General features: G+C 47.8%; 1 protein-coding gene across 2 annotated transcripts; it reads right to left on the reverse strand.

Annotated features, from left to right (window-relative positions):
* Positions 1 to 39,784: 39,784 nt before the first annotated feature.
* LOC119979557 (ATP-dependent RNA helicase SUPV3L1, mitochondrial-like) lies at positions 39,785 to 121,662 on the reverse strand. 2 transcript variants are annotated; one of them, XM_038821969.1, is made up of 8 exons: positions 121,449 to 121,648; positions 111,449 to 111,626; positions 101,531 to 101,624; positions 100,930 to 101,149; positions 87,800 to 87,880; positions 77,654 to 77,830; positions 55,267 to 55,415; positions 39,785 to 40,426 (listed from the first exon to the last, which is right to left on the reverse strand). In XM_038821969.1, the coding sequence occupies exons 1-8, from the start codon at positions 121,464 to 121,466 to the stop codon at positions 39,940 to 39,942; spliced, it is 1,404 nt and encodes a 467-aa protein (XP_038677897.1). In that variant the 5' UTR covers positions 121,467 to 121,648; the 3' UTR covers positions 39,785 to 39,939. The 2 variants fall into 2 exon arrangements, with proteins under 2 accessions (XP_038677897.1, XP_038677896.1); XM_038821968.1 differs by lacking the exon at positions 111,449 to 111,626 and having other exon boundaries at positions 121,449 to 121,662.
* Positions 121,663 to 134,825: the final 13,163 nt, after the last annotated feature.

Here is a 134,825-nt window from a genome sequence, read left to right on the forward strand (position 1 = left end):
ACGGTGTACCACAGGGATCAGTGCTGGGTCCTCTGCTATTTGTGATTTTTATCAATGACTTGAAGGATGGGTCAGTAAATTTGCTGATGACACCAAGATTGGTGGAGTAGTGGATGAGGTGGAGGGCTGTTGTCGGCTGCAAAGAGACATTGATAGGATGCAGAGCTGGGCCGAATAATGGCAGATGGAGTTTAACCCTGATAAGTGCGAGGTGATTCATTTTGGTAGAAAAAATTTGAATGCGGATTACAGGGTCAACGGCAGGGTTCTGAGGAATGTGGAGGAACAGAGAGATCTTGGGGTTCATGTCCACAGATCTCTGAAGGTTGCCACTCAAGTGGATAGAGCCATGAAGAAGGCTTATAGTGTGTTAGCGTTTATTAACAGGGTGCTTGAGTTTAAGAGCCATGGGGTTATGCTGCAACCAAAGATGGCCCTGGTGAGACTACATTTGGAGTATTGTGTGTAGTTCTGGTCACCTCACTATAGGAAGGATGTGGAAGCATTGGAAAGGGTGCAAAGGAGATTTACCAGGATGCTGCCTGGTTTGCAGGATAGGTCTTATGAGGAAAGGTTGAGGAAGCTAGGGCTTTTCTCTTTGGAGCGGAGGAGGATGAGAGGAGGGTGAGAGGATAGATAAAGGATCTGGATTGGCGCAGGCTGGGAGGGCCGAAGGGCCTGTTCCTGTGCTGTAATCTTCTTTGTTCTTTGTTGACAAATAGAGGTTTATAAGATGATGAGGGGAATAGATAGAGTGGACGTTCAGAGACTATTTCCTCGGGTGGATGTAGCTGTTACAAGGGGCATAACGATAAGATTCAGGGTGGGAGATATAGGAGGGATATCCGAGGTAGGTTCTTTACTCAGAGAGTGGTTAGGGTGCGGAATGGACTGCCTGCTGTGATAGTGCAGTCGGACACTTTAGGAACTTTCAAGCGGTTATTGGATAGGCACATGGAGCACACCAGAATGACAGGGAGTGGGATAGCTTGATCTTGGTTTCGGACAATGCTCGGCACAACATCGAGGGCCGAAGGTCCTGTTCTGTGCTGTACCATTCTATGTTCTATGTTCTCGGCCATAGACAAGTACGTTGCCAACAACCAGAATGGGGGAGATCTCACCCTCCACATTCTGGGAGGTGCTGAAGGATGTGATCAGAGGAAAGATTATTGCTTACAAAGCATGGAGAGATAGGGAAGAGAGAGTGGCTGGGCAACAACTGGTCAAAGCAATACTGGAGGTGGATGCGCGATACTCCGAGGCCCCGACTGTAGAGTTTCTGGTAGAGAGGAAAAAGCTGCAAATGGACTTTGACCTGCTCTGCCCTGAAAGCAGTGCACCAACACCGCCAGACATGGGGGACCTACTGCAAACATAAAGAAAAATGTAGCTGCCTGCTGGCTCAGCAGCTGCTCCCTCCCTAACAGCACTGCGCATGTACCTATGCCATATGAACAAAGAACAAAGAAAATTACAGCACAGGAACAGGTCCTTGGCCCTCCCAGCCTGAACTGCAGCAGTTCAAGAAGGCACATCACCACCATCTTGTCATGGGCAATAAGGGATGGGTAACAAACAGCTAGCCAACGACACACATCTCCCATGAAAGAATTAATGAAAAGGAGTGGGGCAGGGAGGAGAGTCCAGCTGACACACTATCACAGAATGTTACTGTGGAGAAGGCCATTTGGCCCATTTGACTCACAGCCCCAGTTGAGGGTTATTTTGCCATTTAATCTTTCAGCCAATTCACCTCCTGTTAAAGGAAGGCTGTGAATATTCACCTCCATTTATAATCCCAAATGTTCTCAAATATGGCAAGTGCTGGAAATCGTTCATTTGAAATTCAAACTTTTTTTTAGCTTCAACCTGCGATTGAGAATGAAGACTGTTCTTACCATTCTGTAATAACTGCCTGGAGAGAGAGGACAGATATTAGGCCACCCTGGAACTGTCTATTGTGTTTCTCTCTCACTGACCTTTCCCCCCTGACCCCGAGAGCCAGAAGCAGCTGATGAATGACTCAGTCATTGTGATGTGACAATTGTGACCACATTCAATGAACTCATAGAACATAGAACATAGAACATTACAGCCCAGTACAGGCCCTTCGGCCCTCGATGTTGCGCCATACTGTGAAACCCCTCTAAAGTCCCTCTACACTATTCCCTTATCATCCATATGCCTATCCAATGACCATTTGAATGCGTTTAGTGTTGGCGAGTCCACTACTGTTGCAGGCAGGGCATTCCACACCCTTACTACTCTCTGAGTAAAGAACCTACATCTGACATCTGTCCTATATCTATCTCCCCTCAATTTAAAGCTATGTCCCCTCATGCTGGACATCACCATCCGAGGAAAAAGGCTCTCAATGTCCACCCTATCTAATCCTCTGATAATCTTGTATGCCTCAATTAAGTCACCTCTTAACCTTCTTCTCTCTAATGAGAACAACCTCAAGTCCTTCAGCCTTTCCTCATAAGATCTTCCCTCCATACCAGGCCTTGTAAATCTCCTCTGTACCCTTTCCAATGCTTCCACGTCCTTCCTGTGGTGACCAGAACTGCACGCAATACTCCAAATGCCGCCGCACCAGAGTTTTGTACAACTGCAACATGACCTCATGGCTCCGAAACTCAATTCCTCTACCAATAAAAGCTTACGCCTTCTTAACAAACCTCTCTTCCTGGATGGCAACTTTCAGGGATCTATGGACATGGACACCGAGATCTCTCTGCTCGTCCACACGACCAAGAATCTTACCATTAGCCCAGTACACTGTCTTCCTGTTATTCCTTCCAAAATGAATCACCTCACACTTTTCTGCATTAAACTCCATTTGCCACCTGTCAGCCCAGCTCTGCAGCTTATCTATGTCCCTCTGTAACTTGTAACATCCTTCTGCACTGTCCACAACTCCACCGACTTTAGTGTCATCTGCAAATTTACTCACCCATCCTTCTACGCCCTCCTCCAGGTCATTTATAAAAATGACAAACAGCAGCGGCCCCAAAACAGATCCTTGTGGTACACCACTAGTAACTGGACACCAGTCAGAACATTTCCCATCAACCACCACCCTTTGTCTTCTATCAGCTAGCCAATTTCTGATCCAAACTGCTAAATCACCCTGAATCCCATGCCTCTGTATTTTCTGCAATAGCCTACCATGGGGAACCTTATCAAACACTTTACTGAAATCCATATACACCACATCAACTGCTTTACCCTCATCCACCTGTTTGGTCACCTCCTCAAAGAACTCAATGAGGTTTGTGAGGCACGACCTACCCTTCACAAAACCAGTTGTTCAATGACTGAATTCCAGACCTCAGGAGCCAAAACACTACCATCACTCCGTGGAGGGCCTCCTTCTCCAACCTGCACTCAGGGTTTTTTTTATACTAGAGGGGTTACTCCTGTTAAGGGGAAATCCCACCCGGTTACCGGGAAGGTTTGTACTCCCCGGAGGGCACAGGAAACCTGATGGTTCCTTTCCTGGGCTTCCGCTGGGTTTATAACTCTGGGTTAGCAGATATGAAAGGCAGCTCATCAGATTCTCTTTTGATCTCAGATTACAAAGGTGTACATGGAAATACAGTAGAGAAGCAGGCCATTCAGCCCAACCATTCCATGCTGATGTCTCTTCTCCATTTGAGCCTCCTCCCATTTTTTTCATCTAAACTCTACCAAATAACCATCATCTAAACTCTACCACATACCCTTTTCCCTCATGCTCTTGACTCGAGTCCCTTCAAATAAAAAGGGCCTCCAAAGAGCCTCCGCCGGCCAGCACTTTTGCATCGGTGTTCAATAGGGAGATGGGTCTATATGATCCACACTCCACCAGGTCTTTGTCTTTTTTCAGCATCAGTGAAATTGAGTGGCACAGTCCCCCAGCACTCTGAGTCTTTGAACATCCCCAATAAATGTGGCACTGACACTGCCTCAAATTGCTTGCAGGAATCCACTGGGAAACCATCAGGTCCAGGTGCCTTCCCCGACTGCATACAGCTGATAACCTCCATAACCTCCTCCAGTCCTAATGGTGCCTCCAGTCCCAGCCTTCCCGTTCCCTCTACCCTTATAAAATCCAGCCCGTCCAGGAATCGCTTCATATCCGAGAACCCCTCCGGTGGCGAAGAATTGTATAGCCCCCGGTAGAAAGCCCTAAAAGTTCCATTGATTTCCCGAGCCATGACCAGCTGGTGCCCCTCGTCCCTAACCTGGGCTATCTCCCTTGTGGATGCCTGCCTTCCTCAGCTGGTGAGCCAGCAAGCGGCTGACCATGTCACCATACTTGTAAAAGGTCCCTCATGGACGACAGAGTTGGTTCACTGCCTTCCTGGTTGAAATCAACTCAAACTCAATATGTCGTCTTTTTCTTTCCACGAGCAGCTCCGTCGTCAGGGCTCCTGAGTACTGCCTGTCCACCTCCAGAATGGGGTCAATCAACCTCTGTCTGTCCGCTCCCTCCCCCTATCCCTGTGGGCTTTGTATGAGATAGTCCCTCCTGTGATCACTGCCTTCAGTGCCTCCCAAAATGTAGAGGGCGAAATCTCCACATTCTGGTTGTCACTCACATAATTTCCTATGGACGAGGCCACCTCCTCACAGAAGTCCTAGTCAGCAAGGAGTGTCGTATTCAGTCTCCAAAGAGGGTGCTGGGTCCGTCTCGATTCCATCTCACATTTACATAATGTGGTGCATGATCTGAAATTACGATCACTGAATATTCAACCCCGACCACACCCAGAAGCACAGATTTCCCCACCACAAAAAAATCTATATGGGAGTCCACCTGATGGACGCGAAGGGTACAGACAGTCAAAATGAATGTGGTGCCTAGTATTCTTTGTATTCAGACCAGTCTCTATCTTCACCCCAAAATCCTTCTTCACCAGGATCGACACGTTAATCATGGCGGGGGCCAGAGGCAGACTGGCTCCGAATGGAGGACGGACGGACGGACGGACACACACACACACACACACGTTCACACTGGCGAGGATGGATGCCACATTTGGGATATGGGGGAGGACAGAAGGACATTGACAGTAGAGAACATGTATGTGGACAGCAGACTGGCAACCCTGGAGGGGACTCTCAGAGAGGCTCTAACTCCCGAAAGGGAAAGAGCTCAGATATCTGCAACTTTCTCCACAAGGAGTCAAAAAAGCTCTTCCAGAGAACCGCTCACACGTTCCTGGACATGATGACTGGGCCGGACTGGTTAGGAGACGACAAATAGAAAATACAGCACAGAACAGGCCCTTCAGCCCACGATGTTGTGCCAAGCTTTTGTCCTAGATTAAGAACAAATTAATCTACACCCCAGCATTCTACCATAATCCAATAGCCGCTTGAAGGTCCCTAACGTTTCCGACTCAACTACTTGCTCAGGCAGTGCATTCCATGCCCCCACTACTCTCTGGGTAAAGAATCTATCTCTGACATCCCCCCCTATATATTCCACCATTCACCTTAAATTTATGTCCCCTTGTGATGGTTTGTTCCACCCGGCGAAAAAGTCTCTGACTGTCTACTCTATCTATTCCCCTGATCATCTTATAAACCTCTATCAAGTCGCCCCTCATCCTTCTCCGTTCTAATGAGAAAAGGCCTAGCACCCTCAACCTTTCCTCGTAAGACCTATTCTCCATTCCAGGCAACATCCTGATAAATCGCTTTTGCACCTTTTCCAAAGCTTCCACATCCTTCCTAAAATGCGGCAACATGTAGTTTCGACATGCAGTTCGGACTTATAAAAAGGGTCAGATCTCCACTCGATGAAACCAGACGGAGGTGGCGGGAGAAAGTGGACATAATAATAATAATAATCGCTTATTGTCACAAGTAGGCTTCAAAGAAGTTGCTGTGAAAAGCCCCTCGTCGCCACATTCCAGTGCCTATTTGGGAATTGAACTCGCGCTGCTGGCATTGTTCTGCATTACAAGCCACTGTGCTAAACCAGCCCCTACATGAAGATAGGGTGAAGACTCTAGGTCATGGTGCTGCATAGGGTCCATCTCCTCCTGCACCGGACTAAGCCTGATGAATCTCAAGGTGGTGCACACAGCACACATTATCAAGACGCGTATGAGCGGGTTCTTGAGGTATGAGCGAGGACACGTGTAAGCCGTGTCAGGGGGTGCAGCCAACCACATTCACATCTTCTGGTCCTGCTCCAAACTCAGGGAATCCTGAATGGCCTTCTTCGAGGCTATGTCCAGGATGGTGGGTTTGAGATGGAGCCTCGTCCATCTGTGGCGGTCTTCATGGTGTCAGAGCTCTGGACAGGAAAAGATCGACAGGCGGAGACCTCTGGCTACGGTGGAAGTTGGCAGCGCCACCCTGCACCTCGGAATGACTCAGATCTGGCTAAATACCCGAGGCTGAAAAAATTTAATTTGAAATAAGAGGGTCCAAAGAGAGATTCCAGGGGTCATGGAACAAATTTGCAAGCCTCTTCACAGATCAGTTTGCAACCAGCAGCCAATCAGGTAGGGAGCGAGTTAAGCTAGGGGGAGAGGAGCTAGCGGTAGGAAGGAAGGGCAGAAAATGGGAGACAGGGAAAGCAGTCCAGAGGGAGGGGAGCTCGCGAGGAACAGGGAAAGAATGGGGAGGGCCACTCCCTCGAGGGATCATAGTTCTCCCACACACAGGGACGCGCAATAGGAAAGACCCTAACTATAATAGTGGGGGTAAAGCTGGGGGCAGCCCCTACTACCAAACAGCAGGAGCCCTGGCTGACTTTCGATTGATTGATATTTATGGTCACATGTACCGAAGTACAGTGAAAAGTATTTTTCTGCGGCCAAGGGAACGTACACAGTACGTACATGGCAGACAAAAAAAAATTGACAGAGTACATTGACAGTGGTGCATCAACAAATAGTGATTGGGTACAGTGCGGAACAAGACCAAACAAGAGCAGTATAGGGTGCTGTGAATAGTGTTCTTACAGAGAACAGATCAGTCCAAGAGAGAGTCGTTGAGGAGTCTAGTAACTGTGAGGAAGGTGCTGTTCCTATGTCTGGATGTGTGGGTCTTCAGACTTCTGGTCTCTCTCTCTCTCTGTATGTTAAAAGATGTCCAGATCACTTGATATTAAAAAATTTTAAGTGATACCTGCTTTCTGTAAAGAATTCATACCTATTGTTTTGGTAAAAAGGATTTATCATTTATCTAGTATCGGATGTTGTTATCAAATTGAAACAGCAGAAAAGCATGCAGTTCTAGTCGCCGCATTGTTGGAAGGATGTGGAAGCATTGGAAAGGGTGCAGAGGAGATTTACCAGGATGTTGCCTGGTTATGGAGGGAAGATCTTATGAGGAAAGGCTGAGGGACTTGAGGCTGTTTTCGTTAGAGAGAAGAAGGTTAAGAGGGGACTTAATAGAGGCATACAAGATGATCAGAGGATTAGATAGGGTGGACAGTGAGAGCCTTTTTCCTTGGATGGTGATGTCTAGCACGAGAGGACATAGCTTTAAATTGAGGGGAGATAGATATAGGACAGATGTCAGAGGTAGGTTCTTTACTCAGAGAGTAGTAAGGGCGTGGAATGCCCTGCCTGCAACAATAGTGGACTCGCCAACACTAAACGTATTCAAATGGTCATTGGATAGGCATATGGATGATAAGGGAATAGTGTAGATGGGTTTCACAGGTCGGCGTAACATCGAGGGCCGAAGGGCCTGTACTGCACTGTAATGTTCTATGTTATTCAGGGTTATATAAATATAGATACGAAAGAAAGTGGGGAATTTATGTTTGTAGTGGTGATGGTAGATCTGAGTAGATGCAATACAACTGAGCAAGCACTAGAGGGAGCACGGGAGAGCTATATACACAGGGACAGGAAGTGATGACACTTCACGGAAGGCAGAACTCGTAGCAGGACACAGACACACAAGCAGGCATCATTTGAGGTAGCCATAAGTTAAGCTCTGAAGAGAGAACAAATTCACAATAAAGCATCTTCTCCACATTTGAGACTACGAGCTTTATTAAGGAACAACACATGGTACCAGGCTTGACTTCAGACGCTTACTACAGGACAACTCAGCTGTTTATACAGAAATAACAAAATGGCATGGAAATCTCCTACTGGACATTCGACTTGGGAAGACATCGCTAATTCGAGGATGTGGCATGGATACCCACCTCAGCTGGACACGACTGGCAATGTAAGAAATGTCTGGAAAATGTTTAAACAAATGTTCGATTTTTATATCATAGCTAATGATGTAGCAGCAGCCTCAGAAGAAATTAAAATAGCAATGCTCATCGCAGGACATGAAGCTAGGAAAGTATATAATGGATTTAAATACTCAAAAGATGAAGACAGCAACAGCTTACAAACAATACTAAACAAATTTGAAGAGTACTGTAAAGAATTTGAACAGCACGGTATGCTCAGAGGCCAAACAGCACAGAGACTGAGTGATGCAAAACTTACACAATCACTAAAAGAACAAGAAATCGCGAGTGAAAAGTACAGATCAAAAAGAAGAAATAACTTGAATTTTTCACACAGCCAAAATGCTGAAATCCAATCCAGTCCAGATCGAAAGGAAAAGGTAACTTACAACTTTCAGAAAGAAAAAACGCTGAAATCCGCGATAAAATGGTGTCGGAGCACATTTTACAGTCTCTAGGGCACAAAGAACTACAAACTGCGTCTGCGCATGCGCAGGAACCGGAAGCCGCGCATGCGTAGTTACAATCACCCGTTTATCATTCTGCGCATACGCAGTTTTAAAAAATTCGAGTTACTGATCGTTATGCGCATGCGCAAGCCGCGCATGCGCAGTGGACACAAAACCGCACAGTGAAGGAAGGTCGATTTGCGCATGCGCACTTGATTCCTGCGCATGACCTCACGAGCGTCATGACGTCTGAACATCCAGACCACGCCTACTTAAAAGGGAAATGCCCGAAAATTGAAAACAAGATACTTAAAGCGGTAAAACTAAACTTTCTTGCCTCAGAAGACAAAAAAACGCCTGAACCTAAACCAGCAGTTAAAAACAACTCACACAACACCCTGGAAAAAGCAGTCTGCACCACCCAAAGTGAAGAGAACAAAAAGAAATCAAAAACAACAAAAGATGATTAGTTTTTCAAAGATTACTACTCAGACATGGCTGAGTTATTCGGATATGCTGATCACAGCATCAGCGACACGGTCGCAAAGCTCAACACAAATCTACTCGTGGTAGATGAATCCAACACCATGGTGCCATGGCAGATCGTCGATACATTGGATGACAGCAATACCCAAGACGAAGACGACGCCACACGGAGAGCACAGAAAGACTCCACAGAGAGAGCGATGACAGGCTCCACAGTGAGAGTGATGAAAGACTCCAAAAGGGATGCAAGCAAACACTCCCTGGCGAACACCATGCATGAACAAGACCATGAAGGTCAACCCGCCGTATCTGAGCAACCGCAAGCAGACTATGAAAGTCTACCAAGCTCACATAAACAAGAAAAAGACAATGCACATCTACCCACTGCATGCGAAAACAGTGACAAGGTGATCACACCCGATGTGCAGGATCACAGCGAGGTTGACAGTTCTCAGCTTGTCTGTACAGAAGCACAGAGTCGGGCCACCCAAGAGTCCAGAGAGACAACGCCAATAGAAACCATGCAGATTTTGACTCCAGAAGAGGAGCACCAAGAGTCCAGTGAGACAACATCAACAGAAACCATGAAGATTTTGACTCCAGAAGAGGAGCACCAAGAGTCCAGAGAGACGTCAAGTGAAATCATGCAAATTTTGACTCCGGAAGAGGAGCACCAAGAGTCCAGAGAGACCACATCAATTATAATCATGAAGATTTTGACTCCGGAAGAGGAGCACCAAGAGTCCAGAGAGACCGCGTCAAATGAAATCGTGAAGAATTTGACTCCAAAAGAGGAGCACCAAGAAAGCAAAGACGACGAATCAAATCAACCACAAATGACTGATATCACCAGCATCAATGCACCATCAGATCATTCTCACCATTCTCGAGACGAAACGTTCAATGCAACAGATTCCACAAAGGACACTCGCACCAAGAACTGTGACAATGACTCAAATTATCCACACGGGACACTCATTGAGCATAACAAGAAAAACAAAAGCCAAAAGAAGCACAGCAGAAACGAGAACAACAACAGCAAGAACAAAAGCAACATGAAGCGCGACAAGAACAACAAAAATCGCAAGAAGCACCGCAGAAACAAGAACAACAGCACCAACAAAAACTACAAGCACAACGACAAAAACTACAAGAAGAACAACAAAACCAACAAGAAGCATAACATAGATAGCGACAACAACAAAGACAGAAACGACAAAAACAGCAACAAGAACGGCAACGAAAACAACAAAGACAGGAACGACAGAAACAACAGCAATGAAACAACGACTTGTGCAAAATGGTACAACTCTGCACATGAAGGACAATGCCACAGCACACTGCAAAACAATGACAAGACTACAAACATGCCATGGGATGACAACGAATCGCATAAACTCACATCTGCTCCAGAACAAGCAAGCACGCCAGCTTTCAAGGCAGATGACATAATAAATCAATATCACCACGTCAACAACAAAAGAAAAAACTCTGAACAAATTCATCAAGTATGGACTCATAAATGTTTTTATTGAGTGGACTCAAATATAAATTCGTTTTGTAAAATATGCAATAGCACCATCACTTGTATAGATACACATATCATAAGTAACTGTTTTGTACAATTTTCTTTAACGATGTACAGAAAATATGTAAAGAAAAAAGGGGTGATGTGGCGATTGTAGATCTGACTGGATGCAATACAACTGAGCAAGCACTAGAGGGAGCACGGGAGAGCTATATATACACAGGGGCAGGAAGTGACGACACACTTCACGGAAGGCAGAACTCGTAGCAGTACACAGACACAAGCAGGCAGCATTTGAGGTAGCCGTAAGTTAAGCTCTGAAGAGAGAACAAATTCACAATAAAGCACCTTCTCCACATTTGAGACTACGAGCTTTATTAAGATACGGGGAACAACACAACGAGGAACAACACATGTGTGTGTTTATAAAATGTTAACTGAATTCATAGAATAAATTTTGTTTTTGTTTAAAAGTGTCTCAGGCCTGTTTTAAAATAACACCTGGAAAGTAGGCCCTTGTACTCCTCATAACCAAAATGAATAAACAGTTGTAGGTCACTTGAACTCCATGAGATACTTTGGAGTTTTCTAAACCCTGGCCCACAACAGAAGTAGCGTCTCCGATGAGTACCCGGAGCAGAGTAAAACAAGCGTTTTGTTGCTTTTGTCATTCACAATGACCTCCACGTGCGAGGTTGGATATTCCGTCCTCACAAAGATGAAGATGGCACAAAGGAACTGGCTGAATCCTGAACCCAATATGCGCATAGCCCTCTCCTCCTGTGAGCCTGATTGGAGTGACATTGTGAGAACCAAGAAGCTCCCCTCCCTGATTAAAGGTAAGAGAAAATGGCGAGTCATGAAAGCCAGCCGGCGTGGGTCCCGAAGGTCAACCGACATGGGTCCCGAAGGTTGGCTGGTTGGTAAAAATAACTCCAATAAAAATATCCAGAGTCCTTTACACTATCAAAGTGAATACCCTCATAGTTGCCACATAAAATCCATCCACCACCTTGTTAACCTGTATTTTACTCTCTTAGAACCTCTTTGCAATATCCTCAGTTAACATTCCAACGAGATTTATATCACTAAAATTTCGAGAGCTGCTCCACAGAGTACACACACCCTCACAGTCATCGTCACTAAGCCCACCTCCTAGATTAGCCACGGACTGAGACAGTCATTCCACGTGTCTAAATCACAAACTAGTCACAGCCTCTCACAATTATTCTCACAAAACCTGTCTCCCAGATTCATCACAGCCTGATAGTTATTCTCCTGGATTCCATCTCACACTTTAGTCAGAAGCTCACAAAGTCAACCTCAGTGAGTCTGTCTCACAGATTAGTCACAGCCAGACATTCATCCTCACATGTCTGTCTCACAGGCTAGTCACAGCCAGACACAGCCATCCCCATGGAATCTGTCCCACAGACTAGTAACAGCCCGATCCAGTCATACTCACTGAGTCTGTCTCACAAACCAAAGATGTGGAGATGCCAGCATTGGACTGGGGTGGGCAGGGTAAGAAGTCTTAATGTGGAGCCAGTCGATGTGGTATTTTTGGGCTTTCAGAAGGCGTTTGACAAAGTCCCGCACAAGAGATTATTGTGCAAAATTAAAGCACATGGGATTGGGGGAAATGTATTGAGGTGGATAGAAAATTGGTTGGCAGAGATAAATAAAGAGTAGGGATTAATGGGTCCTTTTCAAATTGGCAGTGGGGTACCACAGGGATCGGTACTGGGACCCCAGCTATTCAAATATATACGAATGATTTGGAAGAGGCAACAAAATGTAACATCTCAAAGTTTGCAGATGATACCAAATTAGCTGGGAGAGTAGGATGAAGGGATCCTACAGTAAGGTCTCGACATGTTGGACGAGTGGGCAGACCAATGGCAGATTCAGTATAATTTGGATAAGTGTGAAGTTATTCATTTGGAAGCAAAAACAGGAAGGCAAATTAGTACCTGATTGGTTGTAACTTGGGAGAGGGGAGTGTGCAGCGGGACCTGGGTGTCCTTGTGCACCAGTCGCTGAAGGTAAGCATGCAGGTGCAGCAGGCGGTAAAGAAGGCTAATGGTATGTTGGCCTTCATTGAAAGAGGTTTCGAGTATAGAAGCAGGGATGTATTGCTGCAATTGTAAAGTGCCTTGGTGAGGCCACACTTGGAGTATTGTGTGCAGTTTTGGTCTCCTTCTCTGAGGAAGGATGTTCTTGCTCTCGAGGGAGGGCAGGGAAGGTTTACCAGACTGATTCCAGGGATGGCGGGACTGTCATATGAGGAGAGATTCACTAGGTTGGGATTGCTCTCGCTGGAGTTCAGAAGAATGACGGGGGATCTCATAGAGACTTATAAAATTCGAACAGGACTAGACAGGGTAGATACAGGGTAGATGCAGGGAAGATGTAACCAGTCTTTGGTGTGTCTAACACCAGGGGTCATAGTCTGAGGGTTCAGGGTAAACCATTTCGGACAGAGATAAGGAGACATTTCTTCACACAAAGAGTGAGGAGCCTCTGGAAGTAGTTGATGCTAAAACTTTGAATATATTCAAGAGGAGGCTGGATATAGCACTTGGGGAGAATGGGATCAAAGGCTATACAGAGAAAGCAAAGAACAAAGAAAATTACAGCACAGGAACAGGCCCTTCGGCCCTCCTAGCCTGCGCCGATCCAGATCCTTTATCTAAACCTGTCACCTATTTTCCAAGGTCTACTTCCCTCTGCTGCCGCCCGTTCATATACCTGTCTAGATGCCTCTTAAATGATGCTATCGTGCCTGCCTCTACCACCTCCGCTGGTAAAGCGTTCCAGGCACCCACCACCCTCTGCGTAAAAAACTTTCCACACACATCTCCCTTAAACTTTCCCCCTCTCACCTTGAAATCGTGACCCCTTGTAACTGACACCCCAACTCTTGGAAAAAGCTTGTTGCTATCCACCCTGTCCATACCTCTCATAATTTTGTATACCTCAATCAAGTCCCCCCTCAACCTCCATCTTTCCAATGAAAACAATTCTAATCTACTCAACCTTTCTTCATAGCTAGCACCCTCCATACCAGGCAACATCCTGGTGAACCTCCTCTGCACCCTCTCCAAAGCATCCACATCCTTCTGGTAATGTGGCGACCAGAACTGCACGCAGTATTCCAAATGTGGCCTAATCAAAGTCCTATACAACTGTAACATGACCTGCCTATTCTTGTACTCAATACCCCGTCCGATGTAGGCAAGCATGCTGTATGCCTTCTTGACCACTCTATCAACCTGCGTTGCCACCTTCAGGGTACAATGGACCTGAACTCCCAGATCTCTCTGTACATCAATTTTCCCCAGGACCCTTCCATTGACCATATAGTCCACTCTTGAATTTGATCTTCCAAAATGCATCACCTCGCATTTGCCTAGATTGAACTCCATCTGCCATTTCTCTGCCCAACTCTCCAATCGATCTATATTTTGTTATATTCTCTGACAGTCCTCCTCGCTATCTGCAACTCCACCAATCTTGGTATCATCTGCAAACTTGCTAATCAGACCACCTATACCTTCCTCCAGGTCATTTATGTAGATCACAAACAACAGTGGTCCGAGCATGGATCCCTGTGGAACACCACTAGTCACCCTTCTCCATTTTGAGACACTCCCTTCCACCACTACTCTCTGTCTCCTGTTGCCCAACCAGTTCTTTATCCATCTAGCTATTACACCCTGAACCCCATACGACTTCACTTTTGCCATCAACCTGCCATGGGAAACCTTATCAAACGCCTTACTGAAGTCCATGTATATGACATCTACAGCCCTTCCCTCATCAATTAACTTTGTCACTTCCTCAAAGAATTCTATTAGGTTTGTAAAACATGACCTTCCCTGCACAAAGCCATGCTGCCTATCACTGATAAGTCTATTTTCTTCCAGATGTGAATAGATCCTATCCCTCAGTATCTTCTCCAACAGTTTGCCTACCACTGACGTCAAGCTCACAGGTCTGTAATTCCCTGGACTTTCCCTACTACCCTTCTTAAACAAAGGGACAACATTAGCAATTCTCCAGTCCTCCGGGCCCTCACCCATGCTCAAGGATGCTGCAAAGATATCTGTTAAGGCCCCAGCTATTTCGACCCTCCCTTCCCTCAGTAACCTGGGATAGATCCCATCCGGTCCTGGGGACTTGTCCACCTTACTGTCTTTTAGAATACCCAAAACTTCCCCTTTCCGTATGACAACTTGACCTAGAGTATTTAAACATCCATCCCTAGCTCAACATCCGTCTTGTCCCTCTCCTTTGTGAATACCGATGCAACGTACTCATTAAGAATCTGACCCATTTCCTCTGAGTCCACGCATAAATTCCCTCTCTTGTCTTTGAGTGGACCAATCCTTTCCCTAGTTACCCTCTTGCTCCTTACATACGAATAAAAGGCTTTGGGATTTTCCTTAACCCTGTTAGCCAAAGATATTTCATGACCCCATTTAGCCCTTTTTATTGCGTGTTTGAGATTCGTCCTACTTTCCCGATATTCCTCCAAAGCTTCATCAGTTTTGAGTCGCCTCGATCTTACATATGCTTCCTTTTTCATCTTAGCTAGTCTCACAATTTCACCCGTCATCCATGGTTCCCTAATCTTGCCATTTCTATCTCTCATTTTCACAGGAACATGTCTGTCCTGCACTCTAATCAACCCGTCCTTAAAAGACTTCCACATTTCAAATGTGGATTTACCCTTAAACAGCTGCTCCCAATACACATTCCCTAGCTCCTGCCGAATTTTGTTATACTCGGCCTTTCCCCAATTTAGCACTCTTCCTTTCGGACCACTCTTGTCCTTGTCCATGAGTATTCTAAACTTACGGAATTGTGATCGCTATTCCCAAAGTAATCACCGACTGAAACATCAACCACCTGGCCGGGATCATTCCCCAATACCAGGTCCAGTATGGCCCCTTCCCGAGTTGGACTATTTACATACTGCTCTAAAAAACTCTCCTGGATGCTCCTTACAAACTCTGTTCCATCTACGCCTCCAACACTACACGAATCCCATTCAATGCTGGGGAAGTGAAAATCTCCCATCACAACCACCCTATTGCTCCTACATTTTTCTATAATCTGTCTGCAATTTGTACCTCTACTTCATGCTCACTTTTGGGAGGCCTGTAGTAAAGTCCCAACAATGTTATTGCACCCTTCCTATTTCTTAGCTCCACCCATATTGCCTCAGTGCTCGAATCCTCTATCGTGCCCTCCTTAATCACAGCTGTGATATCATCTCTGACGAGTAATGCAACTCCTCCACCCCTTCTACCTCCCTCTCTATCCCTCCTGAAGCATCTATACCCTGGGATATTCAGTTGCCAGTCCTGCCCTTCCCTCAACCAAGTCTCAGTAATACCAATAACACCATATTCCCAGGTACTGATCCAAGCCCTAAATTCATCTGCCTTACCTGCTACACTTCTCGCATTAAAACAAATGCACGACAGACCACCTGTCCCTTTGCGTTCATCATCTCTTCCCTGTCGACTCTTCCCCTTAGTCACATGGAGTGTATTATCTCGTACCTTACCGGCTTTAGTTGCTGGTTCTTTACTGACCTCTAACTTCCTAATCTGGTTCCCATCCCCCTGCCACATTAGTTTAAAACCTCCACAACAGTGTTAGCAAAAGCACCCCCTAGGACATCGGTTCCAGTCCTGCCCAGGTGTAGACCATTGGGTTTGTAATGGTCCCACCGACCCCAGAATCGGTTCCAATGTCCCAAAAATCTGAAAGCCTCCCTCCTGCACCATCTCTCAAGCCACGTATTCAGACTGACTATTCTTGAATTTTTACTCTGACTGACCCGTGGCACTGGTAGCAATCCTGAGATTACTACCTTAGAGGTCCTACTTTTTAAACTTATCTCCTAACTCCCTAAATTCTGTTTGTAGGACCTTATCCTTTTTTTTAAACCTATATCGTTGGTGCCTATATGCACCACGACAACTGGCTGTTCACCCTCCCCCTTCAGTATGTCCTGCAGCTGATCGGAGACATCCCTGACCCGAGCACCCGGGAGGCAACATACCATTCCGGAGTCTCGCTTTCGACCACAGAAACGCCTGTCTACTCCCCTTACAATTGAATCCCCTATGACTATAGCCCTGCCAGTCTTTTTCCCGCCCTTTTGTGCAGCAGAGCCAGCCACGGTACCATGAGCCTGGCTACTACTGCCTTCCCCTGGTGTCATCTCCCCCAACAGTATCCAAAACGGTATACCTGTTTTGGAGGGAGATAACCGCAGGGGACACCTGCACTGCCTTCCTGCTCTTTCTCTGCCTTTAAGTCACCCATTCCCTGTCTCCCTCACCAATCCTAATCTGCGGTGTGACCAACTCACTCAACGTGCTATCCACCACCTCCTCAGCATCACGGATGCTCCAAAGTTAGTCCACCCGCAGCTCCAGAGCCGTCATGCGGTCTAACAGGCGCTGCAGCTGGACACACTTCACGCACATGAAGGAGTCAGGGACATCGGCCGCGTCCCTGAACTCCCACATTGAGCACGAGGAGCATAACACGGGTCTGGGATTTCCTGCCATTTTTACCCTTTACCTTAACTGACTACAAACTATGCTATCAAATAATTAATAATTGAAAGGAACAAAGATTTTACTTACCAATCACAATACTTACCAACACACGAAGAGTTAAATTTCTCCCAGCTGGTGCTAATTGGAGCACTTTCCTTACCAGCCAATCAGATCTCTGCTTTGCTGTGATGTCGCTCTTCCAGCTCAGTTTTTAAAGTTTTAAAGAGGTAAACTTACCTTCCCAAAGACCCTCGCCACTGCTCCCGCCGAGAATCTGATGTCCGCTGCTCCTTTTCAACAGTCTTTTTTTTTGGTTAGAGGAGGGCGGGTGGGAGACACTACACGTGTAGTGTCTCGGGTTTAGCCGCTGCCCAAATATATCAATTCACTCACCTTCCCAGAGCGCAATTCGGCTCCTCCCACTAACTGCAAACTGCAAGTTAAGTTTTTTTTTAAAGTAGGGAATCTTACCGCTCCCTTTCAGCTCCTCCCATGTGCTAAACTACAAGGTGAAATCAATTCACTCACCTTCCCAGAGCGCAATTCGGCTCCTCCCACTCACTGCAAACTGCAAGTTGTTTTTTTAAAAGTAGGGAATCTTACCGCTCCCTTTCAGCTCCTCCCACGCAGGATGAGGCTGTTAAGTTGGATGATCAGCCATGATCCTGATGAATAGCGGAGCAGACTCGAAGGGCCAAAAGGCCTCCTCCTGCTCCTATCTTCTTTTTTTTTAATAAACAATTTTATTGAGGTAGTTTTTGGCTTTATAAACAGTTACAGACATCATCAGAAAGGAAGCAAAAAAGGCAAAAATGTGCAAACATCCACGTACTTTCAATACTTCCATCATACCGTATTGCACAAGCCCGCTCCCCTCCCACCCGTACTACCCGCCATATTTTCCCTCCTACTCTACTCTACCCCCCCCCCCCCCCCCCCTCCCCCCACCCCCCTGCTGACGCTCACTCTCCCGCAAAGAAGTCAATAAATGGTTGCCACCTCCGGGTGAACCCCTGCACAGATCCCCTCAAGGCGAACTTAATTTTTTCCATCCCCAGGAAACTTGACATGTCCGCAAGCCACCACTCAGTCTTCGGGGGCTTTGAGTCCCTCCACGCCAATAATATTCGTCGCCGGGCTATCAGGGAAGCAAAGGCCAGCACATCGGCCGCTTTCTCCCCCTGGACGCCCGGGTCTTCCGAAACCCCAAAAATTGCCACCCCTGGACTCATCACCACCCTTGTTTTTAGCACCTGGGCCATGACCCCCGCAAATCCCTCCCAGTACCCCCTCAGCTCAGGGCATGCCCAAAACATGTGCACATGGTTCGCTGGTCCTCCTAGCGCATTTGTCCTCTATCCCGAAAAATTTGCTCATCCGAGCCACCGTCATATGGGCCCGGTGAACGACCTTAAATTGGATCAGCCCGAGCCTTGCACATGTCGCGGTCGAGTTTACCCTACTCAGGGCCTCTGCCCACAGCCCATCCTCCATTTCCCCGCCTAGCTCCTCCTCCCATTTAAGTTTCAGTTCCTCTGTCTGGGACCCTTCCTCCCTCATGAGCACCTTATAAATACCTGAGACTCTACCCTCCCCTTCGTCCCTCCCAGAGACTATTCTGTCTAGGATCCCCATTGGCGGGAGGCGCGGGAAAGATGGGACCTGTCTACGAACAAAGTCCCGCAGCTGTAGGTATCTAAAATCATTTCCCCCTACCAACCCAAATTTCTCCTCCAAGCTCCTCAAACTCGCGAAGCTCCCTTCCAGGAACATATCACCCACCCTTCCCGCCCCTGCTCGCCGCCATACTCGGAACCCCCCATCCATACTGCCGGGGGCAAACCGATGGTTGTCGCAGATTGGCGCCCAGACAGACGCCCCCATCTCCCCCACATGCCTCCTCCACTGGCCCCATATCCGCAGGGTCGCCACCACTACCGGGCTGGTGGTGTACTTGGCCGGCGGCAGCGGTAGAGGAGCCGTGACCAGGGCTTCCAAACTGGAGCCCCTGCACGAAGCCGCCTCCACTCGCTCCCAAATAGACCCCGTACCCACCATCCACTTCCTTATCATAGCGATGTTGGCTGCCCAGTAATAATTGACCAGACTCGGCAACGCCAGCCCTCCCTCGCTGCGGTTCCTCTCCAACATCGCCTTCTTCACCCGCGGAAACTTTCCCGCCCAGACAAAGCTCATGATCAGCCCGTTAACTCTTTTGAAGAAGGACTGTGGGATAAAGATCGGGAGGCACTGAAAAATAAACAAAAATCGAGGGAGGATTGTCATCTTTACAGTCTGCACCCTCCCTGCCAGCGACAGCGGGAGTGCATCCCATCTCCGAAACTCTCCCTTCATTTGCTCCACCACCCTGGCCAAATTTAACTTGTGCAGCCTGCCCCAGTCTCGCGCCACCTGGATTCCCAAATACCGGAAATTTTCCTCAACTAACCTAAACGGTAGCCCTCTCAATCTGTTCTCCTGGCCCCTTGCCTGTACCACAAACATTTCACTCTTGACCGTATTTAATTTGTATCCTGAGAACTGGCCGAACTCCCTCAGCATTCCCAGTATAGTTCCCATCCCGGCCACTGGGTCCGACACGTACAGGAGCAGGTCGTCTGCATAAAGAGAAACCCTATGTTCAACCCCGCCCCTCACCATCCCCTTCCAACCCTCTGCGGCTCTCAGCGCAATCGCCAGCGGCTCTATGGCCAGCGCAAACAGCAGCGGGGAGAGCGGGCAGCCCTGCCTGGTCCCTCGGTACAACCTAAAGTACTCCGACACTTCTCTGTTGGTCCTGACGCTGGCCCTCGGGGCCTGATATAATAATTTGATCCAATCCACCAATCCCTCCCCGAACCCAAACCGTCCGAGCACCTCCCATAGATATTCCCACTCCACCCGGTCAAAGGCCTTCTCGGCGTCCATAGCCACCACTACCTCCACCTCTCTACCCGCCGGGGGCATCATTATCACATTGAGCAATCTCCTCAGATTGGCCGCCAGCTGCCTACCTTTCACGAACCCCGTTTGATCCTCCCCAATCACCTCCGGTACACAGTCCTCCATTCTACCCGCCAGTACCTTTGCCAGGAGCTTGGCATCTACATTAATCAGGGAGATTGGCCTGTAGGACCCGCACACCTCCGGGTCTTTACCCCGCTTTAATATCAGAGATATGGTGGCTTGTGACATCGTCGGCGGCAGGGTCCCTCTGTCCCTTGCCTCATTGAAAACCCTCGCCAAGACCGGGCCCACCAGCTCAGAGAACTTCCTATAAAACTCTACTGGGTATCCATCCGGCCCCGGGGACTTCCCCGACTGCATGGCCTTTAGGCCCCCCAATACCTCCTCTACTCTAATCGGGGCCCCCAGCTCTTCCACTCGCCCCCCCCCAACTGTTGGGAATGTTAACCCATCCAGAAACCTTTTCATCCCCTCCGGTTCTTCTGGCGGCTCCGAAGTATACAGCTTACGATAGAAGTCCCGGAATACCCTATTCAATTCTGCCGGATCCTCCACTTTGTGCCCCCCCTCGTCCCTCACTCTACCTATTTCCCTGGCCGCCTCCCTCCTCCTAAGTTGCTGCGCTAACAGTCTGCTAGCCTTTTCCCCATACTCGTACACCACTCCCCTCGCCTTCCTAAGCTGTTCCACGGCCCTGCTCGTGGATAGTGCCCCCAGTTCCGCCTGTAGCCTCTGCCTTTCCCTGAGTAAAACCTCCCCCGGGGACTCCGCGTGCTCTTCATCTATCCGGCCCATTTCCCTGACCAATCTATCCATCTCTGCCCGGTCTGCCTTGGCTCTATGGGCCCCAATTGAAATCAGCTCCCCCCGCACTACTGCCTTTAGCGCCTCCCACACGGTCGCCGCTGAGACCTCCCCAGTGTCATTCACCTGCAGGTAATTTTTTATACATTTCCGAAGCCTCTCGCAGATCCCCTCCTCCGACAGCAGTCCCACATCTAGCCTCCATTGCGGGCGTTGATACCTCGCTCCCCCGAACTGCAGGTCCACCCAATGCGGGGCATGGTCTGAAATGGTAATTGCTGAGTATTCCGTGTTCTTTACCTCCCCCCTACAGTCCCTGCTTAGCACAAAGAAATCTATCCTGGAATATACTTTGTGGACGTGCGAGTAGAACGAGTAGCCCCTTCCTGTTGGCTGTCCCTCCCTCCAGGGGTCCACTGCCCCCATTTGCTCCATAAACCCTTTCAGCTCCCTTGCCATTGCTGAGAGCCTACCCGTTCTGGGACACGACCGATCCAAAGTCGGGTCCAGGACCATGTTAAAGTCCCCTCCCATTATTAGCCTGCGAGAATCCAAGTCCGGGATCTTCCCCAGCACTCTTTTAATGAAGTCCACGTCATCCCAGTTCGGGGCATATATATTCACCAGCACCACTCTTCTCCCCTCCAGCCTGCCCCGTACCATCAGGTATCTGCCCCCCCTGTCTGCGGATATGCCCTCTGCCTCAAATTGCACACGCTTGTTGATCATGATTGCCACCCCTCTGGACTTCGAGTCCAAGTCCGAGTGGAAGACCTGGCTAATCCAGCCCTTCCTTAGCCTGGTCTGGTCTGACACTTTCAGATGTGTCTCCTGCAACATAATTACGTCCGCCCTCAGGGCCCGCAAGTGCGCGAACACCCGCGCCCTCTTAACCGGCCCATTCAGTCCCTTGACGTTCCAGGTGATCAGCCTGGTCGGGGGGCACATCCCACCCCCCCCACCCCGCCGGTCAGCCATAGCCTTTCTCGGGCCGGCCCCTGACCCGTGCGTCGCGCCCTTCCTGGCCCGCCCTATAGCTGCCTCCACCCTCGACCTCCTTTCCAGTGCCTATTTCAAGTCCCTCTCCCGTCAGCAGAACAACCCCCCCCTCCCCTAACCCCATCCCCCGATACCCCCACCCCTGCCATCTACTGGCTATAGCTTTCCCCCCCATCTGACTTCCTTGACTAGCCAATCTGCTAGCCCGGTGACTCAACACTCCGGCGCCTTCCTGTCCCATTCCCCTTGTTTCCCCGCCCTCCTCCCCACCCACTGGGGCAAGCCGGCTCCAGTGTCTTCCGCGAGCTGCACAAAAAGCCCAAACAGGAAAAAAAAAAAAAGGGAAAAAACATAGAAAAAAGAGAAAAAGCACATAAATGTCCATGAACAAAGGAAAGAGTCTCAAATGTTCCGTTTGGCCCCATTGGCCCAGCAAACCGTTGAGCAGCAGTCCAGGCACATTCGGCGTTCCTCCCCACAGAAATCCTCGGGCCCTAACTCGTGTCCTTAGGGCCTCCTTTCGGGACCATCCCCAGGTCCCTCACAAAATCCATCGCTTCTTCGGGCTCGGAAAAGTAGTGGTGTTGACCCTGGTGCGTGACCCATAGCCGAGCTGGGAACAGCAGACCAAACTTCACGTGCTTCTTGAACAGCACCTCCTTGACATTCTTAAAGGCTGCTCGCCGCCGAGCCACCTCCTGGCTTAGGTCCTGATAGATGCGGAGCACACTGTTATTCCACGTGCTGCTCCTGGCGCTCTTTGCCCACTGCAGCACCCGCTCCTTGTCCACGAACCTGTGGAACCTAATCACCATCGGGCGGGGGGGTCCGCCCAGCCGCCCCTGCCTTGCCTGCACCCTGTGTGCCCCCTCCAGCTCCAGCGGTCGCGGAAAGGCTTCAGCCCCCATCAGCTGCTTCAGCAGGTCTGCTACAAACGCTGCAGCATCAGCTCCCTCCGCCCCCTCCGGGAGGCCGACCATCCTCAGATTGTTCCTGCGGACTCTATTCTCCAGCTCCTCTACTCTGTCCAGCAGTCTTCTCTGCCGCTCTTTCAGGCCGTCCACTTCTAGCGCTGCAACCGTTTGCGCATCCGCCTGCTCCTCCACCGCTTCTCCCAGCTCCTTAACTTTAACATCCTGGGCGTCCATCCTCTGGTTCAGCTGATCCACCGCTTTCTGGATTGGGTCCAAGCTGTCCCGCTTCAGCGCTTCAAAACTGGACTTCATTACCTGGAGCATGTTATCCAGCGCCAGCTGGATTGCTGAGTCCGGGTTCCGTGTGTCCGCCATCTTAGGTCCCAGGTAATTTTCTTCCGGTCCTTGTCTCTGTCCCTTTTTCTCCTTCTTCTTCTGCCTTCTGGAATCCCGCTGTTCCATATGCCGCAGCCCGCTCCTCAGCGCCTCCGCTGCCGCTTTCCTTCGCCCAGCTCCTTCAATTTGACCTCTTGGGCATCTGAAGTGGGTCCAAGCTGTCCCTCCTCAGCAACTCCAAACTTTTTCTTTTTCCCTTTGTCCTGGAGGAAGGAAGGTCCGTGGGTCCGCCATCTTAACCTGCAGGTCAGCTTCCTCCTTCTCTCTCTCTCTCCTTCTTCCTCACCTGCTGGCCTCCACACTTACATCCTCTGCAGCCCGCTCTCCTCCTCTGTTCCAGGCAGCCTTTCTGCCGCCTCCGTAGTCCCGCTATCGCGGGGAAACAGCTGTTCCAGCCGGCCGGAGTGAGAGCCCACCGAATGTGCGGCTCACTCGGACATCGCCGCCACCGGAAGTCCCCTGCTCCTATCTTCTATGTATCTGTGTATGTAACACCAGGTTAAAGTCCAACAGGTTTGTTTTGAATCACTAGGTTTTGGAGCGCAGCTCCTTCATCACCTGATGTCCCCTAGTCCTTGTAACATCCACTAATAGGAATAGCTTTGTCTGTTTACCTTAGAACATAGAACAGTACAACACAGTACAGGCCCTTGAGCTCACGATGTTGTGCCGACCATTTATCCTCATCTAAGATCAACCTAACCTACACCCCTTCAATTTACTGCTATCCATGTGCCTAAGAGTTGCTTAAATGTCCCTAATGACTCTGACTCCACCACCTCTGCTGGCAGTGCATTCCACACACCCACCACTCTCTGTGTAAAGAACCGACCTCTAACATCTCCCCTATACCTTCCTCCAATCACCTTAAAATGATGTCCCCTCGTGACAGCCATTTCCACCCTGGGGAAAAGTATCTGGCTATCGACTTAATCCATGCCTCTCATCACCTTGTACACGTCTATCAAGTCACCTCTCTGCCTTCTTCGCTCCAGTGAGAAAAGCCCTAGCTCCCTCAACCTTTCTTCAAACGACATGCCCTCCAGTCCAGGCAGCATCCTGGTAAATCTCCTCTGGACCCTCTCCAAAGCATCCACATCCTTCCCACAATGAGGTGACCAGAACTGGACTCAATATTCCAAGTGTGATCTAACCAGGGTTTTATAAAGCTGCAGCAAGTCATTTATAAAAATGTCATTTATAAAAACCACAAAGAGCAGAGGTCCCAGAACAGATCCTGTGGGACACCACTGGTCACCAACCTCCAGGCGGAATACTTTCCATCCACTATCACTCGCTGTCTTCTTTCGGCCAGCCAATTCTGTATCCAGACAGCCAAATTTCCCAGTATCCCATGCCCCCGAACCTTCTGAATAAGCCTACCATGGGGAACCTTCTCAAATGCCTCACTGAAATCCATATACACCGCATCCACTGCCCAACCTTCATCAATGTGTCTTGTCACATCCTCAAAGAATTAAATGAGGCTTGTGAGGCATGACCTACCCCTCACAAAGCCATGCTGACTATCTTTAATCAAACTACTTTTGTCTGAGAGATAAATCCTATCTCTCAGATTCCTTTCCAATATTTTGCTCACCACAGACATAAGACTGACTAGTCTGTAATTCCCAGGGATTTCCCTATTCCCTTTCTTGAACAGGGGAACATTTGCCTCCCTCCAATCATCCGGTACTACTCCAGTGGAGAGTGAGGACGCAACGGCACAACAATCTCCTCCCTCGCTTCCCATTGTAACTTTGGGTATATCCCGTCAGGCCCAGGGGACTTATCTATTGTGATGCTTTTCAAAATTTCCAGCACATCATCCTTCTTAGTATCAACCTGTAATATCAATATTAAACTGGTTCACACTGTTCTCATGGGCAACAAGGTTCCTCCCTCTAGTGAATACTGAAGCAAAGTATTCATTTAGGGCCTTCCCCATCTCCTCAGACTCTCAGCACAAGTTCCCTCCACTATCCCTGATCGGCCCTACTCTCACACTGATCATCCTCTGATTTCTCACGGAAGTGCAGAACGCCTTGGGGTTTTCCCTAATCCTTCCCGCTAGGGCTTTTTCATGCTCCCTTACAGCTCTCCTAAGTCCATTTTTAAGTTCCTTCCTGGCTACCTTGTAACCCTCTGGAGCCGAGACAGATCCTTGCTTCCTCAATCTTACCAAAGCTTCCTTCTTCCTCTTGACTACAAGCTCCACTTCTCTTGTCATCCAAGGCTCCTTCACCTTACCATTCCTTCCTTGTCTCAGTGGGAGAAAACAATTCAGCAAGTGCTCCTTAAACAATCCCTACATTACTGTTGTGCATTTCCCCAAGAACAGTTGTTCCCACTTTATGCTCCTCAGCTCCTGTCTAATAGCAGTATAATTTCCCCTCCCCCAATTAATTACCTTCCCACACTGTCTGTTCCTATCCCATACTGTCTGTTCCTATCCTCTACATGACTATGGTAAAGGTCAAGGAGTTGTGGTCACTGTCACCCAAATGCTCTCCTACCGAGACATCTGATACCTGGCCTGGTTCGTTGTGGAGGACCAAGTCCAGTATGGCCTTCCCCCTCGTCGACTCATCTACATAATGAGTCAGGAATCCTTCCTGTACACACCTGACAAAATCTGCTCCATCTAAACCATTTGCATTAAGGAGGTTCCAGTCAATATTAGGGAAGTTGAAGTCACCCATGACAACAACTCTGTTCCTTCTGCACTTTTCCAAGATCTGCCTCCCAATCTGTTCCCAATCTGTTCCTCTATCTCTCTGCTGCTGTTGGGGGGTCGATAGAAAACTCCCAATAAAGTGACTGTTCCTTTCTTGTTTCTGACTTCCACCCATACTGACTCAGTAGACAGACCCTCCTCAACTACCTCCTTTTCTGTAGCTGTGGTGGGTGCACTCCCTAATGAACAGTGCTACTTCCCCTCCTCTTTTGCCTCCCTCCCTATTCTTCTGAAAACATCTAAACCCCAGAACACCTAACAACCATTCCTGCCCCTGTGAAATCCATGTCTCTGTAATGGCCACAACATCGTAGTTCCAAGCACTGATCCATGCTCGAAGTTCATCTCCCTTATTCCTGACACTCCTTGCATTGAAACAGACAAACTTTAACCCATTCCACTGAGTGCATTGTTGCCCTATCAACTGTCTATCCTTCCTCACAGACTTGCTGCATACTATATCTGCCCGTTCAGCAGCTACCCTATTCTCTGATCCATAGCTCTGGTTCCCATTCCCCTAGTTTAAACCCTCCCGAAAAGCTCTAGCAAACCTCCCACCCAGGATATTGGTGCCCCTCCAGTTTAGGTGCAATCCGTCCTTCGTGTACAGGTCCCACCTTCCCCAGAAGATATCCCAATGATCCACATAAACCAGGGCCTGGTTTAGCACAGGGCTAAATTGCTGGCTTTGAAAGCAGAGCAAGGCAGGCCAGCAGCACGGTTCAGTTCCCATACCAGCCTCTCTGAACAGGCGCCGGAATGTGGCGACTGTGGGTTTTTCACAGTAACTTTATTTGAAGCCTACTTGTGACAATAAGCGATTTTCATTTTCATTTCATTACTGAAGCCTTCCCTCCTCCACCAGCCCTGTAGCCACGTGTTCAGCTGCACTCACTCTCTGTTCCTTGCCTCACTTGCACGTGGCACCGATAGCAATCCTGAGATCACTACTCTGCTTGTCCTGCTCTTTAGCTTCCAAACTAACTCACTAAAATCACTTTTTAGATCCTCATCTCTTTTCTTAGCTACCTCATTGGTGCCGATCTGCACCACGACTTCTGGTTGCTCACCCTCCCCCTTAAGAATCCTGTAGACTCGATCCGAGACATCCCTGGCCCTGGCACCCGGGAGGCAACATACCTTCCGGGAATCTCGCTCGCGACCACAGAATCTCCTATCACTATTGCTTTTCTATTCTCCCCCTTCCCTTCAGGGGTAAGCCATGGGGTACGGGCCTCTGGCACGGAGTCTGTCCCTGTTGCTCAGAAGGGAAGGGGGCAAAGGAGTAGAACATTAGTAATTGGGGACTCAATAGTCAGGGGCACAGATAGGAGATTTTGTGGGAGCGAGAGAGACTCACGTTTGGTATGTTGCCTCCCAGGTGCAAGGGTAAGTGATGTCTCGGATCGTGTTTTCCGGGTCCTTAAGGGGGAGGGGGAGCAGCCCCAAGTCGTAGTCCACATTGGCACTAACGACAAAGGTAGGAAAGGGGACAAGGATGTCAGGCAGGCCTTTAGGGAGCTAGGATGGAAGCTCAGAGCGAGAACAAACAGAGTTGTTCTCTCTGGGTTGTTGCCCGTGCCACGTGATAGTGAGATGAGGAATAGGGAGAGAGAGCAATTAAACACGTGGCTACAGGGATGGTGCAGGCGGGAGGGATTCAGATTTCTGGATAACTGGGGCTCTTTCTGGGGAAGGTGGGACCTCTATAGACAGGATGGTCTACATCTGAACCTGAGGGGCACCAATATCCTGGGGGGGAGATTTGTTAGTGCTCTTTGGGGGGGTTTAAACTAATTCAGCAGGGGCATGGGAACCTGGATTGTAGTTTTGGGGTACGGGAGATTGAGAGTATAGAGGTCAGGAGCACAGATTTGACTTCGCAGGAGGGTGCCAGTGTTCAGGTAGGTGGTTTGAAGTGTGTCTACTTCAATGCCAGGAGTATACGAAATAAGGTAGGGGAACTGGCAGCATGGGTTGGTACCTGGGACTTCGACGTTGTGGCCATTTCAGAGACATGGAGAGAGCAGGGACAGGAATGGTTGTTGCAGGTTCCGGGGTTTAGGTGTTTTAGTAAGCTCAGAGAAGGGGGCAAAAGAGGGGGAGGTGTGGCGCTGCTAGTCAAGGACAGTATTACGGTGGCGGAAAGGATGCTAGATGGGGACTCTTCTTCTGAGGTAGTATGGGCTGAGGTTAGATACAGGAAAGGAGAGGTCACCCTGTTGGGAGTTTTCTATAGGCCACCTAATAGTTCTAGGGATGTAGAGGAAAGGATGGCGAAGCTAATTCTGGAAAAGAGCGAAAGTAACAGGGTAGTTGTTATGGGAGACTTTAACTTTCCAAATATTGACTGGAAAAGATATAGTTCGAGTACATTAGATGGGTCGTTCTTTGTACAATGTGTGCAGGAGGGTTTCCTGACACAATATGTTGACAGGCCAACAAGAGGCGAGGCCACATTGGATTTGGTTTTGGGTAATGAACCAGGCCAGGTGTTAGATCTGGAGGTAGGTGAGCACTTTGGAAACAGTGACCACAATTCGGTGACCTTTACGTTAGTGATGGAAAGGGATAAGTATGACATGGGTAAGAGTAGGGCCAGTCAAGGACAGTGGTGGGAAGTTGTGTGTGGAGGCTGAGGAGATAAGCGAGATACTAAATGAATACTTTTCGTCAGTATTCACTCAAGAAAAAGATAATATTGTGGATGAGAATTCTGAGACCCAGGCTATTAGAATAGATGGCATTGAGGTGCGTAGGGAAGAAGTGTTGGCAATTCTGGACAAGGTGAAAATAGATAAGTCCCCGGGGCCGGATGGGATTTATCCTAGGATTCTCTGGGAAGCCAGATTGCTGAGCCTTTGGCTTTGATTTTTAGGTCATCATTGGCTACAGGAATAGTGCCAGAGGACTGGAGGATAGCAAATGTGGTCCCTTTGTTCAAGAAGGGGAGTAGAGATAACCCCGGTAACTATAGGCCGGTGAGCCTAATGTCTGTGGTGGGTAAGGTCTTGGAGAGGATTATAAAAGATACGATTTATAATCATCTAGATAGGAATAATATGATTAGGGATAGTCAGCATGGTTTTGTGAAGGGTAGGTCATGCCTCACAAACCTTATCGAGTTCTTTGAGAAGGTGACTGAACAGGTAGACGAGGGTAGAGCAGTTGATGGGGTGTGTATGGATTTCAGTAAAGCGTTTGATAAGGTTCCCCACGGTCGGCTATTGCAGAAAATACGGAGGCTGGGGATTGAGGGTGATTTAGAGATGTGGATCAGAAATTGGCTAGTTGAAAGAAGACAGAGAGTGGTAGTTGATGGGAAATGTTCAGAATGGAGTTCAGTTACGAGTGGCGTACATCAAGGATCTGTTCTGGGGCCGTTGCTGTTTGTCATTTTTATAAATGACCTAGAGGAGGGCGCAGAAGGATGGGTGAGTAAATTTGCAGACGACACTAAAGTCGGTGGAGTTGTAGACAGTGCGGAAGGATGTTGCAGGTTACAGAGGGACATAGATAAGCTGCAGAGCTGGGCTTAGAGGTGGCAAATGGAGTTTAATGTGGAGAAGTGTGAGGTGATTCACTTTGGAAAGAATAACAGGAATGCGGAATATTTGGCTAATGGTAAAATTCTTGGTAGTGTGGATGAGCAGAGGGATCTCGGTGTCCATGTACATAGATCCCTGAAAGTTGCCACCCAGGTTGATAGGGTTGTGAAGAAAGCCTATGGTGTGTTGGCCTTTATTGGTAGAGGGATTGAGTTCCGGAGCCATGAGGTCATGTTGCAGTTGTACAAAACTCTAGTACGGCCGCATTTGGAGTATTGCGTACAGTTCTGGTCGCCTCATTATAGGAAGGACGTGGAAGCTTTGGAATGGGTGCAGAGGAGATTTACCAGGATGTTGCCTGGTATGGAGGGAAAATCTTATGAGGAAAGGCTGATGGACTTGAGGTTGTTTTCGTTGGAGAGAAGAAGGTTAAGAGGTGACTTAATAGAGGCATACAAAATGATCAGAGGGTTAGATAGGGTGGACAGCGAGAGCCTTCTCCCGCGGATGGAGGTGGCTAGCACGAGGGGACATAGCCTTAAATTGAGGGGTAATAGATATAGGACAGAGGTCAGAGGTGGGTTTTTTACGCAAAGAGTGGTGAGGCCGTGGAATGCCCTACCTGCAACAGTAGTGAACTCGCCAACATTGAGGGCATTTAAAAATTTATTGGATAAGCATATGGATGATAAGGGCATAGTGTAGGTTAGATGGCCTTTAGTTTTTTTTCCATGTCGGTGCAACATCGAGGGCCGAAGGGCCTGTACTGCGCTGTATCGTTCTATGTTCTATGTTCTGAGCCACAGAGCCAGACTCAGAGCCAGAGACGTGGCCGCTCGGGCCTTCCCCCGGTAAGTCATCCCCCCTCCCCCCCAACAGCATCCAAAACGGTATACTTGTTTTGATGGGGAACGGCCACGAGGGATCCCTGCACTGTCTACCCGTTTGTTTTCCTTCCCCTGACTGTAACCCAGCTACTCTTGTCCTGTACCTTGGGTGTGGCTACCTCTCTGTAACTCTTCTCTATCACCCCCTCTGCCTCTAGGATGATCTGAAGCTCATCCAGCTCCAGTTCCCTAACACTGTCTCTGAGGAGCTGGAGTTGGGTGCACTTCCCGCAGGTACAGTCAGCGGGGACACCGGTGCTCTCTCACCACCCACATCCTACAGGAGGAGCATGCAACTGCCCTAGCCTCCACCCCCGCTTACTTTACAGAATATAGCTGCCCTGTGGACCAACTGGAACTCCGTCCTCTGACTCTGCTCCCAGTCAGCTGCAATCTCTGTAAACTCCCGTCCCCCTTCTCGCTCTTTGAGGAAATGAAAGGAGCACCTGGCTGCCTCCACACCGAACTCCCTCAGTCACGAAACTCTCACTATAGCACTCAAATGCACCCAAATTCAGCACTCAGTGCAAACACCGTCAGCACTGTAACTGGCTCACCTTTATACTGTGACTCTAGCCTCTGAAAACTGGCTTAATCCAATTAACTCATTAACAAGCTCCAGCTGCAAGTAGAACCTGTTTAAAGCTGATTCACCTTCTTCTAAACCAAACAATCTGTAGGTGAATGCTCCAGTCTCCTTCCTAACCCCAACCTTACCTGCCCCACCTTCTGTCCTCCCAGCCCTGTGTCTGCGGTGGGAGTGGGACCACCTGGGGCCTGGTGCTGTAGCCCCTCCTGGGGTGTGTGGTACACCACTGTATTGTACTGTACTATTGTATTGCTATGGGCTTGTCCCTGCTGGCTCTGAATCACTGTAGTATATATGTGTATTGTGGTAAACTGCCACTATATTATATATAATGTGGTAAACCACTGCCTGCTTGCTCCGCCTCCCCTCGGTATAAAGGTGGCTGGTCTCCACCGCTGCCTCAGTTTGGGTTCCGATGCCAGGAGGCTTTCTGTTTTGTTTATTAAAGCCTCAGTTATGTTCACCACTCGTTGATTGTTCATTGATGGCATATCAGGGTGAAGGCCCTGCTTTCTGTACTCGCACCCCTCTGCCCGAGGTGAGAGTGGGACCACCTGGGGCCTGGTGTTGTGCCCCTCCCGGGGTGCACATCCTGCTGCCTGCCTTCTGTCCTCCCATCCCTCTGCTTGAGGTGGGAGTGGGACCATCCAGGGCTGCAGGTCCCGCCTTCTGTCCTCCCACCCCTCTGCCTGAGGTGGGAGTGGGACCACCTGGGCTGCAGGTCCTGCCTTCTGTCCTCCCACCCCTCTGCCTGAGATGGGAGTGGGACCACCTGGGCCTGCTGTGAAAACAAAAGACTTTGTTTCAGGCCCCCACAAGGCTGAAGATCGTCATGCGCCCGCCTTTTCACCACCTGTGGCTGGTGTGGGGCAGCTTGGGACATTGCTTTAAGCCCCTCCAGGGCTGAGGAACGCTGCCCCGTTCTGCTGTTGCCCTGCAACACCTTTCCCTTGTGGCGCCTGCTGTTGTGGTGCCACATCACCCCACCCTCCCCCACCGCCCCACTACTCAGATCTCAGTTACACGGCCTTGCCATACCAGGGGTGGGCATGGCCAGTACCCCAGGGGCATCCTCCACTCTACCAGGGGCAGGGCGGCCAATAACCTGTGCAGGGGCGGCAGCCTCTCGACCTTCCGCTGCCTCCACTAATGCGGCAACCTGGGGGTCAAATGTTAAGCCCACCCCACCATGACCATTGAGGCGTGCACTCGTGTGATGGCCGGAGTCGTCGGCCCCTCGGCCATCATACCCGCCTCAAGGATGTACGGCAAGGCCGTGTTCTTCCTGCGGGCCGAGCAGGCGGTCCACCGTGTCCTGGAAAGGGAGCACATGTTGGGTGGGACACACGAGGCTATGGACCCATTGGTGGCCACCGCCGAACGTGTTGTTCTATCCAACGTCCCGTCCTACCTCCCCACCGAACTCCTCCTCCCCCATCTCAACCTGGGAGGTCAGGTCCGGAGTGGCGCCGCTGACACTCGGCCTTCGGGACCCCTCCCTCTGCCATATATACGCCTTCCGGCGTCAGGTTTTTATCCGCCTGACCCGGGAGGTCACAGAGGGTGGTTTCGTGGTCTCCCACCAAGGGGAGGACCACAAAGTGCTCTGGTCGGCGGATGGCATGCGGTGCCATGCCTGCAGAGGGCTGGGGCATATCCGTCGGAACTGCCCCACCCTAACGGCCGCTCCATGGTGGCCGCGGCTGGCACTGCCCCCCTCTCCTCTACCACCTCTTCGTTCACCCACCAGCCGGCCCCTTACAGCATTGTGGCGGCTGGCGGGGTTGGGGGAGCCTCCGCTAGATGGAAGAAGGCACGGCGGTCAGACCGGGCCCATCTACACCTTGGCCACAATCACGAGTACTGACCCCGTGCCCGTCCCTACCATCTCAGAGGCCGCCACCTCACCTTGGGATACCGCCGCCGCCTCGGGCGAGTGAGGTTGGGTGATTCCTCTTTTTGTCTCCATCATCCTGATGCTCAGCCCAGTTAAAAAGAAGGCCAGGAAGGCCTCCAAGACGACCGAGGCGTCCGAGCTGCCGTCGTCCCCTGAGCAGGGAGGCCCGGGGCCGGCTGCATTAATGACCCCCAAGGGCTTGTTCCGCCCGGTAGAGTTTTACTCCCCGGTCACCTCCTTTTGTTCATCACCAGGGGCCGGCGGCAGCCACCAGTGTCCGTATGTATTCAGGCCATGGGCGGGCGATGGCGGGGAGGGCTCCCCACTCACAACACCCAAGCAGACGATGCCAGGGAGCCCAGGTTCCATCCCGAAGCTGTTCCCGGGAGTTTTCCCGCGTCTCTCCGAGGGCCCAGCATCGACGGTGGAGGCGGGGTTGGAGCTGCCGCCGCCCATGGACCCAGAACCGGGAGGAGCCGGCGAGGGACCCGCCTTAGAACGATCCTGGGAGTGGGATCAACTCGGGCCTAGGGCTAGCCGGTAGGCCCGTGTTGCCCGCCGCACTCCATGTGATGGGGGACTCGGGCTCGGGTGGTGACTGCTCGGAGGAGGAAGGCTGCTCGGTGACGGGTGAGGAGGAGGATTTAGACACTCTCTGCAGCGAGGCAGAGGGCGCCCTCACACCCGGCACTGAGTCTCCCCTCATCTCCTCGGGAGAACTCCGAGAATTTTTGAAAACGCATCACGGTCACCAGGACTGTGTGCGGCTGGCCCTGGACAGCTGGGGAGATCTGGGGCTGCACCTCGAGTCCGCCCTCGTCTATGCCAAAGAGGTGCGGGAATTCGATCAGGACCAGGGGGAGCAGCGCCAAGCTGTTCTGTTCCTCACGGGGCTCCTGAGGGAGTGGAGGGTGCGACTACCCTCTACTTCCTCCGAGCACTGAGGTGATTGGTGAAGGACACATGCTACAACTGACATGGAGGTAACGATAGCCAGCCTCAACATCAACGGCAGTTTCCAGTGCTTCTCTGTCCTTCGGGAAAAGTACTGGCTGTGCTTCCTGCAGGAAACCCACGCCATTCCGGGTGACAAAGCTCAGTGGATCCTGGAGTGGCAAGGGAGAGTCTTCACAAGTCACTTGGCCCCAAGTTCGGGCGGCGTGGCTATCTTGTTGGCTCCAAATTTTCAGCCGGAGATCTTGGGGGTCAAGGTGCCAGTGCCAGGCCGTCTGTTGCACTTAACAGTCCGCGACGGGCATGTGGTGCTTCACTTTGTGAATGTCTACGCTCCCCTGGTCGGGCTGCAGCAGGCAACCTTCTACGAAAAAGTGTCCACTCTTCTCGGCACCATCCGGTGGGCAAATGCATTGTCCTCGGAGGGGATTTTAATTGCACCTTCCAGGACAAGGATCGTCGTGGAGTCCAGCACAGCTCGCCGGCGGTGATCAAGTTGAGGGACCTGGTTAGGTCCTTCGAGTTGGTGGACGTCTGGTGGACCCTCCATCCTGGAATGCGGGTGTACACCTTCATAGATTATCATAGATTATCATAGAATTTACAGTGAAAGAGGCCATTCGGCCCATCAAGTCTGCACCGGCTCTTGGAAAGAGCACCCTACCCAACGTCAACACCCATAACCCATTAACCCCACCCAACCCCCACCCAACACAATTTTGGACACTAAGGGCAATTTATTGTGGCCAATCCACCTAACCTGCACATCTTTGGACTGTGCAAGGAAACCGGAGCACCCGGAGGAAACCTACGCACACACGGGGAGGATGTGCAGACTCCACACAGACAGTGACCCAAGCCGGAATCGAACCTGGGACCCTGGGGCTGTGAAGCAATTGTGCTATCCACAATGCTACCGTGCGGCCCCATTGTGCGCCCTCCATTCAGAGCATCCAGAATCGACCGCCTTTACATTTCCAAGACGTATTTGCCCAGCGTTCCGACAGTCTCTGTGGAGCAGGTGCCGTGCTCGGATCACCACCTGGTGTGAGCGGGGCTCACCCCGTCCCGCACTCAGACACGGTCCGCGTACTGGCACTTTAACAACCTGTTGCTGGAGGATGAACGGTTCCTGGACTCGTTTTGCCATTTCTGGGCCGGCTGGAGAAAGAAGCGGGGTGCCTTCCCCTCCTTGAGGCTATGGTGGGACATCAGCAAGACTCATTTCCGCGCCTTCTGTCAGGGGTACACAAAGGGGTCTACGGCAGGGCGGAACTCCACGATCACCAAATTGGCTGAGGAACTCTTTGATCTGGAGTCACATCTTGCTCAGCCCGATGAGGACCCTGCCCTGGGGCTGATGTACAGAGAGAAGGGCGCTCTGCGGAACCTACAACTTGCCGGGTCCCGCGGCGCGTACGTGAGGTCGCGGATCCGTCTCCTGACAGGCATGGACCGTGGCTCCCCCTTCTTCTACTCGCTGGAAAGAGGACCCGTCGGCAGATTTCTATGCTGCTGGCCGACGATGGGTCCCTCGTCTCGGATCCGGACGGGGTCAGGACCCTGATTAGGGACTTTTATTCTGACCTCTTCTCTCCGGATCCGTCCAGTGAGGACGCTTGCAGAGTTCTGTGGGAGGACCGGCCGCAGGTCAGCCCGGAAGCTCGAACAAACCATCACCCTCCAAGAGCTGACCGGCGCCCTGGACAGCTTGTCACGGGGCAAAACCCCAGGGCTGGACGGGCTGACCGTGGCGTTCTGGGACGTCCTGGGGAGCGACTATACGGGGGTCCTGGGGAAATGTATCGCAACTGGGAAGATGCCCCTTTCGTGGCACAGAGCCGTCATTGCCCTACTGCCCAAGAAAGTGGATCTCCGCCTGCTTAAAAACTGGTGACCGGTCTCCCTCCTCAGCTACAAAATCTTTGCCAAGGCGAGGTCTTTACGCCTTGGCCCCGTACTGGACCACACGATTCACCCTGACCAGTCCTACACAGTCCCGGACTGCACCATTTACGATAACATCCATCTGGTCCGGGACGTAATTAATTTTACCCAGAGGACTGGTATGTCGATCGCCTTCCTGTCTCTTGACCAGAAGGCGTTCGACAGGATGGGGCAGGGAGGTTGTTGGGGCTGGTTCTGCACGAGCCGGACATGGAGGTGGTCATCTCGGCTTACGCTGATGACTGCTCTCCATGTTCACTGACACCCGGTGACCTGCAGAGGATGCGAGAGTGCCAGGCTATGTACTCCGCCGCGTCTTCTGCTTGGATCAACTGGGCTAAATGTTCCGGACTCCTGGTCAGTCCATGGCAGATGGACCCTCTCCCAGAGGAGCTCAGGCCTTGATCTGGAGCCGGATCAATATCCTCTACTTGGGAGTCCATCTTTGCCCGGCAGAGGAAGCCTGGCCGGCGAACTGGCAGGAGCTGGAGACCAAGGTCACCACTCGCCTGGGACGCTGGAAAGGAAACAGAATCTTATCAAAAACCCATCAAATTAAAGTGCGAAAATCGGGGTCAATAGGGCAATCCACCCCTGCCGTGCCCACCGAGCATGGAAGGCCTCAAGTGTGCCTGTTGACACCGCATGCTCCCGCTCCAGGGACACCTGACCGTGAACGAGGCCGCGGAAGATGGGCAGTCAGGCTGGGCGACCCCTCGACTGCTCGGAGTGCTGTCCCACAGGGGTCGAGTTCTTGTCATAAACCAGCTGATCGCCTCCATGCTGCGGTACCGGCTGGTCACTTTGACCACGCCCCCTGACTTTGTCACATGCATCCAGAGAACCCTGTTTCGGGTCTTCTGGGACAAAGGATTTTACTGGGTCGCTGTGAAGGTTTAGAGTCTCATGATTGTGGAGGGCGGTTTGGCGCTGGTGTGCCTTCACACCCAGGTCGTGACTTTCCGCCTTCAGACTCTGCAGCGATCCCTGTACGTTGAGCCCTGGCGACGAATTTCTTCCGCTAGGTGCACGGCCTGAACTATGACGTGCAGCTCCTGTTCGTTGGCCAGAATGGCTTCGGAACTCTTTGTTGGCGCTGCCCGTCTTGTACCAGGAGCTTCTCAAAGTCTGGAACACGGTCGCCATGCGCTGCATCTCTCCCCCACCAGTAGTGGCTGTTGTAAGGGAGCCGCTGCTCAGGAATCCGCACCTCTGCCAATAACCATTCAGGTGGATGGTGGAGCGGAGGGCTGTGGATGCCGGGGTGGCCAGGATCGGGGATGTGCTGGGTGGCGGAGAGGCGGGCTGGATGACACCCTACAAGCTTGTCAGGCACGGAGCGGCTATCCACAATGCTACCATGATGCCCTAATCTCTATCATCTCCGCATCTACGGGCATTTTATCAGCATCCTCTTCCTTAGTGAACACCAATACAAAACACTCTAGCCAAATTCTAGTCTTGTCCTGCAGCTCTCATTATGTGTCAACCTCTTTTGACACCTCTTTTGGGCTGGTTTAGCTCACTGGGCTAAATCGCTGGCTTTTAAAGCAGACCAACAGCACGGTTCGATTCCCGTATCAGCCTCCCCGGACAGGCGCCAGAATGTGGCAACTAGGGGCTTTTCACAGTAACTTCATTGAAGCCTACTCGTGACAATAAGCGATTTTCATTTCATTTGTCCTGAATAGGGCCCACACCACCTTCTATTATTTACATACCACATGACGATGTGTGCTCACCTTATACCACTATTCTATTCTAACTCACTTGGCCATTCTTATTTTCCTCTTCACTTCTCAATTTATTGTATTTGAACTGGTTGCTTGTAGAATTCATCTGACATGTATCAACCCTTTTTTTGGTTTCACCATATTCTCTATCTCCTGCGTCCTGGTTTTGGCTCCCCTACCTTTCATCCTTGTTGGAACATATGTAGGCTGTATCTGAAACAAACTTTAGCCCTATTTAACCCCCCCAACATTGATGTCAGCCTTCTTCCAATTTTGAAGTCCTACCGTAGATTATTCTTGCTCTCCTCTCTAAATCTTAAGATATGATGATCATTTTTACCAAGTTTTATCTGATACTTTCTCCACCTAATTTCCTGGCACTAGCTCTCGTAATGTGTTCTCCCATCTGGCTATTTGTTCCTGTAGCTCACCAACCTTATTCACCACACTGTTTATGTACACACATCCGAAACCTCTTTGCATTCCTGGTCATTCTCCTTCATTCACTGCCATTTAAGGACCTACTTCCTTCTCTAGTACTATCCAACACAATTTTATGCACCGCATTCTTCTTTTCTACATCTATATGATAGTGCCCTTCTGCTGCCAATTTAGTTTAAACTTTCCCCACACTACTGAACCACCTTGTGAGGACATTGGTCCCAATCCTGTTGAGATTCAACCTTAAGTGCATCTTGTCCAAGAACTGGTCCCAATGCCCCAGGAATCTGAGGCCCTCCGTCTTGTATCATGCCTAAAGTCACACACTGGCCCTCCCAATCTTCCTATTCCTACACTCCAGTGCATGGCAAAGAGAGTAATCCAGGGGTCCTACTTTTTAACTTCTCCCCCAAGTTTGAAAATCTGACTGCTGGACCTCAGTGCCTGCTCTCTCTGTGTCATGGATATCAAATGTACTTCAGAATATGTTGCATCCTCTCCATGAGGGGAGCACAGTGACTAGCACTGCTGCCTCACAATACCAGGGACCTGCTTCAATTTTGACCTTGGGTGACTGCCTGTGTGGAGTTTGTATGTTCTCCCCGTGTCTGCATGGGTTTCCTCCCAAAGTCCAAAGGTGGGCAGGTGGATTGGCTATGCTAAATTGCCCCTTAGTGTCCAGGGTGGGGTTACAGGGGAGGTGGCCTAGGTGAGGTTCTCTTTCGGAGGGTCAGTGCCAATTCAATGGGCCAAATGACCTCTTTCTGCACTGTAGGAATTCTATGATGTCCTTTACCCTTGCACCAGGCAATGCAGCATGTAGTGCGACGATTACAGAAATGCCAGTCTGTTCCCCTTACTCAAGTTTTCTTTTAACAACTGCATTTCTACACTTTGCAGTTCCCTCCTGTGCCGTCCCTTGCCATTAGTGCTATAGTCAGAACTGCACTTCTTCCGGTATCACCACTCCCTGCAGTTTCTGACGCTGACCACCAGTTTGAATGTAGAAAATACCCAAAGGCACTTTCTGCCCCTTTCCAATGGCTACCCATCTACTAGCCTGAACTCTTACTGCCTGAGCGGAGACCCACCTGTTCAAATGTACAATCCAGGAAACTCTCTGATGTTCCACTCGTGAATCCAGAGCTTGAGGAGTGGAGACATTTCCCAAAATCATGGTTGCCTGAGATACGTGAATTGTCCCACATGGCACAGGAATGGCAAGTAACAGGTCTCAGCTGCCCGTCCATAATTTCTCACTTTTAGACTATCATTCAGACTCAAAACATTAGCTTCCTTTTCTCTCCCAGATGCTATCAGACCTGCTAAGATTGTCCAGTATTTTCTGCTTTTGAATTAATTCTAGTTAATGGTCCTGGAAGCTCTTGGGTCTCTGATTGTTTGTTTTCTTTCTTAAATGGCAGAACAGAATCTGCTCCCTCAATGCACAAAATGCCCTCAACTCATCAAATTCCCCAGGTTTTTGCATTCCCCATTTCCTTCATTTCACCAGCACTGCCCACACATTGAGCTGACAATGACCTAAACTCGAGAAAAGCCATTCTCCTCCGTTGAGGTGCTCTTCAATTCAAGACAACAGACAAATACAAGATGTTCTTAATCCAATCTGGTCTGGAATTCGTGCTGAGTTACTTTGAATTAGAGAGACTTCTGGCACCACAATTCCAAAAGTAAAAATACTAGGGCGGCTCTTGTATGGAAAATATATTTTTACTTTGATTTCTGCGCTGTTGGCAGTCAAAGGTATCAAATGAGCTGAAAAACCGGGAACTTTTACACCTAGTCCAATCACATCTTTATTATTTAAACTGGAAAGAAAATGTTTAAGAGTTGAATAAAAATGTTGAATTTATTTCTTCTTCTTTCTCAATCCTTTGGAAGTACTTTTATCTTGATCTTGAGCATCGGAATCTCTTTGAACTTGGGGACCATGTACCTGGCTTGCTGACCACTCCTCCTGAAGCTGCTGCAGTAATTCAGCTGTGAGGTGTCCTTGTTGAACAAGCTTTGTACTCAAAGAGTCACCAGCTGTCTGAGGTGTATCTGCTTTACAAACTACTGCTTTGTAGCCTAAAGCCTTGGACCCTCGGATTCGCCGAGATCCACTGAAAACCTGATCCTTGGTATTTGTGCCCTCCATGTTTATCCTCCCATTTGTCCGTACCCTGCCACGTACAGGGACATCATCGACTCCTATAGTGGCTGCCGTGGAGATGGAATCAGATGCACGAATCAGACGGGTGATATTCTTCACTCCAATCTGTATAATGCTGTCCAGCTCAGTCTGAATATCTCGGACATGATTCACGTCTGGGAACATGTCCATGAACCGATAACTGAAACAGATCACAAGGAACAGAGATTAAAATCAATCCAGAGCAGGGTCCAGGACCAATCTAGACCAAAGAGGGAAACCAATTACAGTTGTGAGGAGGGATGAGATGGCAGGAGGATCATCAAATGAGGTTATATGGAATGAACTAAGGAACAAAAAAAAGGAGCAATCACACACCAAGAAAGCACTGTAGACTCACAAAAAGTTATATGGAGAGAGAAGGGCAAATGTACAGGCAAATCTCTGAAATGTGCAGCTGCAGGATCCCCTCATATTAAGAGGAATAAAATTAGCTCAAAAGGTCAGAATTCTTAAAATTAATTGCAAGCTCAGCACGAAGAATTAGCTCTGGGCTTAGTTTTAGAGAATGAAGCTGGGCAGGGAAACGAGGCATCAGCTGGGGAGCACTTTAGTAAAAATGATCATAATTCAGTTTGATTTAGGGTAGCTATGGAAAAGAATAAAGATAAACTAGGAATAAAAGTTCTCAGTTGGGGAAACCTATTTGACTAAGATGTAAACTGGAATCAGATCACTAGGCCAAGGAAGAAATAGTGAGAGTTCTGAGCATATCCTTAAAGTTGGCTTCCTGAACATTCTGAGCTATTTCAAAGTGAACAAAGGCTAACCCATCAAACATTTGGAATGTAACACACACACTGTATTGCATAAACATTCCAGACAAGCTAACACAATGGCCCAGCAGATGGTTGGTCTGCTCAGACAGCTACGGATAAAGTCCTAATCTCCAATATGGCCTGAATGGTCTCAGTATTAACTGTTCTAAGAATGATTTTAACATGAGGACTTTGTTTAACACACTGAAACCAGTATCATATGACTGAGACTTGGGCTATCTGAATTTCTTCAATCATACAGTCTTTGGACCTTATAGTCAGTTACTGCTTGACCTCTGCTGAGAACAGGACTCCAGGCAAATAACCTGCACTTTCTACCATCAAGTAGAGGGCCTTCATCAAAACTACAAACTACTGGAAACTTGTGCCTCCAAGACTAGCCCACTCCATGCGCCTTCTCCCATTGTTTTAGTCTCACTTCTGGAAAGATAGGATCACCCTCCTATCAGCCAACCTTCCATCCAAAGGAATATTCCATTAGATTTTTGATTCTGGACTCTAAAACCCTAACTTACATTTTGTTGTGGTTGTGCCCTGAACCCGCTTCCTTTCTCCTTAACCCTCGTTTATTGTGGGAGTGAAAAGGGCTGTATATTGTAAATCCTCTCATCTGTGCATAAAAATGAACCAACCCTTTTGCTTCATCATGGAGTTACTCATGGAGGATTGGAACACTCCACATTTAAGGGTTGGGAAAAATACACCACCATTTATAAAGAGGGAAATCAGAATTTAAAAAACCTTCGTTTATGGACAACAGATAGTGAGAAATCAGGGCTGTTTAAATTGACACACCTTCCTGTCCATAACAAGAAATTATGTCAGGGAGGAGGAGGAAGTATGAAAGATTAGAGGAAATTAATGTCAAAGAGGTAGTATTAAGAGATTTTCATTTCGAAAGATAAAATTAATCAAAGACAGCAAGCATAGATTTTTTTTAAGGCAAGGTTGTGCCTGGTTAACTTGATTGAATTTTGAGAGGAGTTTAAAGGAGGGTTAATGGGGCAGCACGGAGCTGCAGTGGTTAGCACTGCTGCCTCAGGGCGTCAAGGACCCCGGTTCCATCCTAGCTCTGGGTCACTGTCCATCTCAGAATACAGGAGGGAGATAGAGAACCTGGCAGAGTGGTGTAACGACAACAATCTCTCCCTCAATGCCAGCAAAACTAAAGAGCTGGTCATTGACTTCAGGAAGAAAAGTAATGTACGCACCCGTCAGCATCAACGGGGCCGAGGTGGAGATGGTTAGCAGTTTCAAATTCCATGGGGTGTACATCACCAAAAATCTGTCATGGTCACTCACGTCGACGCTATCACCAAGAAAGCACAACAGCGCCTATACTTCCTCAGGAAACGAAGGAAATTCGGCATGTCCTTACCAACTTTTACAGATGCACCATAGAAAGCATCCTATCGGGCTGCATCACAGCCTGGTATGGCAACTGCTCGGCCCAGGACCGCAAGGAACTTCAGAGAGTCGTGAATACCAGCCAGTCCATCACACAAACCTGTCTCCCATCCATGGACTCCATCTACACCTCCCGCTGCCTGGGGAAAGCGGCCAGCATAATCAAGGATCCCTCCCACCCGGCTTACTCACTCTTCCAACTTCTTCCATCAGGCAGGAGATACAGAAGTCTGAGAACACGCACGAGCAGACTCAAAAACAGCTTCTTCACCACTGTCACCAGACTCCTAAATGACCCTCTAATGGACTGACGTCATTAACACTACACCCTGTATGCTTCATTCGATGCCAATGCTTATGTAGTTACATTGTATATCTTGTGTTGCCCTAAAATGTATTTTCTTGAATTTTGTTTAATTCCCTTTTCTTCCCATGTACTGAATGATCTGTTGAGCTGCTTGCAGAAAAATACTTTTCCCTGTACCTCGGTACACGTGACAATAAACAAATCCAATCCAATCCCCGTGCCTGCGTGGGTCTTATCCCCACACCCAAAGATGTACAAGGTAGGTGGACTGGCCTCGGGGTGCTAATAGCCACAGAAACCACGGGGAAAGAGTGCTAATGGCAGTCTCCAGAGAGAACAAAAGGTGTGAAAGGCCAAACAGCAGAGAAACTAACATCAGAGGGTAAACTGTGACAGATGTAGATGTGGGGGTAGGGGAAGAGGGAAGCAAAGGGGGAGAAACGAAAAGGAAAGGTGGGGGGGGGCTGTAAATATATATAATGAAAGACAAGAAAGAAAGAAATGGTTAAAGACAGTTAAAATGAAATGGGATGAAAACAAATGAGTCAAGGTCAGGTAGAGCTAATCATCTGAAGTTGTTGAATTCGATGTTGAAAAATAAAGAAGTCTTATCTGGAACGTTGGTGAGCCCATACCTAAGAAGTCTTACAACACCAGGTTAAAGTCCAACAGGTTTGTTTCAAACACTAGCTTTCGGAGCACTGGTCCTTCCTCAGGTGAATGAAGAGGTATGTTCCAGAAACATATATATAGGCAAAGTCAAAGATGCCAGACAATGCTTAGAATACAAGCATTTGCAAGTGATTAAGTCTTTACAGATCCAGAGAGAGGGGTAATCCCAGGTTAAAGAGGTGTGAATTGTCTCTAGCCAGGACAGTTGGTAGGATTTCGCAAGCCCAGGCCAGATAGTGGGGGATGAATGTAATGCGACATGAATCCCAGGTCCCAGTTGAGGCCGCACTCGTGTGCGGAACTTAGCTATAAGTTGCTGCTCGCCGATTCTGCGTTGTCGCACGTCCTGAAGGCCGCTTGGAGAACGCTTACTCGGAGATCAGAGGCCGAATGCCCTTGACTGCTGAAGTGTTCCCCGACTGGAAGGGAACATTCCTGCCTGGTGATTGTCGCGCGATGTCCATTCATTCGTTGTCGCAGCGTCTGCATGTTCTCGCCAATGTACCACGCTTCGGGACATCCTTTCCTGCAGCGTACGAGGTAGACAACGTTGGCCGAGACGCCATCTCCACAGCCGGCACGAACCAGCATTTCCACATCATAGAATACTAGGTGAGGGGAGAGCGACTGCCCTTGACATCAAAGCAGCATTTGACTGAATATGACATCAAAGAGCTCGAGCAAAACTGGAGTCATAAGAACTAGGAGCCATCTGGCCCCTCGAGCCTGCTCCGCCATTCAACGAGATCATGGCTGATCTTTTGTGGACTCAGCTCCACTTTCCAGCCCGAACACCATAACCCTTAATCCCTTTATTCTTCAAAAACTATCTATCTTTATCTTAAAAACATTTAACGAAGGATCTTCAACCGCTTCACTGGGCAAGGAATTCCATAGATTCACAACCTTTTGGGTGGAGAAGTTCCTAAGCTGAGTCCTAAATCACTTCCCCTTATTTTGAGGCTATGCCCCCTAGTTCTGCTTTCACCCGCCAGTGGAAACAACCTGCCCGCATCTAACCTATCTATTCCCTTCATAATTTTATATGTTTCTATCAGATCAGTCAATAGGAATCGGGGAAAATTCACCACTGGACAAATAACAGCTGGTTTAGCACACTGGGCTAAATAGCTGGCTTTTAAAGCAGACTAAGGCAGGCCAGCAGCACGGTTCAATTCCCGTAGCAGCGTCCCCGAACACGTGCCGGAATGTGGCGACTAGGGGCTTTTCACAGTAACTTCATTGAAGCCTACTTGTGACAATAAGCGATTTTCATTTCATTTCAAGTGGAAAGTAAGATTTGCACTACACAATGATTATCTCCAATAAGAGAGAATCTAACTGTCCGCTCTCAACATTCAATGTTTGGAATTATTGTTGTTAGAGGATTGTGGATGCTCAATCATTAAATATTTTGAAGGCTAGAATAGACAGATTTTTTGTGTCTCTGAATTAAGGGTGAGGAGCTGGCTGGAAAATGGAGCTCAAATCCAAGATCAGCCAAAATTATAAAATGAATGGCGGAGAAGGCTGGATGCGGTAGATAGAGTTATAGATGATTACAGCATGGAAACAGGCCATTCAGCCAGCTTGTCCATGCTTCTATCACTGAGCCAGTCCCTCTTGCCCACATTTGGCCCATATCCCAGGGCAGCACGGTAGCAGTGGTTAGCACAGTTGCTTCACAGCTCCAGGGTCCCAGGTTCGATTCCCGCCTTGAGTCACTGTCTGTGCAGAGTCTGCATGTTCTCCCTGTGTCTGCGTGGGTTTCCTCCAGGTGCTCCGGTTTCCTCCCACAGTCCAAAGATGTGCAGGTTAAGTAGACTGGCCATGCTAAATTATCCTTAATATCCAAAAAGGTGAGATGGGGTTACTGGGTTACGGGGATAGGGTGGAGGCGTGGGCCTGGATAGGTTGCTCTTTCCAAGGGCCAGTGCACACTCGATGGGCTGAATGGCCTCCTTCTGTACAGTAAATTCTATGATAATCCCTCGATACCCACCCTGCCCATGTAACTGTCTGTTTGTTAAAAGGAAAAAATTGTATCCACCTCTACCACTGCCCCTGGCAGCTCGTTCCAGATGCTCACCACCCTGTGTGTGAATAAATTTCCCCTCTGGTCCCTTTTGTATCTCTCCCCTCTCACCTTAAACCTATGCCCTCCAGTTTTAGACACCTCTACCTTGGGAAAAGATGTTTACTATTTACCTTATCTATGCTCCTCATTATTTTATAGACCTCTATATAAGTTCACCCCTAAGCCTCCTACGCTGCAGGGAAAAATGTCCCAGCCTATCCAGCCTCTCATAATAACTCAGACCATCAAGTCCTGGTCGCATCCTCGTAAATCTCTTCTGCAATCTTTCTAGTTCAACAATCTCCTTCCTATAATAGGGTGACCAGAGCGGAACATAGTATTTCATGTCTGGTCTTACCAATGTCTTGTTCAACTTCAACAAGACGTCCCAACTCCTGTATTCAATATTCTGACCAATAAAACCTAGCATGCTGAATGCCTCTTTCACCACCCTGTCCACCTGCGACTCCACCTTGAAGGAACTATAAACCTGTACCTGGATCTCTTTGTTCTGTAACTCTCCCCAACTCCCTACCATTAACAGAGTAGGTCCTGCCCTGATTTGATCTACCAAAATGTATCATCGCACATTTATCCAAATTAAACTCCATCTGCCATTCATTGGCCCACTGGTCCAATTGGTCAAGATCCTGTTGCAATCTTATACACTATCCACTATACCACCAATCTTGATGTCATCTGTAAACTTACTACCTTGCCTCCTACATTCTCATCCAAATCATTTATATAACAAATAACAGTGGACCCAGCACCTATCCCACCCTGAAGCACACTATTGGTCACAGGCCTCCAGTTTGAAAAACAACCCTCCACAACCATCCTTTGGCTTCAGTCGCCAAGCTAAATGTGTATCCAATAGGCTATCTCACCTTGAATACTGAGAGATTTAATCTTTTACAACAACCTACCATACAGTACCTTGTCAAAGACCTTGCTAAAGTCGATGTAGACAACGTCGACTGCACTGCCCTCTAATTACCTTCTTGGTTACCCCTTCAAAAAACTCAAATCAAACTCGTGAGACATGACTTTCCCCATACAAAGCCATGATGACTTTCGCTAATTAGCCCTTGCCTGAATAAATGCCTGTAGATCCTGTCCCTCAGAATAAGGGCAGCATGGTAGCATTGTGGATAGCACAATCGCTGCACAGCTCCAGGGTCCCAGGTTCGATTCCGGCTTGGGTCACTGTGTGTGCGTGGGTTTCCTCCGGGTGCTCCGGTTTCCTCCCACAGTCCAAAGATGTGCAAGTTAGGTGGATTGGACATGATAAATTGCCCTTAGTGTTGGGTGGGGTTACTGGGTTATGGGGATAGGGTGGAGGTGTTAACCTTGGGTAGGGTGCCCTTTCCAGGAGCCGGTGCAGACTCGATGGGCCGAATGGCCTCCTTCTGCACTGTAAATTCTATGATTCTATAAATTCTATGAATACATTCTAACAATTTACCCACTACAGAAGTAAGGCTAACCAGACTTATCCCTGCAGCCCTTCTTAAACAAAGAACAAAGAAAAGTACAGCCCTCCAAGCCTGCGCCGACCATGCTGCCCGTCTAAACTAAAATCTTCTACACTTCCGGGATCCGTATCCCTCTATTCCCATCCTATTCATGTATTTGTCAAGATGTCCCTTAAACGTCACTATTGTCCCTGCTTCCACCACCTCCTCCGGCAGCGAGTTCCAGGCACCCACTACCCTCTGTGTAAAAAAAACTTACCTCGTACATCTCCTCTAAACGTTGCCCCTCGCACCTTAAACCTATGCCCCCTAATAATTGACCCCTCTACCCTGGGAAAAAGTCTGACTATCCAGAGGGTACAACATTTGTTACACTCCAATCTTCAGGCACCTCTCCTGTGGTTGTTAATGATTCAAATATCTCAACTAGGGGCCAAGATGTCCTGGGATACATTTCATCAGGTCACGGGGATTTATCTATCTTGATGCGCTTTAATACCTCCAGCACCTCCTTCTTTGTAATATGTACACTCCTCAAGACATCAATTTTTATTTCCCCAATTTCCCTAACATTTGCGCCTTTCTCAACAGTAAATACATACGAGAAATGTTCATTTCGGACCTCTCCCATCCCTTGTGGATCTGCACAAAGACCTTGTTTATCCTTAAGTGGTTCTACCTTCTCCCTAGTCACCTTTTATGTATCTGTAAGAGCTCTTTGAATTTTCCTTTGCCTTATCTGCCAAGACAATCTCATGTCCCCTTTTTGCCCTCCTGATTTTTTAAACTCTACTCCGACGAGCCCTATACTCAAGGGATCCATTTGATCTCAGCTGCCTATGCATATCATATGCTTCCATAGTCCATAGAACAGTACAGCACAGAACAGGCCCTTCGGCCCTCGATGTTGTGCCGAGCAATGATCACCCTACTCAAACCCACGTATCCACCCTATACCCGTAACCCAACAACCCCCCCCTTAACTTTACTTATTTAGGACACTACGGGCAATTTAGCATGGCCAATCCACCTAACCCGCACATCTTTGGACTGTGGGAGGAAACCGGAGCACCCGGAGGAAACCCACGCACACACGGGGAGGACGTGCAGACTCCACACAGACAGTGACCCAGCCGGGAATCGAACCTGGGACCCTGGAGCTGTGAAGCATTTATGCTAACCACCATGCTACCGTGCTGCCCTTCCTTCTTGCTTTTGACCATGGCCTCAATATCCTGAGTTATAAGGATCTGGATCGGCGCAGGCTGGGAGAGCTGAAGGGCCTGTTCCTGTGCTGTAATTTTCTTTGTTCTTTATCCAAGGTTCCCTCCTTCCACCAGCCTTACTCTTCGTTCTTAGAGGGATGTGCTCATCCTGAACCGTAGTTAACACCTTTTTGAAAGACTCCCATTTACCAGCTGTTCCCTTGCCTGTAAATAGGCACCCCCAATCAACTTTTGAAAGTTCCCGCTTAATACCCTCGAAATTGTCCATGCCACTGGTCTTTTCCTGCTCCTATTTCGTATGGTATTATGAAAGATTTGATTGAACTGGAAGGAGTATGTAGGAGATATGTGAATATGTCGCCTGAGCTGGATAATTTTAGCCATGAAGGGGATTGAATAGGGTAGGGTTCTTTTATTTGGAACAGAGAATGCTGAGAAAAGTCCCAAGTGAAGTTATGAGGCTTCTAGTTAGAATTGATAAGAGGACTTCCGGTTGCGGCTATGACCAGCTAAGTCGCACATTTGGCAGCTCCTGCGACAAAGGTGTTTAAGGGCCGATTGGAGGGCCCCGACGGTACTGTAAAGACGAATCCCGGTGGGGGAAGGCTCCCTGAGGAGAGTGAGACCAACTTTATGGTCGGTACTCGGAGTGGGGCGACAAAAAAAGCGGCAGCAGCTCCCCGAAAAAAGCGGGGGAAGAGGACCAAAATGGCGGCCGGTGGCGCACTAGAAGATTGGAGAAAATGGGCGGAGGAGCAGCAGGCCGCTCTCCTCCGGTGTTTTACGGAGCTGAAAGTGGAACTCTTAGAGTCTATGAACGCGACGACCACAAGGCTGATGGGGGCCCAGGCGACCCAAGAGGCGTCGATAAGAGAGCTGCAGCAGGAGATGACTGCAAGGGAGGAGGAGGCCACGGTCCTCGTGGGAAAGGTGGAGGTGCACGAGGCACTCCACCTGAAATGGCAGAGCCGCTTTGAGGAGCTGGACACTCGAATGAGGCGGAAGAACTTGAGGATCCTGGGCCTAGCAGAAGGCCTGGAGGGGCCTGATCTCCCGAAATATGTAGCGGAGATGCTGAGCTCCCTGATGGGAGAGGGGGCTGGTCCATCGCCCCTGGAGCTGGAAGAAGCATATCGGGTCATGGCTAGGCGGCCTAGGGCGAACAAGCCCCCGAGGGCGGTGCTGGTGCGATTCCAGCGTTTCTGTGATCGGGAGAAAGTGCTGAGGTGGGCCAAGAGGGAGAAAAGCAGCAAATGGGAGAATTCGACGGTGCGGATATATCAGGACTGGAGTGCGGAGGTGGCAAAGCGGCGGGCCCGGTTTAACCGGACGAAGGCGGTGCTGCACGCAAAGAGGATCAAGTTCGGAATGCTGCAGCCAGCGCGTTTGTGGGTCACCTACAAGGACCAGCACCATTACTTTGAGACCCCAGAGGAGGCATGGACTTTTGTTCGGGAGGAAAAGCTGGACCTGAACTAGAACTTGGGAACGCCGGCGGTCGAGGCCGCCCGAGTACCCTTGACTGATCAAGTGGCCCATGTCTTTCTTAGGCCAGGTTGGAACTTGGTTAAAGTTGATGGATCGTTTGGTTTCTTTGAAACTTGTGTTATGGGGGGTTTCTTTGCTCCTTTTTGTGTGTCTCTTCCCGTTGCCAACTTCCCTTAATTATTGTTGTTGTAGGGGGGGCTTTTTTACTGTTTTTTGATCTGTTCTTTAAGGGTTATGGTTACTGTTCTGTTCGATGGAGGGTGATGGTTAAATACGTTATTATTGGGTAGTTATTTAGTTATGCAGGCATAGTTATGTATTTATGTATTTATTTGAGATTTGTTATTTATATTGTTATAGTGTTAAGTTGGGGAGGCGGGACGGGGGGGGTGCAAGTTGGTTATGCGTGTTTTCTTTTTCTCTTTTTTCTTCCTCTCGTTTTAAGGGGGCTTTTTTATGGGCTTGGATGGGGACGGGGGTGGAATTGAAGATGGCGGGGTAGGGTGTGGCCGGGCGAAAGCGCGGGCTTTCCCCTGTTTCCCGCGCGCGGGACGGAGGAAGGGGGAGGAGAGAAGAGTGGGGTGTGGCCAGCAATGGCGGCTTTTCCCGCGCTGAAGCGGGGTCAGAGAGGGATGGCAAGGGGGGGGGGGGAGGCCCCTCCCCCCCCACATCGGGAGGAGTCGGAGTGTGGCAGGGGCAGCCGGGTCAGTGAAAACCAGCTGACTCTCGGGAGTACGATGGTGGATACACCGCGGCTAGGAGGGGTCCTAGCCAGGGGGGGGGGGGGGGGGGGGGGGGGGGGGGAAGGGGGGTTAGGGGGGGATACCGGGTTGCTGCTGGAAAGGCCGAGGACGGGAAGGGAAGAACGGGAGGAGAGAGGGGGAGGGACCATCGCCATGGGGAACGGGTCAGAAGGGGAGGGTCGACCCGGGGCGAACAGGGGACAGGACATGGCTAATAGACAGGGGAAAGGGACGGGTCGCTCCGCGACCCGGTTGATTACTTGGAACGTGAGGGGGCTGAATGGGCCGGTCAAGAGATCAAGGGTTTTTTCACACCTAAAGGGACTGCAGGCGGATGTGGCAATGTTGCAGGAGACTCACTTGAGAGTAGTAGACCAGGTACGCCTGAGAAGGGGGTGGGTGGGACAGGTGTTCCACTCAGGCTTGGACGCAAAGAACCGGGGGGGTGGCGATTTTGGTGGGAAAGAGGGTGTCGTTCGTGGCGGCGCAGGTGGTAGCAGATAAGGAGGGTAGGTACGTGATGGTGAAGGGTAGGCTGCAGGGAGAGAATGTGGTGCTGGTGAATGTGTATGCCCCGAATTGGGATGACGCGGGTTTTATGAGGCGCCTGTTGGGCCTCATTCCGGGTCTGGAGGCAGGGGGCCTGATCATGGGGGGGGACTTCAATACAGTGCTCGACCCTGGGCTGGACAGATCGAGTTCCAGGACGAATAGGAGGCCGGCAGCGGCAGAGGTGCTAAGGGGGTTCATGGAGCAGATGGGGGGGGTAGACCCTTGGAGATTTGGCAGGCCAAGGGCGAGGGAGTATTCTTTTTTCTCCCACGTCCACAGGGTGTACTCCAGAATAGACTTTTTTGTACTGAGCAGGGGGCTGATTTCGAGAGTGCAGGACACGGAGTACTCGGCCATTGCGATTTCGGACCATGCACCACACTGGGTAGAGGTAGAACTGGGGGAAGCACGGGACCAGCGCCCGTTGTGGCGCCTGGATGTGGGGCTGCTGGCGGACGAGGAGGTGTGCGGAAGGGTCCGGAAGGGCATTGAGAGATATCTGGGCACGAACGACACGGGCGAGGTGAAGGTGGGAATAGTCTGGGAGGCCCTGAAAGCAGTGATCAGAGGAGAGCTGATCTCCATAAGGGCACACAGAGAAAGGAAGGAGAGGCAGGAGAGGGAGAGACTGGTGGGGGAACTTATAGAAGTGGACAGGAGATATGCGGAGACACCAGAGGAGGGGCTGTTGAGGGAGCGGCGCAGTTTACAGGCCCAGTTTGACCTACTGACCACTAGGAAGGCGGAGACGCAATGGAGAAGGGCACAGGGCGCGGTTTATGAGTACGGGGAAAAGGCGAGCAGGATGCTGGCACACCAGCTGCGCAAGCGAGATGCAGCCAGAGAGATTGGGGGAGTGAGAGAGAAGGGAGGGAACGTAGTGCAGAAGGGGCAAGAGGTGAACGGGGTCTTCAGGGATTTCTACAGGGAATTGTACCGGTCTGAGCCGCCCAGGAGGAGGGGGGGAATGGAGAACTTCCTCGATAGATTGAGGTTCCCAAAGGTCCAGGAGGAACGGGTGGAGGGGCTGGGGGCGCCGATAGAGATGCAGGAGCTAGTTAAAGGGATAGGCCAGATGCAGGCGGGGAAGGCGCCGGGGCCGGATGGGTTCCCGGTGGAATTTTATAAGAAGTATGTGGACTTGGTGGGTCCAGTGCTGGTGCGAGCCTTCAATGAGGCGCGAGAGGGGGGGGTTCTGCCCCCGACAATGTCACAGGCCCTGATCTCCTTGATCCTGAAGCGGGACAAAGACCCTGTACAGTGCGGGTCCTACAGGCCTATCTCCCTCTTGAATGTAGATGCCAAACTGTTGGCAAAGGTCCTGGCAACCAGAATAGAGGATTGTGTGCCAGGGGTAATCCATGAGGACCAGACGGGGTTCGTAAAGGGACGACAACTTAACACAAACGTCCGGAGACTGTTGAATGTGATTATGATGCCAGCAGTGGAGGGGGAGGCTGAGATAGTGGTAGCACTGGATGCGGAGAAGGCATTCAATAGGGTGGAGTGGGAATACCTGTGGGAGACGCTGGAACGGTTTGGGTTTGGGGAGGGATTTATCAAGTGGGTGAAGCTGCTGTATTCGGCCCCGATGGCGAGTGTGGTTACAAACGGGAGGAGGTCAGAGTATTTTGGGCTCCATCGAGGTACCAGGCAGGGATGCCCCCTATCCCCCTTACTATTTGCATTAGCGATCGAACCGTTGGCGATGGCACTGAGGGGTTCAGGGGGGTGGAGAGGACTGACAAGGGGAGGGGAGGAACATCGGGTATCACTCTATGCGGATGATTTGTTGTTGTATGTGGCAGACCCGGAAGGGGGAATGCCGGAGGTAATGGAAATACTAGCGGAGTTTGGGGACTTTTCGGGATATAAATTAAATGTGGGTAAAAGTGAGGTCTTTGTGATACACCCGGGAGATCAGGGGGAGGGAATTGGGCGGCTCCCCTTTAAGAGAGCAGTAAAGAGCTTCAGGTACTTAGGGGTGCAGGTGGCAAGGAACTGGGGGACCCTCCACAAGCTGAACTTTTCAAGGCTGGTGGAGCAGATGGAGGAGGAGTTCAAGAGGTGGGACATGGTACCGCTGTCGCTAGCAGGGAGGGTGCAGTCAGTCAAGATGACGGTCCTCCCGAGGTTCTTGTTCCTGTTCCAGTGCTTGCCCATCTTTCTCCCCAGGGCCTTCTTCAAGAAGGTAACTAGCAGCATTATGGGCTATGTGTGGGCACATGGCACCCCTAGAGTGAGAAGGATTTTCTTGGAACGGAGTAGGGACAGTGGAGGATTAGCGCTACCCAATCTTTCCGGGTACTACTGGGCGGCAAACGCATCGATGGTGCGCAAGTGGGTGATGGAGGGGGAGGGGGCAGCTTGGAAACGTATGGAGAGGGCGTCCTGCGGCAATACAAGCCTGGGGGCGCTAGTAACGGCACCATGGCCGCTCCCCCCCACAAGGTATACCACGAGTCCGGTAGTGGCGGCCACCCTTAAAATCTGGGGGCAGTGGAGGCGACACAGGGGGGAAGTGGGGGGTCTGATGGCGGCGCCACTGAGAGGGAACCACAGATTTGTCCCGGGGAACACTGGCGGGGGATTCCAGAGCTGGCACAGGGCGGGCATCAGGCAACTGAGGGACATGTTCATAGAGGGGAGGTTTGCGAGCCTGGGAGAGCTGGAGGAGAAATTTGAGCTCCCCCCGGGGAACACGTTTAGATACCTGCAGGTGAAGGCATTTGCCAGACGACAGGTGGAAGGATTTCCCTTGCTTCCCGATAGAGGGGTGAGTGATAGGGTGCTGTCAGGGGTCTGGGTCGGAGAAGGGAAGGTCTCGGACATCTACAAAATAATGCAGGAGGTGGAGGAGGTATCGATAGAGGGGCTGAAAGACAAGTGGGAAGCGGAGCTGGGAGAGCAGATAGAAGATGGGACATGGGCGGATGCCTTAGAAAGGGTCAATTCGTCGTCGTCGTGCGCAAGGTTGGGTCTCATCCAATTTAAGGTGCTGCATAGAGCCCATATGACGGGGACTAGGATGAGTCGGTTCTTCGGGGGTGAGGACAGGTGTGTTAGGTGTTCGGGAAGCCCTGCGAACCATGTACATATGTTCTGGATGTGCCCGGCACTGGAAGAGTTCTGGGAGGGGGTGGCGGGGACGGTATCGAGAGTGGTGGGAACCAGGGTCAAACCAGGGTGGGGGCTAGCGATTTTTGGGGTTGGGGTGGAGCCAGGAGTACAAGAGGCAGGGGAGGCCGGAATATTGGCCTTTGCGTCCTTGGTAGCTCGGAGAAGGATCTTGATTCAGTGGAGGGACACAAGGCCACCAAGTGTTAACACCTGGTTAAACGACATGGCAAGCTTCATCCAATTGGAAAGAATCAAATTCGCCCTGAGAGGGTCGGTACGGGGGTTCTTCCGGCGGTGGCAGCCCTTCCTTGACTTTCTGGATCAGAGATAGGAACTGGAGGCCGAAACAGCAGCAACCCGGGGAGAAGGGGGGGGGGGGGGGATAGCAACGAAGGGAGCACGTCAGCGGGGGGTCGCGGGCAATGACTGCCCGAGGCCATCGGCAGAAAGGGAAAAACGGTTTGGTTGCTAGACTGGTGGCGCGGGGGGGGGGGGGGGAGGGTGGGGGGGGTGCGCGCGGGGGAGGGCGTGGGGAGGATTTTCCAGGGGGGATTTGTTGTGTTATAATTTAAAATGTAGTAGGGGTAAATGTTTGTATCGAAAAATTTCAATAAAAATTATTTAAAAAAAAAAAAAGAATTGATAAGAAGGCTATATTTCCATAAGGTCCGTAAAATGAGGCATAGATTTAAGAGTTTTAGAGGGGACTCTGGGAGAAATTTAACACCCGGGGGTGGGGGGGGCTCTGGAATTCATTGCATGACAGTGTGGCAGCGGCAGAAATCCTCAAACATTTAAAAAGTACCGAGATATGCTCTTGAAGTGCTGTAAACTTCAAAACTACTGAACAAGTGTTGAAACGCGAGATTAGGAAGACCCCCTGTCGGCCAGTGCCAACGCAATGGGCTGAATGGCCTCATTTTGTGCTCTAAATTTCTACAATTAATATTTCTGACCCGGATTGGGGATTCGAGCCAAGCTGGACCAGAGAGGAAAAGAGAGACCAGAACCAATCTAAAGGATGCATAGCAAATGGTCACTTGAATAAAGCAGCGTTATCATGCTGCTACTGTGTGCACAAGTGCCAGTTTTATGAACATGTCAAAACTACAGATATAAGCTCCTTAACTTACCTTAACCATAGGTACAAATCCAATACATCATGCACAGCCTCCAAGTGTACTAGGTCCTTGATATTTTTTGGTGGTGTTAGTGGCCAGTTAATGTGCCGACATAACCAGTCAAATGTCAGCGGCTCGTTCCTGCTGAATTGTCTGGCAAACTGGAGAATTGAAACAGACTCGAAGTTAAAAACAAAGTGGCACCCACAAATGTCAGTCTAACAACACCTTAACATGTATTGTGCCACCGATTGTTGAAGAGCCAATCATTCCTGACTGGTCAGGTCACAAGCCCTTTTGATGACTGTAGAAAATTCCTAATTGCTGATTTTTCATTTATTTAGACAATAAAAATGGTTCGTTCTTATTCAATTTGCTTCATAATATGAAATTATATAGTTGAGGCAGACAAAGTAATCATATAGTTCTGTACAAATGCACCTGATATCTTTCTCTCTTGTTGATTGTGTAGATGTGGGAGGTGGTGCCATAGTGGCATTGTCACTGGACTGGCGGTCCAGAGACCCAGGGACCCGAGTTCAAATCCCATCATGATTGAATCCAATAAATGTCTGGAATTAAAAGTCTACGGATGACCATAAAAGCATAATCAGTTGTCGTAGAGTCCGTTGTCGTAAAAAAATATACCCAGCTAGTTCACTAATGTCCTTTACTAAAGGAAAAGATCTGGTCTGATCTACATGTGACTCAACATCCACAGCAACTCTTATCCACTCTTAAATGCCCTCTGAAGTGGCCAAGCAAAGCACTCGGTTGTATCGAAACCGCTACAAAGGTCAAAAGGAAATAAACTGGATGGAGCACACAGCATCAACTTCGGCACTGGAAACGACAACAGTAAACCCAGCCCTGTCGACCCTGGGGCTTTTGCCAAAATTGGGAGAGCTATCCCACAGACTAGTCAAGCAACATCCTGACAAAATAATACTCATGGAATTATACCTTACAGATAACGCCCCAGACACAATGCGGCGGCACAGTGATGTGCAGTCATGAAGGCCCACTTTCTCAACCTTGCCCCTCACCTGAGGTGTGGTGATCCTCAGATTAAATCATCACCAGTCAGCTCTCCCCCTCAAAGGGGAAAGCAGCCTATGGTCATCTGGCTTTATGACAACTTTACCTTATACAGTCAGGAGGGAGTTGCCCTTGGAGTCCTCAACATTGACTCCGGACGGCGAAGTCTCATGACTTCAGGTCAACCATGAGCAAGGAAACTTCCTGATGATTACGACATATCACCCACCCACAACTATTGAATCAGTACTCCTCCATGTTGAACACCATTTGGAGGGAACACTGATGGTGGCAAGGGCACAGAATGTACTGGGTGAGGAATCCTGTGGCGAGTAACACACCTCCTAACTCTCCAAAATCTGTCCACCATTGACAAGGCATAAGTCAGGAGTGTGATGCAACACTCTCCTGGATAAGTGCAGCTCCAACAAAACCCATGAAGCTTGACACCATCCAGGACAAAGCAGCCAGTTTGATTGCGACCCTACTCAAACCATTCATTCCCTCCACCACCAACGCACAGTAACAGCCAGCGTACCATCTTCAACATGCATTCCAGGAACTCACGGAGGCTCCTCAGGCAGCACCTTCCAAACCCATGACCACTACCATCTAGGACAAGGGCAGCAGATACATGGGAACACCAATCCATTCACCATCCCGACTTGGAAATACATTAGCCGTTCCTTCACTGTCACTGGGTCAAAATCCTGGAACTCTGTCCCTAACAGCACAGTGGGACTACCCACACCACATGGACTGCAGCGGTTCAAGAAGGCAACTCACCACCACCTTCTTAGGAGCAATTAAGGATGGATAAAAAATGCTGGCCTAGCCAGTGACGCCCACATCCCGTAACAATTATTTTTTTTTAAAATGGGCACCCATCACAGCTGTTCATGTCTGCCCGATTCATAACCCATCCCTTAACCTTCCAGATGCTTTTCAGGATCAAACCTTTATTCAACATTCATTGCTTATACAATATCTCAATCTATTCTTAAGAAACATAATGGACTAAATTTAGAGTTAACTGATTTTATTTAGAGTTAACAGCACAATTACCACATACAGATTTAAATCTAGAAATGCAGACTGTCTCAAAACGTTGGGTATATAATTAGCAGCCGACAATTAACCAGACAGACTAACTGATTATCCTGGTTCGGTGCTGATTACCCCAACCCTGTGTTTTAATTAATACTGTAATTAGTGATTCTGGGCTTCAAGGGATATGGCTGCATATTAACAGAATACATTGGGAATCATGAGGTATAAATTTCCAGCCCTTATAAAACAGAGTATAATGATACTGGAACTGAATAGAAAGGAAAATGAGACAATTTTTAAAATGTGTAATAAACACCAGCAAAAATCCCCATCAATCCAAGGCCAGGGTTTTGAGAGAGGCCGTGGCCTTCAAATTAACGACCGTTCTCGAAGATACAGAAACCACCGTTAAATTTTTAATTAGGTCAACAGAAAATATGCAATTGTTACTGCCTTATATTAGAATTTTTCTACGTCTCTAGAATTTGCCCTCAACACCCATTGTTACGACATGCTGGGTGAGTGTGTGGTCAATTCCAGCCCCACAGGCCCCAGAGTCATAGCACAAGTTAACTAATAATTCGTATCAGGTTTCGGAGATCTTTGGCCTTTGACTGCTCCAATGACTTACAGCACCAGACTGTAACTGAAACACAACTGTTTATTTATAACAAAAATAGAGATAAGACATGCAATATTTTTAATACAGTAACATGCAGCTAATGTTGGATTGCTAATGAGGATCTTCTGGCAGCTGCATTCAGGCAGAGCTGCCAGCTGTAGGATTCCCACTGCGCAAAACACCTTAACTTTTATTAACCTGGGCCTTCATTCCAAAGGAACAGCCTCAGGACGGCATAATTCCTATTTGTTTCCAACTCCACCAGAATGATCAACAGTCTTTCTGAGATAAGAACAGAGTCCCCCACACAGGATTTTAAAAAGGGCTTTGAAACACCAATATAAAACAAAAAAGAGTGGCGAAGGTAAATATTGGTCCTTTAGAGGATGAGAAGGGAGTTTTAATAATGGGAGATGAGGAAATGGCTGAGGAACTGAACAGGTTTTTTGGGTCGGTCTTCACAGTGGAAGACACAAATAACATGCCAGGGACTGATAGAATTAAGGATATGACAGGTGAGGACCTTGACAGGATTGTTATCACTAAGGAGGTAGTGATGGGCAAGCTAATGGGGCTAAAGGTAGACAAGTCTCCTGGCCCTGATGGAATGCATCCCAGAGTGCTAAAAGAGATGGTTAGGGAAATTGCAGATGCACTAATGATGATTTACCAAAATTCACTAGACTCTGGGGTGGTCCCGGTGGATTGGAAATTCGCAAACGTGACATCATAGAACATAGAATGATACAGCGCAGTACAGGCCCTTCGGCCCACGATGTTGCACCGACATGGGGAGTCAAAAACTAAAGGCCATCTAACCTACACTATGCCATTATCATCCATATGCTTATCCAATAAACTTTTAAATGCCCTCAATGTTGGCGAGTTCACTACTGTTGCAGGTAGGGCATTCCACGGCCTCACCACTCTTTGCGTAAAAAACCTACCTCTGACGTCTGTCCTATATCTATTACCCCTCAATTTAAGGCTATGCCCCCTCGTGCTAGCCACCTCCATCCGTGGGAGAAGGCTCTCACTGTCCACCCTATCTAATCCTCTGATCATTTTGTATGCCTCTAATAAGTCACCTCTTAACCTTCTTCTCTCTAACGAAAACAACCTCAAGTCCATCAGCCTTTCCTCATAAGATTTTCCAACCATACCAAGCAACATCCTGGTAAATCTCCTCTGCACCCGTTCCAAAGCTTCCACGTCCTTCCTATAATGAGGCGACCAGAACTGTACGCAATACTCCAAATGCGGCCGTACCAGAGTTTTGTACAGCTGCAACATGACCTCATGGCTCCGGAACTCAATCCCTCTACCAATAAAGGCCAACACACCAGAGGCCTTCTTCACAACCCTATCAAACTGGGTGGCAACTTTCAGGGATCTATGTACATGGACACCGAGATCCCTCTGCTCATCCACACTGCTAAGAATTTTACCATTAGCCAAATATTCCGCATTCCTGTTATTCTTTCCAAAGTGAATCACCTCACACTTCTCTACATTAAACTCCATTTGCCACCTCTCAGCCCAGCTCTGCAGCTTATCTATGTCCCTCTGTAACCTGCAACATCTTTCCACACTGTCTACAACTCCACCGACTTTAGTGTCATCTGCAAATTTACTCACCCAACCTTCTGTGCCCTCCTCTAGGTCATTTATAAAATAACTCTTGCCCTGCGGGGTATACTTATCCCTTTCCATCACCGAATTGTGGTCACTGTTTCCAAAGTGCTCACCTACTTCCAGATCTAACACCTGGCCTGGTTCATTACCCAAAACCAAATCCAATGTGGCCTCGCCTCTTGTTGGCCTGTCAACATATTGTGTCAGGAAACCCTCCTGCACACATTGTACAAAGAACGACCCATCTAATTTACTCAAACTATATCTTTTCCACTCAATATTTGGAAAGTTAAAGTCTCCCATAACAACTACCCTGTTACTTTCGCTCTTTTCCAGAATCATCTTCGCCATCCTTTCCTCTACATCCCTAGAACTATTAGGTGGCCTATAGAAAACTCCCAACAGGATGACCTCTCCTTTCCTGTTTCTAACCTCAGGCCATACTACCTCGGAAGAAGAGTCCCCATCTAGCATCCTATCCGCCACCGTAATACTGTCCTTGACTAGCAGCGCCACACCTCTCCCTCTTTTGCCCCCTTCTCTGAGCTTACTAAAACACCTAAACCCCGGAACCTGCAACAACCATTACTGTCCCTGCTCTATCCACGAAATGGCCACATCGAAGTCCCAGGTACCAACCCATGCTGCCAGTTCCCCTACCTTATTTCGTATACTCCTGGCATTGAAGTAGACACACTTCAAACCACCTACCTGAACACTGGCACCCTCCTGCGAAGTCAAATCTGTGCTCCTGACCTCTATACTCTCAATCTCCCGTACCCCAAAACTACAATCCAGGTTCCCATGCCTCTGCTGAATTAGTTTAAACCCCCCCAAAAGAGCACGAACAAATCTCCCCCCCAGGATATTGGTGCCCCTCAGGTTCAGATGTAGACCATCCTGTCTATAGAGGTCCTACCTTCCCCAGAAAGAGCCGCAGTTATCCAGAAATCTGAATCCCTCCCGCCTGCACCATCCCTGTAGCCACGTGTTTAATTGCTCTCTCTCCCTATTCCTCATCTCACTATCACGTGGCACGGGCAACAACCCAGAGATAACAACTCTGTTTGTTCTCGCTCTGAGCTTCCATCCTAGCTCCCTGGAGGCCTGCCTGACATCCTTGTCCCCTTTCCTACCTATGTCGTTAGTGCCAATGTGGACTACGACTTGGGGCTGCTCCCCCTCCCCCTTAAGGACCCGGAAAACACGATCCGAGACATCACGTACCCTTGCACCTGGGAGGCAACATGCCAAACGTGAGTCTCTCTCGCTCCCACAAAATCTCCTATCTGTGCCCCTGACTATTGAGTCCCCAATTACTAATGTTCTACTCCTTTCCCCCTTTCCCTTCTGAGCAACAGGGACAGACTCCGTGCCAGAGGCCCATACCCCATGGCTTACCCCTGGTAAGTCCCCCCCCCCCCCCACAAGTATCCAAAACCACTGTTTAAAAAAATGAGGTAGGCAGAGAGCAGGAAATTATAGGCCAGTGAGCTTAACTTCGGTAGTAGGGAAGATGCTGGAATCTATCATCAAGGAAGAAATAGCGAGGCATCTGGATATAAATTGTCCCATTGGGCAGACGCAGCATGGGTTCATAAAGGGCAGGTCGTGCCTAACTAATTTAGTGGAATTTTTTGAGGACATTACCAGTGCAGTAGATAACGGGGAGCCAATGGATGTGGTATATCTGGATTTCCAGAAAGCCTTTGACAAGGTGCCACACAAAAGGTTGCTGCATAAGATAAAGATGCATGGCATTAAGGGTAAAGTAGTAGCATGGATAGAGGATTGGTTAATTAATAGAAAGCAAAGAGTGGGGATTAATGGGTGTTTCTCTGGTTTGCAATCAGTAGCTAGTGGTGTCCCTCAGGGATCCGTGTTGGGCCCACAATTGTTCACAATTTACATAGATGATTTGGAGTTGGGGACCAAGGGCAATGTGTCCAAGTTTGCAGATGACACTAAGCTGAGTGGCAAAGCGAAGAGTGCAGAGGATACTGGAAGTCTGCAGAGGGATTTGGATAGGTTAAGTGAATGGGCTAGGGTCTGGCAGATGGAATACAATGTTGACAAATGTGAGGTTATCCATTTTGGTAGGAATAACAGCAAACGGGATTATTATTTAAACGATAAAATACTAAAGCACGCTGCTGTGCAGAGAGACTTGGGTGTGCTAGTGCATGAGTCACAGAAAGTTGTTTTGTCGGGGCAACAGTTGATTAAGAAAGCAAATGGAATTTTGTCCTTCATTGCTAGAGGGATGGAGTTTAAGACTAGGGAGGTTATGTTGCAATTGTATAAGGTGTTAGTGCGGCCACACCTGGAAGATTGTGTTCAGTTTTGGTCTCCTTACTTGAGAAAGGACGTACTGGCACTGGAGGGTGTGCAGAGGAGATTCACTAGGTTAATCCCAGAGCTGAAGGAGTTGGATTATGAGGAGAGGTTGAGTAGACTGGGACTGTACTCGTTGGAATTTGGAAGGATGAGGGGGGATCTTATAGAAACATTTAAAACTATGAAGGGAATAGATAGGATAGATGCAGGCAGGTTGATGGACTCTGTCTAAAGCGTCACTGGCGGGTGAAAGCAGAACTAGGGGACATAGCCTCAAAATAAGGGGAAGTAGATTTAGGACTGAGTTTAGGAGGAACTTCGTCACCCAAAGGGTTGTGAATCTATGGAATTCCTTGCCCAGTGAAGCAGTTGAGGCTCCTTCATTAAATGTTTTTAAGGTAAAGATAGATAGTTTTTTGAAGAATAAAGGGATTAAGGGTTATGGTGTTCGGGCCGGAAAGTGGAGCTGTGTCCACAAAAGATCAGCCATGATCTCATTGAATGGCAGAGCAGGCTCGAGGGGCCAGATGGCCTACTCCTGCTCCTAGTTCTTATGTCTTATGTTTTAACTGACGCTGCTGCTGATCTGATTTTCCTGCAGTTCAATCTGGCTGTACAGAGAGAAAAGTCTTTACTTTGGATCTTTAGACAGAGTCCATCAGGTGAGAGAGAGAGAAAAACCAAAGCTGTGACCGTCCAGCTTCTGATCAAAGCAAAACTGAAAGCAAGATTAAACTCTCGTTGCCCTGCAGAACATTCCAGAACGGTCAGCACCAAGCAGCATTTAGCCTGGCAATTTTAAAACAACTCATAGAACATAGAACACTACAGCACAGTACGGGCCCTTCGGCACTCGATGTTGCGCCGACCTGTGAAACCATCTAAAGCCTATCTGACCTACACTATTCCATTTTCATCCATATGTCTATCCAGTGACCACTTAAATGCCCTTAAAGTTGGTGAGTCTACTACTGTTGCAGGCAGGGCATTCCACACCCCTACTACTCTCTGAGTAAAGAAACTGCCTCTGACATTTGTCCTATATCTACCACCCCTCAATTTAAAGCTATGTCCCCTCGTGTTGGTCATCACCATCCGAGGAAAAAGACTCTCACTGTCCACCCTATCTAACCTTCTGACTATCTTATATGTCTCTATTAAGTCACCTCTCAGCCTTCTCCTCTCTAACGAAAACAACCTCAATTCCCTGAGCCTTTCCTCGTAAGACCTTCCCTCCATACCAGGCAACATCCTAGCAAATCTCCTCTGAACCCTTTCCAAAGCTTCCACATCCTTCCTATAATGTGGTGACCAGAACTGCACGCAGTACTCCAGGTGCGGCCGTACCAGAGTTATGTACAGCTGCAGCATGACCTTGTGGTTCCGAAACTCAATCCCCCTGCTTATAAAGGCTAGCACACCAGATGCCTTCTTAACAGCCCTATTAACCTGGGTGGCAACTTTCAGGGATTTATGTACCTGGATGCCGAGATCTCTCTGTTCATCTACACTACCAAGAATCTTGCCATTAGCCCAGTACTCTGCATTCCTGTTACTCCTTCCAAAGTGAACCACCTCACACTTTTCCGAATTAAACTCCATCTGCCACCTCTCAGCCCAGCTCTGCAGCTTATCTATGTCGCTCTGTATCCTATAACATCCTTCAGCACTATCCACAACTCCACCGACCTTCGTGTCATCTGCAAATTTACTAACCCATCCTTCTATACCCTCTTCCAGGTCATTTATAAAAATGACAAACAGCAGTGGCCCCAAAACAGATCCTTGCGGTACACCACTAGTAACTGAACTCCAGGATGAACATTTGTCATCAACCACCACCCTCTGTCTTCTTTCAGCTAGCCAATTACTGATCCAAACCACTAAATCACCTTCAATTCCATACTTCCTTACTTTCTGCAATAGCCTACCGTGGGGAACCTTATCAAACGCCTTACTAAAATCCATATACACCACATCAACAGCTTTACCCTGATCCACCTGTTTGGTCACCTTCTCAAAAAACTCAATAAAGGTTTGTGAGGCATGACCTACCCTTCACAAAACCGTGTTGACTATCGCTAATCAACTTGTTCTTTTCAAAATGATTATAAACCCTATCTCTTATAACCTTTTCCAACATTTTACCCACAACCGAAGTAAGGCTCACAGGTTTTTGTGTTTAAACAAAGGAGATTACAAGGGGATGAGAGAAGAACTAGCTAAGGTAGACTGGGAGCTAAGACTTTATGGTGGAACAGTTGAGGAACAGTGGAGAACCTTCCAAGCGATTTTTCACAGTGCTCAGCAAAGGTTTATACCAACAAAAAGGAAGGACGGAAGAAAGAGGGAAAATCGACCGTGGATATCTCAGGAAATAAGGGAGAGTATCAAACTGAAGGAAAAAGCATATAAAGTGGCAAAGACTGCTGGGAGATTAGAGGACTGGGAAATCTTTAGGGGGCAACAGAAAGCTACTAAAAAAGCTATAAAGAAGAGTAAAAAAGAGTATGAGAGTAAACTTGCTCAGAATATAAAAACAGACAGTAAACGTTTTTACAAATATATAAGACAAAAAAGAGTGGCTAAGGTAAATATTGGTCCTTTAGAGGAAGAGAAGGGAGTTTTAATAATGGGAAATGAGGAAATGGCTGAGGAACTGAACAGGTTTTTTGGGTCGGTCTTCACAGTGGAAGACACAAATAACATGCCAGCGACTGACAGAAATGAGGCTATGACAGGTGAGGACCTTGAGAGGATTGTTATCACTAAGGAGGGAGTGATGGGCAAGCTAATGGGGCTAAAGATAGACAAGTCTCCTGGCCCTGATGGAATGCATCCCAGAGTGCTAAAAGAGATGGCTAGGGAAATTGCAGATGCACTAGTGATAATTTACCGAAATTCACTAGACTCTGGGGTGGTCCCGGTGGATTGGAAATTAGCAAACGTGACGCCACTGTTTAAAAAAGGAGGTAGGCAGAAAGCAGGAAATTATAGGCCAGTGAGTTTAACTTCGGTAATAGGGAAGATGCTGGAATCTATCATCAAGGAAGAAATTGCGAGGGATCTGGATAGAAATTGTCCCATTGGGCAGACGCAGCATGGGTTCGTAAAAGGCAGGTCATGCCTAACTAATTTAGTGGAATTTTTTGAGGACATTACCAGTGCAGTAGATAACGGGGAGCCGATGGATGTGGTATATCTGGATTTCCAGAAAGCCTTTGACAAGGTGCCACACAAAAGGTTGCTGCATAAGATAAAGATGCATGGCATTAAGGGTAAAGTAGTAGCATGGATAGAGGATTAGTTAATTAATAGAAAGCAAAGAGTTGGGATAAATGGGTGTTTCTCTGGTTGGCAATCAGTAGCTAGTGGTGTCCCTCAGGGATCCGTGTTGGGCCCACAATTGACATTGATGATTTGGAGTTGGGGACCAAGGGCAATGTGTCCAAGTTTGCAGATGACACTAAGATGAGTGGTAAAGCGAAAAGTGCAGAGGATACTGGAAGTCTGCAGAGGGATTTGGATAGGTTAAGTGAATGGGCTCGGGTCTGGCAGATGGAATACAATGTTGACAAATGTGAGGTTATCCATTTTGGTAGGAATAACAGCAAACGGGATTATTATTTAAACGATAAAATATTAAAGCATGCCGCTGTTCAGAGAGACCTGGGTGTGCTAGTGCATGTGTCACAGAAGGTTGGTTTACAAGTGCAACAGGTGATTAAGAAGGCAAATGGAATTTTGTCCTTCATTGCTAGAGGGATGGAGTTTAAGACTAGGGAGGTTATGTTGCAATTGTATAAGGTGTTAGTGCGGCCACACTTGGAGTATTGTGTTCAGTTTTGGTCTCCTTACTTGAGAAAGGACATACTGGCACTGGAGGGTGTGCAGAGGAGATTCACTAGGTTAATCCCAGAGCTGAAGGGGTTGGATTATGAGGAGAGGTTGAGTAGACTGGGACTGTACTCGTTGGAATTTAGAAGGATGAGGGGGGATCTTATAGAAACATTTAAAATTATGAAGGGAATAGATAGGATAGATGCGGGCAGGTTGTTTCCACTGGCGGGTGACAGCAGAACTAGGGGGCATATCCTCAAAATAAGGGGAAGTAGATTTAGGACTGAGTTTAGGAGGAACTTCTTCACCCAAAGGGTTGTGAATCTATGGAATTCCTTGCCCAGTGAAGCAGTTGAGGCTCCTTCATTACATGTTTTTAAGGTAAAGATAGATAGTTTTTTGAAGAATAAAGGGATTAAGGGTTATGGTGTTCGGGCCGGAAAGTGGAGCTGAGTCCACAAAAGATCAGCCATGATCTAATTGAATGGCGGAGCAGGCTCGAGGGGCCAGATGGCCTACTCCTGCTCCTAGTTCTTATGTTCTTATGTCTATAATTACCAGGGTTGTCTCTACTCCCCTTCTTGAACAAGGGGACAACATTTGCTATCCTCCAGTCTTCCGGCACTATTCCTGTCGACAAAGACGACATAAAGATCAAGGACAAAGGCTCTGCAATCTCCTCCCTGGCTTCCCAGAGAATCCTAGGATAAATCCCATCTGGCCCAGGGGACTTATCTATTTTGACATTTTCCAAAATTGCTAACACCTCCTCCTTTTGAACCTCAATTCCATCTAGCCTGGTCGACTGAACACGAGTGTTCTCCTCGACAACATTGTCTTTCTCCAGTGTAAACACTGACGAAAAATATCCATTTAACACTTCCCCTATCTCCTCTGATTCCACACACAACTTTCCACTACTATCCTTGATTGGCCCTAATCTTACTCTAGTCATTCTTTTGTTCCTGATACAGTAGTCCCCCGTTATACCGCGCTCCGCAATACCGCGGTTCGCGATATACCGCGGGGGGGGGCTTATGGACCCCAACTGTCAGTTGTGTCAATTTCAGCGGCCGGCTGATTATTTCAGTGAGAGCAGCTTCCCTCTCTGGATCAAAGTGAGCCGGCCGCTGAAATTGACACTGCCGGCTGCTCTCTCCCTCCAATCAGAAACATTAAAACTTAAAAGTTGGATTGGAGGGAGAGAGCAGCGGGCAGTGTCAATTTCAGCGGCCGGCTCACTTTGATCCGGAGAGGGAAGCTGCTCTCTCACTGAAACAATCAGCCGGCCGCTGAAATTGACACTGCCGAGGGGGGGGCGGGTGTTGGGGGGGGAGAAGAGGGGGGGCGGGTGTTGGGGGGGGGGTGAGGAGGGGGGCGGGTGTGGGGGAGATCCCCCTGTGGGTGTGGGGGAGACCCCCCTGGGGGTGTGGGGGAGAGAGGGTGGACCTGCGGGTGTTGGGGGAGAGAGGAGGGCCCTGAGGGTGTTGGGGGAGAGAGGGTGGGTGTGGGGGAGACCCCCCTGGGGGTGTGGGGGAGAGAGGGTGGACCTGCGGGTGTTGGGGGAGAGAGAGGAGGGCCCTGCGGGTGTTGGGGGAGAGAGGGGGGCCCTGCGGGTGATTGGGGGGGGAGAGGAGGGGGGCGGGTGTTGGGGGGGGGGGGAGAGGAGGGGGGCGGGTGTGGGGGAGACCCCCCTGTGGGTGTGGGGAGATCCCCCTGGGGGTGTGGGGGAGAGAGGGGGGCCCTGCGGGTGTTGCGGGAGAGAGGGGGGCCCTGCGGGTGTTGGGGGGGGGAAGAGGTGGGGGGGCGGGTGTTGGGGGGGAGCGGGTGTGGGCGAGAGAGGGGGGCCCTTCGGGTGTTGGGGGGGGGGGGGAAGAGGTGGGGGGGCGGGTGTTGGGGGGGAGCGGGTGTGGGCGGGTGTGGGGGAGACCCCCCTGTGGGTGTGGGGGAGACCCCCCTGTGGGTGTGGGGGAGACCCCCCTAGGGGTGTGGGGGAGAGAGGGTGGACCTGCGGGTGTTGGGGGAGAGAGGAGGGCCCTGCGGGTGTTGGGGGAGAGAGGAGGGCCCTGCGGGTGTTGGGGGAGAGAGGAGGGCCCTGCGGGTGTTGGGGGAGAGAGGGGGGCCCTGCGGGTGTTGGGGGACGGGGGAGGAGAGGGGGGGGGAGGGGGCGAGCCGGAGGGTGTGGGGGGGGGGCGAACGGAGGGTGTGGGGGGAGAGGGGGCGAGCCGGAGGGTGTTGGGGGGGGGAGAGGGGGCGAGTGGGAGGGTGTGGGGGGAGAGGGGTCTAGTTGGAGGATGTGGGGGGAGAGGGGGCAAGCCGGAGGAAAAAAAAAGAAATTGACACTGCCGGCTGCTCTCTCCCTCCAATCAGAAACATTAAAACTTAAAAGTTGGATTGGAGGGAGAGAGCAGCCGGCAGTGTCAATTTCAGCGGCCGGCTGATTTCAGTGAGAGCAGCTGCCTTCTCCGGATCAAAGTGAGCCGGCCGCTGAAATTTTAATTGGATCCACGATGGGGGTTTTAAATTTATTTAAAAATCTATGCTAGCGCTTCCCATTGTGGGTCTACGGGGGTCTGACCTCTCCCCCCGCCCCCCCTAGACTCACAATGGGAAGCGCATGCATAGATTTTAAAATAAATTAAAAACCCCCATCATGGATATCCCCGGCTCGGATACAACGCGGGTGGCTGTCTTGGACCCCAACACCCGCGTTATAAAGGGGGACTACTGTATACCTATAGAAAGCCTTAGGGTTTTCCTTGATCCTATCCGCCAACGACTTTTCGTGTCCTCTCCTCGCTCTTCTTAACTCTCCCTTTAGGTCCTTCCTGGCTAACTTGTAACTCGCAAGTGCCCTAACTGAGCCTTCATGTCTCATCCTAACATAAGCCTTCTTCTTCCTCTTGACAAGTGCTTCAACTTACTTAGTAAACCACGGTTCCCTTGCTCGACAACTTCCTCCCTGCCTGACAGGTACATACTTATCAAGGACACGCAGTAGCTGTTCCTTGAAAAAGCTCCACATTTCGATTGTACTCATCCCCTGCAGTTTCCTTCCCCATCCGATACATCCTAAATCTTGCCGAATAGCATCATAATTGCCTTTCCCCCAGCTATAATTCTTGCCTTGCGGTATATACCTATCCCTGCCCATTGCTAAAGTAAACATAACCGAGTTGTGATCACTATCACCAAAGTGCTCACCTACATCTAAATCTAACACCTGGCCGGGTTCATTACTCAGTACCAAATCCAATGTGGCATCGCCCCTTGTTGGCCTGTCTACATACTGTGTCAGAAAACCCTCCTGCACACATTGCACAAAAACTGACCCATCTATAGTACTCGAACTATAGTATTTCCAGTCAATATTTGGAAAGTTAAAGTCCCCCATTACAACTACCCTGTTACTCTCGCTCCTGTCGAGAATCATCTTTGCAATCCTTTCCTCTACATCTCTGGAACTATTTGGAGGTCTATAGACAACTCCCAACAGGGTGACCTCTCCTCTACTGTTCCTAACCTCGGCCCATACTACCTCAGTAGACGAGTCCTCAAGCGTCCTTTCTACCGCCGTAATACTTTCATTGATTAACAATGCCACACACCCCCCCCCCTCTTTTACCATCTTCTCTGTTCTTACAGAAACATCTAAATCCTGGAACCTGCAACAACCATTCCTGTCCCTGCTCTACCCATGTCTCCGAAATCGCCACAACATCGAGATCCCAGGTACCAGCCCATGCTGCAAGCTCACCCACCTTATTCCGGATGCTCCTGGCGTTGAAGTAGACACACTTCAAACCAGCGTCCTGCTTGCCGGTGCCCTCTTTCGAACTTTCAACCCTATCCCTGACCTCACTCCTCTCAACATCCTGTACACTGGGACTACAATTTAGGTTCCCATTCCCCTGCTGAATTAGTTTAAACCCCCCCCCCCGAAGAGCACTAGCAAATCTCCCCCCCGGGATATTGGTACCCCTCTGGTTCAGGTGAAGACCATCCTGTTTGTAGAGGTCCCACCTACCCCAGAATGAGCCCCAATTATCCAGGAAACCAAAACCCTCCCTCCTGCACCATCCCTGTAGCCACGTGTTCAACTCCTCTCTCTCCTTATTTCTCACTTCACTAGCACGTGGCACAGGTAACAACCCAGAGATAACAACTCTGTTTGTTCTAGCTCTCAGCTTCCACCCTAGCTCCCTGAATTTCTGTCTCAAATCCCCATCTCTCTTCCTACCTATGTCGTTGGTACCTATGTGGACCACGACTTGGGGCTGCTCCCCCTCCCCCTTAAGGATCCCAAAAAACTCATTGGCCATCAGCCAAGTCCATCAAGTGGTGTCATCACTGTGATGTCAGGCCAAACAGCACATCCTGGTGGAGTTTCCTGCAGTTCACTTTAAAGACATAGGTCCCATTAATTGTCCAGGTATAAACATTGAAATATCAGAACAACAGAAATTAAAAGGGACAGACGGGGATTAACAGGAGGATCCTTGCACCATTTCTAAATCGTTTATATAAATCAAAAAGTGCAAGAGTACCAACACTGAGCCCTGGGGAACACCACTTTCAACTTGTTTTCCAGTCTGAGAAATGCACATCTATTCCAACACTTTCTTTCCAATCTCTCAGCCAATTTCTAATTAATGCTGCCAAAGATCCATCAATCACAAACATTTCTAATTTGCTAACCAACCTGCCATGTACACCATATGAAATGCTTTATGAAAGTCCAAGTATACAACATCTGCAGCACTACCGTCATCGACTGCATGTGTCACCTCGTAAAATAACTCATCAGAAATTCGTCAGACATGACCTGCCCTTGACAAAGCCATGTTCACGGTCTGGTATTGTTATGGGCCAGGGTTTAGAGAACCCCAAAGTGTATCATGGAGTTCACCTGACCCACAACTTTTAATAGATTGTGGTATGGGAAGCGCACGGCCCACTCTGCAGGTGTGGTACAGCAGAAATGGAAAAGTATTTTTTAAAGCAAAACAATGTTTATTCTATGAATTCAAGTTAACCTTTTCAAAACATACAGTGAACATCTTAGCAACCATCAATTCAAATACAACCCCCAAAGAATACAACACTAAGTAATACGACACTAAGTAATCCTTAATAACTTCCCAAACAACATCCAGAAGACAAAAGAAACACCTTTCAACAGAAGCACATTAGGTTTACATCGACTACTGAGATAATTTATAATTCTGAATTCACCAAATGATCAAGAGATAATCTTTTGATGGCAGAGAGAATAGCAGTACACCTGCCTGGTCTGGCTTCAGCTGCAACACTGAAAACGAAACCAAAAACACTCTGCAGCAAACAGCCTAAAACGAAAGTAAAAAGCTGACAGACAGCCCAGCTCCACCCATTCTCTGACATCACTGCAGTAATAAACACCCATTTCTTAAAGGTACTCTCACTACAGATATTTATATACACACCCACTTATAAACACCCATTTCTTAAAAGTACTCTCACATGACAGTATTAACTTATTTTTCTCCAAGTATATATTTATCTCATCCCGTATTATGGCCTCTATCAGTTTTCCTCTATTGATGTCAAGCTGACAGGTCTGTAGTTTTCTGGGTTATCCGTTGCCCCTTTTTTAAACAATGGCGTCACATTTGCAATCTTCCAGTCCCCCAAGACAAATCCTGTGTTCAGGGAGGCCTGAAAAATTTCAATCAACAGTGCGCAATATGCTCCCTTACCTCTCTCAGCATTCTAGTATGCATCCCGTTCGGGCCTGGCGACTTCTTTACCTGGAGTGCTGCCAGCCTTTTTAGCACCTCTTCTTTATCGTATACTATACTGCTCAGTTCCTCAGCATCCACACTTTCAACTGAGCCACTGTCACCATCTTCTACTTTGGTAAAACAGAAGCAAAGTACTTATTTGGTACCTCTGCCAGTTACATTCGCACTACACAGTGCCAGGCAATGACTATCTCCTACAAAAGAGGATCTAATCACCGCCCCTTAATGGCATTACCATTGCTGAATCCCCCACAATCAACATCCTGGGGATTACCATTGATCAGAAACTGAACTGCACTAGCCACATTAATACTATGGCTACCAGGGCAGGTCAAAGGATAGGAATCCGACGGCAAGTAGCTCACCTCCTGACCACCCCAAAGTCCACCAACCACAAGGCACAAGTCAGAACTGTAATGGAATACTCTCCTGGATGAGTGCAGCTCCAATAACACTCAAGAAACTCAACACCATCCAGGACTAAGCAGCCTGTTTGAATGCTCCTCCTCCCAAAAACATCCAAACCCTCCACCACCGCCGAACAGTGGCTGCCATGTGTACTATCGACAAGATGCACTGCAGTAACTCACCAAGGTTCCTCAGACAACACTTCCAAACCCACGCCACTACCATCTAGAAGGACAAGAGCAGCAGATATCTGGGAACCCCACCACCTGGAGGTTCCCCTCCAAGTCAAGTCAATCACCACCCTGACTTGGAAACATATCGCCGCTTCTTCACTGTCGCTGTGGCAACAATCCTGGAACTCCCTCCCAAACAGCACACTGGGTGTACCTACACCACATGGACTGCAGCTGGTTCAAGAAGTCAACTCAGCACCACATTTTGAAGGGCAACGAGGGATGGGCAATAAATGCTGGCCTAACCAGCAACACCCACGTCCCGTAAATGAATTTTAAAAAGTGAGCAGTTTATCCTGCTTTTCCCTTATGGACCCCACTCTATCCTTCCCTAATCTTTTACTATCAATATGCTTGAAGAACATTTGGCTATTTGTTTTAGCGCAGCCTGTCATCCTTTCCTCATGCTTCCTCTTAGACTTCCTTATTCTAGCTTTAGCCTCCTGCATTTGAGATACTCTTCCTGATTTTCATTGCTATTATTATTCCGGCATGTATCATCTTTTTCTTCCTTGTTTTCTCCTCAATAACCTTAGTCATCCAGGTTGAGGTAGCTTTGGATAATCCGTCTTTATTTCTCATGGGTATGTACCTAGCTTGCACCGTATTCATCTCTCTTTTGAAACGCTCTCATTTTTCATCCACTGTTTAATCCACCAAAATACATTTCCAATCAACCTGCTCCAGTTCAACTATTAGATGTCTAAAATCTGCCTTTTTCCAGTCTGGGATCTTAATCCATGATTGATTTTATCCTTTTCCAACTTATTATATTATGATTGCTATTTCCCAACATCTCCCCCACTTTGATATTCTCCACCTGGCCTGCCTCATTTCCTCGGACCAGATCCAGCACAGCTTTCTCCCTGGTAGGGCTGGAAATGTACAGTTCCAGAGAGTTCTCTTGTACACACTGCAGTAATTTCTCCCCTTCACTTCCCCACACTTTACCCTTCTCCCAATCTACAACCCTACTTGATTATCCGACAGATTTCCATAAACTGCCTAAGAATGCTCTCTTCTCCTTCCTCCCCACTCTTCGGAGGTCTATAATAAATACCCAACAAGGTAACCGCTCCCTTTCACCTTGAGAGCTGGATACTCAGCGAGACCTTGGTGTCCTCGTGCATCAGTGGCTGAAAGCAAGCTCACAGGTACAGCAGACAAATGCTATGCTGGCCCTCACAGCAAGAGGATTTAAGTATAAGAATAGAGATGTTTTACTGCAATTGTATGGAGTATTAGTTGGGCCAGACCTGGAATAATGTGCAGAATTTTGGTGTCCTTATCTGAGGAAGGATGTTCTTGCTATGAAGGGAGTGCAGCGAAAGTTTACCAAGATGATTCCTGGGATGGCGGGACTGTCATAGAAGGAGACAGTCCTTCTATGTCCTAGCGTCTGGGTTGACCAGATCGTTTGTGATGTGCACACGTAGGAATTTGAAGCTGTCAGCAATCTCCACCTCAGCACCATTGATGCAGGCAGGGGTATGTACGATACTTTGCTTCCTGAAGTCAATGACCAGCTCTTTAGTTTTGCTGACATTGGGGGACAGATTGTTGTTGTCACACCACACCACTAGGTTTTCTATTTCCATCCTGTACTCTGACACACCTGGTAGATTCAGAAAGAATTTTCCTGATGGTGGGGAAGTCCAGAACTAGGGGTCATAGTTTGAGGATAAGGGGTAAATCTTTTAGGACTGAGGTGAGGAGAAATTTCTTCACCCAAAGTGTAATGAATCTGTGGAATTCACTACCACAGAACGTAGTTGAGGCCAAAGCCATGTGTAATTTCAAGTAGGAATTAGATATAGCTCTTGTGGCTAAAGGGATCAAGGGATATGGGACGAGGGGGGGAGGCGGGATCAGGGTATTGAACTTGATGATCAGCCATGATCATGATGAATGGTGGAGCAGACTCGAAGGGCCTCTCTCCTATTTCTATTCTCTATGTTTCTATTTCCTGTTTCTCACCTCCAACCATATAGATTCTGAGTCAGGAATTGCATCGCATTCAAGGGCTGTGATACTATCTTTGACCAAGACAGCTACACCTCCTCCCTTTTCACTGACCCGGTTTCCACTAAAAACCTTAGAACCTGGAATGTTAAGTATCCAGTTCTGTTCTGGCTTGAGCCACATTTGTGTCAATGCTCCTATGTCATTATCCCCTCGACCATTTCTGTTTCCAGCTCCCCAATTTTGTTCACTTACTCCATGCATTTACAGGCTGCCCTCATCTCTTTCTTGTCCTCTGAGAAGCGACCATTTCTTTGTTCACTGTCAACACTCAAGCCTTTCCCCACTTTCTTTTCCCTGTTCCCCATCTTCCTTCCTTTGCCCTCACTGATAGTTCTAAAACTAAGCCCATTAATTAAACCACCTCGCCTTTAAAAATTTAAATCTACCCCACTACACTATTTACTCTCTCGGCCCGGAGATTAGTCCCATTTCAGCTCAGGTGAAGCCCACCTCTTTCCCAAAATGATTCTAATGTTCCAAAAATCTAAACCCCTCCCTTCTCCACCATCTCTCAAGCCACACATTTACCTCCCTGATCTGCATAAATAGAACATAGAACATTACAGCGCAGTACAGGCCCTTCGGCCCAAGATGTTGCGCCGTCCTGTGAAACCCCTCTAAAATCCCTCTACACTATTCCCTTATCGTCCATATGCCCATCCAATGACCATTTGAATGCGCTTAGTGTTGGCGAGTCCACTACTGTTGGAGGCAGGGCATTCCACGCCCTTACTACTCTGAGTAAAGAATCTACCTCTGACATCTGTCCTATATCTATCTCCCCTCAATTTAAAGCTATGTCCCCTCGTGCTGGACATCACCATCCGAGAAAAAAGGCTCTCACTGTCCACCCTCTGATCATCTTGTATGCCTCAATTAAGTCACCTCTTAACCTTCTTCTCTCTAACGAAAACAGCCTCAAGTCCTTCAGCCTTTCTTCATATGATCTTACCTCCATACCAGGCAACATTCTTGTAAATCTCCTCTGTACCTTTTCCAATGCTTCCACATCCTTCCTATAATGTGGCGACCAGAACTGCACACAATACTCCAAATGCGGCCGCACCAGAGTTTTGTACAACTGCAACATGACCTCATGGCTCCGAAACTCAATTCCTCTTCCAATAAAAGCTAACATACCGTACGCCTTCTTAACAACCCTCTCAACCTGGGTGGCAACTTTCAGGGATCTATGGACATGGACACCGAGATCTCTCTGCTCGTCCACACTACCAAGAATCTTACCATTAGCCCAGTACTCTGCCTTTCTGTTATTCCTTCCAAAATGAATCACCTCACACTTTTCTGCATTAAACTCCATCTGCCACCTCTCAGCCCAGCTCTGCAGCTTATCTATGTCCCTCTGTAACTTATAACATCCTTCTGCACTGTCCACAACTCCACCGGCTTTAGTGTCATCTGCAAATTTACTCACCCATCCTTCTACACCCTCCTCCAGGTCATTTATAAAAATGACAAACAGCAACGGCCCCAAAACAGATCCTTGTGGCACACCACTAGTATCTGGACACCAGTCAGAGCATTTCCCATCAACCACCACTTTTTGTCTTCTATCAGCTAGCCAATTTCTGATCCAAACTGCTAAATCACCCTGAATCCCATGCCTCTGTATTTTCTGCAATAGCCTACCGTGGGGAACCTTATCAAACGCTTTACTGAAATCCATATACACCACATCAACTGCTTTACCCTCATTCACCTGTTTGGTCACCTTCTCGAAGAACTCAATGAGGTTTGTGAGGCACGACCTACCCTTCACAAAACCATGTTGACTATCTGGTGAAGTTGTGGTACAGGTAGTATTTCTGAGATTACTATCTTGGAGGTCCTGCGTTTCAACTGTTGAAACGGGTCCTGCAAGACCTTCAAAGCTGTCCCTCCCTGTGTTGCTGGTTCCTACATGAACTGCATCCTCTGGAACCTTTCCAGAAGTTCGATCAGCCGATCCATTATCTCTAAAACCCTTGCACCCAGGAGGTAACACATCATTTGGGATTCACAATCTCAGCTGCAAACTAGACTGTCTATCACTTGGACTATTGAGTGACCCACTACTACCACGTTTCTAATCTGCCTACCAGCTTCCCTCTCTTTTCCCAGATCAGCTCAGGCATCGTGGTACTATGTTTTCCCCTCGGGTCATCTATGCTTGATTCAGTTGTGTTGCTCACTTCATAGACAGCTCAAATTTCATAACTGTAAGACAACTCTAAAGGAGTCCCCGAACTTTTGTCTCTTTCCTTTTCAATGAATGGTCACCCACTTTCCTACGCTCTTGCCTGTCTATCACAATGTGGAGTGATCACAACTGTTCCAGAAACCCCTCTCCCTCTTGTCTGGTGCGCAGTGAAGAGAATCGCTGCTCCAAATCAGCCACATGTCGTTCAAGGACTGCTACCCTCTGGCAATTCATGCAGATGTGACCATCTTGGATGCCTTGTAGATCCAAAACCTCCCACATCTTGCATGCTACACACACATCATAAGATTTCCCAGAGTCCCTGCCATCCTTACTATCAAGATGATGCACAATGCTGAGGCTCTGGTGTTTCTAAGCTAAATATTATCCAATGGAAAAAAAATTGTGCTTTGAAAAAATATTTTGCTGTCCTGCCTGGCCTGTAGTCCACACTGGTCATTCAGAGTTGTTTGTTTTTCTAAACCTTGACTGGTTTCTCACTGTTAGTTTGATCGTCCCCTCTCCCCACTTCTGATTTGTATATTCTCTAATGCTTTACTTCTGTATATTAATGGATAGATGTATTATACATTTAAATAATGTTATTATTCTACTTCACAGAGTTCTCCAACAGTCGGTGAGTCATTCTGAAGAAATTTCCTAGCGTAATGCGAATACAACAAAGCCAATAGACTGATTACTGGCATCTTCAATGTGGTGTCGGAGTGGCCCTGCTATTGCTGTTCAGAGTGTTAAAAAATACAACTTGCCTCACTAGTAGCACTCCTGCCCCCCGATTCAGAGGGTTGTGAGTTCAAGACCAACCACATAGGGTGACTGTGTGCTGTAATGTTAGAGATGCTGTCTTTTGAATGATGTTTCTAACTTGGGCTGAGCCGCTTTGTCAGGTAAATGTAATTGTACCTGCTGCACTAATCGAAGAACAGCAGAGATGTTCCCTCTGGCCAATATTTCGCCCTCAATCAATATCACTGAACTTTCTCACAATTACTTTGCTGTTTGTTGGAGCTTGTCATGCCCAAACTAGTTGCTGCATTTCCCAAAGTACAACAGCATCTGCACTTCAGAAATGTACTCCACTGGCAGCAAAGCTGTTATATATAAATTCAAATTCTTTATTTAATACTGTAACGGTTAAGCTACAGAGGGTCTGACAGCATGAGAGGGAGCATGATCCCATTCAAGGAAAAGATTGTGAACAACATACCTTTAAAAAGGAGGTGCAAACAAAGGGATGCTTCCTGTTGATTGGTGCAGTGCAGAAGACATATCGCACACGGAGGTTCAGTGGGATGTGCTGAATCATGTCAGCCAGGAATTTGAAATCATCAATATTGCACACAAAATATAGTCCATCTACCTGCGACAGGCTGACAAATATATCCTGCAAATTAGAGAAAGGACCCGTAAAAAATAATCTGTAGAGAAGTAGCCAGTAAATAAACTGTTTTTGTTACACCACCCTGGGCTAGGGCGCATTCATTTCCATCTGGAGTCAATCTGGAGTCACAATACAAGTGAATTAACCAATAATTTTTAGAAAATACCTGAAGTCATTGGCCCTTGGCTGCCCAATAATTACAGTCATCAGGTTTGTAGATTTAAACACAATTACTTTTTTATTTTTAGCATGAACTAAATGAGATATGCAGCAAATACAACTGGTCAACTATCATCTAATTTCTAATGCACACACACACAGACGTGAAGAGAATCATAGAATCCCTACAGTACAGGAGGCCATTCGGCCCATTGAGTCCGCATTCACCCTTCGAATGAGCACTCTACCTATATCCACCCCGCCCTATCACATAACCCTGGAACCTGACCTAACCTGCACATCCCTGGGCAATGGAAAAAAAAGTTATGATGAGAGATTGGACAGAAGGATAATTTTCCTTGCAGCAGAGAAGACTGAGGGGGGACATGATTGAGATGTATAAAATTATGAGGGGCATAGATAGAGTAGACAAAAACAAACCTTTCCCCTTGGTGGAGGGGTTAATGACTTGGGGGCATAGATTTAAGGTAAGGGGCAGGGGGTTTAAGAGTGGATGTGAGGAAAAATCTTTTTACCCAGAGGGTGGTGAGAGTTTGGAATTCGCTGCCTGAAAGTGTGGTGGAGCCAGAGACCCTCATAATATTTAAGGAGTGTTTAGATGTGGGAGAGCAATAGTTAGAGGGGATTCGATTGTAAGGGGAATAGGTAGGCGTTTCTGTGGCTGCAAATGAGACTCCAGGGTTGTATGCTGCCTCTCTGGTGCTAGGGTCAAGGATATCTCGGAGCGGTTGCAGGACATTCTAGAGGGGGAAGGTGAACAGCCAGTGGTCATGGTACACATTGGTATAAACAACATAAGTAAAAGGGATGAGCTCCTGAAAGCAGAATACAGGGAGTTAGGAAGAAAGTTGATTACTACCAGTGTCACGTGCTAGTCACAATAGAAATAGCAGATGTATCGATGAATACGTGGCTGACAAGATGGTGTGAGGGGGAGGGTTTCAGATTTCTGGGGCATTGGGATGGATTCTGGGGGAGCTGGGACCTATACAAACTGGATGGCTTACAGCTGGGCAGGACTGGAGGGGTACTTGCTAGAGCAGTTGGGGAGGGTTTAAACTAATATGGTATTGGGGCTGAAAACCTATGTAAGGATTCAGAGCAGGCAGAATCAAGAACAAGAGGAAAAGAGCAAGGAGAATAAGAAAAGTAATAGGCAGAGAAATCAAGGGGCTGTATCAGAGAATGACACTGTAAAAAATAGTAGGGACAGGACAAGAGAGATAGAGGAGCAGATATGCAGGTAGATCTTGGAAAGATGCATAAACAATAGGGTTTTCGTGGTGGGTGATTTTAACTTTCCCTATTTTGACTTACTGCTAAAGGCATGGAAGGAGCTGAATTTGTGAGGAGCGTCCAGGAGGGTTTCCTGAAACAATATGTAAGTAGCCCAACTCAGGGAGGAATGAGCCCGGCCAGGTGATCAAAATTTCAGTAGGAGATCATTTCGGGAACAGTGATCATGGTTCTGTAAGTTTTAAGCTGCTTATGGAAAAGGACAAGAGTGGTCCTCAGGTGAAGGTGTTAGTCAGGGGGAAGGCTAATTACAACAGCATTAGGTATGATCTGGAGAGTGTTGACTGGGTGTGGCTGTTTGAGGAAAAATCAACATCCGGCATGTGGGAGGCTTTCAAATGTCAGTTGATTAGAATTCAGGACCGCCATGTACCTGTGAGGACGAAGGATAAGGGTGGCAAGTATAGGGAACCCTGGATAATGAAGGATATTATGAATCTTGACAAAAAGAAAAAGGAAGCACTCGTCAGGTCTAAAAGGCAAAGGACAGATGAAGCCCCTGAATAATATAAAGCAGGTAGGAAGGAGCTTAAGCTAGGAGTTAGGAAGGCTAAAAAGGGTCATGAAATGTAATTGGCAAACAGGATTAAGGAAAATCCGAAGGGGTTTCCTACATATGTAATGAGCAAGAGGGTAGCCAGAGAAAGGGTTGGTCCATTCAAGGATTTTAGAGGAAATCTACGTATGGAAACAGAGGAAATGGGAGAGGTACTAAATGAATACTTTGCCTCAGTATTCACCAAAGAGAAGGACTTTTCTGAGTCATGTTGATATTAATAGAGGTGATGTTGGGCATCTTAAAAAGTATTAAAGTAGATAAGCCCCCAGGGCCTGATGGGATTAACCCCAGAATACTGCCGAGATGGAAGGGAGGAAATTGCCGGGGCCCTGACAGTAATCTTTGTATCCTCATTGGCTACAGGTAAGTACAGAGGACTGGATAGGTATATGCCGCAAGGCAAGAATTATAGCTGGGGGGAAAGGCAATTATGATGCTATTCGGCAAGATTTAGGGTGCATAGGATGGGGAAGGAAACTGCAGGGGATGGGTACAATCGAAATGTGGAGCTTTTTCAAGGAACAGCTACTGCGTGTCCTTGATAAGTATGTACCTGTCAGGCAGGGAGGAAGTTGTCGAGCAAGGGAACCGTGGTTTACTAAGGAAGTTGAAGCACTTGTCAAGAGGAAGAAGGAGGCTTATGTTAGGATGAGACATGAAGGCTCAGTTAGGGCACTTGAGAGTTACAAGTTAGCCAGGAAGGACCTAAAGGGAGAGTTAAGAAGAGCGAGGAGAGGACACGAAAAGTCGTTGGCGGATAGGATCAAGGAAAACCCTAAGGCTTTCTATAGGTATATCAGGAACAAAGAATGACTAGAGTAAGATTAGGGCCAATCAAGGATAGTAGTGGAAAGTTGTGTGTGGAATCAGAGGAGATAGGGGAAGCGTTAAATGGATATTTTTCGTCAGTGTTTACACTGGAGAAAGACAATGTTGTCGAGGAGAATACTCAGGTACAGTCGACCAGGCTAGATGGGATTGAGGTTCACAAGGAGGAGGTGTTAGCAATTTTAGAAAGTGTAAAAATAGATAAGTCCCCTGGGCCAGATGGGATTTATCCTAGGATTCTCTGGGAAGCCAGGGAGGAGATTGCAGAGCCTTTGTCCTTGATCTTTATGTCGTCTTTGTCGACAGGAATAGTGCCGGAAGACTGGAGGATAGCAAATGTTGTCCCCTTGTTCATAAGAACATAAGAACTAGGAGGAGTAGGCCATCTGGCCCCTCGAGCCTGCTCCGCCATTCAATTAGATCATGGCTGATCTTTTGTGGACTCAGCTCCACTTTCCGGCCCGAACACCATAACCCTTAATCCCTTTATTCTTCAAAAAACTATCTATCTTTACCTTAAAAACATGTAATGAAGGAGCCTCAACTGCTTCACTGGGCAAGGAATTCCATAGATTCACAACCCTTTGGGTGAAGAAGTTCCTCCTAAACTCAGTCCTAAATCTACTTCCCCTTATTTTGAGGCTATGCCCCCTAGTTCTGCTGTCACCCGCCAGTGGAAACAACCTGCCCGCATCTATCCTATCTATTCCCTTCATAATTTTAAATGTTTCTATAAGATCCCCCCTCATCCTTCTAAATTCCAACGAGTACAGTCCCAGTCTACTCAACCTCTCCTCATAATCCAACCCCTTCAGCTCTGGGATTAACCTAGTGAATCTCCTCTGCACACCCTCCAGCGCCAGTACGTCCTTTCTCAAGTAAGGAGACCAAAACTGAACACAATACTCCAGGTGTGGCCGCACTAACACCTTATACAATTGCAACATAACCTCCCTCGTCTTAAACTCCATCCCTCTAGCAATGAAGGACAAAATTCCATTTGCCTTCTTAATCACCTGTTGCACTTGTAAACCAACCTTCTGTGACTCATGCACTAGCACACCCAAGTCTCTCTGAACAGCGGCATGCTTTAATATTTTATCGTTTAAATAATAATCCCGTTTGCTGTTATTCCTACCAAAATGGATAACCTCACATTTGTCAAGAAGGGGAGTAGAGACACCCCTGGTAATTATAGACCTGTGAGCCTTACTTCGGTTGTGGGTAAAATGTTGGAAAAGGTTATAAGAGATAGGGTTTATAATCATCTTGAAAAGAACAAGTTGATTAGCGACTCAACACGGTTTTGTGAAGGGTATGTCATGCCTCACAAACCTTATTGAGTTTTTTGAGAAGGTGACCAAACAGGTGGATGAGGGTAAAGCGGTTGATGTGGTGTATATGGATTTCAGTAAGGTGTTTGACAAGATTCCCCATGGTAGGCTATTGCAGAAAATACGGAAGTATGGGATTGAAGGTGATTTAGTGGTTTGGATCAGTAATTGGCTAGCTGAAAGAAGAAGTTGATGGCAAATGTTCATCCTGGAGTTCAGTTACTAGTGGTGTACCGCAAGGATCTGTTTTGGGGCCGCTGCTGTTTGTCATTTTTATAAATGACCTGGAAGAGGGTGTAGAAGGATGGGTTAGTAAATTTGCAGATGACACGGAGGTCGGTGGAGTTGTGGATAGTGCTGAAGGATGTTATAGGTTACAGAGGGACATAGATAAGCTGCAGAGCTGGGCTGAGAGGTGGCAGATGGAGTTTAATGCGGAAAAGTGTGAGGTGGTTCACTTTGGAAGGAGTAACAGGAATGCAGAGTACTGGGCTAATGGCAAGATTCTTGGTAGTGTAGATGAACAGAGAGATCTCGGCATCCAGGTACATAAATCCCTGAAAGTTGCCACCCAGGTTAATAGGGCTGTTAAGAAGGCATATGGTGTGCTAGCCTTTATCAGTAGGGGGATTGAGTTTCGGAGCCACGAGGTCATGCTGCAGCTGTACAAAACTCTGGTGCGGCCGCACCTGGAGTACTGCGTGCAGTTCTGGTCACCACATTATAGGAAGGATGTGGAAGCTTTGGAAAGGATTCAGAGGAGATTTACTAGGATGTTGCCTGGTATGGAGGGAAGGTCTTATGAGGAAAGGCTCAGGGACTTGAGGTTGTTTTCGTTAGAGAGGAGAAGGCTGAGAGGTGACTTAATAGAGACATATAAGATAGTCAGAGGGTTAGATAGGGTGGACAGTGAGAGTCTTTTTCCTCGGATGGTGATGACCAACACGAGGGGACATAGCTTTAAATTGAGGGGTGGTAGATATAGGACAGATGTCAGAGGCAGTTTCTTTACTCAGAGAGTAGTAGGGGTGTGGAACGCCCTGCCTGCAACAGTAGTAGACTCACCAACTTTAAGGGCATTTAAGTGGTCACTGGATAGACATATGGATGAAAATGGAATAGTGTAGGTCAGATAGGCTTCAGATGGTTTCACGGGTCGGCGCAACATTGAGGGCTGAAGGGCCCGTACTGCGCTGTAATGTTCTATGTTCTAATGTTGTTCCATTGTTTAAGAAGGTAGCAGGGATAATCCAGGAAATTACAGGCCGGTGAACTTTACACCAGTGGCATGGAAATTATTGGAAAAGATTCTTAGAGATAGGATTTACTCACAGTTGGAAACAAATGGACTTATTAGTGATGGACAGCATAGTTTTGTGAAAGGGAGGTCGTGCCTCACTAATTTGATCGGGTTTTTGAGGAAGTGACAAAGGTGATAGATGAAGGAAAGGCAGTAGATGCTATATACATGGACTTCAGTAAAGCCTTTGACAAGGTACCTCATGGTAGACTGGTACAAAAGGTGAAGTCACGCGGGATCAGAGGAGAGCTGGCAAGTTGGATACAGAACTGGCATGGGCACAGTAGCAGTAGACGGGTGCTTTTCTGAATATAAGACTGTGACTAGTGGTGTTCCACAGGGATCTGGGGACTTTGTTGTTTGTAGTGTATATAACTGATTTGGAAGAAAATGTAGCTGGTCTGATTAGTAAGTTCGCAGACTACACAAAAATTGGTGGAGTTGCGGATAGTGAAGAGGATTGACAGAGGATATGAACTGGTTGGAGTCTTGGACAGCGAAATGGCAGAAGGAATTTAATCCAGACAAGTGTGAGGTAATGCACTTTGGAAGGTCTAATGCATGTAAATGGTAGAACTCGAGTACTGACCGGCAGAGAGATATGGGCGTGCATGTCCACGATTACTGAAAATGGCAACGCATGGTTGACGGGCAGCACGGTAGCATAGTGGTTAGCACAAATGCTTCACAGCTCCAGGGTCCCAGGTTCGAATCCCGGCTTGGGTCACTGTCTGTGTGGAGTCTGCACGGTCTCCCCGTGTGTGCGTGGGTTTCCTCCGGGTGCTCCGGTTTCCTCCCACAGTCCAAAGATGTGCAGGTTAGGTGAGTTGGCCAGGCTAAATTGCCCTCAGGGTCCAAATTGCCCTTAGTGTTAGGTGGGGTTACTGGGTTATGGGGATAGGGTGGAGGTATGGGCTTGGGTAGGGTGCTCATTCCAAGAGCCGGTGCAGACTCGATGGGCCGAATGGCCTCCTTCTGCACTGTAAATTCTATGAAATGTGCAATCTATGAAATGTCGATAAGGTGGTCAAGAAGGCATACAGCATGCTGACCTTCATCGGTCGGGACATCGAATATAAAAATTGGCAAGTCATGTGGGCCTTAGTTAGGCCTCATTTGGAATATTGTGTACAATTCTGGTCGCCACACTACCAGAAGGATGTGGATGCTTTGGAGAGGGTACAGAAGCGGTTTACTTGGTATGGAGGGCATTAGCTATGTAGAGAGGTTAGATAAACTCGGTCTGTTCTCACTGGAACAACGGAGGTTGAGAGGTGACTGACAGAGGTCTACAAGATTATGAGTGGCATGGACAGAGTGGATAGTCAGATGCTCTTTTCTAGGGTAGGAGAATTAAGTACTGAGGGGGGACATAGGTTTAAAGTGCGTGTGGAAAAGTTTAGAACAGATGTGCAAGGCAAGTTTTTTTTAACAGAGTAGGTGGTAAATATATGGAACACGCTGCCTGGGGAGGTGGTGGGAGCAGGTACGATAGCGGCATTTAAGGGACATCTAGACAAATATATGAATAGGGTGGGAATGGAAGGATACGGACTCCGTCAGTGCAGACAGCTTTAGTTTTGGCAGGAACCATGGTCGGCGCAGGCTTGGAGGGCCGAAGGGCCTGTCCCTGTGCTGTATTGTTCTTTGATCATTAAAAGGACTAGCCTTAAGATTTTGTACCTGAACAGGTGGAGCATTCAAAATAAAATGGACGAACTAGTTGCACAAATACACGTAAAGAGGTATGATATAATTGGGATTACGGAGACATGGCTCCACGGTCACCAAGGTTGGGAACTAAACATTGAGGGCTGTTCCGTTTTTAGGAAGGACAGACTGAATGGAAAAGTTGCATTGTTGATTAAAGACATTGACACAATATTGAGGAAAGATATTAGCACAGATGATATGGAATCTGCGTGGGTCGAGTTAAGAAACATTAAGGGGCAAAAAACATTAGTTGGGGCAGCATACAAACTACCAAACTGCAGTGGTACTGCTGGGAATAGCATTAGACAGGAAATCAGAGCTGCATGTGATTAAGGAACACCTGTAATTATAGGTGACTTCAATTTGCATATAGATTCGGGGTGAGCCAAATTAGTCACAGTGTAATAGATGAGGAAATTCTGGAGCATGTAAGGGATGATTTTCTCAACCAATATGTTGAGGAACTAACAAGGGAGGCCATCTTGGACTGGGTGTTGTGCAATGAGAAATGATTAGTTGGCAATTTAGTTGTGAGAGAAGCCTTGGGGATGAGTGACCATAATATGATAGAATTCTTTATCAAGGTGGATAGCAAGTTAGTTGATTCTAAGACCAGGGTCCTGAACCTCAATAACTATGGTGTACTGAAGCATGAGCTGGCTATGGCGAACTGGGGAACATTACTGAAAGGAATGACAGTGGACAAACAATGGCAGGCATTCAAGAAACAACTAAGTGAACTCCAAAATTTGCTTATTCATATTTGGCAAAGAGTAGAAAGTAAGCCAAACCATGGCTTACAAGGGAAATTACAGATAGTATTAGATTCAAAGAAGAGACATACAAATTAGCAACAAAAAGCAATAGACCCGAGAATTGGGAACAGTTTAAAATTTAGCAAAGGCAGACCAAGGGGAAAATACAATTTGAAAGTAAGCTAGCGGGGAACATAAAAACTGCCTGCCAAAGTTTCTATAGGAATGTAAAGAGAAAAAGATTGATAAACCCTAATGTAGGCCGCTTTACAGTCAGAAACGGGGGAATTCATACCAGGGAACAAAGAAATGGCGGAGGAACTAAATTTCTACTTTGCTTCTGTCTTCACAAAGGAAGACATGAATAACGTACTGGAAGTTCTGAGAAATACAAGTTTTAGTGAGGAGCAGAAGGAAATTAGTATTAGTAAAGAAATGGTATGGGGGAATTAATGGGTTTGAAGGCAGATAACTATCCAGGGCCTGATAATCTTCATGCCAGAGTATTTGTGGAAGTGGCCCTAGAAATACTAGATCCATTGGTGGTCATTTTCCAAAATTCTTTGGACTCTAGAATGGTTCCTAGATTGGAGGGTAGCTAATATAACCCCGTGAGAGAAAACAGGGAACTGTAGACCAGTGAGCCTAACGTCGGTAGTAGGGAAGTTGTATTATCAAGGATTTCATTGCACAGCATTTAGTAAGCAGTGACTTTAGACAAAGTCAGCATGGATTGACGAAAGGAAAAACATGCTTGACAAATCTACTAGAATTTTTTGAAGATGTAACTAGTAGAGTTGACTAGGGGGAACCAGCGGAAGTGGTTTATTTAGATTTTCAGAAGGCCTTTGACAAGGTGTCACATAGCAGATTACTAAAGTTAAAGTGCATGGGATTACAGTAGTCTCTTGAGATGGATAGAAGCTGGTTAGCAGACAGGAAACAAAACAAGTTGGATTAAATAGGTCTTTGTCCGATTGGCATTCAGTGCCTAGTGGGGTACTACAGGGATATGTGCTCAGACCCCAACTCTTCACATTATATATTAATGATTTGAACAAGGGAACTAAATGTATTATCTCCAAATTTGCAGATGATACAAAGTTGGATGGGAGGGTGAGCTGTGAGGAGTATGCAGAGATGCTTCAGTGGGATTTGGACAGGCTGAGTGAGTGGGTGTGTGCATGGCAGATGCAGCATAATGTGGATAAATGTGAGGTAATCTGCAAAAATAAGAAGGCAGATTAACATTTGAATGGGTGCAAATTGAGAGGTGGATACTCAGCGTGATCTTGGTGTCCTCGTGCATCAATCGCTGAAAGTAAGCGCGCAGGCACAGCAGGCAGTAAAGGAGGCAAATGGTATGTTGGCCTTCATCGCGACAGGATTTGAGTATAGGAATAGGGATAGGAATGTTTTGCTGCAATTGTATAGGGCATTGGTGAGGCCATACCTGGAGTATTGTGTGCAGATTGGTGTCCTTATCTGAGGAAGGATGTTCTTGCTATGGAAGCAGTGCAGCAAAGGTTTACCAGGCTGATTCCTGGGATGGCGGGACTGTCATGTGAGGAGAGACTAAGATGGTTAAGATTGTATTCATTGGAGCTTAGAAGAGTGAGGTGGGATCTCATAGAATCTTACAAAATTCTAACAGAATTAGATGGGTAGATTCAGAAAGAATGTTCCCGATGGTGGGAGAGTCCAGAACTAGGGGTCATAGTTTGAGGGTAAAGACTGAGTCGATGAGAAATTTCTTCACCCAGAGAGTGGTAAATCTGTGGAATTCGCTACCACAGAAAGTAGTTGAGGCCACAGCGTTGTGTAATTTCAAGAAGGAATTAGATATAGCTCTTGGGGCGGAAGGGTTCAAAGGTTATGGGGAGAAGGCGGGATCAAGGTACTGTACTTGACAATCAGTCATGTTCATAATGAATTGCGGAGTGGGCTCGAAAGGCCGAATGGCCTCCCTCCTGCTTCTATTTTCTATGTATGTTTCTATGTACTTACAATCAGGTTCGACAAGGTGGCATCGGGCAGCTGGTAAGCAAACATCTCAACCTGGTCCGCTGTGGGATGCAAACCTGCTGTCTTAAAAATTTCACAAAGGTTAACAAATTAATACTTCTGTCAACTTTCCCCCATTTTACCCACTATCAATACTTGTACCTTCTCAAAGGAGGTGCTATGAGCCTGTTTGTTAGGGACCAGGCATCCCTCCCCCAGACACACAATTCATGGGTCGTTCGCTCTGATGAACAGAGACTGCAAGTAGTCAATGCCCAACCCAAACCTGCCCTCACAAAACCCACTTTGAGACTGGCCTGTGGAACTGGAATTAAATACGAACGAGAAATGGTAAACAGCAACATATGTAAAAATTAGGCAGCACGGTAGCACAAGTGGATAGCACGATGGCTTCATAGAGCCAGGGTCCCAGGTTCAATTCCCCGCTGGGTCACTGTCTGTGCGAAGTCTGCACGTTCTCCCTGTCTGCTTGGGTTTCCTCCGGGTGCTCCGGTTTCCTCCCACAGTCCAAAGACGTGCAGGTAGATGGATTAGCCATAAATTGCCCTTAGTGACCAAAAAGGTGAGATGGGGTATTGGGTTACAGGGATAGGGTGGAAGTGAGGGCTTAAGTGGGTCGGTGCAGACTCGATGGGCCGAATGGCCTCCTCCTGCACTGTATGTTTGATGTAATGTAATTCTTTAAATAAGAACATAAGAACTAGGAGCAGGAGTAGGCCATCTGGCATCTGTACAATTCTACTTTTCTCATTCTATAAAGCTGCAATGCTTTTAAACTTTGCAATTTATGAACCTATTTAGTTCCAAATGTGAGATACCACTATTGCAGGGGTGGGCAAACTACGGCCCACGGGCCGCATGCGGCCCGACAAAGGTTTTTATGCGGCCCGCCAATGAGGTGCCCGGAATCATAACCGGCATTTTTGAAAAGCCGCCGGAGTAAATGCGCTTATTCAATAAGCGCATTTACTTCAGCGGCTTTTCCCCGGTGGCTTTTCAAAAATGCCGGTTATGATTCCGGGCACCTCATTGGCAGGCTGCATAAAAACGCGCGTAGTGGGGTGGATGAGTGGGGCTGTATCATTGGTCGGTTTAGTTGGGTGTGCGACCATTAGGAGTCCAGGTTACAAATAATAAGCCTTATTATTGTTTGTAACCTGGACTCCTATTGGTCGCACACCCAACTAAACCGACCAATAAGGCAGCCCCACTCATCCACCCCACTACGCACGTTTTTATCGTTGACTCGGCTAGGCTGTGCTTCTGTCAATGTTAAGGATCAGCACAAGCAACTTGACACCTGATTTCAACAAACTGGTAAATGACTGCAGTCAGATGCATCATTCTCATTGACATTGTCTGAGTTACTGAGTTATTGACATACTGAGTTACTTTGTTTTTCAAATAAATGTGCTTTTTTTTCTTTAAAGACCTTTTATTTTGGCTATTTAAAATATTAATTATTTTACTTAATATACTATGCGGCCCTTTAAAATTGTGAATTTCTGAATGTGGCCCTTGCACGGAAAAGTTTGCCCACCCCTGCACTATTGGGAACTGAAGAGAATTGTGTGCAGGCTCTCGCTACTAAATATGGAACCATAAAGTCACAGAGTCATGGGGATTTACAGTTCAAAAAGAGCCCATCGTGCTGCACTGGCCATCGAGCCCCTATCTATTTTAATCCCATTTTCTAACACTTGCCCGTAGTCCTGTATGCTCTACTGTTTCAAGTGCTCATCTAAATGCTTCTTAAATGTTGTGAGGGTTCCTGCCTCTATCACCCTTTCAGGCAGTAAACATAGGACTCAAAGTATATTTATTTCAGTGCAAGGACTATGACAGAATAATAGTGAAGAAGCCCTTCGGCCCATCGAGTATGCACTAATACATGAAAAACAATTGACCTGTCTACCTAATCCAATTTACCAGCACTTGGCCCATAGCCTTGAATGTTATGACAAAGAACAATACAGCACAGGAACAGGCCCTTCGGCCCTGCACCCGACGACCATGGTATCTACCTAAATTTAAACGGTATGCACTTTCGGAGTCGATATCATAAGACATAGGAGGAGAATTAGGCCACTCGGCCCATCGAGTCTGCTCCGCCATTCAATCATGGCTGATATTTTCTCACTCCATAACCCCTGATCCCCTTATTGATCAAAATTCTATCTATCTCTGTTTTAAAGACACTCAGTGATTTGGCCTCCACAGCCTTCTGCGGCAAAGAGTTCCACAGATTCACCACCCTCTGGCTGAAGAAATTCCTCCTCAACTCTGTATTAAAGTATCGTCCCTTTAGTCTGAGATGGTGTCCTCTGGTTCTAGTTTTTCCTACAAGTGGAAACATTCTCTCCACGTCCACTCTATCCAGGCCACGCAGTATCCTGTAAATTTCAATAAAACCCACCTCATCCTTCTAAACTCCAACGAGTACAGACCTCAACCATTCCTCATACGGCAAGTTCCTCATTCCAGGGATCATTCTTGTGAACCTCCTCTGGACCCTTTCCAAGACCAACACATCTTTCCTTCGATACAGGGCCCAAAACCACTCACAATACTCCAAACGGGGTCTGGGCAGAGCCTTATACAGCCTCAGAAGGACTCTAGCTCTCTTGACATGAATGCAAACATTTCATTTGCCTTCTGAACTGCTGACTGAACCTGCACATTAACCTTAAGAGAATCGTGAACAAGGACTTCCAAGGCACTTTGTGCTTCTGATTGCGAAAGCATTTCCCCATTTAGAAAATAATCTATGCCTAAATTCCTCCTTCCAAAGTGCATGACTTCACACTTATCCACACTGTATTTCATTTGCCAGTTCACTGCCCACTCTCCTAATTTGTCCAAAACCTTGCTTCCTCAATACTACCTGCCCCTCTTTGTATCATCTGCAAACTTAGCAGTTCCTTCTTCCAGATCATTAATGTATATTGTGAAAAGTTGTGGTTCCAGCACAGACGCCTGAGGCACACCACTAGTCACCGGCTGCCATCTTGAAGACGACCCCTTTATCTCCACTCTCTGCATTCTGCCAGTGAGCCAATCCTCTATTCATGCCAGGATCTTACCCTGAACACCATGGGCTCTTAACTTATTTAACAGTCTTCTATGTGGCACCTTGTCAAAGGCCTTCTGGAAATCTAAATAAATCATGTCCACTGGTTCTCCTTTGTCTAACTTCCTGGTTACTTCCTCAAAGAACTCTAACAGATTTGTCAGGGATGATCTCCCCTCGACTCAGCCGTGCTGGCTCAGTCCTATTTTATCATGCACTTCCAAGTACTCCGCAATCTCATCTTTAACAATGGACTCTAAAATCTTACCAATGACCAAAGTCAGCATAACCAGCCGGTAATTTCCCCGTCTTCTACCTCCCTCCTTTCTTAAACAGCGGTGTTACATTAACCACTTTCCAGTCTTCTGGGACCCTTCCTGTCTCCAGTAAATCCTGAAAGATCATCACCAATGCCTCCACAGTCTCCTCAGCTATCTCTTTTAGAACTCTGGGGTATAGTCCATCCGGTCCAGGTGATTTATCCACCTTCAGACCTTTCAGTTTCCCAGAACCTTCTCCTTAGTAATGGTCACTGCACTCACCTCTGCCCCCTGGTTCTCCTGGAGCTCTGGCTTCCTACTGGTGTCTTCCACCGTGAAGACTGACACAAAGTAACTATTCAGTTCGTCTGCTATTTCTTTGTTTCCTAAGGGCAGCACGGTAGCATTGTGGATAGCACAATTGCTTCACAGCTCCAGGGTCCCAAGTTCGATTTCGACTTGGGTCACTGTCTGTGTGGAGTCTGCACATCCTCCCCGTGTGTGCGTGGGTTTCCTCCGGGTGCTCCGGTTTCCTCCCACAGTCCAAAGATGTGTAGGTTGGGTGGATTGGCCATGAAAAATTGCCCTTAGTGTCCAAAGTTCTATGATTAACCTAGGACAAAAGTTCAGCACAACATCGTGGGCCGAAGGGCCTGTTCTGTGCTGTATTTCTCTTTGTATTATTACTTTTCCAGCCACATTTTCCAATGGTCCAATGTCTATTTTTGTCTCTCTCTTACCTTTTATATATTGTAAAAAAACTCTTTCATAGAATTTACAGTGCAGAAGGAAGCCATTCGGCCCATCGAGTCTGCACTGGCTCTTGGAACAAGCACTCTATCCCAGGTCAACACCTCCACCCTATCCCCATAACCCAGTAACCCCACCCAGCACTAAGGGCAATTTTGGACACGAAGGACAATTTAACATAGCCAATCCACCTAACCTGCACATCTTTGGACTGTGGGAGGAAACCGGAGCACCCGGAGGAAACCCATGCACACGGGGAGGATGTGCAGGCTCCGCACAGTCAGTGACCCAAGTCGAAATCGAACCTGGGACCCTGGAGCTGTGAAGCAATTGTGCTATCCACAATGCTACCGTGCTGCCTCCTATCTTCCTTTATATTACTAGCTAGCTTGCACTCATACTTCATCTTCTCCCCCTTTTTGCTTTTTTAGTTGTCTTCTGCTCGCTTTTAAAGGCTTCCCAATCCTCTGGCTTCCCACTAATCCTTGCCACTTTATATGCTTTTTCTTTAGCTTTGATGCTGTCCTCGACTTCCTTCGTCAACCACGGATGCCTTGTCCTCCCCTTAGCATGTTTCCTCCTCCTTGGGATGAATTTCTGTTGCCGGCGAGGCCTCGTTAAGTGGACTAATTAACGGTGAATTGCATTGCCAGCCTCGAGGCTGAGCGCCGGGTAACTCATGGCAATTCCCGCTTGCTACCACACTTAGAAATGTTTTAGTTGAACCGCGCCCTATGTCGTATATATAAATGACCAACAATAGGGGGCCCAGCACAGATCCCTGTGCCAGGCCTCTGGCGTCCAGTCACTAAAGCAGCTGTCTGTCATCACCTTCTATCTCCTACAGCAAAGCCAATTTTGAATCCACCGTATCAAGTTCCCCTGTATCCCATGTGCATTTGCCTTCTTTATAAGTCTCCCACGTGGGACCTTGTCAAAGGCTTTGCTGAAGTCCATGTAAACTGCATTAACTGCACTACCCTAATCGACACACACCTGATCACATGCTCCAAAAATGTAATCACATTTGTTAGGTATGACCTTCCACTGACAAAGCCATGCTGACTATCCCTGATCAAATCTCGCCTCTCCAAGTGGAGATAGATTCTCTTCTTCAGAATTTTCTCCAATAGTTTTCCTCCCACTGACATGAGACTCACTGGTCTGTAGTTCCCTGGCTTATCGCTATAATATTTTTAAAATAGTGGGACCACATTAGCTGAACAAGGCAGATGAACTGAGGGCACAATTAAAACATGGGGGTATGATTTAATTGGTGTCACTGAGTCATGGTTGAGAGAGGGGCAGGATTGGCAGCTCAACATCCCAGGATACAGGACCGTCAGGCGAGATGGGGAAAGAGGTAAAAGGGTGTCGCAATTTTCAGCAGGGCATCAATTGCAGTAGTAAGGAGGGATGACATCTTAGAAGGCTCGTCAACCATATGGATAGAACTTAAAAACCAAAAAGAAGCAATCACATTGCTGGGAGTGTTCTGTCGGCCCCCTAACAGTCCGAGAGAAACATAAGAGCAGATATGTAGGCAAATTTCAGAGAAATGTAAAAGTAATAGGATAGTTATAATTGGAAATTTAAACTTCCCATCATTAACTGGAGTAGCCATAGAGCAAAAGGTTACGAGGGAACTGAATTCTTAAAATGCATCCAGGAGACTTTTTTAAGCCAGCATGTCGAAGGTCCTACAAGAGAAGGGGTGGTCTTGGACTTAATTTTAGGTAACATAGCATACTGCTGCCTCACAGCTCTAGAGTTCAATTCTGGCCTTGGGTGACTGTCTGTGTGGAGTTTTTACTTTCTCCCTGTGTCTGCATGGGTTTCCTCCAGGTGCTCCGGTTTCTTCCCACAGTCCAAAGATGTGCAGGTTAAGTGGATTGGCTATACTAAATTGCCCTTAGTGTCCATAAGGTTGGGTAGGGTTACTGGGTTACAGGGAGAGGGTGGAGATGTGGGCTTAAGTAGGGTGCTCTTTTCAAGGGCCGGTGCAAACTCGATGGACCGAATGGCCTCTTTCAGCACTGTAAATTCTCGGATCATTATGAAAGCCGGACAAGTGGTTGAAGTATCAGTGAGGGGGCATTTTCCACAGTGATCATAACTTTGTTAGATTCAAGATTGACACGGAAAAAGATAAAATGGGCCTGAGATCAATGTTCTAAACGGGGGGAGGGGGGAAAGGCTGACTAGACTGAGAGTGGACACCTTTAGGTAAATCTGCGACAGAACAGTGGGACGCATTCAAGAAGGAAAGGGCAAACATATTCCAATCAACAAAAAGGTGGGACCAACAAATCCAGTGAACCCTGGATATCGAGGGATATACAGCAATGGATAAGGGAAAAAGGGCTTATGGCAGATATGGAGGGATCAAAACAGCAGAAGCCCGAGAGACATATAGAAGGGAACTTAAAAAGGATATCAGGAGAGCAAAAAGGGACAGAAAAAATAAAGGAAAATCCCAAGTCGGTTTATAAATACAGTAAGGGTAAAAGGATATCTAGGGAAAGAGTAGGGCCCATTGTGGACCGCAGTAGCAATTTGTGCTTGGACCGGAGGACGTAGGTAGGGTTCTAAATCAATACTTTGCGTCGGAGTTCACTCGTGAGAGGGTTGGTGTAGGTGTAAAGATCACGGAGAAGAATGGAGGTAAAATTAAAGAGATTAAAGTAGACAGACAGGAGTTACTGAGTGGTCGGACACGCATAAAAATAGATCAATCTCCAGCGCCAGATGAAATGTATGCCAACCTGTTGAGTGAGGCAAGGGAAGAAATAGCAGGGGCACTAGTAATAATTTTCAATTCCTCTCTGGCCACAGGGGAGTGCCGGAAGACTGGAGGTGGCCAACATGGTCCTATTATTCAAGAATGGAGGAAGGGACCAGGAAACTACAGGCTTTGAAACTACATGAAACTACAGGAAACTACATGGATTTGACGTAGTCTACTTGGACTTCCGCAAGATTTTTGATAAGGTCTGGATGGGAGATTCCAAGAGCCCATAGGATCCAAGCAAATTTGGCAAATTGGTTGAGTGGTCGGAAGCAGAGGGTGACGGTCGAGAGTTTTTTTTCTGACTGGAAGCATGTGTCCAGTTGGGCCCCCGAAGGAATCAGTGTTGGGGCCCTTGTTATTTGTGGTTTATATAAACAATTTAGACATGAGTGTCGGAGTCAGTCAGTTTGCAAATTATACGAAAATTAGGAGGTTACGGAGGGAAATAGACGGGCTGGTCAGATGGGCTGATCAGTGGCAAATGAATTCAATCTGGATATGTGTGATGTACTTGTGCAACACAAACAAGGAATGTGAATACATGATAAACAGCAGGACCCTGGGAAGCACCGAGGGTCAGAGGGATCTTGGTGTGCATGTGCACCGATTCCTTAAGGTAGCAGAGCAATGGTTAAGAAGGTATATACTTGCTTTTATTGGCAGAGGCATAGAGTTTAAGAACAGAGAGGTTATGCTGGAACTGGATAAAACATTGGTTAGGCTGCAGCTAGAATATTGAGTGCAGTTCTGGAATCCACATTATAGGGGGGATGTGATAGTACTGCAGAGGACATTTACCAGGATGTTGCCTGGGCAGGAGAATTTTAGCTCTAACAAGAGATTGGCTAGACTTGGGTTGTATTCCTTGGAGCAGAGGAGATTGATGGAGGACATGAATGAGATGTATACAATTATATGGGGCATAGAGTAGACAGGAAGAAACTTATCCCCTTGGTGGAGGGAGGAAATGACCAGAGAGTGTAGGTTCAAGGTAAGGGGCAAAGGACAAAGAATATAGCAGAGGAACAGGCCCTTCGACCCCCAAACTTGTACCGGTCATCATACTAATCTTGGCCAAGGCCCTCAGCACTTCCTGGTGCCGTATCCCACTATACCCATCCGATCCATGTATTTGTCAAAATGCCTTTTGAATGCCATTAATGTATCTGCTTCCACAACCTCCCCTGGCAATGCTCACCGGGCACTCACCACCCTCTGTGTAAAAATACCTGCCTCGCACGTCTCTTCTAAAATTTGCCTCACGGACCTTAAACCTATGCCCCATGGTGACTGACCCCACCCTGGGAAAGAGTGCCTGCCTATCCACTCTATCCATGCCCCTCATAACCTTGCAGACCTCCACCAGGCCACCCCTCAGCCTCTGTCTTTCTAATGAATGCAGTCCAAGTGTATTCAGCCTCTCCGCAAAACCACCGGCCCTCCTCTCGCTGTTTCAAACTGCAAAACTCAAAGCTCTCCTCTTGCTGTTTTAAAATGTGAAACAAAAAATATCATAGAATTTTCAGTGCAGAAGGAGGCCAGTTAGCCCATCGAGTCTGCACCGGCCCAATCCACACCTCCACCATATCCCATAACCCAGTAACCCAACCTCACCTTTTTGGACACCAAGGGCAATTTAGCGTGGCCAATCTACCTAACCTGCACGTCTTTGTGGACTGTGGGAGCAAACCAGAGCACTCTGAGGAAATCCATGCACACTCCGCACAGACAGTGACCCAAGCCGGGAATCGAACCTGGGACCCTGGAGCGGTGAAACAACTGTGCTAACCACTGTGTTACCATGCCGCCCTCTCATCTCACCATATCAAACTGTGGAAATACCCGGCTCTTCTCACTGTTTTTAAACACTGAAACGCCCGGCTCTCCTCTCGCTGTTTTGAACACAAACTCCCGGCTCTCCTCTCGCTGTTTTAAACACAAACTCCCGGCTCTCCTCTCGCTGTTTTAAACACTGAAACTCCCGGCTCTCCTCTCGCTGTTTTAAACACTGAAACTCCCGGCTCTCCTCTCGCTGTTTTAAACACTGAAACGCCCGGCTCTCCTCTCGCTGTTTTAAACACTGAAACTCCCGGCTCTCCTCTCGCTGTTTTAAACACTGAAACTCCCGGCTCTCCTCTCGCTGTTTTAAACACTGAAACTCCCGGCTCTCCTCTCGCTGTTTAAACACTGAAACTCCCGGCTCTCCTCTCGCTGTTTTAAACACTGAAACTCCTGGCTCTCCTCTCGCTGTTTTAAACACTGAAACTCCCGGCTCTCCTCTCGCTGTTTTAAACACTGAAACTCCTGGCTCTCCTCTCACTGTTTTAAACACTAAAACTCCCGGCTCTCCTCTCGCTGTTTTAAACACTGAAACTCCCGGCTCTCCTCTCGCTGTTTTAAAGACTGAAACTCCTGGCTCTCCACTCACTGTTTTAAACTGTGAAACTCCCGGCTCTCCTCTCACTGCTTTAAACAAAAACTCCCAGCTTGCCTCTCGCTATTTCAAACAGTGTAACTCCCAGCTTTCCTCTGTAGCCATCTCAGATGGCCACCTGCAAAGGACCATGGGAATTATGGCCAACCCAGAAATGAGACCGACTCAGAGCTTGTGTATGTATTTGCAACCCAGATAGCAAGACACGATCGAAAGCCCCGCTCGTTTGCATTCTAATGGCCCATTTCCCCAGAACAAAAGAACTATGCTCAAATAACCGATAGATACAGATTAAGCAGTCCACTCCCTTTACTCAGGGAGCCCAAACAGTCAAGGTCAATGACCGCCAAGGACACGCTCAGCCATCAAGACAACCGCCCCTTTATTGGCCAAAATCGACAGCAGTGATCGAAGCCTGTCGAATTACTGGGTCCAAGTTAAGGACCACCCAAAGAGCGCAAAATCCCAGAGGGATAAGAGACGCAGCCATGTGCTCAGTCTCTCTTGGATCCGGCCTATGCCAACCCAATTGCAGCATAACGACCAGACAGACAAGTTCAAGACCAACAATCGCTACCAGACGGATGAGCCCAGCAGAGACAGAGCCACTTCTTCCACCCAACCCAGCAAGATCCGGACAAAGACCTTGTCCATCTGCACAGAGCCGGTTGCACTGAGGTTAAGTATAGGTTATTGTAGTTGTTAGGTGTAGTTTAACTTGTAATGCTTTGTGTTGCATATCGAAGTAATCCTTGTGTGTAAATAAACCATCTTAGAACTTGGACTAACTGGTTGTGCGGTCCTGGTAAAGCCTAGTGGTGGTATCATTTTGATACCTGGCGACTCTAAAGAACATCATTATTAAAAAGAGCAACACCTCTCACTGCTTTAAACTCTGGAACTCCCAGCTCTCTGCTCACTGTTGAAACTGTGAAACTTCCGGCTCTCCTCTCTCTGTTTTAAACACCGAAACTCCCGTCGCCTCTCACTGTTTTAAACACTGAAACTCCTGGCACTCCTCTCTCTGTTTTAAACACTGAAGCTCCCGGCTCTCTTCTCACTGTTTGAAACACTGAAACTCCCGGCTCTCCTCTCACTGATTTAAACTGTGGAACTCCCGGCTGTCCTCTCGCTGTTTTGAACTGTGGAACTCCCAGCTTTCCTCTTACTGCTGTAAACAATGAAGCTCCTGGCTTTCCTCCCCCGATTGAAACTCATGGCTCTCCTCTCGTTGTTTTAAACCGACTTAAACTGCTCCTCGGTCCCAAAGTCCATTCGTATAAAGCCCTGTCTCCAGCCCCAGTTATAAGACTGACCAGAGCACAGGTCCCACCCTGGTTTAAGTGGTGCCCATCCCGACATATCTCTCCCTCTTCCCTGAGTACTGATGCCACTCTCAACTGGATCAAAGCCCTTTTGTCCCTCACCACTCTTAGAGCCACATGTTTAATTCTCTAATCTACTTGTCTTTATGTCAATGTGCACGTGGCTTAGATAACAATCCAGCGATGATGGTCTTTAATGTTCTGTGTTTTAATTTGCACCCTAACTCCTCAAAATCTCTTGACAGAATATCATTCCTTAACATAAGAACATAAGAACTAGGAGCAGGAGTAGGCCATCTAGCCCCTCGAGCCTGCTCCACCATTCAATGAGATCATGGCTGATCTTTTGTGGACTCAGCTCCACTTTCCGGCCCGAAGACCATAGCCCCTAATTCCTTTATTCCTTGTTCTACCTTTGCCATTCATTCCCAAGTGGAGTACGTCTTCCACTCCAAGTGCCTCCCCAGCCCAAAGAAGATTATAAATGGTCCTGGCACCAGGCAGGCAACGCAGCCTTCGGAGGTCCGTCAGGGCTGCCGGGAACAGTATCTATCCCATTCTTTCATTCCCTTTTGCACCCCGACTTGAATGGGATTCTACATCATGGGGTGGCATGGCAGCACAGTGGTTAGCAGTGTTGCTTCACAACGCCAGGGTCCCAGGTTCGATTCCCGGCTTGGGTCACTGTCTGTGCGGAATCTGCACGTTCTCCCTGTGCCTGCGTAGGTTTCCTCCATGTGCTCCAGTTTCCTCTCACATCTCCTGAAAGACGTTCTGTTAGGTAATTTTGACATTCTGAATTTTCCCTTTGTGTACCCGAACAGGCGCCAGGATGTGGTGACTAGCTTTTCACAGTAACTTCATTGTAGTGCTAATGTAAGCCTACTTGTGACAATAAGGATTATTATCCACCTTGCAGTCCTTCTCCTGATCCAGACAGGTATCAAGCACTTCATGCCTCTTGGCCAAAGTCAGAGGGTGAGGCTCCTCCATTACTACATGTCGATTCTCCTTATCTGCCTTATTTGGGGAGGCGGTGGCGTAGTCACTGAACTAGTAAACCAGAGACCAAGAGTAATGCTCTGGGGACCCAGGATCAACTCCTGCCATGGCAGATGGTGAAATTTGAATTCAATAAAAATCTGGAATTGAAAGTCTAATGATGACCGTGAATCCATTGCCGATTGCCGTAAAAACCCATCTGGTCCACCAATGTCCTTTAGAGAAGGAAATCTGCCGACATGTGACTCTAGACCCACAGCAATGTGCTTGATTCTTAACTGCCCCCTCAAGAGCAATTCGGGATGGGCAATAAATCACAGCCTGTGATGCCCAGGAATGAATAAAACAAACATCACAGCCCAACCCAGGGAGTCTGACTGCCTTCCACAAGTGTCCAGATAACTCTTCCCTCCCTGATATCCCACAATCTTTGCAACTCTTGATTCCAGCTCAAAAAACTCGACCCCAATTTTCTCAAGCTGCAAACACTTACTGGGATGGCAGTACATACCACATAATAGACATGGCGCAACACCATTTCTACCATACCAGTCTCATTTTTCTTTTGTTAATTTGAGTTACTAATTCATACAGTTGAAGTAATAGAAAGTTACACTTTCCTAGCATGGAGACAAAGGAAGTCTTAAGTGCTGCTGACGGATGAAATGAAGGTTGAAAAATAATCATCTTTTTCTCCTCAGCACTGAATTCCCACGTGGACCAACTTTGCACTCTGTTTATATCACACTCAGGTGTCACCTCACTCCGATCATCACTTTATATGATGACGGTCAGGGTTCTAAGCTCTGAAATGTTGGTTTTCTTTTTATTTGTTCTTGATTTGTGCACCAAACTGACCAGGTAATACTTAATGCCCAACTTTAATTGCCTCAAGGGTACATAATGTAGGACTAGATTTTTCTGACAATCTGGTAGGTTAGTAAATTCAATTTCTCAATTTGCCACAATGGGATTGGAACTCATTTTTTTTTTTAAATTTAGAATACCCAATTCATTTTTTCCAATTAAGGGGCAATTTAGAGGCCAATCCACCTACTCTGCACATTTTTGGGTTGTGCGGGCAAAACCCATGCAAACAGGGAGAGAAATTGCAAACTCCACGCAGACAGTGACCCAGAGCTGTGATCGAACCTGGGACCTCAGGGCCATGAGGCAGCAGTGCTAATCACTGCACAATCATGATGCCCGGGATTTGAACACATTTTAACCCAAAGTTATTAATCCAGTTCCTTAATCACTAGTTCCAATGTGTCTTACAAACTTTGCCTCCTCCCTCATGCCAGTACTAATATCACTGCATCACTCCTCTCAAAACACTTCTGGAACCCCTTGTTTTTCCCTTCCTCCTGCAATCGAAAGACATTTGTAAGGCTGAATGACACCTGCCTACTGGCTCGTCTCTATATTCACTGTGGTGTCCTGCCTTGGCCCTTCGCCCTGCTTTCTAAGTAATGATCACCTCGATGGGTTCGACGGTTCTGCTCAGGATCTCTTGGAGCACTGGAAGGTCATCGCGATGCATTGCAGTAACTTCTCCTTCCTTAAAGGCTGAGCTGAACCTGCCAGCTCTCCCGGCAATCTGCAGAGCCTGCGAAGTGGTTATCCTGTCCATCTCCTTCTCTCCCTTCTCATTTACACTGGGTTTCACCAGAGAATTGAAAATGATGCGTTTTATGCTCCTGAACAATAGAGAGATTATTGTGCAAACAGATTATTTAATGGAAAAGTAAGGCTTGAGTTACAATCATCTCCTCCCTGCCCAGTGATCCAGAGGGAGGCAGCTTCATAATACAGGGCACCCGATGATAGGGATGAAAATAAAACACAAATTAATAGGTTTCTGTTTCTTAATGGGCTGTGCATGTGCCGATCTCAGCTGCTGGACTCAGTTCAACTGCCTACAGCGGCTCACTCACAAAGGATGATCCAATAAAGTGCGATTCTATCAGGTATTTATCTTAAGAAGAGATGACAACCAGGAAAATACTCTGTGAACTGTACCTCCGCATGAGTTACTGGGCAGAGGGGAAAGAACAGCAATAAGGTATGTGTATACTCACAGATTCAAACCCATCCCAATGGCATCAGTGGCGACCATGATCTTACAGGAATCCTCAGGATCATTGAATTTCTTTGCTTGAGCCAGCTTTGTTCCTAAGGTAAAGGACACAGACACCTTCAGTAAATCGGACCATGTCAATGGGTATATTCAGTGTAACTACCCAAGCACTTATCTCACTTAGAGGGTCATGTTTAGATTCTGACGATTCGAGCTTTGTATCAGTATTCCACCAGAATCCAGAACCAATGGGGATCTGAAAAACAATGTTCCAGCAGAATCCAGCAGCAGTGGGATCAGAGAAACAATGTTCCAGCAGAATCAAGCAGCAGTGGGGATCAGAGAAACAACGGGTGGGATTCTCCGACCTCCCGCCAGGTCGGAGAATCGCCGGGGGCCGGCGTCTCCGCCACCAGAGATTCGGCGGGAATCGCGCCGCACCGGTTGGCTGCCCCCCCCCCCCCCCCCCCCCGGCGATTCTCAGGCCCGCGATGGGCTGAAGTCCCGCCGCTGTCAAGCCTTTTCCGCTGGCATGGGTCAAACCACCTACCTTACCGGTGGGGGCAGGTGGCGTGGGCGGGCTCATGGGTCCTTGGGGGGGGGGGGGGGAGATCTGGCCCCGGGTGGTGCCCCCACGGTGGCCTGGCCCACGATCGGGCCCACCGATCGGCTGGCGGGCCTGTGCCGTGGGGGCACTCTTTTCCTTCCGCCTTCGCCATAGTCTTCACCATGGCGGAGGCGGAAGTGACCCCCTCCCCTGCGCATGTGCCGGTATGACGTCCTGACGCTCCGGCGCATGCGCGGACTTCCGCCGGCCAGCGAAGTCCCTTCGGCCCCGGCTGGCATGGCGCCAAAGGCATTCCACGCCAGCCAATGGAGCGCCAACCACTCCAGCGCGGGCCTAGCCCCTCAATGTTAGGGCTTGGCCTCTAAAGGTGCGGAGACTTCCGCACCTAGGGGCGGCCCGACGCCGGAGTGGTTCACGCCACTCCATCACGCCGGGACCCCCCCGCCCAGCCAGGTAGGGGAGAATCCCGGCCAATGTTTCAGCAGAATCCACAACCAGTGGGTTCAGAGAAACAATGTTCCAGCAGAATCTAGCAGCAGTGGGGATCAGAGAACAATGTCCCAGCAGAATCCAGCCCCAGCTATTTCGATCCTCGCTTCCCTCAGTAACCTGGGATAGTTCCCATCCGGTCCTGGGGACTTGCCCACCTTAATGTCTTTTAGAATACCCAAAACTTCCCCCTTCCGTATGACAACTTGACCTAGAGTATTTAAACATCCGTCCCTAGCCTCAACATCCGTCCTGTCCCTCTCCTTGGTGAATACCGATGCAAAGTACTCATTAAGAATCTCACCCATTTCCTCCGAGTCCACGCATAAATTCCCTCTTTTGTCTTTGAGTGGGCCAATCCTTTCTCTAGTTACCCTCTTGCTCCTTACATACGAATAAAAGGCTTTGGGATTTTCCTTAACCCTGTTAACCAAAGATATTTAATCTTTTAGCCCTGTTTATCGCGCGTTTGAGATTCGTCCTACTATTCCGATATTTCTCCAAAGCTTCATCAGTTTTGAGTTGCCTCGATCTTATGTATGCTTCCTTTTTCATCTTAGCTAGTCTCAAAATTCCACCCGTCATCCATGGTTCCCTAATCTTGCCATTTCTATCCCTCATGTTCACTGGGACATGTCTGTCCTGCATCAACCTTTCCTTAAAAGACTCCCACATTTCAAATGTGGATTTACCCTTAAACAATCCCAATCCACATTCCCTAGCTCCAGCCGAATTTTATTATACTTTGCCTTTCTCCAATTTAGCACTCTTCCTTTCGGGCCACTCTCGTCCTTGTCCATGAGTATTCTAAAATTAACGGAATTGTGATCGCTATTCCCAAAGTAATCACCGACTGAAACATCAACCACCTGGCCGGGATCATTCCCCAATACCAGGTCCAGTATGGCCCCTTCCCGAGTGGGACTATTTACATACTGCTCTAAAAAACTCTCCTGAATGCTCCTTACAAACTCTGCTCCATCTACGTCTCCAACACTACACGAATTCCATTCAATGTTGGGGAAGTTAAAATCTCCCATCACAACCACCCTATTGCTCCTACATTTTTCTATAATCTGTCTGCATATTTGTACCTCTACTTCATGCTCGCTTTTGGGAGGCCTGTAGTAAAGTCCCAACAATGTTACTGCACCCTTCCTATTTCTTAGCCCCACCCATATTGCCAGTGCTCGAATCCTCCATAGTGTCCTCCTTAATCACAGCTGTGATATCATCTCTGACGAGTAATGCAACTCCTCCACCCCTTCTACCTCCCTCTCTATCCCTCCTGAAGCATCTATACCGTGCGATATTCAGTTGCCAGTCCTGCCCTTCCCTCAACCAAGTCTCAGTAATACCAATAACATCATATTCCCAGGTACTAATCCAAGCCCTAAATTCATCTGCCTTACCTGCTACACTTCTCGCATTAAAACAGGTGCACCTCAGACCACCTGTCCCTTTGCGTTCATCATCTCTTCCCCTTAGTCACATTGAGTTTATTATCTAGTACCTTACTGGCTTTAGTTCTGCCTCTTTACTGACCTCTAACTTCCTAATCTGGTTCCCACCCCCCTGCCACATTAGTTTAAAACCTCCACAACAGTGTTAGCAAAAGCACCCCCTAGGACATTGGTTCCAGTCCTGCCCAGGTGTAGACCATCGGTTTGTAATGGTCCCACCGCCCCCAGAACCGGTTCCAATGTCCCAAAAATCTGAACCCCTCCCTCCTGCACCATCTCTCAAGCCACGTATTCATTCTGACTATTCTTGAATTTCTACTCTGACTGTCCCATGGCACTGGTAGCAATCCTGAGATTACTACCTTTGAGGTCCTACTTTTTAAACTTATCTCCTAACTCCCTAAATTCTGATTGTAGGACCTCATCCCGTTTTCTACCTATATCGTTGGTGCCTATATGCAGCACGACAACTGGCTGTTCACCCTCCCCCTTCAGTATGTCCTGCAGCCGATCTGAGACATCCCTGACCCGTGCACCCGGGAGGCAACATACCATTCGGGAGTCTCGGTTTCGACCACAGAAATGCCTGTCTACTCCCCTTACAATTGAAGGTCGTGCCTAACTAATTTCGTGGAATTTTTTGAGGACATGTCCAGTGCGGTAGATAACGGGGAGCCAATGGATGTGGTATATCTGGATTTCCCGAAAGCCTTTGACAAGGTTCCACACAAAAGGTTGCTGCATAAGATAAAGATGCATGGCATTAAGGGTAAAGTAGTAGCATGGATAGAGGATTGGTTAATTAATAGAAAGCAAAGTGTGGGGATTAATGGGTGTTTCTCTGGTTGGCAATCAGTAGCTAGTGGTGTCTCTCAGGGATCAGTGTTGGGCCCACAATTGATATCGATGATTTGGAGTTGGGGACCAAGGGCAGTGTGTCCAAGTTTGCAGTCGACACTAAGATGAGTGGTAAAGCAAAGAGTGCAGAGGATACTGGAAGTCTGCAGAGGGATTTGGATAGGTTAAGTGAATGGGCTAGGGTCTGGCAGATTGAATACAATGTTGACAAATGTGAGGTTATCCATTTTGGTAGGAATAACAGCAAACGGGATTATTATTTAAATGATAAAATATAAAAACATGCTGCTGTGCAGAGACCTGGGTGTGCTGGTGCATGAGTCGCAAAAAGTTGGTTTACAGGTACAACAGGTGATTAAGAAGGCAAATGGAATTTTGTCCTTCATTGCTAGAGGAATGGAGTTTAAGACTAAGGAGGTTATGCTGCAATTGTATATGGTGTTATTGAGGCCACACCTGGAGTATTGTGTTCAGTTTTGGTCTCCTTACTTGAGAAAGGACGTTCTGGCGCTGGAGGGTGTGCAGAGGAGATTCACTAGGTTAATCCCAGAGCTGAAGGGGTTGGATTACGAGAAGTTGAGTAGACTGGGACTGTACTCGTTGGAATTAGGAGGATATGGGGGGGGGATCTTATAGAAACATATAAAATTATGAAGGGAATAGATAGGATAGATGCGCGCAGGTTGTTTCCACTGGTGGGTGAAGGCAGAACTAGGGGGCATAGCCTCAAAATAAGTGGAAGTAGATTTAGGACTGACTTTAGGAGGAACTTCTTCACCCTCGTGATATGAATCTATGGAATTCCTTGCCCAGTGAAGCAGTAGAGGCTCCTTCATTAAATGTTTTTAAGATAAAGATAGATATTTTTTGAAGAATAAAGGGATTAAGGGTTATGGTGTTCGAGCTGGAAATTGGAGCTGAGTCCACAAAAGATCAGCCATGATCTCATTGAATGGTGGAGCAGGCTTGAGGGGCCAGATGGCCTACTCCTGCTCCTAGTTCTTATGTTCATCTTAGTGTCGTCTGCAAACTTGGACACATTGCCCTTGGTCCCCAACTCCAAATCATCTATGTAAACTGTGAAAAATTGTGGGCCCAACACTGATCCCTGAGGGACACCACCAGCGGAGAAAACCGGAGAAACACCCATTAATCCCCGCTCTTTGCTTTCTCTCAATGAACCAATCCTCTATCCATGCACGACTTTACCCTCAATGCCATGCATCTTTATCTCAGCAGCTACCTTTTGTGTGGCACCTTCTCAAAAGCTTTCTGGAAATCCAGATATACCACATCCATTGGCTCCCCGTTATCTACCGCACTGTCCTCAAAATATTCCACTAAATTAGTTAGGCATAAACCGCACTTTATGAACCCATGCTGTGTCTTCCCAATGGGACAATTTCCATCCAGATGCCTCGCTATTTCTTCCTTGATGATAAGATTCCAGCATCTTCCCTACTACCGAAGTTAAGCTCATTGGTCTATAATTACCCGCTTTCTGCATACCTCCCTTTTTAAACAGTGGTGTCACGTTTGCTAATTTCCAATCTGCTAGGACCACCCCAGAGTCTAGTGAATTTTGGTAAATTATCACCAGTGCATTTGCAATTTCCCTAGCCATCTCTTTTAGCACTCTGGGATGCATTCCATCAGGGCCAGGAGACGTCTGCCTTTAGCCCCATTAGCTTTCCCTTAGTGATAACAATCATCTCAAGGTCCTCACCTGTCATAGCCTCATTTCTATCAGTCACTTATTACTTGTGTCTTCTACTGTGAAGACCGACCCAAAAAACCCGTTCAGTTCCTCAGCCATTTCCTCATCTCCCATTATTAAATCTCCTTTCTCATCCTCTAAAGGACCAATATTTATTTTAGCCATTCAACCTTAATCAAGTGGATTCAACCTTATCCTCCATCGCTTATTATTGCCTGGATGTCATCCTTAAATAACAGAGTGACACCACCTTCCTTACCATCCACTCTGTCCTTCCGAATGGTTTGATACGCTTGGATATTTAACTCCCAGTCGTGACCATCCTTTAACCATATTTAAAGGCCACCAAATCATAGTCATTCAGGATGATTTGCGCCATTTACTCATTTACCTTATTCCGAATACTCCGAGCATTCAGGTAAAGTACACTTATGTTGGCTTTTATACCTCTGTTTTGAATCTTAACACCTCGATCTGTACCCTCTCCTAACTTATTTCTCCTCTTCACTTTTCTTCTAATTGTCCTTGCCTGGTCTGGCCTACATGTGACTCCAGGCCCGCAGCATTGTGGTTGACTGAAATGGCCAATCAGTTCAAGGTCAATAAATGCTGCATTCCATGTTTTTTTTTTTGTTTTTTTTAAATTTTTAGATTAGCCAATTATTTTTTCCAATTAAGGGGCCAATCCACCTACTCTGCACATTTTTGGGTTGTGGGGGCGAAACCCACGCAGACACGGGGAGAACGTGCAAACTCCACACGGACAGTGACCCAGAGCCGGGATCGAACCTGGGACCTCAGCGCCGTGAGGCGGTTGTGCTAACCACTAGGCCACCGTGCTGCCCTCTGCATTCCGTGTTGATATGCAGCAAGAGATGGGTGCTGATGAGGAATGGAGAAGGTGGGTTTAAACGTTGGGTTAAGTCGCTGTATCCTCCTCCCACCACCTTCAGGACATTTCCAAGTTCTTTTATACGTGGCACTGTAGCCGAGACTCCCAAAAAAGGGTGGAGAAAGTGGGAAACTCCTTCCCATATAAAACAGTAGATACTCGCTCGGTGAATAAATCAATCTTCTAATTGACAGTCTGTCAGGCTCTAAGCTCTAGCTGTTCATCGTGGGTAACAACCCGGCACCACCAGCCTCCATGCCATTGTGATTTGAATTGTCTGGCACCCCACCTCTTCTGGGCCCTGGTTGGATGTGTTGGAGTACTGCTCCAGCAGCACTACACCACTGGTTCTACCCTCCCCCTCACGTTCTGAACCCTACACTCCCTCCCCTGATTCCCCACTCCACCAAGCTCTGAGCCTTGCCACTCCTTCCCCACAAACCCTGGGCCCTGCCCTTGCCCTGCCTCCCCTTCAAAACTACTGGCTCAGCCCCACAGTTTACAAGTTGAGAACTGTCTCAACTGCTGCTACACTCCCCTTCCCTCCTCAGTGTGAAATACCAGACATTTGCCACCAGTTTGGGAACCTTGCCTAATGTTCTCCAAGAGAGAGATGGTGAGGGATAGAAATTCAATCTTTAGGTCAAGGATTATGTCTAACGTGTATAAACGTCACTTATTCCCTGTTTTTAGAGAGTAATGAAGATTTGTTAAGCTGAATCTCCATTACAGCAGTAAAAATCTCAAAAGCAGGATCAGTCTTGGTTATAATGAAGCCTCTGTTCAAAGATTGGCCAAAATCTGGAAATCTTGTTGACGTCATGATACTGATTGACTAGATATTGCTATGAATTAACCATTGGTTGGAAATGTTTTGAAACCTCAGTACATCCTGCATTTAAGCAATCTTGAATACTACTGAATTTTTATCCAGTACAGAGTTGTTTGAGGGAACGAAGCATTTTAAATTGTCATGGACTCAAAACACTTACTTGCCAAGTGAAAATGACCGCAGCATTTCAGACTTGAGCAGTGCAACATAAGTAACTAATCATGAAAATGAAAGCACATAGTATTTCAGAAAATATTTATTTCTGTCTATCTATTTTTCAATCATGCTGTCAGTACTGAAAACATTTAACGTGTAACAATCAACAAAACCCAGGTGACATATGTTTTGTTTGCTTTCATAATTCAACTACTTTTGATTCTTTTAAAATAACTAAAATTAGGGTGAAAAAAGTGAAACTTTCCCATTCTGTGGGTTAACCAAATTGGAAGGAACGGTCAATACTGAGGATGACTGAAGAAAATTACTGGAGGACGTTAATAAACTTGCAGAATGGGCAAATCATTAACACATCCTGTTCATCTCAGATAAATGTGAGGAAGTGCAGTTTGATTGGAAGAATAGGTGGAGGACAAGGGTATTTTAGAATACAAACAACTAAAAGGAGTGGCACGGGTTGGTACGGTCATTTTAAAAATACAAACCAAACAACAAATTGTATTTTGTAAGGATCATGCCAAAATCCTTTGTCTGTTCGATGTTTCTTTTTTGAGCTGAACTCCCTCCCCCACCCACTGCAAGCTGCCATTTGAACTACCCAGGAATTGCTCTCGATGCTCCTGTGGCAGAGCCCGTCATGTCTTTTAATGTGTCAGAATTTCAAGTGTCTGAAATTCTGAGGCATCCCCTATTCTCGCTCAGAGTCATAGAGGTTTACAGCATGAAGACCGGCCATACAGCCCAACTTGTCCATGCCGCCAAGTTTTTACCACTAAGCTAGACCCATTTGGCCCATGACCCTCTGTACCCAACTTTCCCATAAAATTGTACCCACTCTACTATTGCCTCTGGCAGCTCATTCCAGACACTCACCAATGTGAAAAACAATTTCCCCTCTGGATCCTTTTGTATCTCTCCCCTCTTAACGTAAAGCTATGCCCTATAGTTTTAGACTCCCCTACCGTTGGAAAAAGATGTTGACTATCTACCTATCTATGCCCCTCATTATTTTATAGACCTCTATAAGATCACCTCGAAGCCTCCTACGCACCAGGGAAAAAAGTCCCAGTCTATCCAGCCTCTCCTTATAACTCAATACTAGTAAATCTTTTCTGCACTCTTTCTAGTTTAATAATATCCTTTCTATACTAGGGTGACCAGAACTGTACACAGTATTCCAAGTGTGGCCGTGCTCATGTCTTATACAACTTCAGCATTACGTCCGAACTCCTTAAATTCAATATTCTGACCAATGAAACCCAAACATGCCAAATGCCTTCTTCACCACCCTGTCCACCTGTGACTCCACTTTGAACTTCGATCTCTTTATTCTGTAACTCTCCCCAACACCCTACCATTAACTGTAGGTCCTGCCCCGATTCGATCTACCAAAATGCATTATCTCACATTTATCTAAATTAAACTCCATCTGCCATTCATCGGCCCAATTGATCAAGATCCCATTGCAATCCTAGATAACCTTCTTCACTGTCCACCATGCCGCCAATCTGCAAACTTGCTTACCGTGCCTCTTAAATTCTCATCCAAATGGTAGAACAAGCCATGGGGGGGGGGGGGGGGGGGGGAGGAGAGAGGATGATGTCAGAGGTAGGTTCTTTACCCAGAGAGTAGTGGGGGCATGGAATGCAGTGCCCGTGGAAGTAGTTGAGTCGGAAACATTGGGGACCTTCAAGCGGCTATTGGATAGGTACATGGATTACGGTAGAATGATGGGGTGTAGATTAATTTGTTCTTAATCTAGGACAAAAGTTCGGTACAACATCGTGGGCCGAAGGGCCTGTTCTGTGCTGTATTTTTCTGTTTTTTCTATACCTCTTCATTCACCTGAGGAAGGAGCAGTGCTCCGAAAGCTAGTGCTTGAAACAAACCTGTTGGACTTTAACCTGGCGTTGTAAGACTTCTTACTGTGCTCACCCCAGTTCAACGCCGGCATCTCCACATCGCATTTTTATATGATTTTTCTAAATCATTAATGTAAATAACAAATAATAGTGGACCCAGCACTGATCCCGGAGGCACACCGCTGGTCACAGGGCTCTAGTTTGAAAAATAACCCTGTACAACCACCCTTTGTCTTCTGTCGTCAAGCCAATTTTGTATCCAGTTGGCTACCTCACCCTGGATTCCGTGAGATTTAACCTTATGCAGCAACCTACCATGCAGGACCTTGTCAAAGGCCTTACTAAAGTTTATGCAGACATCATCGACTGCACTGCCCTCGTCTACCTTCTTGGTTGCCCTGTCAAAAATCTCAATCAAATTTGTGAGACATGGGGGGAGCGATTCTCCGAGCCCCGGCGAGTTTGGCACGGCGCTGGTCGCGGGCCACTGGAATCAATTATGCCGCCGATTCTCCGGCCCGGAAGGCCGAGTTGCCGCGCCGATACGACAGAGTCCCGCCGGCGCCGTTCACCCCTGGTTGCTCCCCCCCCCCCAACCTCCCAGGTGAAGGAGCCCCCCTGCCCCCCCCTCCCCGACCGTTCCCGCAGAGTCCCGCCGGCGCCGTTCACCCCTGGTTGCTGCCGGCGGGAACTCTGAGGGAACGGGGGGGGGGGGGGGGGGGCAGGGGGGCTCCTTCACCTGGGGGGTGGGGGGGCTCCAATGGGGTCTGGCCGGTGATCGGGGCCCACCAATCGGCAGGCCGGCCTCTTTCCTCCCCCCCCCCCCCCCCCTCCCCCCCCCCCCCGGGGCCTATGGGGGCCAGAATCGTACGTAACCGGGCCCGGTTCGCGCCGTCGTGAAACGCGATGGTGTTCACAATGGCGCGAACTTTTGGGCCCAATATCGAAGAATCGCCCCCATAATTTTCTACTCTGAAAGCCATGTTGACTGTCCCTAATCAGTTTTTGCCTCTCTAAATGCATGTAGATTCTAAATCTCAAAATACCTTCCAGCAACTTACCCACCACAGATGTTAGACTCACGGGTCTGTAGTTCCCAGGCTTTTCCCCGTGGTCCTTTTTAAACAAAGGCACAAGATTTGCTACCCTCCAATCTTCAGGCATCTTAACTGCGGCTGTTGACGATTCAAATATCTCTGCCAGGGGACCGCAATTTCCTCCTGAGCCTCCCACAACATCCTGAAATACATTTCATCAGTACCTGGTGATTTATCTCCCTTGATACGCTTTAAGACTTCCAGCACCTCCTTTCCTGTAATATGTACACTACTCAAGACATCACTATTTATTTCCCAATGTTCCCTAATATCCATGTCTTTCTCAACAGTAAATACTGATGAGAAATATTGATTTCAGATCTCACCCATCACTTGAAGAATCCGCACATAGATAACCTTGTAGATCCTTAAGAGGCCCTATTCTCTCCCTCGTTATTCTTTTGCCCTTTATGTATTTGTCGAAGCTCTTTGGATTCTCCTTTGTCTTATCTGCCAAAGCAATCTTGTGTCCCCTTTTTGCCCTCCTGATTTCTCTCTTAACTCTACTCCGACATCCTCTATACTCTTCAAGGGATCCCAGCTGCCTATTCATGTCATATGCCTCTTTCTTCTTTTTGACCAGGTACTCAATATCCTGGGTCATCCAGGGTCTCCTACTTCTACCAGCTTTGCCCTTCACTCTAAAAGAAATGTACTTACCCTGAACCCTGGTTAACCCGCTTTTGAAAGTCTCCCACTTACCAGCCGTCGTTTTGCCTGCTAACAAACTCCCCAATCAACTTTTGAAAGTTCCTGTCCAATACCATCAAAATTAGCCTTACCCCAATTTAGAATTTTAATTTTTGGGCCAGACTTATCATTCTCCATAGCTATCTTAAAACTAATAAAATTATGGTCACTGATCCCAAAGTGATCCCTCACTAACATTTCTGCCATTTGCCCTTGCTTATTCCCCAAGAGGAGGTCTTGTTTTGCCATTCAGAACCTTCCGGAAGAAAGGCAGGTCATGTGAAGAGCTCTATTTTGTCCCGAGTTCTGTGAAGAGATCTAAGTTTGAGGCAGTTTTAAATGAATCAATCAATCCCTCACACCCCCCCCCCCCTCTCTTTCTTTCCGCAGCCTGCAGGGAGTTTGCCGGCTACAAAGGCCACTATGTTGGCAGCAAAGAACCATCTTATACCTCTTGATCCATGTTACTTTTAATCTCCTCCCCCCCCCTCCCACCGCGTGTCTATCCTGTGTATGCCTGGGTGGAGGGTGGGTCGGGGTTTCGGGTATAGTTAGATTAGCAGACCGGTGTTCCATTCTTATCATTATGTATTCATCTTTTTGCTTGTTGTAAATAATACCATTTTTAAAATATTTTACTTATACATCTAGTGCCTGTGACTCATTGGAGCAGTCCAGGGCCAAAATCTTTCAAAGTTTGTAAGAATTATTTGTTAGTTGTTGCAACTCTGGGTCGAGGGTGGGAATTGTGCTTGCCCAGAGTGGCGTAACAATTTGAGCATGGTTTGCTAAACCTATATTGAATGTTGTTTGGCCCGCAATACGTATGCTCGCAGTTCCGATCACCATGTTATGAAAAGGACATGGAGGTGCTGGAGAGGCAGCAGAGAAAATTCACAAAGATGAAACTAGAAATGTGTGGGTTTACATATCAGGAAAGAAATAATAGGATGATTTGAGAACAGCAGTCTGAGGAACATTGAATAGAGAAATAGAATCATCCAGCATAGAATAGGCCTTTCAGCTAATCGTGTCGGCGCCAGTCAAAAATATCCACCTAACCATTCTGATCTAATTTTCCAGCACTTGGCCCATAACCTTGTCTGCCTTGGGATTGTCAGAAGTCTGACAACACCAGGTTAAAGTCCAACAGGTTTATTTCGAATCACTAGCTTTCAGTGTGCAGCCCTTCACCTGAGGAAGGAGCTGCGCTATGAAAGCCGGTGATTCGATCAAACCTGTCGGACTTTTAACCTGGTGTTGTAAGATTTCTTACTGTGCCCACCCCAGTCCAACGTCGGCATCTCTACATCATGCCTTGGGATTGCAAGTGCACATCTAAATACTTCTTAAATATTATGAGGGTCTCTGCTTCCACCACCCCTATAAGCACCAAATGTCTGGGAGATACCTATAATCACAGGAAGATCCCAACTGGTGTTGGATTCTGCTGGAACATTGTTTCTCTGTCAGCCATGATTGAATGGTGGAGCAGACTCGATGGGTCGAGTGGCCTAATTCTGCTCTTATGGTCTTAATATGGAACATTGTTCTCTGATCTTTGCAGCATCCTTGAGCACAGGTGAGGTCCCGGAGGACTGGAGAATTGCTAATGTTGTCCCTTTGTTTAAGAAGGGTAGCAGGGATAATCCAGGGAATTATAGACCTGAGCTTGATGTCAGTGGTAGGCAAACTGTTGGAGAAGATACGGAGGGATAGGATCTATTCACATCTGGAAAAAAATAGACTTATCAGTGATAGGCAGCATGGTTTTGTGCAGGGAAGGTCATGTCTGACAAACCTAATAGAATTCTTTGAGGAAGTGACAAAGTTAATTGATGAGGGAAGGGCTGTAGATGTCATATACATGGACTTTAGTAAGGCGTTTGATAAAGTTTCCCATGGCAGGTTGATGAAAAAAGTGAAGTCGTATGGGGTTCAAGGTGTACGAGCTAGATGGATAAAGAACTGGCTGGGTAACAGGAGACAGAGAGTAGTGGTGGAAGGGAGTGTCTCAAAATGGAGAAGGGTGACTAGTGGTGTTCCACAGGGATCCGTGCTCGGACCACTGTTGTTTGTGATCTACATAAATGACCTGGAGAAAGGTATAGGTGGTCTGATTCTCAAGTTTGCAGATCATACTAAGACTGGTGGAGTTGCAGATAGCAAGGAGGACAGTCAGAGAATACAGCAAAATATAGATAGATTGGAGAGTTGGGCAGAGAAATGGCAGATGGAGTTCAATCCAGGCAAATGCGAGGTGATGCATTTTGGAAGATCAAATTCAAGAGCGGACTATATGGTCAATGGAAGAGTCCTGGGGAAAATTGATGTGCAGAGAGATCGGGAGTTCAGGTCCATTGTACCCTGAAGGTGGCGACGCAGGTTGATAGAGTGGTCAAGAAGGCATACAGCATGCTTGCCTTCATCGGACAGGGTATTGAGTACAAGAGTCGGCAGGTCATGTTACAGTTGTATAGGACTTCGTTGGAACACTGCGTGCAGTTCTGGTCGCCACATTACCAGAAGGATGTGGATGCTTTAGAGAGGGTGCAGAGGAGGTTCACCAGGATGTTGCCTGGTATGGAGGGTGCTAGCTATGAAGAGTAGATTAGGATTGTTTTTGTTGGAAAGACGGAGGTTGAGGGGGGACCTGATTGAGGTCTACAAAATTATGAGAGGTATGGACAGGAACAAGCTTTGTCCAAGATTGGGGGTGTCAATTACAAGGGGTCACGATTTCAAGGTGAGAGGGGGAAAGTTTAAGGGAGATGTGCATGGAAAGTTTTTTACGTAGAGGGTGGTGGGTGCCTGGAACGCTTTGCCAGCGGAGGTGGTAGAGGCTGGCACAATAGCATAATTTAAGATGCATCCAGACAGATATATGAACGGGCGGGGAACAGAGGGAAGTAGACATTGGAAACTAGGAGACAGGATCTGGATCGGCGCAGGCTGGGAGGGCCGAAGGGCCTGTTTCTGTGCTGTAATTTTCTTTGTCCTTTGCCCTTTATGAACCCATGCTGCGTCTGCCCAATGGGACAATTTCTATCCGGATGCCTCGCTATTTCTTCCTTGATGATAGATTCCAGCATCTTCCCTACTACCGAAGTTAAGCTCACTGGCCTGTAATTACCCGCGCTCTGCCTACCTCCTTTTTTAACCAGTGGTGTCACGTTTGCTAATTTCCAATCCACCGGGACCACCCCAGAGTCTAGCGAATTTTGGTAAATTATGACTAGTGCGTTTGCAATTTCCCTAGACATCACTTTTAGCACTCTGGGAAGCATTCCATCAGGGCCAGGAGACTTGTCTACCTTTAGCCCCATTAGCTTGCCCATCACTACCACCTTAGTGATAACAATCATCTCAAGGGCCTCACCTGTCAGAGCCTCATTTCTGTCAGTCACTGGCCTGTTATTTGTGTCTTCCACTGTGAAGACCGACGCAAAAAACCTGCTCAGTTCCTCAGCCATTTCCTCATCTCCCATTATTAAAACTCCCTTCTCATCCTCTAAAGGATCAATATTTACCTTAGCCACTTCCTTTTAGTTTTATATATTTGGAGAAACTTTTACTATCTGTTTTTATATTCTGAGCAAGTTTACTCCCATAATCTATCTTACTCTTCTTTATAGCTTTTTTAGTAGCTTTCTGTTGCCCCCTAAAGATTTCCTAGTCCTCTAGTCTCCCACTATCTTTGCCACTTTGTATGCTTTTTCCTTCAATTTGATACTCTCCCTTATTTCCTTAGATATCCATGGTCGATTTTCCCTCTTTCTACCATCCTTCCATTTTGTTGGTATGGTGATAAAGCAAAAAGTGCAGAGGATACTGGAAGTCTGCAGAGGGATTTGGATAGGTTAAGTGAATGGGCTCGGGTCTGGCAGATGGCATACAATGTTGACAAATGTGAGGTTATCCATTTTGGTAGGAATAATAGCAAAAGGTATTATTATTTAAATGATAAAATATTAAAACATGCCGCTGTGCAGAGGGACCTGGGTGGCCGAGTGCATGAGCCGCAAAAAGTTGCTTTACAGGTGCAATCCCTTGCGAGAGGGATAGAGTTTAAGACTAGGGAGGTTATGCTGCAATTGTATAAGGTGTTAGTGAGGTCACACCTGGAGTATAGTGTTCAGTTTTGGTCTCCTTACCTGAGAAAGGACAGTGTAGACAAAGTACATCCCTCGGTGGGAGGGAGAATTGTGTACATGGGTTTGTTGGATGGGGCGGGTGTTATCTCTTTCACTTTTGTTGTTTTATTTTTTCTGTTTTTGTAGTTACTGGGGGGCGGGTTCTTGTTCTTTGGTTTTTACTATGGTTGTTTGGTTAATATTGTTTTGTTGTTTATATTTTGTGAAAATCTTAATAAAAATTATTTTAAAAGTCTGCACATTCTCCCTGTGTCTGCGTGGGTATCCTCCGGGTGCTCCGGTTTCCTCCCACAGTCCAAAGATGTGCAGGTTCGGTGGACTGACCATGCTAAATTGCCCTTAATGTCCAAAAAAGATTACGTAGGGTTACTGGGTTACGGGGATAGGTTGGAAGTATGGGGGTGCTCTTTCCAAGGGCCAGTGCACTCGATAGACCAAATGGTGTCCTTCTGCATTGTAAATTCTATGATTTCTATGAGTATGACTATGTCAGACCATTGTTGCTTTAGACTGTGGGACAGCTCTGCCAATTTTGGCACAAGCCCACAAACAGGGTCGGGTTTGCAGGTTAATATATGTTAGTGAGGTTATTTATTTTGGCCAAAAAATAGAAAGGCAAATTATCTAAATGGAAATCAGATCCTGGGCAGAGGGTCTTTGTTCATGAATTGCAGAAAGTTGGTATGCAGATACAGCATGTAATTAAAAAGGCAAATCAAATGTAAGCAGTTGTTGCAAAAGGACTAGAATATAAAAGCAGAGAAACGTTGCTGCAATTGTATAGGGTGTTGGTGAGACCACAACTGGAGAATTGTGTCCAGTGTTGGTCTCCTTATTTGAAGAAGGGTGTGGTGGCAATGGAGGCAGTTCAGAAGAGGTTCACCAGATTGATTCCGGAGATGAAAGGATTGAGGTATGAGGAGAGGTTGAACAGTTTAGGCTTACTTCCGGTGGCGGCCATGAATGGTCTCACATTTGGTGGCTCCAACTTGTGCCGTTTTTTTTTTTACCTTTTCCCCGATTAACGGGTGGATGAGTGGAGGAAAAAAGGTGCAGGAGTGCTGGTAGGAGAGAGTGACCTACCGGTGCATGGAGTCGTGGACCAGAAATGGCCACAAAAAAGAGGGGAACATAGAACATTACAGCGCAGTACAGGCCCTTCGGCCCACGATGTTGCGCCGTCCTGTGAAACCCCTCTAAAGTCCCTTATTGTCCATATGCCTATCCAATGACCATTTGAATGCGTTTAGTGTTGCAGAGTCCACTACTGTTGCAGGCAGGGCATTCCACGCCCTTACTACTCTCTGAGTAAAGAACCTACCTCTGACATCTGTCCTATATCTATCTCCCCTCAATTTAGAGCTATGTCCCCTCGTGCTGGACATCACCATCCGAGGAAAAAGGCTCTCACTGTCCATCCTATCTAATCCTCTGATCATCTTGTATGCCTCAATTAAGTCACCTCTTAACCTTCTTCTCTCTAACGAAAACAGCCTCAAGTCCTTCAGCCTTTCCTCATATGATCTTCCCTCCATACCAGGCAACATTCTTGTAAATCTCCTCTGTACCCTTTCCAATGCTTCCACATCCTTCCTATAATGTGGTGACCAGAACTGCACACAATACTCCAAATGCGGCCGCACCAGAGTTTTGTACAACTGCAACATGACCTCATGGCTCCGAAACTCAATTCCTCTACCAATAAAAGCTAACACACCGTACGCCTTCTTAACAACCCTCTCAACCTGGGTGGCAACTTTCAGGGATCTATGGACATGGACACCGAGATCTCTCTGCTCGTCCACACTACCAAGAATCTTACCATTAGCCCAGTACTCTGCCTTTCTGTTATTCCTTCCAAAATGAATCACCTCATACTTTTCTGCATTAAACTCCATTTGCCACCTGTCAGCCCAGCTCTGCAGCTTATCTATGTCCCTCTGTAACTTGTAACATCCTTCTGCACTGTCACAACTCCACCGACTTTAGTGTCATCTGCAAATTTACTCACCCATCCTTCTACGCCCTCCTCCAGGTCATTTATAAAAATGACAAACAGCAACGGCCCCAAAACAGATCCTGTGGCACACCACTAGTAACTGGACACCAGTCAGAGCATTTCCCATCAACCACCACTTTTTGTCTTCTATCAGCTAGCCAATTTCTGATCCAAACTGCTAAATCACCCTGAATCCCATGCCTCTGTATTTTCTGCAATAGCCTACCGTGGGGAACCTTATCAAACGCTTTACTGAAATCCATATACACCACATCAACTGCTTTACCCTCATCCACCTGTTTGGTCACCTTCTCGAAGAATGAGGTTTGTGAGGCACGACCTACCCTTCACAAAACCATGTTGACTATCTCTAATCAAATTATTCCTTTCCAGATGATTATACATCCTATCTCTTATAAACCTTTCCAAGACTTTTCCCACAACAGAAGTAAGGCTCACTGGCCTATAGTTACCGGGGTTATCTCTACTCCCCTTCTTGTACAAGGGGGCAACATTTGCTACCCTCCAGTCCTAGGCACTATTCCTGTAGACAAAGATGACTTAAAGATCAAAGCCAAAGGCTCAGCAATCTCCTCCCTGGCTTCCCATCCGGCCCAGGGGACTTATCTATTTTCACAGCCTCAAAAGTTGGTGTGGCGCCTGCGACACACGTGGAAATGCAGGGTGCAGGTCTGCCAGCTCAGTGGGCAATGGAGCAGCTGGTGGGCTTCATGAACGGGAAGTTCACCCAGCAACATAAGAAGAATCTGGAGGAACTGGCCAGGGCGGTGGACTCGATTAGGCGGTGATCGACCATGTGGAGACGAGGTTAGAGGCCCAGAGTCAGGAGATCCAGAAGATGGAGGAGGTACCGGGGGAACACGAGGACCAGCTCGATGGAGCTGATGCAGGATCAACCGAGGTGGCTGCAAGAGAAAATTGAGGACCTGGAGAACCGGTCATGCTGGCAGAACCCAAGGATCGTGGGCCTGCCGGAGGGAAGTGAAGTAGCAGACTCCGGCACGCATGTGGGAAGGGTGCTGAGAAGCTACTGGGCGAGGGAGAATGACCTCGGGAAGTGGACCAAGCGTACAGGGTGCTAATGAGGAAGCCCCAGGGGAACGACATAATTTCCCAACTTTGACACTCATGCCCTGACTGATGAAGGCCAACATGCCAAAAGCTTTCTACACTGCCCTATCTACCTGTGAGTCCATCTTTAGCGAACCGTGCATGTGAACTCCAAAATACTCCTGTTCCATGATACTCCCTAAAGTCCTACCATTCATCGTGAAAGTCCTACCTGGATTTGACTTTCCAAAATGCAACACCTCACACTTATCTGTATCAAGCTTCATTTGCCATTTTTCAGCCCATTTTCCCAGCTGCAATTTTTGATAACCTTCCTCACTGTCTACAATACCACCTATTTTAGTGTCATCTGCAAACTTACTGATCACGCCTGTACATTCTCATCCAAATCATTGATACAGATAACAAACAGCCATGGGTCCAGCACTGACCCCTGAGGCACCCACCACTAATCACAGGCCTCCAGTCCAAGTATCCTTCCACCATTACACTCTGCTTCCAACAGTCAAGTCAATTGTACATCCAATTTGCCAGCTCTCCTTGGATTCCATGTGATCTCACCTTCCAGAGCAGCCTACCATGTAGAACCTTAACAAAGGCCTTACTGAAGTCCACATAGACTATGTTTATCATCCTGCCCTCATCAATCTTCCTGGTTACTTCATCAAAGAACTCTGACAAATTTGTACGGCATGATCTCTCATGCACAATGCCATGATGACTACGTCTAATCAAACCCTGTCTTTCCAAATGCCTGTATATCTTATCCCTCAGAATCCTCTCTAGTAACTTACCCACCACAGATGTTAGGCTTACCAGTTTATAATTCCCAGGTTTTTCTTTGCAGCCCTTCTTAAATAGGGGCACAACATTTGCTACCATCCAGTCTTCTGGTACCTAACTCGTGGCTAACGGTGATCCAAATATCTCAGCCAGGGCTCTCACAATTCCTTCTCCAGCCTTACGCAGAATTAATGCTTGGTATTAATACCGACACCAAGATCCTGCCGAAAGCCCTAGCGAGGCGGGTGGAGTGCTGCATGCCAGAGGTAGTCACGAAAGATCAGACGGGCTTTGTCAATAGCAGATAATTAACAGCAAACATCAGTCGCCTGCTGAACGTGATCATGACCCTATCCGGGGAGAGAACACTGGAGGTGATCATCTCCCTGGATGCAGAGAAATTCTTTGACAGCGTTGAATAGAAGTACCTCATAGAGGTACTGGAACGGTTTAGGTGGGGGGGGAGCAGGGTTGGGGAGACTGCTTTTCAAGCTGGCCCAAACCAAATTCCGATACCTGGGGATCCAAATGGCCCACGACTGGACACGTATCCGCAAAGGTAACCTGCGAGTCCAGTGCAATAGGCACAGCCCTGTGCATATGGAGGCGAGGTGTGGCCTATGCAGTGCTTTGATCGATTGTCAAAAGAACCACGGACGACATAGAACGTACAGTGCAGAAGGAGACCATTCGGCCTATCGAGTCTGCACCGACCCACTTAAGACCTCACTTCCACCCTATCCCTGTAACCCAATAACCCCATCTAACATCTTTGGACACTAAGGGCAATTTAGCATGGCCAATCAACCGAACCTGCACGTCTTTGGACTGTGAGAGGAAACCGGAGCACCCGGAGGAAACCCACGCAGACACGTGGAGAATGTGCAGACTCCGCACAGACAGTGATCCAGCGGGGAATCGAACCTGGGACCCTGGTGCTGTGAATCCACAGTGCTAACCACTTGTGCTACCGTGCTGCCCAGGAAGGAACGACAAGGAAACCTTTTTTTTTTAATACAGGCTGCGTTTTGATCTGGAATGCCTAAAACTGTGGTGCAAGTGGATTCAATAGTAACATTTAAAAGAGGTATGGATAAATAACAGAAGAAAAAAGATTCACAGGGCCGTAGGGAAAGAGATTAATTGGCTCCTCTAAAGAGCCAGCAGAGGTTAATTCAGGCTGTCATTCACAACATACAAACATGCTGTAATACAAGACTACATTACAAAGATTTAAGTTATTTACCAGGCGGGAGACTTCCATATATCACTGCACAATCCAGTCCACGGGCCTCAATTTGACGACTGAGTGAATAGATATCGGTTTTACTGAAGCACACAATACAGTCACCAGGACGCAAATTATCCAGAGACTCCAGAGCCGAGTCGAGAACAGTCATGGGAGTTAGCCGCTTGTAACTTTCAACCTGCTCACCAGAAAACATTAGTTAGCTGAAAAAACTCTGCCTTTTAGAGAAACAAGTTACACTGCAACAGACTACACAGTATCAATAAAGCCTTTGAACATATGTAGACTAAATATCCATCCCGCCGCCTCAATCTACAACAGGAAAGATGCACTTTGTTGTCAAGCTGCGCACAATGGCCATGTGTTATTCTAATACGGTGAAGCTGCAACACATTTCAGGCTATAACATATTGTTGAATAACCAGAGTCTCAATTCAGAGTTTCACTATTTTTGTTCAGGGAACCAGTGTCAGAGTGTGGTTGGACAGCAGACGAGGGTGGCGTTTTCACTGTGAGTACAGTTTGGAATTCTCACCACAAAACACATCACTGCCACTGTCTCACAAAGATGATCTGAGCACAGATGACGCTATGACGGTTGAACAATCTGTTCACCAGTGCCCAGTTGGGTCCCGCCATGTCTTTTTGCTTCTGACCTCATTGCAAACTTGGTCTAAACATGGACAAAAGAGCAGTCTAGCAATGGAGGCAGCATGCAGAAAAAAAACAAGATCGGAGTTTGAGCTAACTTAAAACTGTCATAATATACACCAGTATATCATGGTGCAGACACACACACAGATTGACATACAGCAAGACCAATCAACACACACAACACCGCAGCCAATCACCAGTTAGAGCACACTCACTATAAAGACAGAGGGCATCAGTTTTCCCGCTCATTCGGGATGCAGCCTGTCAGAAGGACAGAGCTCACAGCTTGCAGCACAGGTCTTCACCATGTGCTGAGTGCATAGACTGGTTAGGATAGGCATAGGTCTTTAGTTTAATCTAACATAAGTGTCAACCCACAGTGAAAGTATGTTCAACAGTTTCTAGCTTAATAAAATAGTGTTGTACTATTTCAAGTGTTGGTAGCCTGTATGTGTTAATGCTGAGGTAGACGCAGTCTCCACGGATTCAAAGTACCCAACATATCAAAACCCATATCCAGTAGATGAAGGGTCAGGGAGGGAGGGAGAGAAAGAGGAGGCAGAGGAAAAAGGAGCAAAGCTGATTTGGAGGAAGAAATCAGATGATAGGTAACTTATTCATTATGTTTGGAGTTTTAATAAATCCGCATTATTTATAGATGATTTTGAACCTGTGTAGTCAGGTAATTGCAGAAAAGATTCTTAGAAAAAAAACTTTTGTAAATAATTTTTTTCTGGCATACTTTAAAATATTTTTTCTGATTGGTAGATTTTACTCAGTGGCCTTAATAAATGCTATAGTATTAAAATTACAGAACCTGAATGAATCAGATGTCCAGTGTGACATTTGGACATATGATTCTCCAAGCCCCACGCCGGGCCGGAGAATCGCCGCAACCGCGCCACGACGCTGGCACGCGATTCTCCGAGGTGCAGACAATCGGCACCATTTGCGCCGGCCCATTTGAAGCGCCGCTGGCTGAGGGCCAGAGAATCGGCGGGGCTGCTGATTCTCCGGCCCAGATGGGCTGAGCGGATACGACACAGTCCCGCCGGCTCCATTCACCCCTGGTCGTTGCTGGCGGGAACTCTGCGTGAAGGGTCGGGGGGGGGGGGGGGGGGGGGGGGGGGGGGGGGGCGCCTCCGATGGGGTCTGGCCCGCGATCGGGACCCACCGATTGGCGGGCCGACCTCTCCCCCCCCGGGCCTACTTTATTGCGTGATCGGCCCCTGAACCCCGACGCTATGTTGTCGGGGCTGGCACGCTGAAGAAGTCCCCCGCGCTGCGCAGGTTAGCGCGGCCTCTGAGTGGGTGACTGAGTGACTGCGCATGAGTGGGTTGGCGTGGCACCCATTTGGCGCCGGGAAGGGAGGTTTGAGCAGTGTGAACCGCTCCAGCGCCATGCTGGCCCCCTGTGGGGGACAGAATCGGTCGTCCCAGTGCCCGTTTCGCGCTGTCGTGAAACGCGATGGCATTCACAACAGCGCGAACACTTCATCTCCATTTTGGAGAATCGCCCCCTTGAAGTGTGACAGCTGAACTATGCACAATGTACTTTCCCAAAATATTTGTTAACATACCGTATTAAGTTGGTGGACAGAACTTATGACAGAGATGGAATTCTGAGAAACCTGTGAATACTTGGTTATTGTTAGTCCCTCAGATATATACCTCTCTCCAAGAATTGCAATCCTCTGATCTGCTCTTTTACCTTGTTTTTTTTAATAAACATTTTATTGAGGTATTTCTTTGGCAAAATCAACAATGTACATAACAAGGAAAATATTAACATAGTGCAAATACCGTCTCCCACTCCCACAGGTCCTCCCATTGTTTACCCCGCCCTTTCTGCTGGCGATTAGTTCTCTATGAGGAAGTCAACAAATGGTTGCCAACTCCGGGGAAACCCTAACAGGGACCCTCTCATGGCGAACTTAATTTTCTCCAGGCAGAGGAAGCCAGCTATGTCCGAAAGCCAGGTCTCCGATTTCGGGGGCTTGGAGTCCCGCCACGCTAGTAATATGCACCTCTAGGCTACCAGGGAAGTAAAGGCCAGAACATCTGCCTCTTTCTCCTCCTGGGTTCCCATATCCTGCGACACCCCAAAAATCACCACCTCTGGACTCATTGCCACCCTCTTATTTAATACCTTATTTAATGGCGTCGGCAAACCCCTGCCAAAATCCCCTCAATTTTGGACATGCCCAGAACATATTGACATGGTTCGCTGGCCCCCCCCACACACTTCGCACACCTATCCTCCACCCCAAAGAATCTGCTCATCCGGGCCATTGTCATGTGAGCCCTGTGAACGACCTTATATTGGATCAGGCTGAGCCTGGCACATATTGAGGTCGCGGTGACCCTACCCAACGCGTCCGCCCAGAGGCCCTCCTCTATCTCTCCCCACAGCTCCTCCTCCCACTTCTGCTTCAGCTCCTTGGTCTGCGTCTCCTCCGAACCCATAAGCTCTTTATGTATGTCCGAGACACTCCCCTCTCCTATCCATCCTCTAGAAACCGCTTAAAAAAGGACGAAGATGGGGAGGCACTGGAAAATGAATAGGAGGACCGTCATTTTTACCGATTGAACTCTGCCCGCCAGAGACAACGGGAGCGCAACCTATCTCCGGAAATCCTCCTTCATCTGATCTCTCGCCTGGACCACAAACATCTCGCTCTTCCCCATATTGAGCTTATACCCCGAAAACCGGCCGAATTCCCCTAAAATTCCCATAAGAATAAAGGGATTAAGGGTTATGGTGTTCGGGCCGGAAAGTGGAGCTGAGTCCACAAAAGATCAGCCATGATCTCATTGAATGGCGGAGCAGGCTCGAGGTGCCAGATGGCCTACTCCTGCTCCTAGTTCTTATGTTATATTGCCAGCGCAAACAGCAGTGGGGAGAAGGGACATCCCTGCCTCGTCCCCCAGTGCAGTCTGAAATAGTATGAAGTCGTCCTGTTTGTCCGTACACTTGCAACCGGAGCCTGGTACAGCAGCCTAACCCAGTCAATAAAGCCTCTCCCAAACCCGAACCGCTCCAGCACCTCCCATAAATAATCCCACTCAACCCGGTCAAAGGCTTTCTCCACATCCATCGCGACCACTACCTCAACCTCCCTACCTTCCGGGGGCATCATGATCACATTTAGCAGCCTTCTTACATTGACCACCAGCTGCCTGCCCTTAACGAACCCCGTCTGATCCTCCACTATAACGTTCAGTACACAGTCCTCAATCCTGGAGGACAAGATTTTGGCCAGAAGTTTGGCATCTACGTTCAGCAAAGAAATTGGCCTGTCACACCCACATAACTCCGGGTCCTTGTCCCGTTTCAGAATGAACGAGATCAAAGCCTGTGACATCGTCTGGGGCAGAGCCCCCTTTCTTTAGCCTCGTTAAATACCTTCATCAGCACCGGACCCAATATTCCGGAGAACCTTTTATAGAACTCGGCTGGGTACCCGTCCGGTCCCGGGGCCTTACCCAACTGCATGGCCTTCAGGCCCTCCACTATCTCCTCCAGCCCGATCGAGGCCCCCAGCCCTTCTACCAGCTCCCCATCCACCCTCGGGAAAGTCAGCCCATCCAAGAAGTGCCTCATCCCCTCTGGCCCCGCAGTATATAACCTGCTATAGCGTCCTGAAAGGCCTTGCTCACCCCTGCCGAGTCCCCAACTAAGTTCCCATCCCCGTCAATAACTTTCCCTATTTCTCTCGCTGCCTCCCTCTTTCTGAGCTGCTGTGCAAACATCATGCTGGCCTTCTCACCATGCTCGTAAATCGCCCCCTTCACCTTTCCCGTACCAGCCTTCCCGAACAGGCGCCGGAATGTGGCGACTAGGGGCTTTTCACAGTAACTTCATTTGAAGCCTACTTGTGACAATAAGCGATTTTCTTTTCATTTTTTTTTCATTTCGGAGTTGTTCCGCTGCCCTCCCGGTGGTTAACAAACCAAATTCCGCCTGTAGCATCCGGCGTTCCCATAAAAGCCCTGCCTCTGGAGCCTCTGCATTCTCCTATCAACACGTATAATGTCTTTTATCAGTCGGTCCGTTTCTGCCTTATCCGTCCTGTCCCTGTGAGCCCGGATCGAGATCAGCTCTCCTCTCACCACCTCCTTCAGCGCTTCCCAGACCACCGCTGCCGAGACCTACCCCGTATCATTTACCTGCAGGTAATTCAGCATGCACTTCCTCAATCTCTCACAGACCACTTCATCCGCCAATAGCCCTACATCCAACCTCCATTGCGGGTGCTGCTTGCTATCCATAACCTGCAGGTCCACCCAGTACGGTGCATGGTCCAAGATCGTAATCGCCGAGTACCCAGTGTCCACCAGCCCCGCCAATAAGGCCCTACCCAAGACAAAGAAATCGATTCGGGAACACACCTTATGTACATGGGAGTAAAAAGAAAATTCCTTCGCCTTCAGCTGCCTAAATCTCCATGGATCCAAACCCCCCCCCCATCTGCTCCATGAACCCTTTCAGCTCCTTTCCATTGCTGGCAGCATGCCCGTTTTCGAGCATGACCGGTCCAGGCCTGGATCAATAACCATATTAAAATCTCCTCCCATAATCAGTTTGTGAGAGTCCAGGTCCGGAATCTTTCCTCAAACCCCGTCATCCCAATTTGGCGCATATACGTTGACCAGCACTACCTTCATCCCCTGCAGCTTGCCACTAACCATGATATATCGACCTCCCACATCCGAGACTATTGTTCCCACCTCAAATGCCACCCACTTGTTAATCAGAATCGCAACTCTTCTAGTCTTTGTATCCTGCCTCGAGTGGAAAACCTGACTAATCCAGCCTTTCCTCAACCTGAACTGGTCCACTACTGTAAGGTGCGTCTCCTGCAGCATTACCACGTCCGCCTTTAGTCACCTCAGGTGCGCAAACACACATGCCCACTTTACCATCCCATTTAGCCCCCAAACATTCCAGGTGATCAGCCTAATAGCCTTTCCTATTTCTAACTCCGGCTCATATTACCTCAGTAGGCAGATCCCCTTTGAACTACCTTTCTGCAGCCATTAAACTATCCTTCATGAACAATGCTACTCCTCCACCTCTTTTACCACCTTTCCTACTCTTACTGAAACATCTATACCCCAGAACTTCCAACAACCATTCCTGTCCCTGTTCTAACCATGTCTCCATAATGGCCACAACATCGTAGTCCCAAGTACCAATCCACTCTCCAAGTTCACCTATCTTATTCCGGCTGCTCCTTATATTGAAGTAGACACTCTTCAACCCACCTTTTGTCTGCCGGTACATTCCTGCGACCTTGATACCCTTCTCAGTACCTCTCTACTCTCAACACTGGCTTCTGGACGACAGATGCCCACCCCCCTGACAAATTAATTTAAACCCCCCCGAAGAGCCATAGTATATTTCCCTCCCCGGATATTGGTGCCCCTCTGGTTCAGGTGTAAACCGTCCTGTCTGTACAGGTCCCACCTTCCCCAGAATGTGCTCCAATTATCCAAGTAACTGAAACCCTCCCTCCTACACCATCCTTGCAGCCACGTGTTTATCTGCACTCTCTCCCTGTTCCTCACCTCACTAGCACGTGGCACCGGCAACAAACCAGAGATGACAACATGGCCTTCTCTTATTTTTTTGTGTCTGTTTTTGGAGCTTTGTTTAGGGAAAAGGGGGGAGGTGAATTCGATTTTTCGTTTTTGGGTTTTTTCTCAGTGGATGTTGGCAATGTCCTTTTTTGTGTTTTTATTGATGTGCACTTTTGTGGGATGGAGACATGCCTGTCTGAGTTTCGGTGGGTGGTGCTTTTGTTTTTGTGTTTTCCTGCTGTTGGGTGTTTGTGGATTGTTGGATGAGGAATTTTGTTTGTATGAGCAGGGGAGGGGAGGGAGGGAACAATAGGTGGGAGACTTCTTGGCACCGAGGGCGGGGGCCACCAAGCTAGCGACGTGAGCTAGCTCACAGAAGCACAGTCAGGGGTGTGTATACACTTAGTTTACTAGATGGGTTAAGTAAAAGTAGTGTTGCTGGGGGGGGGGGGGGGGGGGGGGGGGGGGGGGAGAGAGAGAGAGAGAGAGAGAGAGAGAGAGAGATGGGTTCCGCTGGCGAGGGAGGGACTTCGATGGAGAGACACTGAGGAGGTCGCAGTTGAGGGCCGCCGTGCGGTTGGCGCATGGGCTGGAGGCGGGCCCAAGAAAGGGGATGGCTGATCGTTTGGGGAGGCACTTGTTAGGAGTTTTCTATAGGCCCCCAAATAATAATAGAGATGTGGAGGAAGAAATTGCAAATTATGGATAGGTGTGGAGGTCTCAGGGTAGTTGCCATGTGTGACTTTAACTCTCTAAATATTGATTGGAACCTCTATAGGTCGAGGAGTTCGGATGGGGCAGTGTTTGTACAGTGTGTGCAGGAGGGTTTCCTGACACAATATGTGGATCGGTCGACAAGAGGGGCGGCCACATTGGATTTGGTACTGGGTAATGAACCGGGCCAAGTTTTAGATTTGTTTGTGGGAGAGCACTTTGGAGATTGTGACCACAATTCAGTGTTATTCACTATTGCAAGGGAGCGGGATAGGGCCATATGGCAAGGCAAGGTTTATAATTGGGGGAGGGGTAATTATGATGCGATTAGGCAAGAATTAGGGAGCATAAGATGGGAACAGAAACTGTCAGGGAAAGGCACAAATGAAAAGCGAAGCTAGTTCAAGGAACAAATACTGCGTGTCCTTGATAGGTATGTCCCTGTCAGGCAGGGAGGAAATGGCTGTGTGAGGGAACCATGGTTCACAAAAGAGGTTGAATGTCTTGTCAAGAAGAAAAAGGAAACATATGTAAGGATGAGAAAACAAGGTCAAGTTGGGTCGCTTGAGGGTTACAAGTAGCAAGGAATGAGCTAAAAAAAAGGGCTTAGGAGAGCTAGGAGGGGGCATGAGAAGTCCTTGGCGGGTCGGATCAAGGAAAACCCCAAGGCTTTTTATTCTTATGTGAGAAATAAAAGAATGACCAGGGTGAGGTTAGGGCCGGTCAAGGACAGTAGTGGGAACTTGTGCATGGAGTCAGAAGAAATAGGAGGCGTTGAATGAATACTTTTCTTCAGTGTTCACCAAGGAGAGGGGCTATATTTTTGAGGATGAGTATGAGATACAGGCGGGTAGGCTAGAGGAAGTAGATGTTCTGAGGAAGGATGTATCAGCAATTTTGTAAACCTTCGGGTCGACAAGTCCCCTGGGCCAGATGGGATTCATCCAAGGATTCTTTGGGAAGCAAGGGAGGAGATTGCAGAGCCTTTGGCTTTGATCTTTGGGTCCTCACTGTCCACGGGGATAGTGCCAGAGGACTGGAGAGTAGTGAATGTTGTTCCTCTGTTCAAGAAGGGGAAAAGGAATGACCCTGGTATATTATAAGAAAGGAGGTGTGGGATAGAGGGAAATTTGGCCAATTGGATAAGTAACTGGCTATCAAATAGAAGACAAGAGGGTGGTGGTGGATGGAAAATTTTCAGACTGGAGACCAGTTACCAGCGGTGTACCACAGGGATCAGTGCTGGGTCCTCTGCTATTTGTGATTTTTATCAATGGGAGGAGGGTGCTGAAGGGTGGGTCAGTAAATTTGCTGATGACACCAAGGTTGGTGGAGTAGTGGATGAGGTGGAGGGCTGTTGTAGGCTGCAAGGAGACATTGATAGGATGTAGAGCTGGGCCAAAAAATGGCAGATGGAGTTTAACCCTGGTAAGTGCGAGGTGATTCGTTTTGGTAGAAAAAATTTCAATTCGGATTACAGGGTCAACGGCAGGGTTCTGAGGAATGCGGAGGAACAGAGAAATCTTGGGGTTCACGTCCACAGATCTCTGAAGGTTGTCACTCAAGTGGATAGAGCCGTGAAGAAGTGTGTTAGCGTTTATTAACAGGGGGCTTGAGTTTAAGAGCTGCGGGGTTATGCTGCAACTGTACATGACCCCAGTGAGACCACATTTGGAGTATTGTGTGCAGTTCTGGTCACCTTACTATAGGAAGGATGTGGAAGCACTGGAAAGGGTGCAAAAGGAGATTTACCAGGATGCTGCCTGATTTGCAGGATAAGTCTTATGAGGAAAGGTCGAGGGAAAGCTTTTCTCTTTGGAGCGAAGAATGAGAGGCGACTTAATAGAGGTTTATAAGATGATGATGGGGATGGATAGAGTGGACGTTCAGAAAACATTTCCTCGGGTGGATGTAGCTGTTACAAGAGGGCATAACTAGAGGGAGATATAGGAGGGATGTCCGAGGTAGGTTCTTTACTCAGAGAGTGGTTAGGGTGTGGAATGGACTGCCTGCTGTGATAGTGCAGTCGGACACTTTAGGAACTTTCAAGCGGTTATTGGATAGGCACATGGAGTACACCAGAATGACAGGGAGTGGGCTAGCTTGATCTTGGTTTCGGACAATGCTCGGCTCAATATCGAGGGCCGAAGGGCCTGTTCTGTGCTTTACTGTTCTATGTTCTTAAGGCATAACCAATTAAAAACCAGGAAAACGAAGCCCACCAAAAACCAAGGGAGAGAAAAGAAAACAGAAAAACAGAAAAAAGCAGCCCAATACAGGCCAACAAGTTGTCTCCAAGTCCGTGAGTTCTCAGACCACACCAGTTCTTTTCCTTTAGCAAAGTCCAGCGCCTCATCGGGCGACTCAAAATAGTGACGCTGGTCCTCATGCGTGACCCAAAGACGCACCGGATACAGCAGACCAAACTTCACCTGCTTCTTAAAGAAAATAGCCTTGACTTGGTTAAAGCCTGCCCTCTTCCTCGCCACCTCCATGCTCAGGTCCTGGTACACCCGCAGGATGCTGTTGTCCCACTTACAACTCCACGTGCGCTTGGCCCACCGAAGAACGCATACCTTGTCCAGGAACCTACGGAATCGCACCACCATTGCCCTCGGAGGGTCCCCTGCTCACGGGCTTCCGAGCAAGCGCTCGGTCGCCCTGTCCACCTCCAACGGTCGGGGGAATGCCCCCTCCCCCAGCAGCTTTTCGAACACGTATATATACATCAGGGGGCAGCAGAGCGGAGCCGCTGATTGGCTGTTGCGGGGAAAATTTGCATCAGTGCTTTGCGGTCACTATATCCAGAAGGTGTCCCTGAGCAAGACACCCTCCCTTGTTCAAGTGAAGGCACACATGCAGCAGAGAGCAGCAGAGTGGAGCGGCTGATTGGCTGTTGCGGGGAAAATTTGCATCAGTGCTTTGCGGTCACTGTATCCAGAAGATGGTTTGTGGAGGAGCAGTTGTCAAGTGACAGTGAAACCCCAAACACGTCTTCAGTGTTTCCCTCCCTACCTCCTCCTCTAACCAAACAAAACAACCACTGTAAGGATCCCAGCCGAGTGAAGATAAAGAGGGAGACTCGAGGGCAAGTAGAAGTACAAAGAAATTGAACCGTGACGTCACAGCCAGCAGGCAAGTGATTGGCTGGTGACTGGTAAGTAGTTTTTCTTTTCCCTGAGGTGTGTTGATAAGGTAAGGATTTTCTATTTCTATTTTTTTATGTTGTTGTGTGATTGGCAACAATTTTTCTTTTTTTTTCTTTTTCATTTATCTATTATTTGATATTATAGTTGGACCAAGTTAAGCTTAATATTAAAAATGGCAGGACATCTCAGACCCGTGTTATGCTCCTCTTGCTCAATTTGGCAGCTCAGGAACGTGGCTGATGTCCCTGGCTCCTTCACGTGCGGGAAGTGTGCCCAGCTGCAGCTCTTGTTAGACCGCATGGTGGCTCTGGAGCTGCGGATGGACTCACTTTGGAGCATCCGCGATGCTGAGGAGGTCGTGGATAGCACGTTTAGCAAATTGGTCACACCGCAGATTAGGATTGCTGAGGGGGAAAAGGAATGGGTGACCAAAAGGCAGAGAAAGAGCAGGAACGTAGTGCAGGTGTCCCGTGCGGTCATCTCCCTCCAAAACAGGTATACCGTTTATCCAGTACCGTGGATACTGTTGGGGGAGATGGCTCATCTGGGGAAGGCAGCAGTAGCCAAGTTCATGGCACCGTGGCTGGCTCTGCTGTACAGAAGGGCGGGAAAAAGAGTGGAAGGGCTATAGTCACAGGGGATTCAATTGTAAGGGGAGTAGATACGCGGTTCTGTGGTCGAAAACGAGACTCCCGAATGGTACGTTGCCTCCCAGGTGCACGGGTCAGGGATGTCCCAGATCGGCTGCAGAACATTCTGAAGGGGGAGGGTGAACAGCCAGTTCTCATGGTGCATATAGGCACCAATGGTATAGGTAAAAAACGGGATGAGGTCCTACAAGCAGAATTTAGGGAGTTAGGAGCCAAGTTAAAAAGTCGGACCTCAGAGGTAGTAATCTCAGGATTGCTACCAGTGCCACGTGGTAGTCAGAGTAGAAATGAAAGAATAGGCAGGATGAATGCGTGGCTCGACAGATGGTGCAGGAGGGAGGGGTTCAGATTTTTGGGATATTGGGACCAGTTCTGGGGGAGGTGTGACTACTACAAATTGGACTGTCTGCACCTGGGCCGGACTGGAACCAATGTCCTTGGGGGTGCTTTTGCTAATGCTGTTGGGGAGGGTTTTAACTAATGTGGCAGGGGGATGGGAACCAAATGAGGAGGAGGTTAGTGGACAGTAAGAACGCAGTAACTAAAGCCTGTAAGGAAGTAAATCATGAAATCAGCATGACTAAGAGTAGGCAGGGAGCAGATGATGAACGCAAAGGGACTGGTGGTCTGAGGTGCATTTGTTTTAATGCAAGAAGTGTAGTAGGTAAGGCAGATGAACTTAGGGCTTGGATTAGTACCTGGGAGTATGATGTTATTGCTATTGCTGAGACTTGGTTAATGGAAGGGCATGATTGGTAACTAAATATCCCAGGATATCGATGCTTCAGGCGGGATAGAGAGGGAGGTAAAAGGGATGGAGGAGTTGCAATATTGGTCAGGGCGGATATCACAGCTGTGCTGAAGGAGGGCACTATGGAGGACTCGAGCTGTGAGGCGATATGGGCAGAGCTCAGAAATAGGAAGGGTGCGGTAACAATGTTGGGGCTGTACTACAGACCTCCCAACAGCGAGCGTGAGACAGAGGTACAATTATGTAAACAGATTATGGAAAGATGTAGGAGCAACAGGGTGGTGGTGATCGGCGTTTTAATTTTCCCAACATTGACTGGGATACACTTAGTGTCAGATGTCTAGATGGAGCAGAGTTTGTAAGGAGCATCCAGGAGAGTTTTTTAGAGCAGTATGTAAATAGTCCAACTCGGGAAGGGGCCATACGGGTCCTGGTGTTGGGGAATGAGCCCGGCCAGGTGGTTGAAGTTTCAGTCGGGGATTACTTTGGGAATAGTGATCACAATTCCGTAAGTTTTAGAATACTCATGGACAAAGACGAGAGTGGTCCTAAAGGAAGAGTACTAAATTGTGGGAAGGCCAACTATATCAAAATTCAGCAGGAGCTGGGGAATGTGGATTGGGAGCAGCTGATTGAAGGTAAATCCATATTTGATATGTGGGAGGCTTTTAAAGAGAGGTTGATTAGAGTGCAGGACAGACATGTCCCTGTGAAAATGAGGGATAGAAATGGCAAGATTAGGGAACCATGGATGACAAGTGAAATAGTGAGACTAGATAAGAAGAAATAGGAAGCATACATAAGGTCTAGGCGACTGAAGACAGACAAAGCTTTGGAAGAATATCGGGAATGTCGGACCAATCTGAAACGAGGAATCAAGAGGGCTAAAAGGGGTCATGAAATATCTTTAGCAAACATGATTAAGGAAAATCCCAAAGCCTTTTATTCATATATAAGGAGCAAGAGGGTAACTAGATTAAGAACAAATTAATCTACACCCCAGCATTCTACTGTAATCCATGTACCTATCCAATAGCCACTTGAAGGGCTCTAATGTTTCCGACTCAACTACTTCCACAGGCAGTGCATTCCATGCCCCCACTACTCTCTGGGTAAAGAACCTACCTCTGACATCCCCCCTATATTTTCCACCATTCACCTTAAATTTATGTCCCCTTGTAATGGTTTGTTCGACCTGGGGAAAAAGTCTCTGACTGTCTACTCTATCTATTCCCCTGGTCATCTTATAAACCTCTATCAAGTCACCCCTCATCCTTCTCCGTTCTAATCAACAAAGGCCTAGCACCCTCAACCTTTCCTCGTAAGACCTACTCTCCATTCCAGGCAACATCCTGGTAAATCTCCTTTGCACCTTTTCCAAAGCTTCCATGTCCTTCCTAAAATGAGGCGACCAGAACCGCACACAGTACTCCAAATGTGGCCGTACCAAGGTTTTGTACAGCTGCATCATCACCTCACGCCTCTTAAATTCAATCCCTCTGCTAGTGAACGCTAGCACACCACAGGCCTTCTTCACAGCTCTATCCACTTGAGTGGCAACTTTCAAAGATCTATGAACATAGACCCCAAGATCTCTCTGCTCCTCCACATTGCCAAGAACCCTACCGTTAATCCTGTAATCTGCATTCATATTTGTCCTTCCAAAATGGACAACCTCACACTTTTCAGGGTTAAACTCCATCAGCCACTTCTCAGCCCAACTCTGCATCCTATCTATGTCTCTTTGCAGCCGACAACAGCCCTCCTCACTATCCACAACTCCACCAATCTTCATATCGTCTGAAAATTTACTGACCCACTCTTCAACTCCCTCATCCAAGTCATTAATGAAAATCACAAACAGCAGAGGACC

This window comes from Scyliorhinus canicula, chromosome 16 (genome assembly GCF_902713615.1).
Source record: "Scyliorhinus canicula chromosome 16, sScyCan1.1, whole genome shotgun sequence".
Taxonomy (NCBI): Eukaryota; Metazoa; Chordata; class Chondrichthyes; order Carcharhiniformes; family Scyliorhinidae; genus Scyliorhinus; species Scyliorhinus canicula.

Coding starts and splice junctions, on each gene's coding strand:
- LOC119979557 (XM_038821968.1), bottom strand. CDS start 121,647: ATGTTTTCTGGTGAGCAGGTTGAAAGTTACAAGCGGCTAACTCCCATG. Junction 55,416..77,653: donor TTTGCACCTCCTTTTTAAAG/GTATGTTGTTCA, acceptor TCAATTCTCCAG/TTTGCCAGACAATTCAGCAG. Junction 40,427..55,266: donor GATTTGTACCTATGGTTAAG/GTAAGTTAAGGA, acceptor GATCTGTTTCAG/TTATCGGTTCATGGACATGT.